Source organism: Haliotis rubra, unplaced genomic scaffold (assembly GCF_003918875.1).
Source record: "Haliotis rubra isolate DU_JTF1 unplaced genomic scaffold, ASM391887v1 Scf506, whole genome shotgun sequence".
Classification (NCBI taxonomy): domain Eukaryota; kingdom Metazoa; phylum Mollusca; class Gastropoda; order Lepetellida; family Haliotidae; genus Haliotis; species Haliotis rubra.
In genome coordinates this window covers 11,305-153,534 of record NW_025767198.1, presented here as the reverse complement: position 1 = coordinate 153,534, position 142,230 = coordinate 11,305, and the positions used below count along the sequence as shown (strand labels likewise).

Here is a 142,230-nt window from a genome sequence, read left to right as displayed (position 1 = left end):
AAGAATGTTGATGACTGTGCATAAAGAATGTTGATGACTGTGCTTAAAGAATGTTGATGACTGTGCATAAAGAATGTTGATGATTGTGCTTAAAGAATGTTGATGACTGTGCATAAAAGAATGTTGATGATTGTGCTTAAAGAATGTTGATGATTGTGCTTAAGAGATGTTGGTGATAATGTTGAACTTGATGAGCAGTCAAAAGCAGTTCTCCAAGCATATACAGTTTCCTTCAGTCAGCGTGCCCACTCACTATGCTGGTGGTGACATTTATTTACTCTAGGGGAATTGTGTGAGTTGGAATGTCAGTTTGTGTTTGTAAAGCATGAAGCTGATTCGACTCATCATACATGAGCCTGTCTGACAGATGACATTGTGCTGTGATGTGAGTCCTGTCATGCTTGTAGCTCAACCCAGCCTTCCTGACATTCATTATACATGAGCCTGTCTGACAGAAGTGAGTCCTGTCATGCTTGTGGCTCAGCCCAGCCTTCCTGACATTCATTATACATGAGCCTGTCTGACAGAAGTGAGTCCTGTCATGCTTGTGGCTCAGCCCAGCCTTCCTGACATTCATTATACATGAGCCTGTCTGACAGATGTTGTCCATCTGTCCCACAGTCTCCTAGTTACTGATTGCTGTACATCTGTCCCACAGTCTCCTGTTTGTTGGCTCAGTCCCAGCCTCCTGACATTCATTATACATTTACTGATTGTTTGTCCATCTGTCCACCTGTCCCACAGTCCCTGGTTACTGATTGTTGTCCATCTGTCCCACAGTCTCCTGGTTAGTCTCCTGGTTACTGATTGTTGTCCACCTGTCCCACAGTCTCCTGGTTACTGATTGTTGTCCATCTGTACTCCACTGTCCACAGTCTCCTGGTTACTGATTGTTGTCCACCTGTCCCACAGTCTCCTGGTTACTGATTGTTGTCCACCTGTCCCACAGTCTTCTGGTTACTGATTGTTACTGATTGTTGTGTCCACCTGTCCCACAGTCTCCTGGTTGGTTACTGATTGTTGTCCACCTGTCCCACAGTCTCCTGGTTACTGGTTACTGATCCCACAGTCTCCTTGTTACTGATTGTTGTCCACCTGTCCCACAGTCTCCTGGTTACTGATTGTTGTCCACCTGTACTCCACTGTCCACAGTCTCCTGGTTACTGATTGTTGTCCACCTGTCCCACAGTCTCCTGGTTACTGATTGTTGTCCACCTGTCCCACAGTCTCCTGGTTACTGATTGTTGTCCACCTGTCCCACAGTCTCCTGGTTACTGATTGTTGTCCACCTGTCCCACAGTCTCCTGGTTACTGATTGTTGTCCACCTGTCCCACAGTCTCCTGGTTACTGATTGTTGTCCACCTGTCCCACAGTCTCCTGGTTACTGATTGTTGTCCGCCTGTTGTCCATCTGTCCACAGTCTCCTGGTTACTGATTGTTGTCCACCTGTCCCACAGTCTCCTGGTTACTGATTGTTGTCCACCTGTCCCACAGTCTCCTGGTTACTGATTGTTGTCCACCTGTAGTCCACTGCCCACAGTCTCCTGGCTGCTGATGGTTGTCCACCTGTAGCCCAGTTTATTTGCTTCTGATGAAGTGACTGTCATCAGTGTGGTGTCATGATTTCCAGCCTGACCCACCTGTACTGCTGCATCAGTAATGCTCAGTAACGGCAACACAGGAACAAATACCTTTCAGACATCTGTCTAAACATTCTGATTTAGTCGATGGTACAACCATTCCATTGTATGGTCCTAATGCATTTGCAATTCAATCTTATTTGTATACATGTGGTTGAGACATTTTCATTTTCAATACATTTAAGAGGACTATTGCTCAGATAATGGTGTGAATGTAACACATGGTTCTCCGAGGTGTCCGCCTTTAGTGTGTGTGTGTAAACCATTGATGTGTCACAATACTTCTGGATACTTGCTATGGATGCCTGAACAACAAGAGTTTAGCCTTATGACTACTAAATGCACACAAACCTTACTCCTTATCTACTGTGTAGGTTAGTCCACGTAAGCTGGGAAAGATTATGTCAAGATGGTCCTTGTGAGGCTGAACACTGGTGTGAAATTCCAGGAGATCCACATGACATTTTAGATATAGATTGAGATGGGAAGTCTACCAACCTTAAATAGGTTTTCAAGAAGTGTGAGTGGCAGCTGCTTTTAACCTTTACATGGAGGCTTTCCTGTGTCACATATAGTGAATCCAATATTGGTTCTAATGTCTCCTCATTAGCCATTAGGTACAAGGACTGGTGAGCTGGAAGGTGCTGCTCTCACTGAGAGTCAACGTTCTGCTTTCTGTCAGCTGATTAAAACAGACCATGATATTATAGGTTTAGATTTATGAATTGAAGGCTCAAATAATGTTTACCACATGTTTATGGAGGACAATATTTTCAAAGTTACAAAAATAATCAGAACTTTCCAGTATGTTACAGTTAGGTTTGCTTTGTACCTTGTCTCATTAGTATATATGTGTTTTGTGTCATGTTATTATCACGTTTGTGAGGGGTGAACCTGAACCTTTCATTTGTTCTCAATATGATTATAAATATTAGTGTTGTTAAAAAATTCTTATGTTGAAAAGCATGAAGCATACATAATCTTCTCAGAAAGAAATGTCTTGGTGCCAAAGTAACAAAAAATGGTCAAAAATGCCAACCCTTGTCCCAAAACCATCCATTCATGTGGATCAAAGTTAAGGACTTCAACTTTATTTCTGTTTGAAAAGCATCAGGGCTTCATATTTCTGATCTGGTTCTCCATTTTCATCCTGCTCATGTCAAAGTTCAGGGAGCTTCATCCATATTTCTGATCTGGCTGAGGTCAAAGTTCAGGGGAGCTTCATCCATATTTCTGATCTGGCTGAGGTCAAAGTTCAGGGGAGCTTCATCCATATTTCTGATCTGGCTGACAACCATCATTCAGTATTCAGGGGCTTCTGAGGTCCATTTCAGGAGATCTGGCTGAGGTCAAAGTTCAGGGGAGCTTCATCCATATTTCTGATCTGGCTGAGGTCAAAGTAAATCTTCTTTCTTTACTCAGTACAAGTATCTGTATACTGATAGGGAAGACTTGACTTCACAGTGTGAATACTATCTGTATACTGATAGGGAAGACTTGACTTCACAGTGTGAATACTATCTGTATACTGATAGGGAAGACTTGACTTCACAGTGTGAATACTATCTGTATACTGATAGGGAGGACTTGACTTCACAGTGTGAATACTATCTGTATACTGATAGGGAAGACTTGACTTCACAGTGTGAATACTATCTGTATACTGATAGGACTTCACAGTGTGACTTGACTTCACAACTGTGAATACTATCTGTATACTGATAGGGAGGACTTGACTTCACAGTGTGAATACTATCTGTATACTGATAGGAAGACTTGACTTCACAGTGTGAATACTATCTGTATACTGATAGGGAGGACTTGACTTCACAATGTGAATACTATCTGTATACTGATAGGGAGGACTTGACTTCACAGTGTGAATACTATCTGTATACTGATAGGAAGACTTGACTTCACAGTGTGAATACTATCTGTATACTGATAGGGAGGACTTGACTTCACAGTGTGAATACTATCTGTATACTGATAGGGAAGACTTGACTTCACAGTGTGAATACTATCTGTATACTGATAGGGAGGACTTGACTTCACAGTGTGAATACTATCTGTATACTGATAGGAGGACTTGACTTCACAGTGTGAATACTATCTGTATACTGATAGGGAAGACTTGACTTCACAGTGTGAATACTATCTGTATACTGATAGGGAGGACTTGACTTCACAGTGTGAATACTATCTGTATACTGATAGGGAGGACTTGACTTCACAGTGTGAATACTATCTGTATACTGATAGGGAAGACTTGACTTCACAGTGTGAATACTATCTGTATACTGATAGGGAAGACTTGACTTCTCAGTGTGAATACTATCTGTATACTGATAGGGAGGACTTGACTTCACAGTGTGAATACTATCTGTATACTGATAGGGAAGACTTGACTTCACAGTGTGAATACTATCTGTATACTGATAGGGAAGACTTGACTTCACAGTGTGAATACTATCTGTATACTGATAGGGAGGACTTGACTTCACAGTGTGAATACTATCTGTATACTGATAGGGAAGACTTGACTTCACAGTGTGAATACTATCTGTATACTGATAGGGAAGACTTGACTTCACAGTGTGAATACTATCTGTATACTGATAGGGAGGACTTGACTTCACAGTGTGAATACTATCTGTATACTGATAGGGAGGACTTGACTTCACAATGTGAATACTATCTGTATACTGATAGGGAAGACTTGACTTCACAATGTGAATACTATCTGTATACTGATAGGGAGGACTTGACTTCACAGTGTGAATACTATCTGTATACTGATAGGGAGGACTTGACTTCACAGTGTGAATACTATCTGTATACTGATAGGAGGACTTGACTTCACAGTGTGAATACTATCTGTATACTGATAGGGAAGACTTGACTTCACAGTGTGAATACTATCTGTATACTGATAGGGAAGACTTGACTTCACAGTGTGAATACTATCTGTATACTGATAGGGAGGACTTGACTTCACAGTGTGAATACTATCTGTATACTGATAGGGAGGACTTGACTTCACAGTGTGAATACTATCTGTATACTGATAGGGAAGACTTGACTTCACAGTGTGAATACTATCTGTATACTGATAGGGAGGACTTGACTTCACAGTGTGAATACTATCTGTATACTGATAGGGAGGACTTGACTTCACAGTGTGAATACTATCTGTATACTGATAGGAGGACTTGACTTCACAGTGTGAATACTATCTGTATACTGATAGGGAGGACTTGACTTCACAGTGTGAATACTATCTGTATACTGATAGGGAGGACTTGACTTCACAGTGTGAATACTATCTGTATACTGATAGGGAGGACTTGACTTCACAGTGTGAATACTATCTGTATACTGATAGGGAGGACTTGACTTCACAGTGTGAATACTATCTGTATACTGATAGGGAAGACTTCACTTCACAGTGTGAATACTATCTGTATACTGATAGGGAGGACTTCACTTCTCAGTGCGAATACTATCTGTATACTGATAGGGAGGACTTGACTTCATAGTGTGTTACTATCTGTATACTGATAGGGAAGACTTGACTTCACAGTGTGAATACTATCTGTATACTGATAGGGAAGACTTCACTTCACATTGTGAATACTATCTGTATACTGATAGGGAGGACTTGACTTCACAGTTTGAATACTATATACTGTATACTGATAGGGAAGACTTGACTTCACAGTGTGAATACTATCTGTATACTGATAGGGAAGACTTGACTTCACAGTGTGAATACTATCTGTATACTGATAGGGAAGACTTGACTTCACAGTGTGAATACTATCTGTATACTGATAGGGAGGACTTGGTTCACAGTTTGAATACTATCTGTATACTGATAGGGAAGACTTGACTTCTCAGTGTGAATACTATCTGTATACTGATAGGGAAGACTACAATTCACAGTGTGAATACTATCTGTATATTGATAGGGAAGACTTGACATTTCACAGTGTGTTACTATCTGTATACTGATAGGGAAGACTTGACCTCACATTGTGAATACTATCTGTATACTGATAGGGAGGACTTGACTTCACAGTGTGAATACTATATACTGTATACTGATAGGGAAGACTTCACTTCACAGTGTGAATACTATCTGTATACTGATAGGGAAGACTTGACTTCACAGTGTGAATACTATCTGTATACTGATAGGGAGGACTTGGTTCACAGTGTGAATACTATCTGTATACTGATAGGGAGGACTTGACTTCACATTGTGAATACTATCTGTATACTGATAGGGAAGACTTGACTTCACAGTGTGAATACTATCTGTATACTAATATCGAAAATCTTGTTATGTTTTGTGTGTGTTTTTCCTGATATCCTAGAGCCTGGACACATGCTGTGTACACATATAGCAGTCTGCATATTGTAGTGGTGTGCGGTGGAATGTTGTCGCAGGAAGAGCTGACCAAAACATGAGTTACATTACTACCAGAAGGAAGAGCTGACCAAAACATGAGTTACATTACTACCAGAATGAAGAGCTGACCAAAACATGAGTTACATTAAGCACTACCAGAAGGAAGAGCTGACCAAAACATGAGTTACATTACTACCAGAAGGAAGAGCTGACCAAAACATGAGTTACATTACTACCAGAAGGAAGAGCTGACCAAAACATGAGTTACATTACTACCAGAAGGAAGAGCTGACCAAAACATGAGTTACATTACTACCAGAAGGAAGAGCAGACCAGAACATGAGTTACATTACTACCAGAAGGAAGAGCTGACCAAAACATGAGTTACATTACTACCAGAAGGAAGAGCTGACCAAAACATGAGTTACATTACTACCAGAAGAAAGAGCTGACCAGAACATGAGTTACATTACTACCAGAAGGAAGAGCTGACCAAAACATGAGTTAAATTACTACCAGAAGGAAGAGCTGACCAAAACATGAGTTACATTACTACCAGAAGGAAGAGCTGACCAAAACATGAGTTACATTACTACCAGAAGGAAGAGCTGACCAAAACATGAGTTACATTACTACCAGAAGGAAGAGCTGACCAAAACATGAGTTACATTACTACCAGAAGGAAGAGCTGACCAAAACATGAGTTATAGAGGGTTTGGTTAATTAGACAGTGGCAGCAGGTGCGGCAGCAATAATCCAACATCACATACAATGTTCTTGCCTGGTCAGCTGATGACCAGTAGACATGCATGTAGTAATGAACACAGTGGGCATGCCCTCCTGTATGTGAGTACTGGGGTGACCAGTCATCAAACCCCACCACAATAGTCCATGGCTATTAGTACACACATTTAAAACATCAATGATGCCAAGCCGTGCTGTACAAGTAGTATGGATAGGTGTAATAGAGGAAGAAAATGATGTTACTGTTTAAACTGTCACTCCATTTTGATTAACAATACATTTTGTTTGATGCAGACATGTTGGTATTCATTTATAGGTATCTCCATACTTCTATGACAGACTTGATGCAGACGTGTTGGTATTCATTTATAGGTATCTCCATACTTCTATGACAGACTTGATGCAGACGTGTTGGTATTCATTTATAGGTATCTCCATACTTCTATGACAGACTTGATGTTGGTTTGGTATTCATTTATAGGTATCTCCATACTTCTATGACAGACTTGATGCAGACGTGTTGGTATTCATTTATAGGTATTTCCATACTTCTATGACAGACTTGATGCAGACGTGTGTTCCCTGCTTAGTACTTAATATAGAAGTGTGTTGCCTGTTAATGACTTGATATGGAAGTGTGTTTTTCTGTTCATTACTTCATGTGGGAGTATGTTCCCTACTTATTACTTCATATAGAATATCTATGTGTGAGCATGTTTAGCAGAGGCACATTGGCTTTATCGATTGTCTCCAGCTCCTTTTGAGACAGGGCAGATGAAATCTCTATCCCACACATGAGTTCATCCTTGTCAGAATTTCTGCTTTTATTAATCTGTCCTGAACCCTTGACTGACTTGCTGTTGCTCTGGGGGTTGTAATCAATCAGTTAATCAAGATCATTTCATGGCTATGAATGTGAAATGGATTGAGTGAGCTTCCATGTGTATTAGGTGAACTCAGGGGAGGAAGGGCACGGGGGAATTTGTATTGTTAATGGGGGATGTACGAGTCTGGTGGAGTGGTGGTGAGGGACAGGTTTTGGATGTGGTCTGTTACAGGAGAGGCTGCTTTACTATGTGATGCTGGGATGTGATGTTGGGATGGTGTCAAAGTCAAAATCAAAGATGTTTATTGTACAAAAGGCCTCCGGCCCATATACATTGGAGTTATACATATACATATACATATGGTGCAATAAGTAGTAATTAGTGATCCAAACAGCAAATCATGATACAGGCAGTAAATTATGTACAAGTAGTGAAATACGATGGACCTACAACACTTTTTATGGGGATATGATGTTGGGATAGTGATGTTGGGATAGTGTCTCTGGGATAGTGTCTGGGATGTGATTGTTGGATGGTGTCTGGGATGTGTTGGGATGGTGTCCTTGATATGATGGTGTCTGGATGGTGGGATGTGATGTTGGGATGGTGTCTGATGTGATGGGGATGGTGTCTGGGATGTGATGTTGGGATGGTGTCTGGGATGTGATGTTGGATGGGATGGTGTCTGATGTGATGTCTGGGATGTTGTGTCTGGGATGTGATGGTGGGATGGTGTCTGGGATGTGATGTTGGGATGGTGTCTGGGATGTGATGGGATGGTGGAATGGTGATGGGATGGTGTCTGGGATGTGATGTTGGGATGGTGTCTGGGATGTTGGGATGTGTCTGGGATGATGGTCTGGGATGTGATGGTGGAATGGTCTGGGATATGATGTGTGGTGTCTGGGATGATGTTGGGATAGTGTCTGGGATGTGTTGGGATAGTGTCTGGGATGTTGGGATAGTGTCTGGGATGATGTTGTCTGGGATGTGATGTTGGGATGGTGTCTGGGATGTGGGATGGTGTCTGGGATGTGATGGGATGTGTCTGGGATGGATGGTGTCTGGGATGTGATGGTGGGATGGTGTCCTTTGATGTGATGCTGGAATGGTGTGGGGATGGTGTGGGATGTTGGGATGGTGTCTGGGATGTGATGGCCTTGTCTGGGATGTGATGCTGGAATGGTGTCTGGGATGTGATGGTGGGATGGGGATATGTGATGTTGGGATGGTGTCTGGATGTGATGCTGGAATGGTGTCTGGGATGTGATGGGATGGATGATGGTGTCTGGATGATGTGTCTGGGATGTGATGTTGGGATGGTGTCTGGGATGTGATGTTGGGATGGTGTCTGGGATGTGATGTTGGGATGGTGTCTGGGATGTGATGTTGGGATGGTGTCTGGGATGTGATGGTGGGATGGTGTCTGGGATGTGATGGTGGGATGGTGTCTGGGATGTGATGTTGGGATGGTGTCCTTGATGTGATGGTGTAGAATGGGGATGTCTCTAGGATGTGATGGTGATGTGATGTTGGGATGGTGTCTGGGATGGGATGATGGGATTGTCTGGGATGTGATGTTGTGGTGTTTGATGTGATGCTGGAATGGTGTCTGGGATGTGATGGTGGGATGGTGTCTGGGATGTGATGGTGGGATGGTGTCTGGGATGGATGTGTGGGATGGTGTCCTTGATGTGATGCTGGAATGGTGTCTGGGATGTGATGGTGGGATGGTGTCTGGGATGTGATGTTGGGATGGTGTCTGGGATGTGATGGTGGGATGGTGTCTGGGATGTGATGTTGGGATGGTGTCTGGGATGTGATGTTGGGATGATGTCTGGGATGTGATGCTGGAATGGTGTCTGGGATGTGATGCTGGGATGGTGTCTGGGATGTGATGTTGGGATGGTGTCTTTATAACACTAAAACATCGACAACCAGTCTACATGACACTGTGACACCCAGAAGCCAATCCTCTCAACATTACCAAAAACCCTCACTACTCCCGAAACCAAATTGTTTGTGTGACAGAGGTGCACTGTACATGATGTGAAGGATTGTCTGGCAGTAACAGATGATACTGATGGCATATCACTGTAGCAGATAAACTTGAGTTGATTTGGTTATTGTCAGACACTGCCGCTGGTCCCTCTGGATAGATAACAGGATAACAGGATCCATTACTCTGTGGAGACTGAGACCTAAATACAGTCACCTGAAGAGATTACATCCATTCAGCAACAGTAAGTGCAGATCACTTCACATAACTTGCTTCCCATATTGTTGCACTAATGAGCGATCACAGAGTATTCCAGTATGTCACTGAGACCATGGATGTGACAAAAAAGTCAAGATCTGTTCTAGAATGATTTGGCAAGGCTAGATTGCCTCAACTATAGCAAATTAATAACTTTTCTGGGTTTTTTTTTGTATTCTATGTATTTGCATTTTTTACCTGCATATTTTCAAATAAGATACTCTAGGTTAGGGACTGAATGTCAGTCTCAGAACATCCCTCTGCCGAACAGGAGTAGTTTGAATATTCTCATGTACAAATATCACTAGGCCTTTTAGTGTTTGTCTTTTACAAAATGTTACTTTATTTCTGGACAAATTCTGTGATAATGGAATATAAACTCATATATTATGTGATGCAGTGATCAAAGTCATTACCCATACCCATCATGTAGGTGATTTCTGGTGTGTTCCAGGATGCTGTGCACAGGCCTTGTGCACAATGGCATGTGTGTGTCGGCACATGTGCATGCATGTGTGCATGTGTGTGTTGTTGAGGAGCTGTGTGAGACCAACCACTTTCATAAATTATTTCTTAGTTAGCTTAATGATACAATAGCCAACTCACCCCCATTGTGGCATCAGCATCAGCTATACCTTCCTTGGAACTCACTGTGATCTATCCTCCTGATGTTCCCTCACCCTTATTGGCATCAGCTGCTGTACGCTGCTTTGCTATCCTCACAATGTTCCCTCCCACACTTTCTGTGTGCCTAAAACCAAACTGTGAAATATTTATTATCCTGTCATGCATGGGCTCCCATTAGTTCAGTGTCTGAGACTTTGGGTTGTTCATGCCATAGCTGCTCATTGCTCACCATTCGGTATCTTGTAGAGTACTAAACAGGACTGGATTGCCTCATGGCATCAGGACCCCTCTGTGGTGTCTGTAGAGTAACTTCACCCATACCTACATAAGTGCCAGTTACTCTGTCAACCCTTTCCATTCATTTCCATTCATTTCCATGATGTCTCCAGGAAGTGATCTCAGTTTAACAGTGTGGACGTATCTCACACATATTTCAAGCTTGCATCTGACAGATTCTCACAAAACTGTATATTTTTCTTAGCAACACATGACCTACAGCCAAGATCCTCCTCACAAGAAGTTACGGTATTCTATAGGTACTCCTGGCAGTGATATCACTTGGAGTCTGCTAACCAAACCACCTCATCTGTCAACTTGTCAATCAGGGTTGTACAGTAGGCAGCTTGGGTTATACCTTGGTCAGGGTTCAGTAGGCAGCTCTGTCAACCATAGTCAATCAGTTAACATGTACAAACAGTGGCCATCCATAGTTCACTTGGGTTATATCTTGGTCAGGGTTCAGTAGGCAGCTCTGTCAACCATAGTCAATCAGTTAACATGTACAAACAGTGGCCATCCATAGTTAACTTGGGTTATATCTTGGTCAGGGTTTGTCCACCATTCTGGATTTCGAAGTCCAATACAAGCACTGGTTCTACAACGGCCAGTCTGATGCTGAGGTTGGAAACTTGTAACCTTATCAACATTGCCTTCCAACAGTGTTGCTGAGTAACTTTGAACTGACATTTTCTGTGCTGATGGTATATATGTTACACACATCCATATTACTGTGTATGACATAAAGTACAATGCCTACACATGTATTACATAGAGTTGACATAAAATTACAATGCCTATGCATATTACATGAGTTGACATAAAATACAATGCCTACACATGCATATTACATGTGTATAAAGTACAATGACATATAACATGTACATAAAGTACAATGCCTACACATCCATATTACATGAGTGTATGACATAAAGTACAATGCCTACACATCCATATTACATGAGTGTATGACATAAAGTACAAACACATGCATATTACATGAGTGTATGACATAAAGTACAATGCCTACACATCCATATTACATGAGTGTATGACATAAAGTACAATGCCTACACATGCATATTACATGAGTGTATGACATAAAGTACAATGCCTACACATGCACTTGGAAGTATAACAACAACTGTTATTGATTCAAGCTGCACATGTCTGAACTTGCAAGTCTTCTGTTGTATATTCTTGTGTTTCCGGTCTTTAGAATGGATTCCTTTGTTATGAATTTGCTTTTGTGTCACTGACATTGTTAATGTCAGAACCCAGGCGGGTTTACTTGCCTCCTTGAGTCTCATGCATGCAGGAGTTAGACCTTGAGGAACTAGAGATCCTGGAATTCCTGGATCCAGTGATGTCTACATATAGTGGTTAATTATCTCAGGCCTTGTTAGCAGTAAAAACAGTTTTATGTGTGGCAAGCAAGGCTTTTAGCAATATCATTGTAATATCACAGAGGGGGACACCATAACTGGACCTCAGACATTGTACTCATGTGGGGAATCAAACCTGGGTGTTTGACCACTTTAAGCACTAGGCTACTGCCTAGGACTTGCTTCATTTAGGGCTTTAGCATTGCAGAGAGGGCGAGGCAGAAAGGCAAATAGTGTGGTTCAGGGGCTGTGAGACAAACTAATCTATGTCGTCAACCCGGTAGTCTAACACTGCCACCTTGTCCCATGAGCTGCTGTGAGACAGATGCAAATGAGTGTTGCTCAAGGTTGGGCTACACTCTGTAAGGACAGTAGACATAGACTTTGAGACCTTGTTGTTTGCATGTACATATACCAAACAAGCAGACATTAAGAATGGTGGATGCCCATGTACATATACCAAACAAGCAGACATTAAGAATGGTGGATGCCCATGTACATATACCAAACAAGCAGACATTAAGAACGGTGGATGCCCATGTACATATACCAAACAAGCAGACATTAAGAATGGTGGATGCCCATGTACATATACCAAACCAGCAGACATTAAGAATGGTGGATGCCCATGTACATATACCAAACCAGCAGACATTAAGAATGGTGGATGCCCATGTACATATACCAAACCAGCAGACATTAAGAATGGTGGATGCCCATGTACATATACCCATGTACATATACAAACCAGCAGACATTAAGAATGGTGGATGCCCATGTACATATACCAAACCAGCAGACATTAAGAATGGTGGATGCCCATGTAATATACCAAACCAGCAGACATTAAGAATGGTGGATGCCCATGTACATATACCAAACAAGCAGACATTAAGAATGGTGGATGCCCATGTACATATACCAAACAAGCAGACATTAAGAATGGTGGATGCCCATGTACATATACCAATACCAAACAAGCAGACATTAAGAATGGTGGATGCCCATGTACATATACCAAACCAGCAGACAAACCAGCCCATGTACATATACCAAACCAGCAGACATTAAGAATGGTGGATGCCCATGTACATATACCAAACCAGCAGACATTAAGAATGGTGGATGCCCATGTACATATACCAAACCAGCAGACATTAAGAATGGTGGATGCCCATGTACATATACCAAACAAGCAGACATTAAGAATGGTGGATGCCCATGTACATATACCAAACTAGCAGACATTAAGAACGGTGGATGCCCATGTACATATACCAAACCAGCAGACATTAAGAATGGTGGATGCCCATGTACATATACCAAACCAGCAGACATTAAGAATGGTGGATGCCCATGTACATATACCAAACCAGCAGACATTAAGAGATGCCCATGTACATATACCAAACCAGCAGGAATGGATGCCCATGTACATATACCAAACCAGCAGACATTAAGAATGGTGGATGCCCATGTACATATACCAAACCAGCAGACATTAAGAATGGTGGATGCCCATGTACATATACCAAACCAGCAGACATTAAGAATGGTGGATGCCCATGTACATACCAAACAAGCAGACATTAAGAACATACCATATACCAAACCAGCAGACATTAAGAACGGTGGATGCCCATGTACATATACCAAACAGCAGACATTAAGAATGGTGGATGCCCATGTACATATACCAAACAAGCAGACATTAAGAATGGTGGATGCCCATGTACATATACCAAACAAGCAGACATTAAGAATGGTGGATGCCCATGTACATATACCAAACAAGCAGACATTAAGAACGGTGGATGCCCATGTACATATACCAAACCAGCAGACATTAAGAATGGTGGATGCCCATGTACATATACCAAACAAGCAGACATTAAGAATGGTGGATGCCCATGTACATATACCAAACAAGCAGACATTAAGAATGGTGGATGCCCATGTACATATACCAAACCAGCAGACATTAAGAATGGTGGATGCCCATGTACATATACCAAACAAGCAGACATTAAGAATGGTGGATGCCCATGTACATATACCAAACAAGCAGACATTAAGAATGGTGGATGCCCATGTACATATACCAAACAAGCAGACATTAAGAATGGTGGATGCCCATGTACATATACCAAACAAGCAGACATTAAGAATGGTGGATGCCCATGTACATATATTAAGAATGGTGGATGCCCATGTACATATACCAAACAAGCAGACATTAAGAATGGTGGATGCCCATGTACATATACCAAACAAGCAGACATTAAGAACGGTGGATGCCCATGTACATATACCAAACAAGCAGACATTAAGAATGGTGGATGCCCAAACAAGTACATATACCAAACCAGCAGACATTAAGAATGGTGGATGCCCATGTACATATACCAAACAAGCAGACATTAAGAATGGTGGATGCCCATGTACATATACCAAACAAGCAGACATTAAGAACGGTGGATGCCCATGTACATATACCAAACCAGCAGACATTAAGTACATATACCAAACCAGCAGACATTAAGAACGGTGGATGCCCATGTACATATACCAAAACCATACCAACATATACCAAACCAGCAGACATTAAGAATGGTGGATGCCCATGTACATACACAAACAAGCAGACATTAAGAATGGTGGATGCCCATGTACATATACCAAACAAGCAGACATTAAGAATGGTGGATGCCCATGTACATATACCAAACAAGCAGACATTAAGAATGGTGGATGCCCATGTACATATACCAAACAAGCAGACATTAAGAATGGTGGATGCCCATGTACATATACCAAACAAGCAGACATTAAGAATGGTGGATGCCCATGTACATATACCAAACCAGCAGTCACTAAGAACTGTGGATTTTAGTACACAACAAATACTTATATGTATTACTTATGCAACAATTATGCCTTGAGCATGCACCCGATGCGTGGATATGTGCGGTATATAAATATCCTATGATAATTTTCTGTTCATATCCTCAAAACACTGTCGACCCAGTAGTATTTTGTTAGGAAGATAAAATTGCATGCAATACAGCTATTACTACTCCCTTCCTGTAATCCATGTTTGGTGGTATAAACCTACACCTGTATATTTGTTATCATTCACTTGATGGTTGGTTTATGAATTGATTACAGGTATAATTAGTTGTAACACCACCCTGATTATGCAACAAAGGTTCCCATTTAGCATTTCTCGTGTCTGGAGTAAATACTCAACATTATAAACTAAGGTCTGATGTGGCAAATGTATTACATGTTAAGTAATATGCACATGGAAGCACAGTAAGAGGAATTTTCACCTGAGTTTAAACAATCAAATATCGTTCAAAGGATTAACTGATAACACATTGATGGATTAATTACTTTTATCTTGCAAGGGGGATTTGTCAAAAGGTAGTGTTTAGTTATGTTGATTTTGTAACGTTTACTGAATACACCCATATTCATAAATGTGAAAAACCTGAAACAAACTCAAGTGACCAGTTGAGAAACTACCACCACTAATAACATTATATACAATTTTTCAACATTAGATTGTTTAAAGACACATAAGAAAGTAAGATAGAAACAAATAATAAATCAGACTGAATATCAGCAATATCAGACCACATCACTGTTCTAATCACAACATAATATGGGACAATGTAGAGATATTATCGAAAACCGCCAGCACTTCACCAACAGAAAACTGGCAGAAGCAGTTCAAACTTGCAGACACAAGCCCTCAATCAACAGAGATCAAAGATATCTCATCCCAACTGCATACAATGATCTGATAAAAACAACAGATTAGAGCACTCCAGCTATCATTGCTAATTTAAATCTTATCAGCCATGTATATTTTGTTCTGCCTCATGGACATTTGGCTTCCGCCTATTGTCACTGCATTATTACCACTATACATTGTTGTTGTTAATCCCTTTGATTCATACCTACATGTTTTTAATCCCTGTTGCTGTATATAAGTCCGTCCTGTGCTGTAGTACTTCACTCTTGCTTGACACCGGTATAAGAATCCATACCGAAACGTCGCATCATATATAATAAAGAAGTTGTTATCCATAAAGTATCTTACTTTCTAATTACTCACCAACGTTTAAAATGCCAGTCAAACAGATGAAAGACTCATGACACGGAATACGTTTCTTTGTCAGCTACTGATCGATGGGATATCATTCCTTTATGTGGATATTGATGGATACATTCCTTGAACAAGGTAACAGCCCGATATTATTGTTAAAACTTTAGTTGGTTTTAATTTTGACATGTGCATTTTGTTCTCATTCATTTGTTGTAGCATTGAACAGAATCATTTGACTTCATTTAGTTTTCGCCAGCCAGGAAGTTCCTCAATGCAAGACAGACAACATGCACTAGGTCGCACTTAGGGCATATGTGTGTGAAATATGATTCCAAAGTGCATAAAGACATAATAATAAATTAATCATGCTTGTACATTGACTACGTTTTCCTTCAATCCTAACATTTTTTACCACTGGCAGTTGAAGTTAAACTTCAAAATGTTTTGATTTGTGATAATAATAATCACAAATATTAATGGATACAAAAGATGACTACATTTTCAAATGAATTCAGAGATGAAACTGTATTTCATCTTTGTTGATCAATGTATGGATACGCCCTTATACTATCAGTTGCACTTGCAGATGGCACAGCAGAGATCGCAGCCCAGTCAACAATTCTGGGATATCATCTGGGTACCTGTGAGAAAAGACAATAACAAAAGCAACAACCAGTCCTGGGGAATTGCTTTAGATCACAGTGCCCCTTTAACATAGAAAAACATGTAACAGATTCATCTTCCCTGATGGCCTGTCCATTGCCATACTCTTCAACAGCTTTAATAACTAATTTACATTGGCCATCTGAACATTGAATTTATAATATTGTTCTTGCAGTTACTGCAAGATTTACTCTCTCTAACTTTTGCCATTGTTGTGATAGAAACGAGCGTTCATATCACTTCCCAATATAGATGCATTATGTAGCCCACTCAACTATGGAATTGCGAGGTTAAATGAATGAGTTAGAATCGAGATATGTTTGTGACATGGATAGTTGGTCATTTAACATTTAGAAACAGATGTTACATTGGACAATCAGAGTGTCATGAATCAGTCTACAGAAATTGTTATAACTATCCCTATCTGATGTGTGACTGGTGCGTGAAACAGTAGAGATTGACCTGTAGTCACCACTGAGACGGACCTGTAGTCACCACTGAGACATGGGCCTGTAGTCACCACTGAGACATGGACCTGTAGTCACCACTGAGACATGGACCTGTAGTCACCACTGAGACATGGACCTGTAGTCACCACTGAGACAGACCTGTAGTCACCACTGAGACATGGGCCTGTAGTCACCACTGAGACATGGACCTGTAGTCACCACTGAGACATGGGCCTGTAGTCACCACTGAGACATGGACCTGTAGTCACCACTGAGACCTGTAGTCACCACTGAGACATGGACCTGTAGTCACCACTGAGACATTGGACCTGTAGTCACCACTGAGACATGGACCTGTAGTCACCACTGAGACATGGACCTGTAGTCACCACTGAGACATGACCTGTAGTCACCACTGAGACGGACCTGTAGTCACCACTGAGACATGGGCCTGTAGTCACCACTGAGACATGGGCCTGTAGTCACCACTGAGACATGGGCCTGTAGTCACCATTGAGACATGGACCTGTAGTCACCATTGAGACATGGGCCTGTAGTCACCACTGAGACATGGACCTGTAGTCACCACTGAGACATTGGCCTGTAGTCACCACTGAGACATGGACCTGTAGTCACCACTGAGACACCTGGCCTGTAGTCACCACTGAGACATGGACCTGTAGTCACCACTGAGACATGGGCCCTGTAGTCACCACTGAGACATTGACCTGTAGTCACCTGTAGTCACCACTGAGACATGGACCTGTAGTCACCACTGAGACATGGGCCTGTAGTCACCACTGAGACATGGACCTGTAGTCACCACTGAGACATGGACCTGTAGTCACCACTGAGATGGACCTGTAGTCACCACTGAGATGGTAGTCACATGTAGTCACCACTGAGACATGGGCCTGTAGTCCTGTAGTCACCACTGAGACATTGACCTGTAGTCACCACTGAGACATGGGCCTGTAGTCACCACTGAGACATTGACCTGTAGTCACCACTGAGACATTGACCTGTAGTCACCACTGAGACATGGACCTGTAGTCACCACTGAGACATTGACCTGTAGTCACCACTGAGACATGGGCCTGTAGTCACCACTGAGACATGGACCTGTAGTCACCACTGAGACATTGACCTGTAGTCACCACTGAGACATGGGCCTGTAGTCACCACTGAGACGGACCTGTAGTCACCACTGAGACATGGGCCTGTAGTCACCACTGAGACATGGACCTGTAGTCACCACTGAGACGGACCTGTAGTCACCACTGAGACATGGGCCTGTAGTCACCACTGAGACATGACCTGTAGTCACCACTGAGACATGGGCCTGTAGTCACCACTGAGACATGGACCTGTAGTCACCACTGAGACATTGACCTGTAGTCACCACTGAGACATGGGCCTGTAGTCACCACTGAGACATTGACCTGTAGTCACCACTGAGACATGGGCCTGTAGTCACCATTGAGACATGGACCTGTAGTCACCACTGAGATGGAATTGTAGTCACCACTGAGACGGACCTGTAGTCACCACTGAGACATGGGCCTGTAGTCACCACTGAGACAGACCTGTAGTCACCACTGAGACATGGACCTGTAGTCACCACTGAGACATGGGCCTGTAGTCACCACTGAGACGGACCTGTAGTCACTATTGAGACATGGGCCTGTAGTCACCACTGAGACATGGGCCTGTAGTCACCACTGAGACATTGACCTGTAGTCACCACTGAGATTGACCTGTAGTCACCACTGAGACTGGGAGACTGGGATTGAGAAATGAGAAGACTTTGTTGTGAGATCTACACATAGTCATGAAGGTCAGTGTTTTGACAGAGGTTAGATCTGTGCTGAGATGGGGAGAGTAAGATCTAGACACTCATGGGGGCCTGGCAGACACTAGTGTTTGAGAACTGATGGAATTTTCTGGATGTCAGTCATTTAGTTGGCCACGTACTCTCAATGGGCCCCTATTCCCATCAATTTGCAAAACCAATCGGCCTATGGGAAGTGGTGAGGTCGTTATGAGACATTACAAACAACAGCACCAGTAGATGTGGAGATCCTGAACTAGTGAAGTTAATTACCGCCTCTGTCAACTGTGTAGCGGACTGCAGCACTAACAGACGTCATTGATTTACTTGGACAGAAATTGAGAACTGTATGCTTCAGGAATTACCTGTTGTCTAGGCATTGTGGTTAATTATCTTCGGGTGGAGTCAGTTCAGGGACAGTATGTCAGGCTCTGATGCAGTGTGTTTACATACAGTCTGTGTAATGAGCTTCATATTTGGAGTGGTAAACATGCTCCAGATTATTTTCTTGTGCTGTATTGAAAATTCATAGTGATACGTTCCACTCTTAATACATCAGTGGCCTAATAAAATAGGTAAGGTCTGATTGGTTCTAGTGTTTGATATTGTATGACATGGGATTTAGTAGAAGAATGGATTTCACCAATTAAAGGTCACATCTGCTCTGCGTCAGGTGTGAGCATGAAGTGTGTGGCAGCACATGTTTCCTGTTTGCTCCAAAGGTGGAATCGGTTACACTGTCTGCCTTTAGATACACTTTATATCTTGTGGGTGTAAATATGTTACACAGCATAAAGTCATTATAATATTTGTCTTAATATTTCTATTTTTCTATCAACATTCATTTTGAAGCATAATCTTAACACCCTTGGACCTTCATTTCATTCTAAACGTACAAGCAGAACACACTATAAACATAAGTGCAGTACCTCTGTGATACAAGCATGATCTCCACAAACATCACAGAGGTGGGGAACTGATCTCTGACTGTACCCCAGGACTGGCTGGGCTGGTATCCCTAAGTTTGCAATCTATACTGTGCCAACTGAAAGTGTATTTCTATTGTGTTATAAGGGCGCATCTTCCCTTTCATTAGCAAATATATGATACAATTTCATCTTGGAATCAACCGAGAAATGCAGGCATCTTTATAGGTCACATCGGTAATAGTGACGAAGTTCTTATAATGGTAGTAATCATTGTAATGTTTGCAATGTAGTGGCCTGAAGGGCCGTTCCTGTTTTGAGGATATGTATGGAACTTCGTTGTTGCTGAAATAATATGTACACGCATTTGCTGTGTAAGTTAAAAATGTATATATATATTTACCTAATTGGAATTTTAAGTCATAACAAAGGCAAAATGGGAATGATTTATTTTTCAATAAATCAAATATGTTTTTTCTCAGGAATGTTGACATGACATTATTAATGACATGATGAAGTGTCAAGATACAAAAGGTAGAAATGGGATACAACTCAATCTCAGTCATCGTCCCATTCATTCATCAGAAATCAGAAAATACTTGCACTACATGGATATGTTATTAACGTCATATTACAGTCATCTGGGATATTTCCAAATAACGGCATTAGATGGGCATCCATCATTCATTTTGCTGGTTTAGTTAAATGAAATTAATAAATTCATGCACTTCTTTGTTTAAGTTGAAAAATAATAATAATTAATACATGCATTTTTGTATACCTATATGAGTATAAACATTGTCTCAAATTGTCTCAAATCGTTGCTTAGTTTTCTGCTGGCGTTTTCTCTGCGTTTTCTGCCAGCAAATCATCTCACGGCAGCTAATGAGATCTAGGTGGCAGTGATATACTACCGGGTTGAAGCCATAGATCACTGCCTCTTTAATGGCATTTTTACTTTCTGTCATCAAAAGATATACTCAACCAAAAAAGTTTAGCACGTTGGTATAAAAAATGACAAAAATCATGTGGTACCGAAAATATATTATAATATCCAAATCAGGTTGGTTTCACATTTCATTTTTCCATTTTAAAATCACTCAGACTTGTGTTCATTGTTCTCCATAAAGCCACTATGACCCCAAAATTAAGAGTGGGGTATTGCTAAAAAAAAACGTCAATATTGTATGTGGCCTCCATTGGCCTGAATTACAGCTGTACATCGCTGTCTCATGCTGTTAACAACTGCTCTCAATTCACCAACGTTAATGTTACCCCATTCACGAATGAGGGCATTTTCAAGGTCATGACGGTTATCAATAAGGGGGTGATGTTCTCTGACCCTCCTTCCAAGAATGTCCCACACATGCTCTATGGGAGAGAGGTCTGGGGATCTTGCTGGCCAATGGAGAGGTTGAATGTTGTGTTGCCAAAGAAGATCTCTTGTTCGAATGGCTGTGTGCGGTCTTCGTTGTCATGTTGAACGTAAAGCCGGGATTTCGTTGCGTGAATGGGATGACAGTTTGTCTGATGATCTCATCGCAGTAACATTGTGCATTCAGGTTTCCTGGGACAAGAATCAAGTCGGATCCCAGCCCAAACCATGATGCTGTCTCCTCCATAGCGGTCACGTTCGATGACAATATTGGCGTCATAACGTTCACCCACTCGACACCATACTCTGCGTCGTCCATCTGCAAATTCCACACAGAAACGTGATTCATCAGTGAATAATGTCTGGTTCCATTGTTGACAACGCCAGCGCCGATGAGCACTTGCCCATTGCAAACGTTCCTGTCTGTGACGTTGACTCAATGGAACTCCAACCACTGGACGTTGGGCAAACAGTCGGGCTGTGTGCAAACGGTTCCTTACCGTTTGGGGATGAACAGTTGTGCCGGTGTCCTGTTGCAACTGTCTAGCCAACTTTGGAGCACTTGTAAACCTGTGGCGCCGTGATGGCGTCACCAAAATCAGTCTTCCGTGGGTGTGGTCTTACGGGGTCTGCCGGATGCGTGGCGATCTCTGACATGACCGGTCTGCTGTACACGTATCTGGAGACGTGAAATTTTGCTCCTGTGCACGTTGAAATGACGCGCTACATCTGTAATTGTTTGACCAGCATTCAGTCTCCCAATCGCTTCATGTCTCTGATTTTCAGGCATGCCTCCTCTGCGTCCCATGGTTGATTTTCAAACTTTAAAAATGTTTTATCCTTTCAGGAGAATGTCTCAGTGGGTATGCAATAATGCATCGGCCACGGGATGATTTTCATTGTTTTTGAGACATGAAAAATGTGTTTCACGTGAATTCCACGAAAATCACAGACAAATGCACGTGACTTTCAATTCTCTCGTCACACAGCAATTCCACAGGTGTCACAAGTTTACAGGTATCAGGTTCAGACTAATGAGAACATTGATTATATCTGTAAGGACAATTTAGTGCAGCGTGCTAAACTTTTTTGGTTGAGTATATATGTTCTCTCTGACAGACATTGTTATCTTGGAATGTGCTCATTGATATGTCAGAAGGTCAGTGATTTGTCAGGTGGTCACTGACAACAGTCAGTATAGTTACTTAGATAGCAGTGTAGCTACCGTATATACAAGTGTAGCGGGATGGAAATATTGTGTACATATATGCGAGTATTTTTAACATAGGTAGGTAATCTAGTTAAGGTCAGTAACAATTCTCTAAACCAAAGATGTATATATATGTCTACGTCTTTGTTTAAACTAACCTAAGCACTCACCTTTGATCCCAAGGTAAAGTAGTTATGTAAATAAGTATTGGTTCTCTTTGTTGTCTACTTGCTCTGGCAATGGCTTATCCAATGATTGTCAATTTTTATGCTTCTGTGACCAGATGTGAAGTCTTATATACACCTCAACATTTGTATATCAACTCTGTATGCACAGGACTTACTTGGGCAAGTTAATTTACACTTCTTTTGTATATATGTCTGTCATAAATAGGTAAGGAAGTGGTTTTTAGTCTAGCTAATTGGCATGTATCATTTTAATTGCTTCTTTGTAATATAGAAGAATTTGTAATATCATCCACATGGTATTCACCTGAATCTGTACTTTACTGAGAAAGTGTTATTCTGAAAGTAATATGTATAATATTTGACCACTTTCTGAATGGTATTGTGTATTCATAGCTTTCGTTTGAGGGAGCCTTGCCAATTTACACTTGACAGAGAGGTAGACAAAGTAAGTGATCTCAGTCTATCAGTTGTATGACTTCCATTTCTGTGACTGACTTCATGTGTTGGCGATTAGATGCCTGACTCTGACAGTGTGGGTTTGAATCAGACTCAACCACATAGGAATACTAGAATCTCACTCAATACTCAGTGACTGCAACAACACAGAACAGTTACTAACATGTCAACCACCGTCTATGAAACTTGTCAAGCACCATCTATAAAAAACAAAACCATCAAACTGCATCTGTAAAACATAACCATCAAAACTGCATCTGTGAAACCATCTACACCACCATCTATGAAAACCATCTACCACCATCTATGAAAACCATCTACCACCATCTATGAAAACCATCTACCACCATCTATGAAAACCATCTACCACCATCTGTGAAAACCGCCATCTATGAAAACCATCAACCACCATCTATAAAAACCATCAACCACCATCTATGAAAACCAATCTACCACCATCTATGAAAACCATGTGCCACCATCTATGAAAACCATGTACCACCATCTATGAAAACCATCAACTGCCATCTATGAAAAACATCTACCACCATCTTTGAAAACCATCCACCACCATCTATGAAAACCATCAACTGCCATCTGTGAAAACCATTTACCACCATCTTTGAAAACCATCCACCACCATCTATGAACACCATCTACCGCCATCTATGAACACCATCTACCACCATCTATGAAAACCATCTACCACCATCTATGAAAACCATCAACTGCCATCTGTGAAAACCATCAACTGCCATCTGTGAAAACCATCAACTGCCATCTGTGAAAACCATGTACCACCATCTATGAAAACCATCTACCACCATCTATGAAAACCATCAACTGCCATCTGTGAAAACCATCAACTGCCATCTGTGAAAACCATCAACTGCCATCTGTGAAAACCATCAACTGCCATCTGTGAAAACCATCTACCACCATCTATGAAAACCATCTACCACCATCTATGAAAACCATCTACCACCATCTATGAAAACCATCAACTGCCATCTGTGAAAACCATCTACCACCATTTATGAAAACCATCACCACCAAAAACCATCAGCCAATCTATCAACTGCCATCTGTGAAAACCATCTACCACCATCTATGAAAACCATCTACCACCATCTATGAAAACCATCTCCACCATCTATGAAAACCATCTATGAAAACCATCAACTGCCATCTGTGAAAACCATCTACCACCATCTATGAAAACCATCTACCACCATCAATGAAAACCATCAACTGCCATCTGTGAAAAACATCTACCACCATCTGTGAAAAACATCTACCACCATCAATGAAAACCATCAACTGCTATCTGTGAAAACCATCAACTGCCATCTGTGAAAACCATCTACCACCATCTATGAAAACCATCTACCACCATCAATGAAAACCATCTACCACCATCAATGAAAACCATCTACCACCATCAATGAAAACCATCAACTGCCATCTGTGAAAACCATCAACTGCCATCTGTGAAAACCATCAACTGCCATCTGTGAAAACAATCCACCACCATCTATGAAAACCATCTACCACCATCTATGAAAACCATCACCATGCCATCTGTGAAAACCCATCTGTGAAAACCATCTACCAACTTCAATGAAAAACAGCAACTGCCATCTGTGAAACCATCAACTGCCATCTGTGAAAACCACCAACTGCCATCTGTGAAAACCACCAACTGCCATCTGTGAAAACCATCAACTGCCATCTGTGAAAACCATCAACTGCCATCTGTGAAAACCATCTACCACCATTTATGAACACCATCTACCACCATCTGTGAAAACATCCCATCAACCACCATCTATGAAAACCATCTACCACCATCTATGAAAACCATCAACTGCCATCTGTGAAAACCATCAACTGCCATCTGTGAAAACCATCTACCAAAATTTATGAACACCATCTACCACCATCTGTGAAAAACATCCACCACCATCTATGAAAACCATCTACCACCATCAATGAAAACCATCAACTGCCATCTGTGAAAACCATCAACTGCCATCTGTGAAAACCATATACCACCATTTATGAAAACCATCAACTGCCATCTGTGAACACCATCAACTGCCATCTGTGAAAACCATCTACCACCATCTATGAACACCATCCACCACCATCTGTGAAAACCATCTACCACCATCTATGAACACCATCCACCACCATCTGTGAAAACCATCCACCACCATCTATGAAAACCATCTACCACCATTTATGAACACCATCTACCACCATCTGTGAAAACAATCTACCACCATCTATGAACACCATCTACCACCATCAGCTATCAGAAGAGCGTCAGGACTGGACATCAATGGTGGACCCTTGAGTATATACACTGATCAATAATTGGTGTGGAAAGTGTGCACATATTGAATGATGTTTTTCACCTGATATCCAATAGTGTTCTGTTAAAGTACAGGCAGGTAGGTAGGGATAACAATGTACATGGACCTACTGAAAACATTTGAATGCTTTGCAATGTTTTGTCAAATTGCAGTCAAAGGTATTACCATATCATATTGCATATAATGCCTGTAAAATAGCGAAGATAGAATATCAATAAAAACTATTTGAGAAGCATTTTCATGTAATGTTCTCTTGTATCTACAATATCATTGAAGATTCAGTAATGTGTTTGCTCTGCCTGTTGGTTGTTCAAAATCCAGAGCATAGTAACAGCCCAATTTTTGTGTGTCATCAATGAAATTAGTCTACTAAGTGGGAAGTCTGTTGGCTGATATAGCAGAACTGCCCTGTAGGTAGAGGACGACGAGGATTGGCACAGCCATTCTCCAAAATAGAACTCCCTAAGCATTAAATGCACTTACCATAAGAGTGATTACCTGGGACATAGCTGGTTTATTAAATCAATGATTGGAAGACGACAAGGTTGTACTATTCGGGAGATCAGAGGGGATGTGCCATCAGGAGAAGTTGTCATCTGGATATCAGCAGCAGCCAGTGTTGGAGGTAGAATCTCATCAGGGCCAGTATGGGAGGTGGAATCTCATCAGGGTCAGTATGGGAGGTGGAATCTCATCAGGGCCAGTATGGGAGGTGGAATCTCATCAGGGCCAGTATGGAAGGTGGAATCTCATCAGGGCCAGTATGGAAGGTGGAATCTCATCAGGGCCAGTATGGGAGGTGGAATCTCATCAGGGTCAGTATGGAAGGTGGAATCTCATCAGGGCCAGTATGGAAGGTGGAATCTCATCAGGGCCAGTATGGGAGGTGGAATCTCATCAGGGCCAGTATGGGAGGTGGAATCTCATCAGGGCCAGTATGGAAGGTGGAATCTCATCAGGGCCAGTATGGGAGGTGGAATCTCATCAGGGCCAGTATGGGAGGTGGAATGTCATTAGGGCCAGTATGGGAGGTGGAGTATGGAGGTATGGAATCTCATCAGGGCCACATGGAAGGTGGAATCTCATCAGGGCCAGTATGGGAGGTAGAATCTCATCAGGTCCAGTATGGGAGGTGGAATCTCATTAGGGCCAGTATGGAAGGTGGAGGTCTCATCAGGGCCAGTATGGGAGGTGGAATCTCATCAGGGCCAGTATGGGAGGTGGAATCTCATCAGGGCCAATATGGAAAGGTGGAATCTCATCAGGGCCAGTATGGGAGGTGGAATCTCATCAGGCCAGTATGGGAGGTGGAATCTCATTAGGGCCAGTATGGGAGGTGGAATCTCATCAGGGCCAGTATGGGAGGTGGAATCTCATCAGGGCCAGTATGGGAGGTGGAATCTCATCAGGGCCAGTATGGGAGGTGGAATATCATCAGGGGAGGTGGAATCAGGGCCATGGGGAGGTGGAATCTCATCAGGGCCAGTATGGGAGGTGGAATCTCATCAGGGCCAGTATGGGAGGTGGAATCTCATCAGGGCCAGTATGGAAGGTGGAATCTCATCAGGGCCAGTATGGGAGGTGGAATCTCATCAGGGCCAGTATGGGAGGTGGAATCTCATCAGGGCCAGTATGGGAGGTGGAATCTCATCAGGGCCAGTATGGGAGGTGGAATCTCATCAGGGCCAGTATGGGAGGTGGAATCTCATTAGGGCCAGTATGGGAGGTGGAATGTCATCAGGGCCAGTATGGGAGGTGGAATCTCATCAGGGCCAGTGTGTATGGGAGGTATGGGGGAGGTGGAATCTCATCAGGGCCAGTATGGGAGGTGGAATCTCATCAGGGCCAGTATGGGAGGTGGAATCTCATCAGGGCCAGTATGGAAGGTGGAATCTCATCAGGGCCAGTATGGGAGGTGGAATCTCATCAGGGCCAGTATTGATGGGAGGTGGAATCTCATCAGGGCCAGTATGGGAGGTGGAATCTCATCAGGCCAGTATGGGAGGTATGGGAGGTGGAATCTCATCAGGGCCAGTATGGAAGGTGGAATCTCATCAGGGCCAGTATGGGAGGGGAATCTCATCAGGTCCAGTATGGGAGGTGGAATCTCATCAGGGCCAGTATGGGAGGTGGAATCTCATCAGGGCCAGTATGGGAGGTGGAATCTCATCAGGGCCAGTATGGGAGGTGGAATCTCATCAGGGCCAGTATGGGAGGTGGAATCTCATCAGGGCCAGTATGGGAGGTGGAATCTCATCAGGGCCAGTATGGGAGGTGGAATCTCATCAGGGCCAGTATCTCATCAGGGCCAGGATGGGAGGTGGAATCTCATCAGGGCCAGTATTGACCAGGGAGGTGGAATCTCATCAGGGCCAGTATTGGCCAGGGAGGTGGAATCTCATCAGGGCCAGTATTGACCAGGGAGGTGGAATCTCATCAGGGCCAGTATTGACCAGGGAGGTGGAATCTCATCAGGGCCAGTATTGACCAGGGAGGTGGAATCTCATCAGGGCCAGTATGGGAGGGGAATCTCATCAGGGCCAGTATGACCAGGGAGGTGGAATCTCATCAGGGCCAGTATTGACCAGGGAGGTGGAATCTCATCAGGGCCAGTATTGACCAGGGAGGTGGAATCTCATCAGGGCCAGTATTGACCAGGGAGGTGGAATCACATCAGGGCCAGTATTGACCAGGGAAGGTGAATCACATCATGGAAAGAGTTTTGGAAGCTGCAGTGTAAACAACAGTGATAATATCATCAACATCACGGACTATTATGACTGAGGGAATGTGTCACCTTCTCTCGACATATTTTAACAATTTCATGTTGCTGGTACAAGTATTAACCTGTATGTTCTAGTCACAACAGTCACATACTGCTTTGGAATGGGTGTTTTTCCCTGGAAAAGTAATTACATGTACACATATCCTAATGGCATTACTGTTTTGAGTCAGTTCTGGTGAATTTAGACACATGCCACATGATACTGATTAATGTAAAAATTAAAAGTTCCTAAATCTGTTTTTTGTGACATTGGAGAGTCCATGCCTTTTTGAAGAAGCTATCTGCATAGTTTGTGATTGAAGTGGAAGACACTGTTAACAGGTTCTGTAGAAAACGTCTCCCTGTTTTCCTATGAGGTTCGGGAAAAATTGATTCCCATTTCATGGTAAATCCAATGGCTGTTCTTCAGCGGCAGCAGTAGAAGATTTCTTAGATGATGTTATTTCCTGTTATTTTTACCAATGTTGAGGATAAGCTGTGGGCTTAATAAGATGACATTTAGCGTTGGATGTTCCTCTGTGTGCTGTCACTATTCCTACACAATAAAAAGTACAGTTGACAGGTGGCTAATTTGGTCTCTCCCCAAACTCATTCCCATACAGACTGCAAATGACAGACTGACCCCTTGACCACATCCTGCAACAGACTGCTTCCTGTGAAGCCAGGTCTGGGACTAGCACAAGAAAGAGTGCAGTAGCCTTCTTTCATTCATCAGGGATATTGTTAAGCAGTTCCAGACAGGTTTTATAGCCTGCAATTGTAATGTGTCATTACTGACTGTTACGTCAGGTCGAGCAGGACAAAATGTTAACACAACTGGAAGAAAGTTTTCATAAAACCTATTTGTCTAAAGTGTGTGTGATGAATGTCATTTACAAATGCAAGCCAAAAACATCAGAATCAATGATGATCTCATGTTCATTTGCATATGTGAGCAAATATAACAAATACAGTACATCAGTATGAGTGGCAACATCCATCATACGATAATCACAGGTTCTGTAGTTCACCTTCCGATCACAGCCACTTAGCATAGAGATATTTTAAATTATTGACAACCAGTTGGTTGCATGATCTGTTTGATTGGCATTTTAGAAGTCGATGAATAATATGCAAGGTATTATACTTTATGTATAACAACTTCTTTATTATATTATGATGCATCGTTTCGGTATAGATTCATATACCGTTGTCAAGCAACAGTGTGACAACTGACAGACATAATGGAATATAAACCCAGGGTTCCTAACCTGAACTCACTTGTTTCTGATGTGATGTCAGACAGACACACACACACACACAAATAGACAGACAGACACAAACAGACAGACAGACAGACACGAACAGACAGACAGACAGACACAAACAGACAGACAGACACAAATAGACAGACAGAGAGACAAACAGACAGACACTAGCAGACAGACAGACACAGAGAGACAGACACAAACAGACAGACAGAGACAGACAGACAGACAGAAACAAACAGACAAACAGACACAAACAGGCAGACAGACACAAACAGACAGACAGACACAAACAAACAACTGACTGGTCTACCACTGGGACACTCAGATGGTCTCTCCAGCAGCAACTATGCAGCAAACAGACCCAGACTTGTGTGACAGATCTGTATGACAGACCTGTAAATGTGTGTTTGAACCAAATTTGAGGTCTCTTCAGCTAGGCCTGTACACACTCACCTGCATCATATCACAGTCTCACAGCCAGCATATCCACTTGTCCCCACTAATTACCAGACAGCCACAAACTGGGATGGACTGTCCTCATGGCCCTGATATTGCAGAGTTGCTGTGAAACTGATTTCACACTTCAGCTAACACTAACAAAAAAGAGCATAATATAACCATCAACATAATTGATTGGCACTTTATCAGAAAGCCATATTGTCAATACAAATGATTTCTGGTGTTTATCAAATCTGTATTGAGCTCCAAGTCAAACACAGCTACCGGTGTTGTTCTAGCACTCAACAAGTTAACAAGAATGTTTGTACACAATTGATTTTCCTCAACTGCAGTTGTATAATACTGAGAGTTGTTCATGGTCACAGATAATTGCTTGGAATTTCTTTGATGCATATGTATTTGATGCAAATTTTCTCACTTGAACAGGACTGTCTGCTAATTTAAACCATGCTGTGATTTTTTCTGTCTTTGATGTGACAAATGTGCTCATGTTCTGTCACAGGCAGGACAGCTTGTTTCTTTGAAGTGTGTTTTCAATATTTTGAAAAGCAATATATGGAACAGAATATTTGCCACTTCTGTCAAACACTGTTATGATAATTTTCGCTTTTTCTGCTTCAAGACCCTCATCATACAACATGGAAAGTTGACATGTACATAGGGAACCGGTATAGTGTAGTGTAGATCCTGTGTAGTGTAGATCCTGTGTAGTGTAGATCCTGTGTAATGTAGATCCTGTGTAGTGTAGATCCTGTGTAGTGTAGATCCTGTGTAGTGTAGATCCTGTGTAGTGTAGATCCTCCTGTGTAGTGTAGATCCTGTGTAGTGTTGATTCTGTGTAGTGAAGATCCTGTGTAGTGTAGATCATGTGTAGTGAAGATCCTGTGTAGTGTAGATCATGTGTAGTGAAGATCCTGTGTAGTGAAGATCCTGTGTAGTGTAGATCATGTGTAATGTAGATCATGTGTAGTGTAGATCCTCCTGTGTAGTGTAGATCCTGTGTAGTGTAGATCCTGTGTAGTGTAGATCCTGTGTGGTGTAGATCCTGTCTAGTGTAGATCCTGTGTAGTGAAGATCCTGTGTGGTGTAGATCATGTGTAGTGAAGATCCTGTGTAGTGTAGATCATGTGTGAGTGAAGATCCTGTGTAGTGAAGATCCTGTGTAGTGAAGATCCTGTGTAATGCAGATCCTGTGTAGTGTAGATCATGTGTAGTGAAGATCCTGTGTAGTGTTGATTCTGTGTAGTGAAGATCCTGTGTAAGTGTAGATCATGTGTAGTGAAGATCCTGTGTGTAGTGAAAGATCCTGTGTAGTGTAGATCATGTGTAATGTAGATCATGTGTAGTGTAGATCCTCCTGTGTAGTGTAGATCCTGTGTAGTGTAGATCCTGTGTAGTGTAGATCCTGTGTAGTGTAGATCCTGTGTAGTGTAGATCCTGTGTAGTGTAGATCCTGTGTAGTGAAGATCCTGTGTAGTGTAGATCCTCCTGTGTAGTGTAGATCATCCTGTGTAGTGAAGATCATCCTGTGTAGTGAAGATCATGTGTAGTGTAGATCCTGTGTAGTGAAGATCCTGTGTAGTGTAGATCCTGTGTAGTGAAGATCCTGTGTAGTGTAGATTCTGTGTAGTGAAGATCCTGTGTAGTGTAGATCCTGTGTAGTGAAGATTATCCTGTAGTGTGTAGATCATGTGTAGTGTAGATCCTCCTGTGTAGTGTAGATCATCCTGTGTAGTGTAGATCCTGTGTAGTGAAGATCCTGTGTAGTTAAGATCCTGTGTAGTGTAGATCCTGTGTAGTGTAGATTCTGTGTAATGTAGATCCTGTGTAGTGAAGATCCTGTGTAGTGTAGATCCTACACTACACAGAATTTACACTCCACAGGATCTACACTACACAGGATCTGCATTACACAGGATCTATACAGGGTCTTCACTAAACAGGATCTTTACTACACAAGGTCTACTTTACACAGGATCTACGCTATACGTGATCTTCAGTACAAAGGATCTATGCTGTCAGGGGATATGTTAATGGATGTCTAGTGAGCAACCTGAGTATATATATTTAGAGATTTCTGAATATGGAATACAGAGATACCTACAATGACTATTCATTTCATCTGTCAACTAAACAGTGTTTGTTTAAATGTATAGAAACTGCAAATAAACATGGAAGGTGATGATGTGTACACCCTGGCTGCTTGCTAGCTCAGTTGTGTTGCTCCGTCAGACTGGGATAGAGTCCTGCCACAGTTGGTTGTGGAGGTTGCAGATGATTAATGCTGAAAACATCAAACAGCTCTTAACATTCAGATCTGACTTTGTAAATGTGGACATTAAATCCGGGAAATGTCGGTCATGTAGGCCAGACATCCAAATCAATGATGACAACAATTAAAGTCTGCTATCGGAAAGTGAATTAATCAGTTTAAGTGGAAAGAAACATTCCACTACTTGCATCTGTCAGATCAATTCATATAATGAAGCGTGTGATTTAGTTAACTAGTTGGAAAGATGACTGCCTCTTGAGTAAAATTGTAGTCTTCCTGTTCAGACAGGACTGACGGGAAGACAACTGCCCAGGCAATGAGGCGGAATGTAACCAATAACTCACCGTATCTCCAAGTGTGTCAGTGATCTATGTCAGCCAGGTGTCTCCATCCCCTTGTCAGATACAGGTGTCTCCATCCTCTGTGTCAGATACAGGTGTCTCCATCCCCTTAGTCAGATACAGGTGTCTCCATCCCCTGTGTCAGATACAGGTGTCTCCATCCCCTTTGTCAGATACAGGTGTCTCCATCCCTTTGTCAGATACAGGTGTCTCCATCCCCTTTGTCAGATACAGGTGTCTCCATCCAGGTGTCTTCATCCCCTGTGTCAGATACAGGTGTCTCCATCCCCTCTACAGGTGTGTCAGAAGAAGTGTCTCTATTAAAATTTTAAGTATGAATATCAATATTGATATTTTCACTGAATATCAATATTGTTGTTTCGTGCTGTTTAGAATATTCAAGGAATGTTAAGATGCCATGGGCACGGCATATTGGAGAGAGGGTAATGCATACTACGTTAATTCGATTTACATTGTCTCAAGAACATTACATGCTATATATATATTGCAAGATATTTATTGTACATGGATCAAAAGAGGACATCAGCTGATTATATTAATAGTAAGATGGGTAAACATAAAATGCCAAATTAGCTAGATGTAATTTTAACAAAGTTGTCGCTTGTTTCTCTATGTGTCCTGGGATAAAACATCTGTTACTTATTTCTTTTTGTGGTCCTGAGTTAGAACAAGCCCCTGGCCATCTGCTGCTTGATCATTTATCTGATCTTGAGTTAGAACACATCCCTAGCTCTTTATTAATTGTGTCCATGTGTAGCTGTGTGTTAGAATAGGTCCTCAGCTCTGTAGTTTATGTTGTTAGAGGCAAGTAAATAGGTTTACGTGGTCAGGTGTCTCATATAAATGGTTTCTTGAGAACATGTTACTCATCGGAGTCATGGAGGTGTATAAACCATTCTGTTTCTCATAACATCTCATAAAGGTAAGATAGAGTGTATCTCATCTATATGTTTCAGTGCCATGCTGAACGGTCTGGGAGACTACATGGATCTTTTCAGTGGAAGCCCAGGTGAAAAATTACATGTAGAACACAGTACTACCATGTGAGGAACATCAGTAATGTGCGCCTTGACATTGGATGCACTAATGGTAAGATCAATGGTGCTGTTCTGACCTGACTAATGTAATTGTCTTCTTGGAAATATGTGACAGGACTTGCTGATTAAACTACAGGGAAGAAGCATGGATAAATCAGCAGAAGTGACAAACACACACTCTTCAGCCTCGGTATGCTGCCACTGCTAACAAGTCTCAACAAGGATTGAAAGGATGCTCCTACCAACGTATTCAAGGGTCAGCTCCATCAGGCTGTTCACTGTGAGAGATGACAATTTGGGGCAACCATCTAGATAACTCAGTCAGCAGCCCATTGTTCTTCATACTAGCAACCTGATTAAAAATATTTGCCCTCAGATGTTTTTCCTTTACATCAGCTTCTGTTTGGAACAATATGCCCCTCAACATCAAAGAATCTTCTATACTCAGCAGCTTTCAGTCTGTAATAAAACGGGGGCAGTATGGTAGCCTAGTGGTTAAAGCATTCGCTCGTCACACCCAAAGCCCAGTGTCGATTCCCAACATGGGTACAATGTATTAAGCCCATTTCTGGTGTCCCCCGCTGTGATATTACTGGAACATTGCTAAGAGTGCCATTAAACCATACTTATCATGGTCTTATAATGTACTCTATTCTGGAGTCTGGTTCTAAGTGTGTTCAATGTGTACTTCATCTCCAGCAGTGCACATGTATCTGTCAGTTCTAAGATATGATATGGAAACACAAAGATATTAATATATGCAAACATTATCATTCATAAATGTAATTGATGGCCCATTTTCCTCTTCCTTTTCAGTGCCAAATAAAGAATGGATGCCTTAATCTTCAGTACTTTGGTCTATAGACCTAGGTCTTGTTACCTATGACTGACAAGACAGTGATGAGCTTATGTTTACAGACATCCAGGCGTTGTTACCTGTGACTGACAAGACAGTGATGAGCTTATGTTTACAGACATCCAGGACTGTTGTTTACAGACATCCAGTGACTGACAAGACAGTGATGAGCTTATGTTTACAGACATCCAGGTGTTGTTACCTGTGACTGACAAGACAGTGATGAGCTTATGTTTACAGACATCCAGGTGTTGTTACCTGTGACTGACAAGACAGTGATGAGCTTATGTTTACAGACATCCAGGTGTTGTTACCTGTGACTGACAAGACAGTACCCTTTCCTTGAGTTTACAGACATCCAGGTGTTGTTACCTGTGACTGACAAGACAGTGATGGGCTTATGTTTACAGACATCCAGGTGTGAGACTGACAAGACAGTGATGACCAGACCTCCAGGTGGGTTACTGACCAACAAGACTGTACCCTTTCCTGAGTTTACAGACATCCAGGTGTTGTTACCTGTGACCAACAAGACTGTACCCTTTCCTTGAGTTTACAGACCTCCAGGTGTGGTTACCTGTGACCAACAAGACTGTACCCTTTCCTTGAGTTTACAGACCTCCAGGTGTGGTTACCGGTGACCAACAAGACTGTACCCTTTCCTTGAGTTTACAGACCTCCAGGTGGGGTTACCTGCTGACTGACAAGACAAGACTGTACCTCCAGGTGTTTTACCTGTGACTGACAAGACTGTACCCTTTCCTTGAGTTTACAGACCTCCAGGTGTGGTTACCTGTGACCAACAAGACTGTACCCTTTCCTTGAGTTTACAGACCTCCAGGTGTGGTTACCTGTGACCAACAAGACTGTACCCTTTCCTTGAGTTTACAGACCTCCAGGTGTGGTTACCTGTGACCAACAAGACTGTACCCTTTCCTTGAGTTTACAGACCTCCAGGTGTGGTTACCTGTGACTGACAAGACTGTACCCTTTCCTTGAGTTTACAGACCTCCAGGTGGGGTTACCGCTGACTGACAAGACTGTACCCTTTCCTTGAGTTTACAGACCTCCAGGTGGGGTTACCGCTGACCAACAAGACTGTACCCTTTCCTTGAGTTTACAGACCTCCTGGTTACCGGGACTTACCCTTTCCTTGCTGACCAACAAGACTGACCCTTTACACCAACAAGACTGTACCCTCCTTGAGTTTACCTTTCCTTGAGTTTACAGACCTCCTTGTGGGGTTACCGCTGATGGTTACCTGTGACTGACTTGAATAAACTTCTGTCGAACGTCATTCATACCTAGCATCAATACCAGCCTTACAGCTCAAACAAGTATTTTACTGCAGCTTCACAATCTTGGTGAGTTTGCACCAGTGTTGACATATGTTTAATGATGGTACGAGATAATAAGTTTGTATGTGTATAATAAAAGTTTCTACTGAGCTCGTGTAGGTGATACATTGTGATGAGCTGGTGTAGATGATGCATTGTGATGAGCTGGTGTAGACGATGCATTGTGATGAGCTGGTGTAGATGCTGTAGATGATGCATTGGATGCATTGTGATGAGCTGGTGTAGATGATGCATTCTGATGAGCTGGTGTAGATGATGCATTGTAATGTGCTGGTGTAGACGATACATTGTGATGAGCTGGTGTAGATGATGCATTGTGATGAGCTGGTGTAGACAATGCATTGTGATGAGCTGGTGTAGACGATGCATTGTGATGAGCTGGTGTAGATGACGCATTGTGATGAGCTGGTGTGATGAGCTGGTGTAGATGATGCATTGTGATGAGCTGAGGTGAGGTGATGCATTGTCATGAGCTGCTGTAGATGATGCATTGTCATGAGCTGGTGTCGATGCAGCAAGGCTTAAGTGTAGTGGAAGAGGCGGTTCTATATTCTCAGATGAGCTCATTATTTTCAAAGGGGTGTTTATGCTATCCCTATTCACCTACAGTACTTAATGAAGGCGAGTTGGGATGTAGGCAAAATGAGAACCAACCAGTACAATACACAGTTGCCAAGCATGGATATTAGATGTAACTTGAACTCCTGTGGCGTGCCACAAGTGAACAGAATTTTGTCGATCCAGGTTATGATTAATTGATAAATCAAAAATGACATCCCTACCCACATGCATGGAGGAACAGCACAATCTATTTCCAGTGTTTCAGGTGTCTTTGGGCGTTTGGTTTTGGCTCCGAATCCATGTTATTCTAGGTTTCTTTCTTTGATTACATTGTTCCTAATTCCTGACTTGGTTTGGAGAGCAGTGAGTGGAACCATAGCACACTGAGATATGTCTAGTAGTACACACAGTGAATGGATACAACTGATGTATATTGTGATTTGCTATCATTTCTCTTCTGATGGGTGTCTGTGGTTGATTCTCTTCTGTCTAGCACAGAAATCACAATCTATAATAGGGTAAAGGCTTCATCTGACATCAGTAACATTCACGGAAGTGCAGTGAAGGGAGTCAGTTGTTGTTGGAGGTAGATATTTCCCTGATGTATGAAATGTTGTTAGCTGGGGTCCACCTATGACTGGACTCGCAGTGATTGAGTGAGTTGGGTTTTACACTGCTTTTAGCAATATACCAGCAATATCACGGCAGGGGACACCAGAAATGGGCTTCACTCAATGTACCCATGTGAGAAATCAAACCAGGCCTTCAGCGTGACAAGCAAATGCTATAACCACTGGGCTACCCCAACACCCACTGACAATTGTTTATATTTGTATGTTTATACACAACAAGACTGAGATTGAGATATTTATTAAATGACTGTTGACTTGATGGTTCAAACAATGAATGTGATGAGGACATAAAACACATGGAAACCAACACAAGAACAAACACAAATAGAAACACAGAAGCAATTTGTTCGCAACAGAAACATTCTACCCTTGCTTCCTAACAACTTAAAATCCATCTCAGTATGACATCTTGGCAGAAGTTAAAACTGATTGCTAATCATGGCAAAGTCATGATGTCTATCCATTTTTTGATACAGTAAAAAATGAAAACAAAACCAAAGCAACCACATCTCTACCACACTGCTTTCCACCAAATATTTACTTTAGATCTTTCCTAGGGTCTCAAGTTGTGGCTAACATCAAACAGAAGCATATTTCTGTATGTCTGTGGTCATGATTTAAAGTATTATATATCATACAAAATCAGGATTCAATCACAATTATCTACAATTGATTTTATCATAATTATACTCAATACATAAAATCTAAAACTATGTCAACTCCAAACTCAGTATGCCTTTCAATCTGAGATTATTATTTTGACTTGTGAAGCCATAGATATAGTGGAACAATCTTCTGCTTCACAAAGTCTGTAATATAATTATGTGACAAACGACCACAGTTTTATCATGCATATACACAGAGCTGAACAGAAAGTATGATTACAAATATATGAATGCTATTTACATGATCATCTCCGCTCAATGAAAAACAACCAGTCCCTTCGTAAAATTCAGGTAGAACAATTAAGTAAAGTCTCCACACATATCAGTTTCTGCCAAACATTTCTGAGACTACTGCCTGAACTTGACCCTCAACATAATTTTCAGTAGAATTTAGGGTCATTACCTGGACTATTCTTTTGTTAGCTTCCAGGTCTGAATAGAAGTTTAAATCACTCTAGTCTTAGACAAATGGATGAAGTCAAAGTTGGACTTCCACATACTGCCAGTTTGAAGACAACCAAACTTAGCCCTACCTGATACCTCACAAAACCACTGTCTCTTCATGCTACAGAGAATTCATATTTGGTATGAGTAAAAAATATATTTGATATCTGCTAGCTAACACCATTACAGTTGAATGTAGTATGTATGTATATTGGGTGATGTGAAATGATAGGAAGATGTCTCAGTGCCAACTTACAATGAGGCTGAACAGACTGATTCTCAGTAATTACCAGGTTTATAAACCAAATTGTGACATTTAGTCTGAAAACTGCAACAACAGACATCAATTTCTACTTTGGGACATTCAAACAGTACCTGCTAGTACTTACTTGATGTATCTCCTGCTTTAGACTCCAAGTATATTTGACAAATAGATACACATTTTGGCTTGGTACACTATCCCTCTACCGGCATGTCCGCTAACCAGTCAATACACTTCCTACTGGCCACTTCAATCACTCTTTATTTCATGCTTTTATCCTACTAGAAATTGTAATAAAAAAGAGAGAAATTTTGTGTTCCTGTCATTTGCCCATATCTCTGCTGACCCCCTTCCTTATGGGGAGCCTATGAGCCAGTGGCTGTCAGGTCTAATTCCACTGCTGATATCTTTGTCTCACAATCATGGTGGTCTGGCCGTGCATGAAAACAAAACTATTAAAATGAAATCACCACAGCTTGGTTCCGAGAGTAAACACACAAGTTAATTAAGTTCATGTAAAATCTAAAATCTATATTAAAAGACCCATCTAAAACTGTTGGAAACATAAGCATAACTTTTAAGAAATGTCAGTATAGACGGAATGCCAAAAAGAACACTTTGCAGCATCTTCACACATGTGAATTTAAGCAATAACAATTTTTCATAGCTGTTCTGTTTGACAGTTAGGACAAAAATACCTTTCATAACTAGTCTTGTAATTCTCCAAATAAATACGTTTTCAACAATATATTTATATTAAGATCTACAAGATTCACACACTTTCATCTCATTTCAGTTTTGCCCCAATGCTGTTATGCACTCTGGGTTTCTTAAGCTACAGATACAAACCTGTACACACCATCTACAATTTGTTTCTATACAATCAAATGAAATTTCATTTTCAACCTGAATGCTACCTACTCCGACAATATAGGCATAAGACTGAACAGTAATATTGGCTTGCAAGCACTCGAACCGCTTGCTGGTTTCTGAGACCTTAAGTAATTGAAAAAAAAGGCCTTCCCTTTTATGCTTGCATCAATGCTGAGACTTCTAAAATACATAAATAAAATCTTGTTACATCAAATACTTTCCATGCAATACCATATCTGACAGGAGAACTACAGCATGATGTTAAACATGAACATCCACAATGACTCTTCTTGAAGTCTTTTGTCTTGGTCGTCCTATCAACTTTCTTCTACATAAACTCCAACACTTTTCTGAGGAAACTGTTTCATAAAATTGTTCTGAAACACATGTAGTGATTGGCTGATCTCAACATTCTCATCATGCATTTGCTGCTCGAACTACTGCTGAAATGTCACTCTCGCTGAATCCAAGACTGCGAGCTTTCTTGAACATCTGAAAATAGAAATGAATGTGGAGAAACTTTAAGTGTTCAAGATCCAATGGCGAGAATTCTTCACACAATAACCAAATCTGACAGGGTGGCTTTCAACATGCAATTGAGATAACATGAGGTTAGATAAGCAGGAACCATCCATTTATGGATTCAAGTGATACCTGCATGCTGCCCTTTAAACTGTTGTCAAACTTTCCTAATACCAATAACTGAGGGTTTTCCCTGGGTGTGAGAAGCTCTGCAATAACAATCACTTGGCACCCTAAATATTTCACTTCACTTGCCAACAAAGCAACATACAGTAGTTAAGAGAAACATACAGTAGCTAAAGAGACGACATACAGTCTACCAAGTCAGTAACATCAGTAGCTAAGGAGAGGACATAGCAGTCTACCAAGTCTGTAACATCAGTAGCTAAGGAGAGGACATGACATACAGTCTACCAAGTCTGTAACATCAGTAGCTAAGGAGATGACATACAGTCTACCAAGTCTGTAACATCAGTAGCTAAGGAGAGGACATACAGTCTACCAAGTCTGTAACATCAGTAGCTAAGGAGAGGACATACAGTCTACCAAGTCTGTAACATCAGTAGCTAAGGAGAGGACATACAGTCTACCAAGTCTGTAACATCAGTAGCTAAGGAGAGGACATACAGTCTACCAAGTCTGTAACATCAGTAACATCAGTAGCTAAGGAGAGGACATACTAGTCTACCAAGTCTGTAACATCAGTAGCTAAGGAGAACATGACATACAGTCTACCAAGTCTGTAACATCAGTAACATCAGTAGGAGATACATACAGTCTACCAAGTCTGTACAGTCCACCAAGTAACATCAGTAGCTATAGAGAGGACATACAGTCTACCAAGTCTGTAACATCAGTAGCTAAGGAGAGGACATACTGAGTCTACCAAGTCTGTAACATCAGTAGCTAAGGAGAGGACATACAGTCTACCAAGTCTGTAACATCAGTAGCTAAGGAGAGGACATACAGTCTACCAAGTCTGTAACATCAGTAGCTAGTAGCTCTACCAGTCTGTAGATCAGTAGCTAAGGAGACACATACAGTCTACCAAGTCTGTAACATCAGTAGCTAAGGAGAGGACATACAGTCTACCAAGTCTGTAACATCAGTAGCTAAGGAGAGGACATGCAGTCTACCAAGTCTGTAACATCAGTACCTATAGAGATGACATACAGTACAGAGTTAGTTACCTCATTAGCTGCAGAGGCAACATACAATGGCTGTTCCACACGATCCCCGAGGCCGAGGACTAGTCGTAGATCTTTCTGCTGGTGCTGCAGGGGAAAGTGGGGGTCAAACTTGCCATTCACCATTGCTGCAACACAGAACAAAGATCAGTACACAATACGTGACATGCCTCAGTACACACCGCATACACAGTTCTGAAGCCACCACTAGTTAATAATGCACTATATCACATATCTCAGTATACAGGACTTGGTGTGAGTGTGTGAGTTTAGTTTTACACCGCAATATTCCAGCGGGGGACAGCAGATATGGGCTTAACACATTGTACTGATGAGGGGTAATTGAACCCGGGTCTTCGGCATGACGAGTGAACGCTTTAACCACTAGGCTATCCCACCACCCTATAAAGGACTTGGAAAGACATATAGAAACATGCAATTTGGTAATATCACTGCAGTGAAGAGGCTGTGGGAAGCTCCTAGTGGGAGGTAACTCCTACAGCACACGTGCATGATATAACAAGGAAGGTTACACATGATATCTCAGGGGAGCTGTCTGGGAAAACATTCACAACATACTGGCAAACCTCAGAACAAAACATCTTCTGGCACACGGTGCTCTATACAATCAAAACAAACTACCTTCATTGTACAGAGTGACATGACTAGTGGACATTCAGGAGGTCCTGAACACAGCTGGGATGCCTTCAAGCAGTCACACCGAAATCTATTTATTTTTCACCAAATATCTACTATCTTGAAATTAAAGGAAATGGAAGCATTACTGTTACTGCATATAGAGAAACTAGTTACTGTATATAGCTATCAAAACCAGGTGATGTTGGGGGAGACAGTAAGTGGGACCATGAAATGGTGAGTGAGTGAGTGAGTGGGTGAGTGAGTGAGAGAGTGGATTCAGTGCACCTCTTGATAAGCAATCAAGTCTGCATCAGACATGGATACAGGGGATCATAGAAGAAACTATTCTTTACTATTCAAACATTAGACAGACTTTGTGCACTCAAATATGTACTGAGCAAATGGAAACAAGCACCATCAAGCCAAATTGCGAAGTGATTACAGAATGCAGATAGTGTTCATGCAATAGAAGATACTTGCCATTAACAATTGCTGAAAAGAGAAAAATAATGCATGAGCACAATTAATATTCACTTCAAAACAATTATCCTCATAAAGATAGTTGGATTTTTTAAAAAGGCTCAGAAAAGTTTGTTTGAAATACATTTCCAAGATAAATGATGATTTTTTTCCCTCTTTCAGTTTGACTTTTTCACTTAGGTTCAGGTTACATGCAAGTTTTGACAGACAGAAACATTTTTTTAAACTAAGTAGAAAAAAGACAAGCTAAAATAATTAATGCGGTATGTTGGCATTTTGCTAGTTTGTACAGATCTGAGAAAATTTGCTTGCTTCCAAATTTCAGAAATCCTACAAGCTCCTGTCTCCTGTGAACATTGCTATGCACTAATCTATGCACCATCAACTAGCCACTACAGTGCTGTTGGGCATACCTTGACTCTTATGATTAATGGTAGGACAGGAGAGTGAGCCAAGGGAGAGAACTTCTGACAGATCCTCCATGTCTATGCCCACTTTCTCTGCAAGTGCCATAGCTTCTGCCAGCCCTGCCATTACGGTGCCCAGCAGCATATTGTGGATAAGCTTCATCCGTGTGGCAGTGCCCACTTCATCTTCAAGGAAGACAAGGTTAATGGTAGATGTTAGTTAATAAAATTGACAAAACAGATGAACATAAATCCAGATAGACAATGAAAACTTTATCTGACTAGATAGGGTCATAACAGCTGACTGTAGTAGTGCTTCAGTACAGATTTTCTGACATGCTATTTCTAGTGTTGCGTGCTCAAAGTAATGTCTTAGCATTGGGGAAATGATGAACACTCAGTATCTGTGTGTATTATGGCCAACCATTACAGTATCGGTCGTACATTTTATGAAATGATTTGACTGTTTACAGAGCAGTCACTGATACAATAACTGTGGAGCTTAGAGTCCCAACATCCGCTTCAAGAAGAACTGGACAAGCTGAAACTCTAATTTAATAATGCAAGCAAAATGTCTTACTTCCCAAGTAAAATGACTTCTTGCCCATGGCTTCAAAGCATGAGAAACAGTCATCATAGAGCTTCCTGTCTCCTGATGTCAGGATAACCAATCGTCCCTCCAGGGCGGCACCCGACTCCCAACAACAGGTGCTTCCAGGAACACGCCACCCCTGGCCATGATGGCCTGCAATACAACACACATATATTAGTGGGTCCTTATACAACATAATAATATAATAATAATGCCATTTATATTGCACCGTCTACGCAACAGCAGCAGCCCTAACACATCATACAACAGTATCCCAATACATACTTCTCTTGCCAGATGTCCCAACACAATACACTACAATAGTGCTGAATAGTGAGTAAGTTGGCTTTGACTGTATTTCCTGAAGTGATGCGTTTCTCAGATGACTACCACTTATTTTCCCACAAGCATGGGTATGATATAGACAAAACACAATCTTTTGTCCACAAAACAGGAACATGAAGTCAGAGCACCTCTGTTGTCAGTGACAACCCAACCACCTACCTCCGCAACATCTTCAACTGTCTCCTCGTCAACTGTGGACATCTCCACATAACACTTCCCTCGTGAAATGCCCTGTAGCACTCCAGAGTTGCCAAACACAATCTGAAACAGAATTTTTAGTCATTCATAGTGTATGCAAAGTCATTTATTTGTCGAAAGTATGCATTATAAACTGTGTTGCTACATCTGCAGTAAGATCACCATATTGGATAGTGTTACTACACCTGCAGTAAGATCACCACCGTGGATAGTGTTACTACCACTGCAGTAAGATCACCATCATGGATAGTGTTACTACACCTGCAGTAATATCACCATAATGGATAGTGTTACTACACCTGCAGTAAGATCACCATCATGGATAGTGTTACTACACCTGCAGTAAGATCACCATAATGGATAGTGTTACTACACCTGCAGTAAGATCACCATCATGGATAGTGTTACTACACCTGCAGTAAGATCACCATAATGGATAGTGTTATATCCATATCCTGATTGCATAGCGAGTGAGTGTGTGAGTGTGGTTTTACGATATGCTGCTTTTAGCAATATTCCAGCAATATCACAGCGGGGGACACCAGAAATGGGTTTCACACATTGTACCCATGTGGTGAATCGAACCAGCGTGACAAGCAAACGCTTCGACCACTAGGCCACCCCACCACCCCCTGACTGCATAGATCCTTGCTTTGTCTGGTCCAGACTGCAGTCCACATATATCTGACATATTGCTCAGTGAGGCACTGAACACCGAACCAACAGTAACGGATTGTTTTGCTACTCACATCTCGGACAGCTCCAGAGTCGGCCACACACGTGAAGGTGATGTCACAGTTCTGAACAACATCATTGGGGGATGTACCACGTAATGCGCCTGCCTTCACAAACTCTCTACACTGAAAACAAAAGGGTTCTATGAGCCAAACAAATCCTTTCTAAAATTCTCATCAACAAAAGTATCAACAAATATGAAGCACATGACTTACTACCCATAATGTTTCCAATTTTGTATATCAGTGTTTCATACACAACAGTCAGATTTACATAACACAATTTTTCAAATCTCGAGGCCCTAAACATTCTAGACAGTTAATTGTTTAATGCCATAACATCTTCCCAAACAAACAGCAACACTAACGATTCAAACAAAACATGACGTCATCATAAGAAGAAATACATGTGCCAATGTTCAGCTAAGTCAATCTGGCAATATCAGAGCCAGCTTCCACAGTCCGTCAATATCAGAGCCAGCTTCCACAGTCCGTCAATATCAGAGCCAGCTTCCAGAGCCAGCTTCCACAGTCCGTCAATATCAGAGCCAGCTTCCACAGTCCGTCAATATCAGAGCCAGCTTCCACAGTCCGTCAATATCAGAGCCAGCTTCCACAGTCCGTCAATATCAGAGTCAGCTTCCACAGTCCGTCAATATCAGAGCCAGCTTCCACAGTCCGTCAATATCAGAGTCAGCTTCCACAGTCCGTCAATATCAGAGCCAGCTTCCACAGTCCGTCAATATCAGAGCCAGCTTCCACAGTCCGTCAATATCAGAGTCAGCTTCCAGCTTCCACAGTCCGTCAATATCAGAGCCAGCTTCCACAGTCCGTCAATATCGTCCAGCTTCCAGTCAGCTTCCACAGTCCGTCAATATCAGAGCCAGCTTCCACAGTCCTTCAATATCAGAGCCAGCTTCCACAGTCTGACAATATCAGAGCCAGCTTCCACAGTCCGTCAATGTCAGAGCCAGCTTCCACAGTCAGACAATATCAGAGCCAGCTTCCACAGTCCGTCAATATCAGAGCCAGCTTCCACAGTCCGTCAATAGCCAGCTTCCACAGTCCTTCAATATCAGAGTCAGCTTCCACAGTCTGACAATATCAGACAAAATGGTGATGCTCTGTTTGGCTAAAGTGCCTAAAGGAGGGTCTACTAAAAACATGAAACACTTCAAGAAATGGAACTTGCTGAGCACTACTACTAAATACATATGCACCAAATTTCATTACATGTCGAAAAGAAATGCCAAAAAATGTTTTATCAATATGTCTGCTGTGGTGGCCATATTAAAAATCAGATTCAGATTCCTTTGCACACACTGGTTGAAACAAATTGTACAAGTTTCAGCATCATTGGGAGTGATCCCTGAGGGATAGTTGCACTGTACAAGGTGACCATCCCACTAACCAAGTTTCAGGCTTCAGGCCCTTGAAGGTTACAAAATAAAATTAATTTTTTTGTTTGTTTGGCTTACTGGGGGAATTTTGGAACAGACCCACTACTACCTTTATGCTAAATATTTTAAGCCATAAGAATCTACTGATCAATACAACAAATACTATAAATATTAATGACTGGATAACCGAAAAGGGGTCCCAAAACATTCACTTGTACTCGTATGACAGTCATCATGTCTGTAGAGGCTTTTTGGTCACAGAGTGACTTATATGTCTGTTCAATATTGAAAACCCAAAAATATATCCTTGTGTTGTTCTGTTGTTGTTTTAGCAGCAGTCAGCACTATTACAGTATTATCACAGGGGCCTCTAGTAATGTAGTGTGGAGAAGACATACCAGTGGTTGATATGATTGCCAACATCCCCCTGGATCAGAACGCGATACCACATCCACCCACCTGATCACCCGCTCCATGACGTCACCTCGCACAACAAACATAGTTTACTGGGGTCGCATTGTAACCCGGACTCCTCGGTGTAGTACTGCAGAGTGTTTGATTGTAATTTAAACAGTGAGAGGAGTGACCTATTTACCCCCACCATGAGAGCTGCACATCCATCAACTTTTTCCAGGAAACCACCATTCCTGCATGTCTACAAACACTTCCAATGTACAACACAAACACAGAGATGTCAAACTAATTTTTTCTCCATTGCATTGAATACTTAAACCACTGCTTCCAGCTGTGATCTTCCCTCACCTATGGCCCCTCACAATATGTAACTCTTATAATTTTATGTCCCTGTTTTATAACTGATGTATACACAATCTCCTGTAGTACTTACAACTTCCTCCATGTATTCAACCATTTGAATTAAGAAATAGTTCCTCATTCTGGGAGATGACTCGAGCAAGCAATGCACCAAATTCACTACATAAAAATCTTTGTTATTCAGTTACAACAAACAGATTTATATAATGTCATTATTTGATGAGAAATGTTCATTCAGAACTACCCCAGTAAGTCTGGGCTGCACTCATAGCACATGCGCAGTGAAATAGGTTCGCGCAGCTTGGAAGCGGGTTGTACGGTGAATACTCGGTGAATGCTTTGGTGTGAGCTATTTTTCTAATGTTTTGTTGAAATTTCACAGGCGCAAGCTTTTTATATGTTATGACAGTAGATTACCGATTTAACTGTTTACGTAATTTCATTTGTCTATTTCCACCACACGTTCTTCTTATATACCAAGTCACTTTCTCAGTTCGATACTTAAAAGCAATGTAATTATTTAGCGATGACAGAATTTCTAACTGTGATATAGATACAGTCAAATCCCGATGAGTCGAATAGCTGGGGACCAAGTAATACATTCGACTTATCGATGTATTCGAGACATAGGTATGTCTATGAGGGTAGAATAAAACATGATCCAGTCCTAATTCCTCCGCCTAAGCATTTGTTTACCTAATGATTTCCCTATCACTCATAGGGGCACCTTATCAGTTCCAGTCTGATTAGCACAGACAGTGATTTCCGTAAAATCACTAATCTGCCTTTTGAACTCACCCGTCAAAAGGTGGCGGAAAGGTGTGAGCCGGGCTGGTTTGTTAATTGGATCAGTTTGCTGCACCAATCAACTTCTCATTGACTGACTTCGGCTTATGTATACAAGATTGCTGTTGCTTGAATCTCATGGGACCAAATTTCCTTCTCGAGTCATCGTGTGTATTTATGAGACGAATTCGTGTAACCGGTATTCAAATGATGACAACTATAACAGGAAATGGTCAGGACCGACAGGTACTTCGAGTTATGCATAATATTCAAGACACCGGCATTCGGCTCATCGGGATTTGACTGTATGTCATTGTCACAGACAAAACTCAATGCCTGTTTTATTGACACCTATGTGTCTGCCTGCCTGTCTGCTAATGACAATATTCAATACACAACTTCGATCACTAACCACATGCAATTTGAACTTAACACCTATCAGGCTATACACCATAAACAAAACGCATTGATTTATGGCCCGAGTTCGGTCTCTGTCACATTATGTTATTACACAGACAGGCAGGTGTGGTACTTGTACACATGACATGTTATGATGTCTGTTGATTGCAAAATGTTATACACAAAAAATGAGCATGTATTTACAAAACGCAACATCTCTATATATACACACACAATGAGCCGTTAGTGCATCTGCAAATGAACCAGCCGTTACACTTGAGTGCACACCCACCCGCTCTGACTGGGTTCGGTATCCCAGCTGCTTCGTTTCTTGGGAAGTAGACCCAAGTACAAAATATTGCACCTTTGATTTGCGATTGCATGCTTATAATTTTGTTTATATGTTTTTTCATAATCAGCAATGTATATTATATGTCATTAATAAGTGATAATTGTGTTTTAATTATGTTTGATTTTTTGGTTGCATGTGACCTTTAACAAATGACTATATCTATCAATAACTAATTATGAGCAATGTAACAAGTAATGAGAAAAGTTCTGTATCATATGACTGATAAACCATGAACCAGCTGGTAGAGCGTCAGTCAGTACTACAGCTGGTAGAGCGTCAGTCAGGACTACAGCTGGTAGATTGTAAGGCAGTACTACAGCTGGTAGAGTGTCAGTCAGTACTACAGCTGGTAGAGTGTCAGTCAGTACTACAGCTGGTAGAGGGTCATTCAGTACTAGTGAGTGAGTGAGTTTAGTTTTACGCCGCACTCAGCAGTATTCCAGCTATATGGCGGCGGTCTGTAAATAATCGAGTCTGGACCAGACAATCCAGTGATCAACATCATGAACATCGTCATTCAGTACTACAGCTGGTAGAGCGTCATTCAGTACTACAGTTTGAAGAGTGTCAGTTAGTACTACAGCTGGTAGAGCATCAGTCAGTACTACAGCTGGTACAGTGTCAGTACTACAGCTGGTAGAGCATCAATCAGTAATGCAGCTGGTAGATTGTAAGTCAATACTACCGCTGGTGCAACATTAGCTTGCAGGACTCAATATTGATTAACGTCAGTTTACCAGGCTGAGATATTGTAGTAATTATCCTGCAATCAATAACATATCAAATCTGCCAGTTAACTTTGTAAACATACGCCCATTGACATGACCTCTTCTGAAAGTACAAGTAGTTTGTGCATGCAGTATACATGTGGACAAGGATTGCAAGGGTTGTGATCTTGCACATCCCTCACCAAGAAACAGGTGCCCATGAAGAGTACACCTGGCTTGAAGTAATTCTACGCTCCTTTTGAATGTGGAATTTACGTTCATGTCTTTATTGACAACTACTAATCACAAAGAAACACATATTTTTACAATGACCTACCCAAGCATTAAACTAGGAATTCCAATCAATTGCCATCGGCAAGCAAAAGGAAAATATCCTGATACTGTGTGAAATTGATCTTAAATTGGAACTGAACATAAAACATTCTTATTTTTGTAAATTCTAAGAAATTAGGACATTGTCATTTGCTTGCAGTCCTGGGGACATTTCAATTGCTCTGGGGTGTAACCACGATGAGAAATACTCCAATCTGGAAGGATTTTGTGTAGGAAGAACTCCTGCACTGAAAGTGACACACATGTGGAATTGTCTATGTCTTAGTGAAGACAGTTGGACAAGCTAAATCTGACAATCTGACAATCTCATGGTGTCATAGTAATTCCACACCCAGTAAAAAGCAATGGGAAAAGCTGATTTTACACTGTTCAGTTACCTACTGCACAAATGCTGCCACCCACACCCCCAGTATACACACTGCTGTGTTCTCTAGAGCCCTACACCCCTGTGTGTATGTGAACCCACACCCCCAGCATACACACTGCTGTGTTCTCTATAGTCATACACCCTGTGTGTATGTGAACCCACACCCCCAGTATACACACTCCTGTGTTCTCTATAGCCCTACACCCTGTGTGTATGTGAACCCACACCCCCAGCATACACACTGCTGTGTTCTCTATAGCCCTACACCATGTGTGTATGTGAACCCACACTCCCAGTATACACACTGCTGTGTTCTCTAGAGCCCTACATCCCGTGTGTATGTGAACCCACACCCCCAGCATACACACTGCTGTGTTCTCTATAGCCCTACACCATGTGTGTATGTGAACCCACACTCCCAGTATACACACTGCTGTGTTCTCTAGAGCCCCTACATCCCGTGTGTATGTGAACCCACACCCCCAGTATACACACTCCTGTGTTCTCTATAGCCCTACACCCTGTGTGTATGTGAACCCACACCCCCAGCATACACACTGCTGTGTTCTCTATAGCCCTACACCCTGTGTGTATGTGAACCCACACTCCCAGTATACACACTGCTGTGTTCTCTAGAGCCCTACACCCCGTGTGTATGTGAACCCACACCCCAGTATACACACTGCTGTGTTCTCTATAGCCCTACACCCTGTGTGTATGTGAACCCACACTCCCAGTATACACACTGCTGTGTTCTCTATAGCCCTACACCATGTGTGTATGTGAACCCACACCCCCAGAATACACACTGCTGTGTTCTCTATAGCCCTACACCCTGTGTGTATGTGAACCCACACCCCCAGAATACACACTGCTATGCACCAACACTGCCAACATTTCCTCTGTTGGCCAGTAATAACCTGCCAAGGTGCGTGTTACTGTGCTGTCATGTCTGTACTGCTTATCCTGTGATCGAAGGCATAATGTAGACAAAGTAGCGACAGCAATTCCATGACAGGATCAATTGGTAATAATGCTGCATGCAGTCGTTTTATTGATTCACCATTACTGGACTGTTTGTGCCCCAGGGGCCATGTACAAACACATAGTTGTAGTCAGCATATACCCGCTCCATCTTATCAAAACTGGATAACATGAACAGGGAGGTAGAACTCAGTTAACACTAACAACATAATAACAAATTATTCAATCAAAACTTCCCGCTGTAGTTGCAACAGTGAATCACAGAATTTCAATAAACAGTTACAATTACCACTGAAGGGCGTTGGATGCAGCATAATAATTTTATGAATGAGAATAAATAAGTTTGCAACAATTCACAAGTCTTTTTGGTGCTGATAGTTGTTGCCAGGTAACCATATGAGATCATGAAAAAAGTAAGTTGTATCTTTTGTTAGGAATTTACATCAGTTTCATTGATTGATTACATTGTATCACAATGAGAAATCATACAAAGGATAAACATTTATTCCAAATGATTAATTTTTTGTTACAGTTATTTTAGAAATGTAATTGGGTTTCTAGGATTCATGACACAAAATTAAGTTGAAAAAAAGAATGTATTTACACTAGCACTGATTTATAACAAATGTTCTTACTTTGCCCGAGAACAATAAACCTAGAAACCAAGTTAACAGGATGCATTCATTTCCCCTCACGGTATAACAGGGAGAGTACTGATAATGGACTAACCTCTCCCTCTTAAACTGCATCCAGACTGAGCTTGCTAGCTGCCACCCCCACACAGGCAGTGGAGATGCCCAAGCAAGCACACTACCAGAATCAATAGGTTTGAGCAGCCAGGAGCATCACTGCCTGTACTTGCTCATTCCTTCTCTCATTACAAATGCACAGCCACAATTAAAATTTGGACGGAATTTCTTGTGTTGGGTGAAGAGAAGACAATGTGGGCCTCCAAGGTCCTCCAGAGTCTGTGGGTAAGTGATGGGGAATGTTGGTTGGGCTTTTACTTTGTGATCTAACTGTACAGCCAGCCGTCTGCTCATGCTGTTTTGTGTTCTAGGCACTACACCGAACATTTCTGAATACTGTGTTAGTGCTGATCTCTACACCACCATGCTTTTGTTGTTATGAGTCATATTCTTGTAATATGCAGGCACCACCTGACTTACTGTGTCAGGTGGGCTGGATAACCGCTACATTGGAACAACAAGCAACACTGAGGCAATAATTTCCTTCATGTGTCCGAATGTTTGCAAGAAAAATTGGAATACCTACTCAAGTTTCCTGTTACAACTCGGTAACAAGAAGTCAGTTTCTTAGTATAAAAACATACATAAAGTTGATTCAGGATGTCTTCCTAAAGTTGTGCTTCCATAGACAAACTAATCTCTTGACCTGGTACATATCTTGGAGACTTGCATTAATTTGTTAATTACTCACTAAATTTAACACTGACTTTAATGTTACCAATACCATTTCACATAAAACTTCATCTGTACCACATATTCAAGTGGGAACATTGCCTAAAACAGAGCAAAACCCCTGCACCATGCACCCTAGACCCCAGTCAGGAAAACATGGGTCCGGTTACACAACCTTGTTTATATCAGCTAAACCTAGAGACTTCCTCAAAGGCCAAGTTCAATACTCACATCTGGAATGAAATACATGGGATTTATCAAGCCATGCTGGGCGGCTAACATCTGCCTGAGTCTGCAGCCTATGTCAGTCCAGTTACAAACTGGGTGTGGAAGTTGGAACCAGTCATATAACTACTATTGCTAAGTCTTTGTAGATGTGATAACAGGACCAGATACAAGGACCAAAGGGGTTCTAATTTTTCCCTTTACAAGAATATGACTTAAGCCTTGAATAAAATGACCCTATTTTCCAAACTTTGCTAGATAAATACCTGAAGCAGTAAAGATTTTGAATGTCATGATTTGTAACTATGGTAATTCTACAAACAATTTGAATTCTTAGTTATGCAATCAATGTAGACTGTGTCAGTCTTGGTTTATCTGAATAAGAGACAATAAATGTAAGTCATACTTTGTTGGTTACTGGACAATAGAGACAATAACAAGTATATGTAATCTTTGTTGGTTACTGTGACAATAGCAACAATAACATCTGCAAGTAATACTTTGTTGGTTACTGTGACAATAGCAACAATAACATGTGCAAGTAATACTTTGTTGGTTACTGTGACAATAGCGACAATAACATGTGCAAGTAATACTTTGTTGGTTAAGTAATACTTTGTTGGTTACTGTGACAATAGCGACAATAACAATAACATAATACTGCAAATAACATGTAATACTTTGTTGGTTACTGTGACAATAGCGACAATAACATGTGCAAGTAATACTTTGTTGGTTACTGTGACAATAGCGACAATAACATGTGCAAGTAATACTTTGTTGGTTACTGTGACAATAGCGACAATAACATGTATAAGTAATACTTTGTTGGTTACTGTGACAATAGCGACAATAACATGTATAAGTAATACTTTGTTGGTTACTGTGACAATAGCGACAATAACATGTATAAGTAATACTTTGTTGGTTACTGTGACAACAGCAACTACTAACAATATAAGCAATATTTTGTTGCTTTCTTTGATACACATGCTGTTCTCTCTTTATCATTGCTGTGTAGCTCAAGTCACCTTGGAAAGAATTACATCAATGGCCTCAGCTTTAGCTTCAAACTTGAATATCAGGAATTAACTGTTTATCACTTACTATTTCTTGTAATAGTGTGACAAGCATGTTACTTGTACAGCCACATATGAAGTTGGAGCATGTTCCCCTTGTCAGTGATGAATGGTCATAGCTCAACAAACTCTAAATATTATATTTTTAGAAAATTATAAAACAGTAATGAGACATCTGGTCATTTCGTGATCTAAAAAAGATTTTCAGGGTATTCTTCTTTGTATCAAGTTACAAAAAAAACAACCCCCAAACATGGTATCAGCAGGCATGTCTAATTTTGTCTCACAATTCTGTTTCATAAATCTGTTGACATCCTGGAGCTACTGACAAGAGAGTTGACACAACAGGGACTGACAATACATATTTTATCTGGCACGTGACTACACTTTAGGTGACCTCAAATATAGCTGTCAACTTCAAATGAGCAGCTCACCAGTACACAGAGCTATGCAGCTGAGTGACTTTCTCTGTGACTTTGACCCACAATACTTTGCTTGCTGAGGTACAAAAACACTGCTATCATCACCACCACTCAGTGTTTGTGACTCTCAGTACCCCATGTTTAAGTCTGATGGGCTAATCACTGCCTGTGTAAGTCACTTGCACATGCTGATGGCATATCCCCAGGGAGAAATCTGGCATGAAACAGTGGCCCCAGGTCTGACGGTGTGGTGTAGCTCCCCACATAGTGACACTCAAATATCGCTCAGAGTTACCCTCCTTTACCATCACAATATATGATTAACACATGATGATGGACCAACTTGTTACTAGGTTTGTGTTCATGTCATACTGATGAATGTTCATCACTCCAATGGCACCATAACACAGATCCAGAGTTTGAGCTCCATAGTCTGACAAGATACTCACTATACGTAGTTCTTGATACATGGTTTCGTACCTTGGGTACCATTTGTGGTACAGTGGTCAAAATGGCTCTATCAGCTTGCAGGGTTGCTGCTGGCTCTTGTCTTTGGGTCAACAAGTTGATGTACGTCAATGATGCCCCTTTACCAAGTTGATTTGCAGATATGTCGTCAATGTACTGAACTAGATTCAGTTAATGTAATAATATTGTAGCCCTCATGTCGGGGGTGTGGCTTTGTGACAGTGTCTGAACACAGGACTAAATGTCACTGGGTCCTATGATCTCATTAATACCTTTGCATTAGGACAAAACACAACCAATTGACAGCCTGCCTCTTCCACACAGCACATGTTCTTACAAAGCATATTAGCTGTTTCTAACACCCACCATACAACACCCAGTTTCTTACACCCATCATACAACACCCAGTTTCTTACACCCACCATACAACACCCAGTTTCTTACACCCACCATACAACACCCAGTTTCTTACCCACCCACACCCAGTTTCTTACACCCACCATACAACACCCAGTTTCTTACACCCACCCTACAACACCCAGTTTATTACACCCATCATACAACACTCAGTTTCTTACACCCACCATACAACACCCAGTTTCTTACACCCACCCTACAACACCCAGTTTATTACACCCACCATACAACACCCAGTTTCTTACACCCACCCTACAACACCCAGTTTCTTACACCCATCATACAACACTCAGTTTCTTACACCCACCCTACAACACCCAGTTTATTACACCCACCATACAACACCCAGTTTCTTACACCCACCCTACAACACCCAGTTTATTACACCCACCATACAACACCCAGTTTCTTACACCCACCATACAACACCCAGTTTATTACACCCATCATACAACACTCAGTTTCTTATACAGATCATACAACACCCAGTTTCTTACACCCACCCTACAACACCCAGTTTCCAGATCATACAACACCCATCATACAAGACCCAGTTTTTACCCACAACATACAACAGGACAAGATGATACTGGTATTAGTTTGACCTGGAGACTGTGTAAACTGATAAGCCTATTGTGGTGACTGACAGTATCTAGTGTCGTATCTGATGTGTGCCAGTGAGTGCCTTGCAGGCTGCTGATCATACACACATACCCACTGACATGAGCGAGAAGAACACTAGTAAAGCTATACCTGACAGAAATTAACTTAGGTCATCCTTCATCCCTTCAGTCATGTAGATCCTCCAACAGTGTCAGGTCCATTGACTTTCACAGAAACAGTGGGTACAGTGCAATGATGGAAGAATGGATCAAATCGTTTCACATCATTGACACAAACCATTTTGACATTTTATGCGTCGGTCGTAGCCAAATTTACTTTGAAAAACACACACAGGCAGTTGAGTGACCTGACCTCAGATCCTGTTGGTAATTTAAGGTAATTACCATATGTTCGGAACATTTGCCTCTCAGCACATAATGTCAAATGTTGGTAACTATGGGAGATTCAGAACCTGAGGAAAATTTGAAAATAACATGGTTCAGGGATTGTGTGACAGACTATTTCGGTACACTTTTCAGATCCTACTGATAAACACCTATTTCACTACTTTATACATCTTACATCAACAGTATGAATAATCAACAGGAATAATAATATCAGTATTTGTAACACTTGACAAACTGACAAGAACACTTTATGTCAAGCTCCCTATCAACTGGTGTCATCAACACAACAGTTATGTGAATGTCTCCTTTACCAGGAGTGCCCTAATAACAGGTGTCTACAGCTATCCGCACAATTTCTGTCTGCCACATACAAAGTCAGGTCCTGACAAGTTACCAGGCAGTGTACAACATCCTCGGTAGGCCTGTATTTCCTGCAGATGACTGTAGATACAGATGTTGTGTGGACTGTAGGCTTCATTCTGTATATCAGTTCCCTGTCTTGCCCTTCTCACTGAGAAATAGTCAGGAGGATTTAATTGGCAGGCATTGTCACAACTTCAGCACCTGGCAAATATCACTCATAGCATGAAAACCTCAGTCATAAGATATATATATAATATCCACACTCCCACCTACCCACATCCAAGTGTTCCATCCCCACACACCAGTATTGCATCCACACCTCCCCACATCTGAGAATTGCATCCACACATCAGTACTGCATCCCCACACACCAGTATTGCATCCACACCTCCCCACACCTGAGAATTGCATCCACACATCAGTACTGCATCCCCACACACCAATATTGCATCCCCACCTCCCCATACACCAGTATTGCATCCCCACACCCCAGTATTGCATCCCCACAACCCAGTACTGCGTCCCCACCTCCCCACAACCCAGTACTGCATCCCCACCTCCCCACACCAAAGTATTGTATCCCCACACCCAGTACTGCATCCCCACCTACCCACACCCAGTACTGCATCCCAAATTCCCAGTACTGTATCCCCACCTTCCTACTCACCAGTATTGCATCCCAACATCCCAACACACCAGTACTACATCCCCACCTTCCTACACACCAGTACTACATCCCAACATCCCCACACACCAGTACTACATCCCCACCTTCCTACACACCAGTATTGCATCCCAACATCCCCGCACACCAGTACTACATCCCCACCTACCTACACACCAGTAATACATCCCAACTTCCCAGTACTGTATCCCCACACACCAGTACTACATCCCAACCTCCCCTCACCTCAGTACTACATCCCCATACATTAGACACCCTACATATGACCTTGACATATTGAACCAACAGGTCATATTCGCCATGTCCACAGATGTGAGTGTAATGCCACATGCAGCAGATGGTTGTAATTAGGTTTTGCTCTGTATCCAGCATAATCTCCATGTAATGCTAAATAAAATCAATACTTCTTCAGTACACACTTTATTAAAGCAATTGCTAGTTTCTGTTTTGAATGGATAATATTTCATAACTTATCTGTCTAATGGGCATCATGTCTATGTCTAGGTATAAGAATCAAGACATTGTAGAACCAGACCAGCATGATGCCACATCTTTCATGTATCCATGGTGTTCAATGCAAACTGAAGTGGGTCAGATCTGGAAGTCCCCTTGCTAGCCCTCCCCTCCCTTGGCCATTGTCCAGTATTCAATATCCAGCCTCCAACACTGATTCGTATGAGTGTGTAAAATACCTTCACTAATCAGACACAAGCGGAAATTACTGGTTGTACTAACTGCACTCTCTGTATTCCTACATGCCGCTACAACTCCTGTACCTTCCGCAAAGATGGGGGGACTGCACTGGTGGGGGCACTATCTCAGCACACAAATAGCATTACCACTCACAGTAATTAACTTACCTTTCTAATGACCTTGCTTAGTGTGTAACTGGCATGGAATCAATAATTAGCTATCCCTCCCAAACATCACTGACCATCATAAATGTTATAACCCTAATGGGCTAGACTTCCATACATTGTTAGGGTGGATGGGGGAACCGTAGAAAGCAAAGCTGTTAATTATGTAAAGGTGAAACACACCAGTGGTAGGTAGTATGGTCACTCAGCCATAACAAAGACATAAGATGAAACAATGAGCCAGCCTGTCTGGGTATCCATGGCGTACAGCTGCTGAAAACATCATCAGCAAACTTGGAACATTTCCGTGTCCACAACTCACACATGAATCCTAATAGTCAATATTTTCCAGTATTTGGAATTTGTTTATTCTCATAATAACCTAATCTTACTAGCTGAAAGAAAACCCCTCTTGACTGTGTTTTATCAGATATTAGAATTTTTTGTGTGTGTGTCACAACATTGTCAAAGATAAGTTCAAGGGTACTGTCAGTCAAAAGTACTTTAACACGTAATCAGGTCGTGCTCAAGATAGGAGTCTGTTGTTCGTAAACAACACTTTCACATGATTTCATACACAGATTATATTTGTTTCTTTCTCAGTGAACAAATGGTCATGAAACTCCACAAGGAAACTGACATATCTCCATGATATTGATACATCACTCTGACACAATAAACACCGTGCATTTTGATTTTGCAGTTACATAGCAAACAATTGTTTAACCCCAGATAAAGGCATCTCCTTGATAGCACGTGGTTAATGAGGCCAGATAGGCAAGCATCACTGCCAACATATCTCGGCCTCTGTCCTGCAGTAACATGTGAGGACCCTGTGTGGAGACAGCTCTCACCTGCCAGGTAATGTCTTTGAATGCTAATGCGAAACAAACGGTAAATAGAAGCTGTGGACACATCTACAGCAGGTGAAGAGAACCTAAGCATAACCCATTACTACATCTAGCTGCCTGAGCTGGCAATAACTTGTATTAGAATTAAGGATTATTCAAATGTAGTGGAAGTAATGTGTAACTCATTTAAGTTTGACCATAATGCTTACTTCAAGTTGATTTTTAGTGACTCCTGCTGCTGTGAACAGGTGTTGTTCTACTAAATTGTTCTGTACAATGCTTGCATCAATAGCTGGGTGAATAGTAGCCCTGTACAGTAAGTGGAATTAGCAACCTGTGTGTGATCAATGGCAGGTGTGTTAGCCGCTACTGAGACATGGCTATATCATTCTCTGGGAGTGATAGCTTCTGTGTAGCCAGCAGCGTCACGGACTGGCTGATCAATCTAGGGCTGCAGCAATTTACTATGAGGCAAATATGATACCTATCATGAATATTTGATAATGAGTAACGAATACAGTACCGAGTGGGCAGTGATGTATAATTAATATAACAGATATATACCTAGTTTATTCATCATCACAATGACCCCATCATATAAGGATCTTGACTATCATTCTGCCTGGCTTGGATATGTTACATTTTGCATACCTCACTTTGATAATAAACCCCAAATTTAAGGAAAATTACTCCATTTCAAATGAAATTGATTAATATTCAGTACACTAATAATGAGTTCCGTTCACTGAATACACGAGTGAACTGTAACTGCCTGTACTGTACTCATGATACTGTACTCTCCATCAACAAACTATCCCTCACTTCTCAAACGTCTAAACATGTACAGGTTTCATTCCAATTAGATTGTTATCCACTTTACATGATGGAAGTAAACCTGAGGCTAGCTCTCAATCTGATGCCCTCTCTGATGGAACACAATAACCACGGATTCACCTCTTAATATAGCCATACATTACAGATCCTATTTTTGACGTTTGATTTGACAATTTGCTATCTCCAGTGATGAAATCTATTGCCTAATGGGTAGCTGATTGGAGTGCCCGTGGCAATGTGTGTGTGTGACCAGAAGACTGGGGGGCCTGCTACTGGTGGAAGAGAACATCACAAGCTAAGCAGCAGGAAACAGTCAACGTTTTTGGAGGAAAACATATTGTTTGTTTTGAAAGAAAAGGATTTGATATTTTGGTCTAATTGAAAACACAAACTTCAAAGTTCAAGAAAATTTAAATTATACTGGCCCTTTTTCTATATTACACTTGCAAGATGTAAGCATCGAACCACTGAAATTCATACACACATGATAACTTTAATGGCAGTTTTAAAAACTGGGCTAATTTAAAAAAAATATGCTATCATGTGTGCCAAAATGGGCCTCTATCTTACTGTGTCCTATGAGCTGATGGGTTATCTTGCCAGTCACCATACAATAATAGTGACTGTGATATTCACATAATCTTGTAACAAAACAAACTAGCTCCTCAGAGTGTGTCAGCCACTGACTGGTAAAGGGAGAGCTAATGTCTAATGTGTGTGCCCCCCTACCTTAGTACTGAGAGCCCTGCTGCAAGCGTCCTACTGATGGAGATGTCATCTCTGTCCACTACTGGGAAGGCAAAGCTTCACCACTGAGCCAATGTCTAATGTGTGTGCCCCTCTACCTTAGTACTGAGAGCCCTGCTGCAAGCCCCTACTGACGTTTTTGGAGGAAAACATATTGTTTGTTTTGAAAGAAAAGGATTTGATATTTTGGTCTAATTGAAAACACAAACTTCAAAGTTCAAGAAAAATTGAAATTATACTGGCCCTCTTTCTATATTACACTTGCAAGATGTAAGCATCGAACCACTGAAATTCATACACACCCAGTCACCATACAATAATAGTGACTGTGATATTCACATAATCTTGTAACAAAACAAACTTAGCTCCCTCAGAGTGTGTCAGCCACTGACTGGTAATGGAGAGCCAATGTCTAATGTGTGCCCCCTCACCTTAGTACTGAGATCCCTGCCGCAAGCTCCCTACTGATGGAGATGCCATCTCTGCTCACTCACTACTGGGGAGGCAAAGCTTCACCACCTGAGCCAATGTCTAATGTGTGTGCCCCTCTACCTTAGTACTGAGAGCCCTGCTGCAAGCTCCCTACTGACGTTTTGGAGGAAAACATATTGTTTGTTTTGAAAGAAAAGGATTTGATATTTTGGTCTAATTGAAAACACAAACTTCAAAGTTCAAGAAAATTGAAATTATACTGGCCCTTTTCTATATTACACTTGCAAGATGTAAGCATCGAACCACTGAAATTCATACACACATGATAACTTTAATGGCAGTTTTAAAAACCTGGGCTAATTTAAAAAAAATATGCTATCATGTGTGCCAAAATGGGCCTCTATCTTACTGTGTCCTATGAGCTGATGGGTTATCTTGCCAGTCACCATACAATAATAGTGACTGTGATATTCACATAATCTTGTAACAAAACAAACTAGCTCCTCAGAGTGTGTCAGCCACTGACTGGTAATGGGAGAGCCAATGTCTAATGTGTGCCCCCGACCCTTAGTACTGAGCATCCCTGCTGCAAGCTCCCTACTGATGGAGACCCCATCTCTGCTCACTACTGGGGAGGCAAAGCTTCACCACTGAGCCAATGTCTAATGTGTGTGCCCCTCTACCTTAGTACTGAGAGCCCTGCTGCAAGCTCCCTACTGATGGAGATGCCATCTCTGCTCACTACTGGGGATGCAAAGCTTCACCTGCTGTCTCACTAAACACCAGCACATCATTCTGTCACACTCAAACTGGAAATCTCATATCTCTGGCCTCATGTTACTGACCTGCATCATCACTGTAAACAATGTAGCTGCCTAAATGCAATATTGTTATGGATTTGATGAACTAATGTCAAACCAGCTGTCAATCATGGCATGAAGGAGAGTGTTACAAATCCTGATCAAGGTTTGCTGCAGACTCTAGTCAAACATCTCCCACGGAACCCATGTCTGTAATCCAGTTTTTGCTGGCTATATTTACAGAGTGAGCAAGTCCCAACATTCTCCATAAGGCTTAACTACGTGTGCAGACACTCCAACCAACAACACGACTATGCTAATGTTATACTTCCATTGCTGTATTTGTGGTGTGGTGCTACAACAAGCATGTCTGTTATACAGATTATCAGGGATAAACACAACAACTGGTCTGTTAGTCTGTGACTTGTGAAAACCAACAGGGACTACTTGTTTCACCCAAAATCTCGCACAAACCTGCACACCTGGATTCCACCACCACCAGCGTGTATTCCTGATTGTGGTCCTGTCCAAGACAAGCTGTGGTCTCTAATATTAACTTGGGCTAATTAGCGCTCATATCTTGAAGCTGATAAGGCTTATTTTGACATTTCTACAAATGTTGATAACAGTAACCTCTGTGTATGGGGAAATATGCTTGTAATGTTCCAGCTGGTGTAAAAGAACTGTAAAGCATAGAGCTTTTACATCGTAACTCCCACGCTAATCACGATACATGTTGGGGAGATTCTTTCCAGCCCTGTGATGTTTCATGAATGAAAAAGGACATACAACTCCTAATACACAGGAAACACACAGAGCTAGTTCTGCTGTAAATAATTTATCTGATAATCTGGCTCAGAATACTACTTCACAGAGAACATCATATTTCCAAATATATTTCGGGTTTTGTGATTGGTGTGAGGAAAAACATCTTATGAAATTGTTTTTGTGCAATGAGTTTACATCCACGTGTGCTATATCCTGTCCGGTTCCACAGCCTGCCTTGGTGTGTCCTGGCTCTTCTCATGCCCACTACCTTGTAACAGGCAATATCCCCTCAACATGGCCTGTCCTCCTTCACCAACACCACCATATAATTACTTCCCAGCATATTCAACACTTTCACTATCAGAAGGAACAACTAGATGTGAGGACGTGTTTCAGTTTCACAGTACCACATAGTAACGTCACTGTGGAGATCAATACCCTGACCAACATGTGCACACACAGTGAAATCTGTAATTAATTCATGCATGTTTATACCAAGTATGAACCTGGGCACACCATTTCATCCACAATCAGCCACACTGTCTTATCTGTGAGCTTGTTCAGGTCAGAGGTCAGCTGAGATTACAACATGCCGCCCAGAGTAGGATCAATCACTTCAGCTGTCACAGTATTTGTATCTGACCTACTTTAACACAGAAAACTGGGACAATTTCTTTCAAAGTATTTCCAAATTTAAAGTGAAAAAACTCAAAGAGTTTGCATAAATGACTCGATTTTATAACTTAAGCCAATTGCAGGCTAGTTATTAGTTGTATTTGTTCTATCCACTGTCACATTTGTATTACACGTTTAAGGACATGGAAAGAAAGTGTGGCAGAAATATTGATCCACCAGGAGAAAATGTCACTTGATAACCAACGTCACTCCAAGGTCACAGTTGAGTTTGTTTCCAGATTTGACACACACAACAATTTAAACGTTTGCTGGAATAAGGCGCCTTACAAAAGTCTTGTTTATCCCCTCACTGACCTATGTAAGAATGACCTGCTCTCTGTGTAATGGTGGATCCTGAGTGAACCTACTGAGAGCTGGCGTATCACCGGTACATATGGGAAGTCCTTCTCAGTCCTACATGCTGGACTGTGTGGGAGGCTTGCTGCATGCACCCACCATCTCAACTGTAACTTACACCTAATCCTGATATATCCTGAAAGATGTTTACGGAAAAGTATGCAACAGGATCAATCTCTCTTATAAGCTTCATACTCTTACAAATAACCTATGTTCAAACAGCAGGAAACATTCACATACATATGACTAACTACTATCCAACCTGACATGTGTCCAACCCCTGAATTCTGTAATGCCTCTATACTTGCCCTACAGAGTTTGTTCATCAATTATTATTGAGTGTTAACCTTCTAATGTTAAAACAGCATTCATAAATAGATAAGGATGTTAAATGACTTGAGGAAGGCTACAATCACCACCATGTTGTTTGACTGACATAAACAACTGTGGTGAATGTTTTATTCATCATTATATAACCGTGTCTTCCCATTGAGAATCAATACACTACAAAACACTGCCACTCATGCAAGACCAGCACCCCTGGTAGCCAGTGTTCAACATCTGACCTATTTAGTAATTGCATAGTCAATTAATGTCGATTTATAAGTATTTAGCAGCGAGGCAATAATGTCCACAGCAGAACCCAACTCATGAAACTACCATGCAGAATTAACAATTACATTGCTGAATGTGAAATATCGTCAGCTCACCCATCTTCATGCCGACATGTGGTTGCCCCATCCTCCTTGAAGGAGAGTTAGTTGATACTCAGATCTTGATGAACAGAATAGTTCAACCAATCATTGATGAAGGAGTGCATAAACTTGCCTTTCAATTTAAATTTTATGTTCAGTAAATCAATAATGCCAAATGTCACATAAGGTATACTACCGTAGATAAGCCATTTTGAGGACAGAAAAAAGCAGTCTGTAGAAGGGGTTGGCTTGACTTTTGTCAAACTTTTTTCCAGGGGGTAAGAAAACGACATTGTATAGCATCACATGAACAAACAAACAAGAGAAGACGACTTTGTCAGCAAAGACGTCAAATTTGCAATTAAACATCACTAGAAAAGATAATTTACCTATTCAGTGGTAATTTGTTTTTGCTTGGCATTGTCTTAAATGCAGGGATTAAGATTACCGTGTGTAATTGTCTCATATACAACACAGAAATTAATTAATTAAGACCAAACTGCTATAAGGCTCCCACAGCTTAGCCGGCCATCAGTTCACTAGTTTCTACTTGTAAGCAGAAACTAACAGGTGTAGGTTGTCAGACCTGCTGACTTGGTTGGTCATCATATCCCAATTTTGTCAAGTGATGCTGGATTGTCTGGTCCAGACTCTATTATTTACAGATAGCTTGAATACTGTTGTGTAGCATTGTGTAAAAATGCCAATGCACAATCATCTTTATGGAATGTTAAACACACTGTAACCTATCATGTCACAAGCTAAAAAACAAAATATATTCTCTACTTCTGGGAGATGTTTCTCTTACACTTGTGTTTTCTCAATTCAAATACTAGTAACATTATACTTTGGTTAATTGTAAGATACTGAAACAGTGTACACGTGACCCACTTCTACATGAAATACACATAGCAGCATCTGGTGCAGAGAACAATACCTTACAGCAAAACAGTGTCAGCATATGGCAGTAGAGCGAACACTGAGTGTGGTGAGCCTCATGCCATGTATGGCAACAAGTGGGGAACCACCACTGCCGACAGGCTGAAGCAGACTTCTCTTGAGATCATGCTACATGTGCAAGCCTGGTTACAAATATCAGACTGACTGACTGACTGACTGAGTTTGGTTTTACGCTGTTTTTAGCAATATTCAAGCAATATCACGGCAGGGGACGCCAGAAATGGGCTTCACAAATTGTACCCATGTGGGGAATCGAACCCGGGCCTTCAGCGTGATGAGCGAACACTTTAACCACTAGGCTTCCCCACCGCCCCTACAAATATCAGAACTGACACACAAAAATCACAGGAAATACTGTAGGTGGGAATTCTGATGAAGGTGACGACATAGCAGATAATTAATGTGAGGGCTTAGCAACTTAAATGATAACACTCAAATCCACAATTTGGGTGTTTCAGGTAAATCTATTTTACAATTGAGCACAGAAAATCCTGTATTTTCATACAATATACCAGACATTTCTGAAGAAATCACTGATAGACGACATGATTAACTGATTGTCTATGTTTACTTTCAGCCGCTACAAGGCCCACAGCCCAGCCAGTGATGTGTGGAGAGACAAGCATGCAGCAGCAGTAGCAGCCTGTGGTGGACCAGGAATGGGGGAGGTAGAAGCATGGGTGTTCAGGAGAGTCCTCATAGCTCTCACCCTCCTGTGGACTGTGGTGCAGCTCTCTGCCTCATGCCCACTACACTGTGTGTGCCAAAACTCTACAGACGCAAATATTACAAACATCACCTCGGTCATATGTGCTCAAGGAAACCTTACCGCAGTGCCAAAAGATCTGCCCCAAGAACTTTCATCTCTCAACCTCAGTGGCAACAGAATTGTGTTGCTAGGAGAAAGCTCTTTGGCAGACGTAAACTTACAGCAGTCTTTGAATACCAGTGTCTTTGATAACCTCTACAACTTAAAAATACTTGACCTAAGTCAAAATGCAATTTCTACCATCCAGCCACATGTCTTTGAAGCTTTAGGACTTGTGAAAGAATTGAATCTGTCCAGTAACAACTTAACAGACTTGTACAGTGACATGCTGTCAGGCTTGACGGCAGTGGACAAGCTGAACTTAGGCAGCAATAACATTGCCAGCATTGAGAACAACACATTTCTATACCTGGAGCAGCTTCGCTCCTGGATCTCAGCCACAATGACCTGCCAGAGCTACTCACTTTCTCCTTCTTTGGCCTGCAAACTCTTGAGAAGCTTTACCTTCAGCACAACAAGATTACATACATCGAGGCTAGCACCTTCTTGTCTCTCAGCAGTCTTCAGGTACTTGACCTAAGCCACAACAGACTCACTGTTATTGATACGCTCACATACTTCAGCCTGCCAAGTCTCACATCTCTTTCTTTCAAAGGCAACAAACTACAAGAAGTGATTCTAACTTTCAATGGTACCAACGAAAAGCTCCTGAATCTGAGCCTAGATGATAACCAATTCCCCAACATAAGCATTCCAGTGTTTCGGGGACTTGACAAGATGGAGGAGCTCAGTCTCAGTTGCATGCCTTCTCTGACCAATGTAGCCTTTGATGCTTTCCACGGTCTTCCATCACTCAAACACCTCAATATTAGTCACAATCCAGGCCTAACACTGGTGCATTCACACCTATTTGATCACCTTCCTAAGTTGGCATCAATTGATCTCAGTTACAACAACCTATCCAGCCTGTCATTATTGACATTCCATAACAATCACAACCTGCAAACAGTGAAGCTAGATGGCAATCACTTTACGTGTAACTGTGGCTTGGCCTGGTTAGCAAAATACGTCACCACGAACTCTACTGTTTACAGTGGGGACCTACACTGTCTTTTAGACGGTAAACAAATACATCTTACCAAAGCTACAAATCTCCATGAAATGTGTAATGAAATTCCCCAGGTCAATACAACAGAAATCTTATTCTTTGCAATTGGATCTTCTGCTCACATCACATGTGAGTTTGAGCCTGACCCTGACAGTGTGGTGATATGGACCACTCCTCGCAACAAGATCCTGACCTACCATGCCTTCCACCCTGATGTGATATCCCACATGCTGAGCAAGGAGGACATGCAGCTCAACAGCTCCTACCATGCCTCCCACTACTGGCACAACAGCTCAAGCTACTACGCCAGCCTCAGCAGCTTCAAGGACAGGATCGTCCTGCTCAACGACGGCTCACTATACATCGACTATGTCCTCCGCCTTGACAACGGTCCTTATAAGTGCTTAGTGATGAATGCAAACTACAACTCTTCAGATGTAATCATGGTGAGACTTGACTACAGTGTCTTATTCAATGTCAAAGTCATAAGTATTATTGTGGGTTCCGGATGTGCTATTTCCTTTCTTCTACTAAATATCATATACTCAATCATCAGAGCAATAGCTCGACGACTAGTCAACAAACGTCGCAGGGTAGCAATCAGAAAACTCCTTGAAAACTTGGATCTTTACAAGACAACACAATTTGCCAGATTACGTGAAAACTACAGTGGCCAGCTGAACCGCATCAGGGACCAGTATCACAATCAGTTCCACCGTCTGAGTGAAAACTACAACTCCCAGTTGAAGCGGGTGAGGCAGGGCTGCTCTCACCAGGTCGTCCGAATCAGGGACAACTACACGACAAAGGTGGGGCGGCTGCGCAACTACAGCTCACATCAGATTGAGCAGATCCGGAGATGTACAACAACCAGCTATTGAAGATGCGTGACTATGGGTCTCTGCAGATGGTGCGTCTGCATGAGAAGTACAAGCTCCAGCAGCAGCATGTCATCAAGCTGCTGGAGACCATGAACCTGGACAACTGCAAGACTGTGATAGAGACTGAGTGCTTGAGGACTGAGAGCATGATCTTTGATGTAGACATACTGAAAGATACAGAGGATAATTCCCTACCACCTCTCTCTGGAAGTGACTCAGAATATATCACTGCATCTAGCTCAGAAAATTCGAGTCAGGACAGTTTACAAATGTCACCATGTCCTGATGATGATGACTTTGAAAGACATATAAATACTCAGGAATTGAACAGTCATCTACACGATGTAGAAGAACCTCAGGTAGTTTTAGCACAGGTGAGCAGCGAACAGGACCATGACAATGTCTCATTTGTGATAGACATGAATGTGGAAGACGAGGACAATGTCAGGGAATCTATAGTGTGAGTGTGGCTAAATCAGGTGTAAATGTTGCAGTGTTCACGACCCACCGGGTCTGGCCAACAAGTGTCTACCTGTAAACATTTCTCCAAACTGTCTGTGCTGGTATACATCACATCATATACAGCAACCAGTGTTACTCTGTTGTTCAAATCGCTAGTTCTCTGCCTCTGTGGTGAGGACCACGTGTCGAGAGCCATCAGACAGTGTGGGTATGTGTTTACAGGAAATAGCAGGACTGACTGGAGGAGTGAATGTATATAATCCAGAGATATACATATTCTAATCCAGAGACCAAAACTGTGTCATGCATGAACAGACCTCAAGGCAAACACTCAGTTCACAATATTTTCAACAATGAAATATATGCAATATTCAGAACATTTGACACTTTCATATTTGTTTCACCACTACTGTTTATGAGATGTATCTATGTTTAGTAGCTGTTCTTGCTTGTCCAGCTAACCTACTATAAGTTTCAGTCCAACATGCCAAACTATATCACCCAGATGAAGGCCAGGATCAATGTTAATTATAGTTTATTGTACGTATTTATTTGTCTTTTGTCAAGTTCATTGAATATTTTTTTTCAAAACAGCATCTATCTAGATTATCCATATTTGCTGTGATGTAAGTGTTACATGGCACAGACAACAAGTGCACTCAGACACAGCTCACATGGACTCCTGTGTTACAATACGAGTTGCCAACACACAGAGAAGTCCTTGGAGATCAAACACACAGATTGCTACCACTTCTCATCCCACTATTTTGTTTAGACTCTCATCAACACACAAACTGACACACAGATCAATTAGTGGATGCAAGTTGTTCACATGAAACTGCAACCCAGAATTATGTCTAGAAGGTTCCTCCCGATTCGACTGATTTAGACTTGACTTCTTCTACGATAGCAAGAAATGGCCCACTCTTGTGAACCATGTATTGATTGGTGAGATCAATGGGCTCAGATTGATTTGGGTAGGCTGGTGTTGCCTTCCCTGCTGAGGACTAGGCAGAACTCCACACTAGAACATCACTGAGTGACACATACAATTATTGAAGAGGTAGCTGTATCAATTTCAATATTTACACTATTAATATATCATTTCTGAAATTTCAACACAAACTGAACATTATTAATATGATGTTACTCAAGGTGTAAAACTATGAACATTATTTATTTTGACAGGTGCATAATCTGTAGATCCTTATGGTGTAACAGATGAAGAATATGATTTGAATTTGGGGAACAATAACAATTACTTGAGCTGATTTGATTTGAAATTTTGCCAAATTTATCTTTCGCCACAATATGTTCTTCATACAAACAGACTTAACAGTGCCATACACACTATTCTTGTCAGTTTACAAAGAAATGTATACCCACAGATAATTGTACATGCTCATTAACAGATGCACTCGAGTGTTATCAGAGTTCAGCATATAGAACTGACTTAGGTTTCCATTATATTTTCAAGTTTGCTCTGAATGCCTCTAATTGGCCTTTTAATTAAACTTTGATTCCGGTTCAACAAACTGAAGTTGTATTTCTATTGGGTTACTCACGACTTTTTAGTACAATTTGATTGAATGTTATTTGTACTGTGAATACATTTATTGTTCTTTGCACTTAATAGACTTTGTTCACGTAATGCACAATTTAAACACACAACGTCTACTGATGTTATTGTTGTGGGTCTTCTTTTCCTTGCTTAGCTCTCCAACTCTCCATTTTGTGACAGTTCTAGAAGTGCTGATCTCATGAACATGTACGGCAGATGGCAGCTTCACTCCTACCAGGGTATATGGTTCACAGTGCAACATCCACCAGTAACTGACTAAAGCTACTCCGTTTTACCAAAACATTCTTCTTGAATTTAGGCAAATACATGTGTAGAAAAGTATGAATCTGTCACTTTACTTTTTCTTGAGTGTGTAATGGTGTGTTGATTTCATATTGTCCTTCAACAGATTGTACCTGATGTTTTAGGAACTTTTTAACCCAGACATAAGATCACAAGCAGGATTTGACTGATGGCCATTATCCACATCAGGCCCTGATTTCTTGTAACAAACTGAAGACTGAGATTTTATTCACATTTGAGAAAACGCAGCAGAATGTTTTTCATGAAATGAACTGAAATCAACATTACACTTAGTAGATAACATAAGTTTGGTAATTGGTTTCTTAAGCTGCTTTTTGTTATTAGAAACACAACTGAGATAGAACTCATCTGTTTCAAATTTTCAAACTTTGAAATTTGAGTAAAAACTGTTTGTTTCAAGAAATCAGAGCTTGTATCCACTGACAGACAATGCATGCCTGGAAACACAGTTTCATGTTAGATATCTACAACCACTCAAAGTTGAGTTCGTTTTATCTTGTGTAAACTTCCTGACACGAAAGGCTCACTGTAAAATACACTGAATGAACAGTTTATTATTCCTGTTAATTTCTCCACATGACACTACACTGTCACTGGATAAGGTTAGTTATGTCTCGTCCAACAGGGACTTATTTACTGATTAGAATAGAGATGTTTGAATGTGTCATTTTATTCCAATGTTACAGAGATGTTATGTTACAGATATTAGTAAATATCACAAAATAGAATTTAGAGTTTTGTTTTCTATGAAATTGAACACTCAGCTGAGCTGGGTGTGGAATGTGCATATACAACACCCTGGTCTGAACGTGTGCATGTAGAACACACACGTCTCAGCTGGGTGTGAAATGTCTGTACACAACACCCTGGTCTGAATTGTGCATGTAGAACACACACGTCTCAGCTGGGTGTGAAATGTCTGTATACAACACCCTGGTCTGAACGTGTGCATGTAGAACACACACGTCTCAGCTGGGTGTGAAATGTCTGTAATACAAACACCCTGGTCTGAACGTGTGCATGTAGAACACACACGTCTCAGCTGGGTGTGAAATGTCTGTATACAACACCCTGGTCTGAACTTGTGCATGTAGAACACACACGTCTCAGCTGGGTGTGAAATGTCTGTACACAACACCCTGGTCTGAACGTGTGCATGTAGAACACACACGTCTCAGCTGGGTGTGAAATGTCTGTACACAACACCCTGGTCTGAACGTGTGCATGTAGAACACACACGTCTCAGCTGGGTGTGAAATGTCTGTATACAACACCCTGGTCTGAACTTGTGCATGTAGAACACACACGTCTCAGCTGGGTGTGAAATGTCTGTACACAACACCCTGGTCTGAACATGCATGTAGAACACACACGCCTCAGCTGGGTGTGAAATGTCTGAAACACCCTAAAACACACACCTGGTGGGTGTGAAATGTCCAGTGTGACAAAGAACACACACGCCTCAGCTGGGTGTGAAATGTCGTACACAACACCCTGGTCTGAACGCAGTGCATGTAGAACACACACGCCTCAGCTGGGTGAGAATGTCTGTATACAACACTCCTGGTCTGAACGCGGTGCATGTAGAACACACACGCCTCAGCTGGGTGAAAATGACTGTACACAACACCAGAACACAGTGGGCAGAACACACACGTGAGAATGTCCAATCTGACATAAACACACCCTGGAGCTGGGTGAGAATGTCCAGTGCTTGGAAAGAACACACTGGTCTGATCTGGGTGAGAATGTCCAGTTGACAGAACACTCTGGGAGCTGGGTGAGAAATGTCCAGTGTAACCCAGAACACAGTGGGCAGAACTGGGTGAGAATGTCCAATGTGACAGAGAACACACCGGGTTGGGTTGGGTGAGAATGGTCAGTGCAACCCAAAACAAGCTAGGCCAGCTTGGCCAAGCTTGGTGAGAATGTCCAGCTTGACAGAAGGCACTCGGAAGAGCTGGGTGAGAATGTCCAGGGCAACCCAGAACATACTGGGCAGAGCTGAGTGAGAATGTCCAGTACAACCCGGAACACACTGGGCAGAGTTGAGTGAGAATGTCCAGTACAACCCGGAACACACTGGGCAGAGTTGAGCAAGAATGTCCTGTGCAACACAATATGTGCAATGGGAATGACATCCATGACATTGCATGACAATATAAACCGCAGTCACAGCCTTCAGGGCTGCCTTTTCAAAATTACCCTGATCAAAACTGGGAACAGGTTGAACCCATGTCATTCTGTACCAGTCATCAGTGGTCAGAAGAACAATTTGGCAGGGGTGAAATGGTATACCGCAGTATTAGTAGTACCGCAGTAATGCACTAAAAAAATACGGTAAGTTTGGTTTTCGTAATGTCGTTTTGTTAACATTTTCATATCTTTTCTAAAATGTCTAGAAATCGAATCATTTTGTCAAAATCTATGCATTTCTTTGCCAGATGTCAATTTTCTGCATTATGATCACATCTCTTACCGTACCGTGGTAAGAGTGTACCATTTCACCCCTACAATTTGGACATTGTAATGTTGTATGACGGAAGACAGTACAGTACACATTGAGGGTGATCAGCGTGGTTCGGTATGTCTGTCTGTTGTTCTATGATGGCATCTGCACATCCCCTGCCTTTCAACACACTTTCCTCTCAGATTGTCACCAGGGGACACAACTCCATCACCGGTGCAGTCACCTGAGAGGCTAGACAACACCTTCTGAGGAACGTACAGGAAAAATATCCATGAAAGAGTTGGAGCCGGTAATGGATTTCAAAATCGAACACTAATATCAGATTATGCACCTTATTTTCCTGACAAGAAAAGCTGAAACCATGCAACTCAATCACATGAAGTCCAAACAGAAACCATACATTACAACCTATGGGCTAATTCCACCCTGTACACCCAGCTGTCAATGGGTACCTCATTAGGATGAGAAAGCCACAATAACTCGGTGCGGTGCGCCTAGTGGCTGGAAGAGTTACATACTGCCCAGGGATATGAGATTGGTAATACGATGTGCCGTTGAGATTGACATCCAATGATCGAGGGAAAAAATACCAGCGCCTTGAGCATGCACTAGTTGCGTGGACATGTGCGCACATGTGATACATGTGGTCTCACCATAGGCAAGTGAGTTTGTTCAATTGCCTCTGTTCACCCAGCAGAAAATGGGTACCCGGTTGGATAAAGTCATGTGACTATATCCTTCTAGCGCCTAACAGGCAGCTTGGGTTATCCAGGGTAATAAGAATCAGATTCTGATTAAGCGTGGCGAGCAATCACTTATAGAAGATGATTTCTTCTTATCATTATGTTTTACAGATTAAAGATAGTATGCAGCAGAGAGGGTTCGGGTGATCCTGGCACAGTCAGGCTGGTAAGGCTCATCATCAGCTCAGGGCCCTTGCCCCCTCGACATGCAGCCCAGACAGCGAATGGGACTTCTCCCAGGAAACGCTGCCTAGTCGAACCCACCAAGAACTTTCCGGAGAATATGAAGGCTCCCCAACACTGCAGCCTTCTGCATTACCCAGAGTGTCAGAAGGGCTGTACTCCCGGTGGAGAACCCGGGCACTCTCCTGATCTGCGCCAAGAGATCAGGAGGTACCAAACCAAGGGCACCGAGAACAATGGGAAGCCTGGCAACAGTGTGTACTTGGGATGCAAGCGAGACATTTCAAAGGCGAGGTCCGCATATTTATCATGCTTTTCCTGAATCTTGCCAATCACATTGGTGTCAAAAGGGACAGAAAATTCAATGATATAAATTATTATTATATAAATATCCTATAAATAATAATTCAAGATGGGCATATGTTCACACAGCTATTTGGGGATTAAATATACTTGACATGTCCTCTTTAGTAAAATCGTCAATAATAATTCACTTAACTCCATTAATGGACATCACTAATGTCCCTATAGTTTGAGTAGGTTAGAACCTTTGTCTTGTATGGAGCGTGTAGAACTACACAAACAAGTATCCCCACTCTAACCTTGGGTGGAAACCCAGTCCTGGAGTGGTCACATGTCTGTTTCACACCCCAGTCCAAGCCCCACCAGGGACTGATTTCGGGCAGGCAAAATATTGCTAGCTCAAGTAATTTCATTTGTCAGGTTGCATACAGTGCAGGTAACATTTTCCACCACGAGTGTAAAGTAGCAGTTATATTAGTATACGATAACTTGGGAAAAGACAAATTATGAAGGAAAACATCAGTCGAAAGGCATTATCTGTCAAAACATTCCTCCTGACATGCAGTATGGTGAGCAGTACTGAAGATAGTTGGCCATGAATGTTCCTCTCAGTCTACTGGTAAGGCATCGTCTGCTGTCAGACTGTATTGTCAGCAGATGATAGTTGGCCATGAATGTTCCTCTCAGTCTACTGGTAAGGCACCGTCTGCTGTCAGACTGTATTGTCAGCAGATGATAGTTGGCCATGAATGTTCCTCTCAGTCTACTGGTAAGGCATCGTCTGCTGTCAGACTGTATTGTCAGCAGATGATAGTTGGCCATGAATGTTCCTCTCAGTCTACTGGTAAGGCATCATCTGCTGTCAGACTGTATTGTCAGCAGATGATAGTTGGCCATGAATGTTCCTCTCAGTCTACTGGTAAGGCATCGTCTGCTGTCAGACTGTATTGTCAGCAGATGATAGTTGGCCATGAATGTTCCTCTCAGTCTACTGGTAAGGCATCGTCTGCTGTCAGACTGTATTGTCAGCAGATGATAGTTGGCCATGAATGTTCCTCTCAGTCTACTGGTAAGGCATCGTCTGCTGTCAGACTGTATTGTCAGCAGATGATAGTTGGCCATGAATGTTCCTCTCAGTCTACTGGTAAGGCATCGTCTGCTGTCAGACTGTATTGTCAGCAGATGATAGTTGGCCATGAATGTTCCTCTCAGTCTACTGGTAAGGCATCGCCGTCTGCTGTCAGACTGTATTGTCAGCAGATGATAGTTGGCCATGAATGTTCCTCTCAGTCTACTGGTAAGGCATCGTCTGCTGTCAGACTGTATTGTCAGCAGATGATAGTTGGCCATGAATGTTCCTCTCAGTCTACTGGTAAGGCATCATCTGCTGTCAGACTGTATTGTCAGCAGATGATAGTTGGCCATGAATGTTCCTCTCAGTCTACTGGTAAGGCATCATCTGCTGTCAGACTGTATTGTCAGCAGATGATAGTTGGCCATGAATGTTCCTCTCAGTCTACTGGTAAGGCATCGCCTGCTGTCAGACTGTATTGTCAGCAGATGATAGTTGGCCATGAATGTTCCTCTCAGTCTACTGGTAAGGCATCATCTGCTGTCAGACTGTATTGTCAGCAGATGATAGTTGGCCATGAATGTTCCTCTCAGTCTACTGGTAAGGCATCATCTGCTGTCAGACTGTATTGTCAGCAGATGATAGTTGGCCATGAATGTTCCTCTCAGTCTACTGGTAAGGCATCGTCTGCTGTCAGACTGTATTGTCAGCAGATGATAGTTGGCCATGAATGTTCCTCTCAGTCTACTGGTAAGGCATCATCTGCTGTCAGACTGTATTGTCAGCAGATGATAGTTGGCCATGAATGTTCCTCTCAGTCTACTGGTAAGGCATCGCCTCTGCTGTCAGACTGTATTGTCAGCAGATGATAGTTGGCCATGAATGTTCCTCTCAGTCTACTGGTAAGGCATCATCTGCTGTCAGACTGTATTGTCAGCAGATGATAGTTGGCCATGAATGTTCCTCTCAGTCTACTGGTAAGGCATCGTCTGCTGTCAGACTGTATTGTCAGCAGATGATAGTTGGCCATGAATGTTCCTCTCAGTCTACTGGTAAGGCATCATCTGCTGTCAGACTGTATTGTCAGCAGATGATAGTTGGCCATGAATGTTCCTCTCAGTCTACTGGTAAGGCATCATCTGCTGTCAGACTGTATTGTCAGCAGATGATAGTTGGCCATGAATGTTCCTCTCAGTCTACTGGTAAGGCATCGCCTGCTGTCAGACTGTATTGTCAGCAGATGATAGTTGGCCATGAATGTTCCTCTCTCAGTCTACTGGTAAGGCATCATCTGCTGTCAGACTGTATTGTCAGCAGATGATAGTTGGCCATGAATGTTCCTCTCAGTCTACTGGTAAGGCATCATCTGCTGTCAGACTGTATTGTCAGCAGATGATAGTTGGCCATGAATGTTCCTCTCAGTCTACTGGTAAGGCATCATCTGCTGTCAGACTGTATTGTCAGCAGATGATAGTTGGCCATGAATGTTCCTCTCAGTCTACTGGTAAAGGCATCATCTGCTGTCAGACTGTATTGTCAGCAGATGATAGTTGGCCATGAATGTTCCTCTCAGTCTACTGGTAAGGCATCATCTGCTGTCAGACTGTATTGTCAGCAGATGATAGTTGGCCATGAATGTTCCTCTCAGTCTACTGGTAAGGCATCATCTGCTGTCAGACTGTATTGTCAGCAGATGATAGTTGGCCATGAATGTTCCTCTCAGTCTACTGGTAAGGCATCATCTGCTGTCAGACTGTATTGTCAGCAGATGATAGTTGGCCATGAATGTTCCTCTCAGTCTACTGGTAAGGCATCATCTGCTGTCAGACTGTATTGTCAGCAGATGATAGTTGGCCATGAATGTTCCTCTCAGTCTACTGGTAAGGCATCATCTGCTGTCAGACTGTATTGTCAGCAGATGATAGTTGGCCATGAATGTTCCTCTCAGTCTACTGGTAAGGCATCATCTGCTGTCAGACTGTATTGTCAGCAGATGATAGTTGGCCATGAATGTTCCTCTCAGTCTACTGGTAAGGCATCGTCTGCTGTCAGACTGTATTGTCAGCAGATGATAGTTGGCCATGAATGTTCCTCTCAGTCTACTGGTAAGGCATCATCTGCTGTCAGACTGTATTGTCAGCAGATGATAGTTGGCCATGAATGTTCCTCTCAGTCTACTGGTAAGGCATCATCTGCTGTCAGACTGTATTGTCAGCAGATGATAGTTGGCCATGAATGTTCCTCTCAGTCTACTGGTAAGGCATCATCTGCTGTCAGACTGTATTGTCAGCAGATGATAGTTGGCCATGAATGTTCCTCTCAGTCTACTGGTAAGGCATCATCTGCTGTCAGACTGTATTGTCAGCAGATGATAGTTGGCCATGAATGTTCCTCTCAGTCTACTGGTAAGGCATCATCTGCTGTCAGACTGTATTGTCAGCAGATGATAGTTGGCCATGAATGTTCCTCTCAGTCTACTGGTAAGGCATCATCTGCTGTCAGACTGTATTGTCAGCAGATGATAGTTGGCCATGAATGTTCCTCTCAGTCTACTGGTAAGGCATCATCTGCTGTCAGACTGTATTGTCAGCAGATGATAGTTGGCCATGAATGTTCCTCTCAGTCTACTGGTAAGGCATCATCTGCTGTCAGACTGTATTGTCAGCAGATGATAGTTGGCCATGAATGTTCCTCTCAGTCTACTGGTAAGGCATCATCTGCTGTCAGACTGTATTGTCAGCAGATGATAGTTGGCCATGAATGTTCCTCTCAGTCTACTGGTAAGGCATCATCTGCTGTCAGACTGTATTGTCAGCAGATGATAGTTGGCCATGAATGTTCCTCTCAGTCTACTGGTAAGGCATCATCTGCTGTCAGACTGTATTGTCAGCAGATGATAGTTGGCCATGAATGTTCCTCTCAGTCTACTGGTAAGGCATCATCTGCTGTCAGACTGTATTGTCAGCAGATGATAGTTGGCCATGAATGTTCCTCTCAGTCTACTGGTAAGGCATCATCTGCTGTCAGACTGTATTGTCAGCAGATGATAGTTGGCCATGAATGTTCCTCTCAGTCTACTGGTAAGGCATCATCTGCTGTCAGACTGTATTGTCAGCAGATGATAGTTGGCCATGAATGTTCCTCTCAGTCTACTGGTAAGGCATCATCTGCTGTCAGACTGTATTGTCAGCAGATGATAGTTGGCCATGAATGTTCCTCTCAGTCTACTGGTAAGGCATCATCTGCTGTCAGACTGTATTGTCAGCAGATCATAGTTGGCCATGAATGTTCCTCTCAGTCTACTGGTAAGGCATCATCTGCTGTCAGACTGTATTGTCAGCAGATGATAGTTGGCCATGAATGTTCCTCTCAGTCTACTGGTAAGGCATCATCTGAATGCTGTCAGACTGTAGACTTGTCAGCAGATGATAGTTGGCCATGAATGTTCCTCTCAGTCTACTGGTAAGGCATCATCTGCTGTCAGACTGTATTGTCAGCAGATGATAGTTGGCCATGAATGTTCCTCTCAGTCTACTGGTAAGGCATCATCTGCTGTCAGACTGTATTGTCAGCAGATGATAGTTGGCCATGAATGTTCCTCTCAGTCTACTGGTAAGGCATCATCTGCTGTCAGACTGTATTGTCAGCAGATGATAGTTGGCCATGAATGTTCCTCTCAGTCTACTGGTAAGGCATCGCCTGCTGTCAGACTGTATTGTCAGCAGATGATAGTTGGCCATGAATGTTCCTCTCAGTCTACTGGTAAGGCATCGCCTGCTGTCAGACTGTATTGTCAGCAGATGATAGTTGGCCATGAATGTTCCTCTCAGTCTACTGGTAAGGCATCATCTGCTGTCAGACTGTATTGTCAGCAGATGATAGTTGGCCATGAATGTTCCTCTCAGTCTACTGGTAAGGCATCATCTGCTGTCAGACTGTATTGTCAGCAGATGATAGTTGGCCATGAATGTTCCTCTCAGTCTACTGGTAAGGCATCGCCTGCTGTCAGACTGTATTGTCAGCAGATGATAGTTGGCCATGAATGTTCCTCTCAGTCTACTGGTAAGGCATCGCCTGCTGTCAGACTGTATTGTCAGCAGATGATAGTTGGCCATGTTCCTCTCAGTCTATGGTTCTGCTGTCTCTGTATTGTCAGCAGATGATAGTTGGTGAATGTTCCTCTCAGTCTGCTGTCAGACTGTATTGTCAGCAGATGATAGTTGGCCATGAATGTTCCTCTCAGTCTACTGGTAAGGCATCATCTGCTGTCAGACTGTATTGTCAGCAGATGATAGTTGGCCATGAATGTTCCTCTCAGTCTACTGGTAAGGCATCATCTGCTGTCAGACTGTATTGTCAGCAGATGATAGTTGGCCATGAATGTTCCTCTCAGTCTACTGGTAAGGCATCGCTGCTGTCAGACTGTATTGTCAGCAGATGATAGTTGGCCATGAATGTTCCTCTCAGTCTACTGGTAAGGCATCGCCTGCTGTCAGACTGTATTGTCAGCAGATGATAGTTGGCCATGAATGTTCCTCTCAGTCTACTGGTAAGGCATCATCTGCTGTCAGACTGTATTGTCAGCAGATGATAGTTGGCCATGAATGTTCCTCTCAGTCTACTGGTAAGGCATCATCTGCTGTCAGACTGTATTGTCAGCAGATGATAGTTGGCCATGAATGTTCCTCTCAGTCTACTGGTAAGGCATCATCTGCTGTCAGACTGTATTGTCAGCAGATGATAGTTGGCCATGAATGTTCCTCTCAGTCTACTGGTAAGGCATCATCTGCTGTCAGACTGTATTGTCAGCAGATCATAGTTGGCCATGTATGTTCCTCTCAGTCTACTGGTAAGGCATCATCTGCTGTCAGACTGTATTGTCAGCAGATCATTGTCCTCTCCAGTTATGAAGGCATCATCTGCTGTCATGGAATGTTCCTCTCAGTCTACTCGGTAAGGCATCATCTGCTGTGAGTGACAGCAGTAAGATTGTGGAAAATGGAATCGTTCACTGTCCATATGGTGGAGGTATGGGCCAGCAATGGTCAGGGCTCTGTAGTAATACACCATAGTGTTGGGAATTGGTTAAAATCTCATATTTGATGATTGGTTCATTACAACCAATCAATCATCGATAATAATTGGCTAGCATCAATTATCAAATTTTCCTTGTTGTGCTTGTTAATGCCCAAAAAATAAAAACAACAAATGTAGTTCTTTCAGTTTTTTGCTCAAAATGCATTTGCAAATTTCACATCTTAAAAGGATGACAAGTATATTAGGAACATAAATTTCCTGGAGTCTTTAAGATAAATTCAGTCATGACTTGGAACGAGCTTGTAGTGCTTATGAAATGTAACAGACAAAACAAACCTTGTGAAAAATATTGTTAATACAAACAAGTGTTCCAAAATGTTTTTTTGTTCGATTATGAGAAAACATGATCGATTGCTTGGTCGTCTAGTCATTGCGGCCAATCTTCGATTATTTCAGTTAATCGCACCACCACTTATTAGTTTGAAAATTTGAACTATAAATTGTATATTTACATACCTATCTCTTATCCCTACAGGTGTCAATGCATGTACACCAACTTAGGGTGTATGTTATGGTACTGACTGCACAACTCCACCTGACAGGTATTGGAGTGTCCTGACATCATGTATATCCATCCTTTAATAACTCCTCCTCAGTTACTAAATTTACACATCTATTAAACACAACTGGCATAGTCCATCTCCTCTGTGATACTGTTATAAACATGTATAAATGACGTCAATCTTTATCTTAAATATTATACACTACTTGTATCTTAAATTTTAAATGTATTAATATCCTACTCTTTCATTCATTAACACTAGATGAATGCAACACATGGTGTATGAATGTTAGGCATTGTAACAGCAGTACGAATGTACGTAACTATATTGTACTTCATTGTATTGTTTGTATTGTGTTAATGATATTGTGTGTAGGGTATCTGTATTCTGCATACTAGTATATGTTAGTATTGAATGTATGATTATAATACATGTATATTTATGTGTGTGTATGTATGTATGTATATATATGTGTGTATGTATGTATGTGTGTGTGTCGCGTCGCGTGATATTGTGTGTGTGTGTGCATGCATGTGTGTGTGTGGATGTGTGTGTGTGTGGTCTGTATGTATGTGTGTATATGTATGTATGCGCATGCGTGATATTATGTGCGGTTGTATGCTGTTTTGTATATGTGATTATATGTTTGTTTGTATGTATGTTTGTTGTATATATGTTATGTATGTATGCATACCTGTACGTGTTAACTTCAAATGTATACGATTATACGGGTGCTGATATTTGTTGGTTCACAATGTTTTTATTGATTTAATATAGTCTCCCATAACCCAACGGGTGGTTTCTGTACTATTAACTTCTGTACAAAACGCATGCATTCTATGACAATGTACAGAAAGTGAGACTCAAATAAACATTATCTCTCTCTCTGTATTAAATCAATCTATTATTGACATAAATGATATGTACCTTACATATAACATAAACGACATATAACATCAAATAAAGATTTAATTATATGTATGTCACTGTCTCGGTGGATAAAACCTAACACAGGACACATAACACCCCCTATACCCCTCATCACAATGCTACAACTTCTATTGCCTACTGGTTACAACAGATGTGGATCAGGATAGCAGGGCCACATTCCTTCAACTATGACTTCACTGCATCATAAACCCATTGCATAATATCCAAGCACTGGGTGATGTTTCAGAAACCATGAGAAATCAATCAATGTAAACAGTGTTACCCATCTGCTCAAGAATCATCACCCTAACCTGTTTACAGCATTTTATTACAGATGAACATTTATCTGTGTGTGATATGTGGACAAAAAATGTTTTAAGTTATAACTGTCAGTGATACTTTTAAAAAACTGGCAGCAATATGTTTTCGACTGAACAGTCCGCTATAAAACCCTGCCATCAGCAGTGGTGTGGTAAAAGGCTGAAACAAATTATATGTGGCAATCTGTGTCAATTTAACATTGAAGAGTATGTTTGCTGAAATGCATTAATAGAAGGAAACTTAAAACATTATAGAACAAACTTTATGGATAACAACTTCTTTTTATTAAGTGACTTTTGAACAGTCTTGTACCGTTGTCAAGCATAATGGAACATGAAGAAGGGGAAGTATATATATACTGAAACAAAGAAAACAACATAATTAACATGCCATCAGCAGGACAGGCGTGGTGATGTACAAATAATAATGAGATGTTTATACAAGAGTTTATACAGTAGAAAATGAGTGCATCATAGCCGGATGGAAAGAAGTATCCTGGTCTGGGTTGATGGTGGGCTTTTACGTTGATGTGGACGGCTTCCGGTTTAACATGGTGATGTCAGACCACTCTCATTTGATGATTGGGTTTGCTTTGAAAAATGCATTAATTGGTAGAAGTTCTTTTCACTGATGGGTCGGGACATTTTCTTAAAACAATCACAGTATTTTGTAGAACACATTTTGGGTTGTTGTTCTTTCACTGGTTTGTTCTATGGAGAATTTGTACTTCCTAACTTCTAAAATGCCACTCAAAGAAGTTAACTTAAAACATGTAAGACTAAGCATCTTTATTGAGAAATAGACACATACCTTTGATGCAGTTCGGTTCCAGACAGTGACCTCGTGGCCTGACCTCAGCAGATTCATCACCATACCCTGTCCCATAATGCCTAGTCCCAGGAAGCCGATGCGCAGGGGTGTGGGGATGACAGACTTGGCGGAATTGCGTGTGAGGAGGGCGTCGTCTATCTGTGTGGAGGAGGAGACAGCTGTGCCGCTGGTGGTAGATGGGACCCCCAGGTCCTGAAATACACAACTCTTGCTTACAACTGAAACACCTTACATGCTTGGGCGAGACTGTCACAGCATCAGCCCTACATCGTTACACCTAAACGAACAATTCGGTTAGACTATTAGAACGGGAGAAAATGCATGCTCAGGTAAATGTAAAATGGGGTTCTTTAAAACCAGTACCAGTTGAAATAAGCACACAGTGAGCAAGTTGAAGACAACTCTAAATGGCCATGCTGCTGCTCGGGTGATTACTTCATTACTATATATAATAGGTTAAACCTTCCAGTAGCCCCACGATGCAGTGTAAGTATTGTATTCTTCTTAACCAATTGATTGGGTCCATAGGAATATTTGTTTGTGGTACTTCAAGCTACTGAACAGTGTAGTTTCTACGACTTCCTTCCCGACAGAGATCAGCCCATCTGAACACTGTTGCAACTGACAGTTGTTCCTTTGTTAAAACCTCCTATAAAAAATCCATGACTTTTCAAAAGCCCCTGACCTTATGTTGATTTCCTTGAGATTTGCCTGAGGTGCCCTGCATTCCCTTCACTTGTAGAGACAATGTCATAGACAGCCAGCTAACCTGAGCAAAGTTGCAACAGGAAATTTGCTAAAATATCTGACAATCAACCACATCCTGTGAAGGTAAGAAAGATGTGCTGTGCTAGATAGGCAAGCTGGACAGGAGGTGGGTAATCATTAGCCATTAATCATGGTATCGGTATGAATCTGGTAGTTATCTCCTTAAGATCCCTCACTTAAACAAACCCAAACCCATATAATACAATGGAAGGACTAGATGTTGGCTGGGTTGCTGGGCCCACACCTGCACAGTTCCACACGGACAGCACTGCTGGGTCTAGTGTCTTCATGTTGTGTCTCACATCAGAATCTGCCCTCATCACCATTAGCAATGCAGTCAGTGACTAACTAGGCACTTCTCTGGTGTAATACTTAGAAAAACATTAGCAACTGCACTGGACAATACTGATATAACTGCTATCTGATAATTCTGATACTTGACGTGACTCTCACCTGATTATACTGGTAACAGACAACACAGGCACCTGATTATACTGGTAACAGACAATACAGGTACGTGACTGTACTGGTAACAGACAATACAGGCACCTCATTATACTGGTAACAGACAATACAGGTACCTGATTTGCTGGTAACAGACAATACAGGCACCTGATTATACTGGTAACAGACAATACAGGTACCAGATTATACTGGTAACACACCTGACTATACTGGTAACAGACACCTGATTATACTGGTAACAGACAATACAGGTACCAGATTATACTGGTAACAGACACCTGATTATACTGGTACCAGACAATACAGGTACCAGATTATACTGGTAACAGACACCTGATTATACTGGTTACAGACAATACAGGTACGTAACTGTACTGGTAACAGACAATAGAGGCACCTGATTATACTGGTAACAGACACCTGATTATACTGGTAACAGACAATACAGGTACCAGATTATACTGGTAACAGACAACACTGAGTTTAGCACCTGAATATTCCAGCAATATCTGGTAACCAGAAATGGGCTTTAACACATTGTGCCCACAACCCGGTCTTCGCGCGATCGACTGGTAACAGACAAACACAGGCACCTGATTATACTGGTAACAGACAATACAGGTACGTGACTGTACTTGTAACAGACAATACAGGCACCTCATTATACTGGTAACAGACAATACAGGTACCTGATTATACTGGTAACAGACAATACAGGTACCTGATTATACTGGTAACAATGCAATACAGGTACCTGAGTATACTGGTAACAGGCAAAACAGGCACCAGATTATACTGGTAACAGACAATACAGGCACCAGATTATACTTGTAACAATGCAATACAGGTACCTGATTATACTGGTAACAATGCAATACAGGCACCTGATTATACTGGTAACAGACAATACAGGCACCAGATTATACTGGTTACAGACAACACAGGTACCTGAGTATACTGGTAACAGGCAATACAGGCACCTGATTATACTGGTAACAGACAATACAGGTACTTGACAAAACCACTAAGCATGTGCAAGAAGATGTATAGTTTGGCATGAAATGCATGTGGACCCGTTTTTTTGTAAATATCTCTTCATCCAATGACCCAATCGATCTCAAACTGTGCAAGTGGATGTTTTGTCAGACAACCTATCACATTGTAAATCACCGATTTTATGCATTTGTATTAAAGAATCTGTCTATGTAACTGTCAACAAAATAAACAGCAGAACGCAGAAGGCTTGCAGAGGGAGGGAGCCAATGACCTGTAACAGCGGTAGTGTTGGGTCATAAAGGTAAATACACGTGCAGTTCATGATAGGTACCTGTGCACTGCACAGTGATAGACCGTTTGGATCATTCACATTGACTACTTCTAGCTGTCATCATGAAAGCTTATTCAGATGATGCTAAACGTTTAATATGCAATGTGTTTAATTTTTTTATAAAAGAGAGCAAACGTAGCAAACCGATTTATAAGGTGTCGGATTACATGAAACGTACAACTTTTGCTCTTGGCATGAAAAAGAACATCGTGCCAACAATTGTGAAAAATAAACCAACAACCAATAAACAAAACCTTGTACAAAAAGGTAGGCATCCAAAGTTAGATTCTTTTGACATCAGGGTCATCGGCATAGCTGACCTACATTGACGAACGTTGACCTTTATGACCCAACACTGCCGCTGTTACAGGTCATTGGCTCCCTCCCTCTGCAAGCCTTCTGCGTTCTGCTGTTTATTTTGTTGACAGTTACATAGACAGATTCTTTAATACAAATGCATAAAATCGGTGATTTACAATGTGATTAGGTTGTCTGACAAAACATCCACTTGCACAGTTTGAGATCGATTGGGTCATTGGATGAAGAGATATTTACAAAAAACCGGGTCCACATGCATTTCATGCCAAACTATAGCTTGCATTGACCTCAGTCCCCAAATATGCAACAACAGAGAATATGGAGAAGGGCAATGTGTATATGGAAGGGCAGTGTGTATATGTATGGCCAATTTATTAATAGAGGAGACCCCGGGACTGTGTGTATATGTAAGGCCAATGGGCTAATAGAGGAGACCCTGGGACTGTGTGTATATGTAAGGCCAATGGGCTAATAGAGGAGACCCCGGGACTGTGTGTATATGTAAGGCCAATGGGATAAAAAGGAGACCCTGGGACTGTGTGTATATGTATGGCCAATATATAAATAGAGGAGACCCTGGGACTGTGTGTATATGTAAGGCCAATATATTAATAGAGGTGACCCTGGGATTGTGTGTACATGTAAGGCCAATGGCCTAAAAGAGGAGACCCTGGGACTGTGTGTATATGTAAGGCCAATGGGCTAATAGAGGAGACCCTGGGACTGTGTGTATATGTAAGGCCAATGGGCTAATAGAGGAGACCCTGGGACTGTGTGTATATGTAAGGCCAATGGGCTAATAGAGGAGACCCTGGGACTGTGTGTATATGTAAGGCCAATGGGCTAATAGAGGAGACCCTGGGACTGTGTGTATATGTAAGGCCAATGGGCTAATAGAGGAGACCCTGGGACTGTGTGTACATGTAAGGGCAATGGCCTAAAAGAGGAGACCCTGGGATTGTGTGTATGTTTAGGGAAAGTGTGTATATAGAAGAGAAGTGTCTATATTGAGGGACAGCGTGGATATAGAAGAGAAGTTTGTACATTGAGGGATTGCATGTATGTGGAGAGACAGAATGTACATAGAAGAGAAGTGCCTATATTGAGGGATTGTGTATATATTGACGAGAGAAGGGCCTATTTTGAGGGGCAGTGTGTTAATACTGGACACCCTCTACTGAGAGACAGTGTGTTAATAGAAGAGACCCTATACTGCAGGGCAATGTCTTGATAGTGGAGACCTTATAAAGAGGGAGTGTTAATAGAGGAGACCCTATACTGGGGGACAGTGTGTTAATAGTGGAGACCCTGTACTGAGGGACAGTGTGTTAATAGTGGAGACCCTATACTGAGCGACAGTGTGTTAATAGAGACCCTATACTGAGCGACAGTGTGTTAATAGAGACACTATACTGAGGGAGAGGGTGTTAATAGTGGAGACCCTATACTGAAGGGCAGTGTGTTAATAGTGGAGACCCTATACTGAGGGACAGTGTGTTAATAGAGGAGACCCTATACTGAGGGGCAGTGTTTATATGGAGGAGACCCTATACTGAGGGACAGTGTGTTAATAGAGGAGACCCTATACTGAGGGGCAGTGTCTTGATAGTGGAGACCCTATACCGAGGGAGTGTTAATAGAGGAGACCCTATACTGAGGGGACAGTGTGTTAACAGAGGAGACCCTATACTGAGGGACAGTATGTATATAGAGGAGACCCTTTACTGAAGGACAGTGTATTAATAGTGGAGACCCTATACTGAGGGGCAGTGTGTTAATAGAGGAGACTGCCTGACTGAATTTTGGTTTTACGCCGCTTTTAGCAATATTCCAGCAACATCACGGCAGGGGACACCAGAAATGGGCTTCACAAATTGTACCCATGTGGGGATTCTAACCCGGGTCTTAGGCGTGTCGAGCCAACGCTTTAACCACTGGGCTACCCCACAGCCCTTATAGAGGAGACCCTATACTGAGGGACAGTATGTATATAGAGGAGACCCTATACTGAAGGACAGTGTGTTAATAGTGGATACGCTATACTGAGGGAGTAATAATAGAAGAGACCCTATACTGGGGGACAGTGTGCATATGGAGGAGACCCTATACTGAGGGACAGTATGTATATAGAGGAGACCCTATACCGAGGGGCATTGTGTTAATAGAGGAGACCCTATACTGAGGGGCATTGTGTTAATAGCGGAAGCCCTATACCGAGGGAGCGTTAATAGAGGAGACCCTATACTGGGGGACTGTATGTATATGGAGGAGACCCTATACTGGGGACAGTATGTATATGGAGGAGACCCTATACTGAGGGACAGTGTGTTAACAGAGGAGACCCTATACCGAGGGAGCGGTTAATAGAGGAGACCTTGTACTGAGGGGCAGTGTGTTAATAGTGGAGACCCTATAACGAGGGACAGTATGTATATGGAGGAGACCCTATACTGAGGGACAGTGTGTTAATAGTGGAGACCCTATACCGAGGGACAGTATGTATATGGAGGAGACCCTATACTGAGGGACAGTGTGTTAATAGAGGAGACCCTATACTGAGGGGCAGTGTGTTAATAGAGGAGACCCTATACTGAGGCAGTGTGTTAATAGAGGAGACCCTATACTGAGGGACAGTGTGTTAATAGTGGAGACCCTATACTGAGGGGCAGTGTGTTAATAGAGGAGACCCTATACTGAGGGGCAGTGTGTTAATAGAGGAGACTCTATACCGAGGGAGTGTTAATAGAGGAGACCCTATACTGAGGGACAGTGTGTTAATAGAGGAGACCCTATACTGAGGGGCAGTGTGTTAATAGTGGAGACCCTATACTGAGGGAGTTGTTAATAGAGGAGACCCTATACTGAGGGGCAGTGTGTTAATAGTGGAGACCCTATACTGAGGGGCAGTGTGTTAATAGAGGAGACCCTATACTGAGGGACAGTGTGTTAATAGAGGAGACCCTATACTGAGGGGGCAGTGTGTTAATAGTGGAGACCCTATACTGAGGGGCAGTGTGTTAATAGAAGAGACTCTATACCTACGCCCAGCTTTTAGGAGTGTTAATAGAGGAGACCCTATACTGAGGGACAGTGTGTTAATAGTGGAGACCCTATACTGAGGGGCAGTGTGTTAATAGTGGAGACCCTATACTGAGGGGCAGTGTGTTAATAGAGGAGACCCTATACTGAGGGGCAGTGTGTTAATAGAGGAGACCCTATACTGAGGGACAGTGTGTTAATAGAAGAGACTCTATAACTGAGGGACAGTGTGTTAATAGAGGAGACCCTATACTGAGGGGCAGTGTGTTAATAGAAGAGACTCTATACCGAGGGAGTGTTAATAGAGGAGACCCTATACTGAGGGACAGTGTGTTAATAGTGGAGACGCTATACTGAGGGAGCGTTAATAGAGGAGACCCTATACTGAGGGACAGTGTGTTAATAGTGGAGACCCTATACTGAGGGGCAGTGTGTTAATAGAGGAGACCCTATACTGAGGGACAGTGTGTTAATAGTGGAGACCCTATACTGAGGGACAGTGTGTTAATAGTGGAGACCCTATACTGAAGGGCAGTGTGTTAATAGAGGAGACCCTATACTGAGGGGCAGTGTGTTAATAGTGGAGACCCTATACTGAGGGGCAGTGTGTTAATAGAGGAGACCCTATACTGAGGGGCAGTGTGTTAATAGAAGAGACTCTATACCGAGGGAGTGTTAATAGAGGAGACCCTATACTGAGGGACAGTGTGTTAATAGTGCAGACGCTATACTGACGGAGCGTTAATAGAGGAGACCCTATACTGAGGGACAGTGTGTTAATAGTGGAGACCCTATAGTGAGGGACAGTGTGCATCTTGAGGAGACCCTATACTGAGGGACAGTGTGTATATGGAGGAGACCCTATACCAAGGGACAGTGTGTTAATAGTGGAGACCCTATACTGAGGGACAGTTTTTTAATAGTGGAGACCCTATACCGAGGGACAGTATGTATATGGAGGAGACTCTTTACTGAGGGACAGTGTGTTAATAGAGGAGACCCTATACCGAGGGAGTGTTAATAGAGGAGACCCTATACCGAGGGACAGTGTGTATATGGAGGAGACCCTATACTGAGGGACAGTGTGTGTATGAAGAATTACTCACACATTAGGACTAAAATGAAAAAGCTGAACTGTCTGTGATCCCTGTGAGAATGGAATAATTCTTACTGCAGCAACTTGCTCATGTTTCAAACCACTAATATTTTGAATATTTTACTCCATCAAGATAGCCAGCTTTCCCAAAGTCACTGGGATCTGTTACTAGAGTGTATAGCCCGTCCCACCATTGAAAAAATATACTTAACTTGGTTTGAATGAAGAATTTTAGTTTTTGGGACAGGCTGTGTTTGTTCAGGACAGGTCGCTGTTTTGGACAGCCAGTCCTTGGACAGGCCACACTTAAAACTATTTTATACACTGGTTACTATGGATACATATCCAGAATACACTACACGAGGAAGGAGGAAGAAGAGAATATCCCATAAAGCAGGAGATAATTCACAGAAATATAGGGCTGTAAGTCCATGGCTATTTTCTCCGCCATATCTGGTTTGAAAAAAGCCTTGGGAAAGAACTTACAAACATTCACATGACAGTGAAATATCTGTACCGCGCATCCTTACCTCAGTCATTCATCACGAGTATCAGAGATATCACTTCATCTAACAGTCATCTAGCCTTTCTTCTAAAACAACATATTATGGCCAAAACATACACTTAGGAAACAATATTAATAATTAAGTTCCAGAATAGGACATTCAAAAAAGTTATACAACTCAAAAACATGGGGATATTAGTGTGGAAGCACAAGAATATCCTGTAAGTTGCTTGTACACATGCCTTCTGGACAGAACTTCCTGTCTATTCAACTTTGTTCAGTGTCTTCATTTACATTTTCCTCTTTTCTTGATCTGACCTTTTCTCTAATAACGGATATAAGAAAGGAACTCAGTGCACACCTTATCCATTTCTTCATCATCGGGCATGTCATAAATGTCTTTGGATTTGATTTTGGTGGGCTCTGGTGAAAGGCCTATTTCTTGATAAAATTCATCTTTTGAAATGTTTGGTGTCTTAGAATAATCCGGAATCACAATGGACTCTGAGGATGATTTTGGAGTATCTGGTGATTTCACAGGTGACTTGACTGTTTGTGTATTCATGAGAATCTTTTGTCTCTTTGATGGCGGTGTTTTAGACGTGGAAGGCCTGGGTTCATCTCGGGGAGCTGACAGGGGCCGCTTGAGTGTTGGTTTGCGAACCGGTGTGGGCTGAAAATACACAAGATAAACGATCAGATAGTACAACAGTAAATAAACACTAAAAAAATCAACAGCATGTATTATCACATACGTCATCCCAGTGCACATTACTGACTTCCAAACAACATCTTAAACTGAGAATAATCTCCTTTATATACCTAGTATCAGCTCCCACAGGAAATGTCCCTTGTGTTATCATCGCCAGGAGAAAATCAGTTCCCCAACAGCAATTATTCTAGAAACAAAATGTTTAATTTTGGGGGTTTAATTCTAGCAAGCAATTAAACTGAGGACTAAATTTTACTGAGAAACTCATTTTCGCTCATTTCATTCCAATGCCAGGCCATAACAGAGAACATATACAACTTTTTTGCCATGTGCATTTGATTACGAGGCCAAACATTTCAAATGATGTATGGTGATAATCTACAATGTTGTATGTTATACCACAGTAATGATTATGATTATATTGTACAATGTTCCTTGTTACACCATAGTAATAAGTTATGATTACATTCTGCAGTAATGTTACCTGTTATACAATAGTAAATTTAAATGATGCCACATGAGTTGCTAATATCTCTGAACCGATTTAAACCTAAGAGCAGAATAGTGTTTCCCAAATTTGGAACATATTTTAACACACAATTTTGGTGAACATATCAAGATACTGTACAGCTGAATCTAAAAACTCCTTATCAATATGCGTGTGTATACACTACAGTCCTCCATCTTCATGGGCTAAAAATGGCTGGCATGAAGTGTCTAGTCAACTAGTGTCTGAAGAGGGTCGTAAGGCAAGGGTGCTGATTACAGTCTTGCTAGAACCGAGTCTTTGTTTGATTTGTTATTAAATAATAGCAAGTACATCCCATTGTGGTGGTAGGTAGTCACAAGTAGGGCTGGCTATCAATATACATCATAGGGATCGATTATCGTTCATCAAATATCGATCAGTTATCTACAAATATCGGGAAAATAACTTTGAGCAAAGATTCTGAAAGAAATCAACATATTTCACATCACTGGTGAGTGGTGACATATTCAGGCATGGATGACGTACAACACAGCGTTCTGAACATAATTTAGAAGCAACCAATGAATAAGGACCAATCTTTGAGTATTGAGACAGCGCAATTAAAACTATATTTCATCACAAGAATTTATGCATGATATTATCCATGCCACAATTTTCATATTTTTTTTTTTTATTCATTCAAAATCAGTAGATACAAGTATACAAAGTACATGATGCAACAACACTTGTACACCGTAGAACAGAAATTCATATGGGTTGGCATTACACATATTGGGATCTTCATTAGGCTGGGAATGTGTGCAGTAGAGATGACCATTTTCTGTCAAATTGTAATATGTTTTGATTCTTACTGGCAATAAACTTTTCTGTCTTGAAAATATCACTCAATATTTTTACAAATGTATCCAGTGATAACTAATTTTTTTAATACTTGATATATGGATATATTTTTTACTGGCAAGAAGTATGTGATTCATAAGGTCGTTATTATTTCCGCCAATTAAGACTGTATATTTTGTCAGGGTAAAATTTTCTGATGATTTATCTTCAATATATTCTTTCAGTTTCAGCCAGAACGTTTTCACACACTCACATTCCCAATAAACATGTATCAAATTTTCTGACATTAAATTACAAAAGGAGCAAAGTTCATCATCTACTAATTTCATTCTCAATAATTCTTTCTTTGTGTAGACAATATTGTGGATAAATTTAAACTGGAAGTCAATCAATTTAGTATCTTTTGTACATCTTCTATATTTTCTAAAATATCTTGCCATGGAATTGCAATATCAAAGATATTTTGCCATTTTTCACATGTTGAAGGTAGGTTTTCAGTAGTTATAAGTTTATCATAGAAATATCTGGATCTCTTTGGTGCTGAAAGTAAATCTATCAGTGATGTGTTAAGATAATGATTATGAACAATCAATAAATTCTTTCTTATAGTTTCTTTCCATTTTTGGGTATATTTGAAAGAACCTGATAATAGTCAAGAATTGTGCCTTTAATTTTGTAAGTTTTCTTAGTTCACTAAATGGCAAAATACCTTGATCATTACACAAGTCTCTTATAGAGTGAATACGTTTGAGATGCCAATGTCTTATAATGAAATTACTATTTGGGAATTGGTGATTGAACCAAAGGGGTTGGGATAAGATTTGATCAATATCTGTAAAATCAGTTTTATGTGTTTTATAGAATATTCCCCATGCAGCCAATACATCTTTCCAATAGGGATTCATAATACTGACATAATTTTCAATATTGGCTCCAAGCAGAAATATATCTTTAATTGGAAAGATACTAGGGCTAGAACTGCTATTATTTTGAAGATATTTATGTAAAACTGACAGTTTTAAAGAGTTTATGAATACCTGTACATTAACCATTCTGAGTCCCCCCTCTTCATATTTTCTAATAAGTGTCGTTCACTTTATCTTATCCAGCTTATCATTCCAGATGAATTTATAAAATATATTGTTTAATTTGTCAATGAATTCCTTTGGAGGATTTGGGAGTGAAGTGAATATATGCACCAATGATGAAAGTGCTAAAGTTTTAATAACAGTTATTTTAGGTCTTATTCCTAGAATATCAAAATCCCCATTATGCCAATCAAGCTTAAGATCCTGGCATAAAATCATGCTATTACCTGCCATTGAGCCTATCCACACTGCTTTCGTTTTATCTATATTTATTCTTAAACCAGACATTTTGTAGAAATTATTGAGAGTGTCAGTTGCTGCCCTTAAACTTTCTTCACGCCCATTGAGAAATAATTCAGTATCATCTGCATACTGTCCAATTTTATGTTCAGTGTTATTCAATGTAATTCCTTTTATTGCAGTGTTGTTACGGATCATTATTCCTAAAATTTCAGCCACTAAGATGAATATATAGGGAGAGACTGGGTCCCCTTGTCTACAGCCCCTTTCATTGTCAAAAAAATTGTGATAAATGACCATTCTGTATAACACATGATGTAGCATTATTGATTAATATTTTGATCCATTTTTCCATATTCGGTCCAAAGTCAAGCTTTCCAATTGTTAAAATTATAAATTCTTTAGAGACAGTGTCAAAAGCTTTTTCAAAGTCAATAAGTAACAAGAGTCCCTTTTTATCTTGTACTTTTGCTTCAAACATAATGTCGTATAATAATCTAATGTTCTCGCTAATACACCTTCCAGGTATAAAACCTGTCTGAGTTTCATGAATAAGAGTATTCAATGTTTTTTTAATTCTATTGGCTATACATGTGCTGAGTAGTTTATACATAGAATTCAGTAGGGAAATTGGGCGCCAGTTTTTTAACAACTGTCTATTTTTGTTAGCTTTTGGAATACATGTGATGACGCCTCTGTTTATTGTTGGACTTAAAATTGTCTTTGTTCATTTAATATAGCCTTACCATCTGATATTACTTCCCCTTTGTCACTGATAACACTATTCATAAGCTTACTGGTATAATTTCTATTTTCGAGATGACAGAAATAGTTGGTTGGTTTTTCTCCTTCCTCATACCACTGAATTCGATTTCTTATCTGTATACCTCCTATTTCATCTTCTTTTAATTTTTCAAACTCTAATTTACATTTGGATAGTTCAGAAAGTTTAGTTTCACATATGGTTTAGAAATTTTCTCTCATTTCTTCTTCCATTGCCAAAACTTTTCCTTCTAAATTTTTGCTTTTTTCAGTTTTGATTTTTTTTAAGTAGGAAGAGAATGATATTGTTTTCCCCCTTACTTTCATTAAAAATATTTCTAAGAACAAAGTGTCGCTTATATTAAGTTGTAGTTTAGAATCTTCAATATCACCTAGTTCATCCTCAGTGCAGTTACAGTATTCTAATTTAGTTTCAAAAAGCATATCCTTGACTGTGTTTACATATTCTTGGTTATAAAGTAATGATGTGTTTAGTTTCCAGTATTCTCCACCCCGTTCCTTATTAAGTTGATTAGAAAAAGACATGGTAATTGCTGAATGATCAGATTTATATCCTGGAAGTATTGAACAGTCTGTTGTCATGTTTACTAAATCTTGAGAAACTAAAAAGAAATCAAGTCTGGACTGTTGTTTAGGGTTTCTTTTCCACCATGTGTATTTCTTTACATCATAATTTCTCTCCCTCCAAATGTCTGTCAAATCATACTTTTCTATATTATCTAACACTACTTTTCTTGCTTTTGGATTATTGATATTTTTATAATTTTCTAAGTCTATGGAAGGATTAAGAACTAAGTTGCAGTCTCCGCATATTATGAGAGATTCATTTTCAAATTCATCAATTTTATGAAATGATGCATTATAAAAATCAGGTTGATCTTGATTAGGACCATATATCTTAGTCAATGTGATTCTTATTCCTTCTATAGTTACATCTGCTATTATATAGTTTCCACTGTTGTCAGTCATGAATTTGTGGATACTTACTTCCCAAATTATTGTTAAATAAAATAGCAACCCCTCTTGCATTTGATTTATATGGTGCTATAATGCTTTGAAGTCCCTATTCATTTCTCATAGTAGTTTCATCTTCCTTGGAAATATGAATGTCTTGCAGACATATAATTGAAAACTTTCTTTTACGCCAAAGGTTCAATATTTCTTTACGTTTTGTCTTTTCTGCCAGGCCTCTACAATTGGCTGAAGCTATTCTTATCTTATCACCCATATTGCTTCATAATGTGTGTACTGGTATTATAACTCAAATGCCTACTGATATGAATGTTTATCATTTTTTGGAGAAAACAAGATAATAAAAGAAATCTGAAAACATAAAAGCTGAAAAAAGGCGTTACCACAAGTCAAATCCATCCTCTAGTAAATAAGTATTGGTATAAATTCTATAGAGAAATGTATGTATACAAGAGAGCTGTGTACAAGAGGTGTCTTAAAACTAGGTCAAATAAGGGAGGTAACTCTGGTTCTGGTCAGTTCGATAACAGTATCAAAGGTATTTGACATTAATAAATCTTTCAATGTACAAGAATTATTGTCAGCAGGAATGTTTTGTTCTTCTATGCATATATTTATATGCTACAAACTCACGTTTTGGGGTCTGGAGACCATACTGCAGACAGGCAGTCGTGAACTGGTAACAGACTTGCTTGTCCCTCGACAATTCAGTGCAAATCACGTGATCAGTGACCATATTACACATGCGGTTAAAAAGCATATATCATTCACATCCTCAAGTGGCAATCATATATAAATACCACAATCAGAAAAAATCTTAATATTGATAGCGGTATTTATATGTAATACATGCTGTTCATTAAACGGAGACATCAAATGCATTGTCACTATCAGTGTAGCGAATGTCAACAATAGTCACATGATTTGGTACAAAGCACGTGATCAGTGACCGTATTACTCATGCGGCTATAAGCATATCATTGACATGCTCAAATGGTAGTCATATATAAATACAGCATTCAGAAAAAGTCTTAAAACTGATAGAGATATTTGTGTGTAATAGATGTTGTTTCATTAGAAGGTGACACCAAATGCATTGTCACTATCAGTGAGGTAGCGAATGTCAACAATAGTCACATGATTGCGGACCCACATGGGTCTAAAAATAGACATGTAAACAAACTGCTCATGAGAGCTGTGAAGATAGTATATATTGATAAATATCCATAGCAATAGTCTTCCGATTGCTTATCTTCGATAGGGATTATTGTTATATAGTCGTTACCCAGTTGTGCTCCATGAAGTTCAGTCGTATGAATTCTTGTAAAGGTATAAAGAGATAACAAAGAACACAGTGCACGATTTTCACAAACAGTTGAGAGTTACACACAATGCAACAAGCTCTTACAATGATGCTTGATCAATGTCATCCTCAAGTTTCACTGTTTTCCAAGGTCGATCTAACAATTTTCATATTGCTAACCATTAGTAAATGTTCCCACTGACGATATTTTGGCCAGCCCTATTCATGAGGCAAGTAGGAATGTGTATGTTAACCCATGAAATGCTATCAATGATAAAAGCAAGGCAGCAAGCTTTAGGTGATTTCAAAATTTGACATTTCACTGTGATGCACATTTAAAATTCAAGGTGGTAGCAAAGCTCAATGTGGACATCAGATTAATTCTAGATTGTAATGGTTAATAAAAACAAACAAATCTCATAACCTCTTTGTGTGGCATTTTGCTTAACAACAGTACAAGAATCTGTGTCGAAATGTCGCACTCACGAAATAAAAGTTGTTATCCATAAAGTTTGTTCAATATTGAACAAATCTCATGTTTCTGTATTTTGATATCAAGTGTAAGAACACCTGTTGATTAAAATAGAAGATCTGCAGATTTGCTACAATCATGGATATTAAAAAACACAAGTGGTGATTTTGTCTTCTTAAAAATACTACCCTGAATTATTTCCAATACACTCTGAAAGGTTTCCAGAACATTCATGTTTTAGATGATTTAATAACAATATGTTTTCTGAATGCCCCATAAATGTCCCACCACAAACATGTATTATGAAGCACAGCCTCAAGGCTGTGTCCTGTCCCCTGTCCTCTTCACACTCTATACAAATGACTGTATATCTCACTTATCCACCTGTTTGAATTTCAAATTTGCTGATGATGCCGCTTTGGTTGGGTTTATTCGTCAATCGGAGTTAGAGTATAGGAGAAATATTGATGTTTACTTCATGGTGCAAAGATAATTTCCTCTCCCTGAACATAAACAAAACAAAGGAAATGATAATTGACTTCCGAAGCAAAAAAAACAAACTGAAACCTGTTTGTATTGATGGACAGGCTGTAGAAACAGTAGAAGAGTATAAATATCTGGGTACTATTATTGATAATAAACTTTCATGGAAATCAAATTCACATCGTGTACATGGGAAAGCACAACATAGGCTTTTCTTTCTGAGGAAATTGCGATCATTTAATGTAGACACTAATATCTTAAAATTATTCTACCAAACATTCATTAATAGTATTTTAACTTTCTGCTTTCATGCCTGGTATGGCAATCTTCTTACACAGAAAAACAAACTTGACAAAATAGTAAACATATCCAGGAAAATTTGCGGCTTCAATTTCGAACCTCTACCTTTTCAGTATGAGTCAAAAAGTTAAGAAGAAAGCTCTGGCCATTCAATCGGATCCATCACACTTTTTAAATGAATGTTATGAACTTCTGCCTTCTGGCCGCCATTTCAAAATCATGTATTACAAAACTAATAGAACTTCAAAATCATTTGTCCCATACAGTATAAAACTTCTAAAACTTCCTCCAAAGTTGTAATAGTGAAATCTACGAGGCACGAGTGATTATTATATCATGAACTTTGATTATGTTATATTTCAACATTATATTCTGATAAGCTTGGCATTGTGTATATATATTTTAAATTATTTGTTGTTATATGCTTGTATTGGCTCTTTGAATGCAAGACAAATTTCCCTTGCGGGACAATAAAGTTTATCTTATCTAATCTTATCTTATTTGAACTTCAACAAATCAGGTCACATCTGCCTTCGCCAATATCTGAATAGTTATAATGTTGAAAAAAGCAGTACATTGATTCAGTCCACCATAAAAATAAGCGCTTCCAGTTTAATGGAATCACTTACTATTTGGAAAAAATCATTCACTATGACTAATTCTATTAAACTTTGAAACACAATGTTCCATATATTAGCTACACCAAGTAGTTTATGCATAAACTGTCTGAAGCACTGGAGACCGCCTCCGTGGTGTAGTGGTTAGAGCGTCCGCCCGGAGAGCCGAAGGTCGTGGGTTCGATCCCCGACCGCATCATACCAAAAGACGTTAAAATATGGTACTTGTTGGTCCCTGCCTGGCGCTCGGCATTAATGGGTACAACAAGGACTGGTCGGCTCGGAGTCAGTATAATGTGTCTGAGTGGGGTATTCATGCTTCACTGCGGTATGGTATCTCAGTGGGCTAGCACCATAAAACCAGCTTCAGTCTGGGCTAGTACAAGCAGCCGCATATACACATACACACGCATGCATGTCGTCATATGAGCGAAATATTCTCAAGTACGATGTAAAACCCAATTTCAACTCAACTCAACTGAAGCACTGGACATATCCTGTACATAAGTAAATTTACATACAGCCATAGCTGCACTTTAGTGTACACCAAAACTTTGAGGACATGACTTCAAGTGACCTTGACCTTCAACTTGAAAGCCATGGGTCTATTGTGAATACAGTGAAGACATGATGACTGTTGGGTAGGTTCTATCTTGCAACAGTACCTCTGAGTGTCTAAACACAAGAATCTCACACTACCTGTATCTCTGAGTGTCTAAACAAGAATCTCACACTACCTGTATCTCTGAGTGTCTAAACACAAGAATCTCACACTACCTGTATCTCTGAGTGTCTAAACACAAGAATCTCACACTACCTGTATCTCTGAGTGTCTAAACAAGAATCTCACACTACCTGTATCTCTGAGTGTCTAAACACAAGAATCTCACACTACCTGTATCTCTGAGTGTCTAAACACATGAATCTCACACTACCTGTATCTCTGAGTGTCTAAACACAAGAATCTTACACTACCTGTATCTCTGAGTGTCTAAACACAAGAATCTCACACTACCTGTATCTCTGAGTGTCTAAACACAAGAATCTCACACTACCTGTATCTCTGAGTGTCATCACTGGAAAATCTCACACTACCTGTATCTGTGTGTGTCTATATGGTAGAATCTCACACTACCTGTATCTCTGAGTGTCTAAACAAGAATCTCACACTACCTGTATCTGAGTGTCTAAACACAAGAATCTCACACTACCTGTATCTCTGAGTGTCTAAACACATGAATCTCACACTACTTGTATCTCTGAGTGTCTAAACACAAGAATCTCACACTACCTGTATCTCTGAGTGTCTAAACACAAGAATCTCACACTACCTGTATCTCTGAGTGTCTAAACACATGAATCTCACACTACTTGTATCTCTGAGTGTCTAAACACAAGAATCTTACACTACCTGTATCTCTGAGTGTCTAAACACAAGAAACTCACTCAACCAGTATCTCTGTGTGTCATCACTGGAAAATCTCACACTACCTGTATCTGTGTGTGTCTATATGGTAGAATCTCACACTACCTGTATCTCTGAGTGTCTAAACAAGAATCTCACACTACCTGTATCTGAGTGTCTAAACACAAGAATCTCACACTACCTGTATCTCTGAGTGTCTAAACACATGAATCTCACACTACTTGTATCTCTGAGTGTCTAAACACAAGAATCTTACACTACCTGTATCTCTGAGTGTCTAAACACAAGAATCTCACACTACCTGCATCTCTGAGTGTCTATACACAAGAATCTCACACTACCTGTATCTCTGAGTGTCTAAACACAAGAATCTCACACTACCTGTATCTGAGTGTCTAAACACAAGAATCTCACACTACCTGTATCTCTGAGTGTCTAAACACAAGAATTCACACTACCTGTATCTCTGTGTGTCTAAACACAAGAATCTCACACTACTTGTATCTCTCACACTACCTGTAGTGTGTCTAAACACAAGAATCTCACACTACCTGTATCTCTGTGTGTCTATATGGAGAATCTCACACTACCTGTATCTCTGTGTGTGTCTATGTGGTAGAATCTCACACTACCTGTACCTGTGTGTGTCTATATGGGAGAATCTCACACTTCCTGTACCTGTGTGTCTATATGGGAGAATCTCACACTACCTGTATCTGTGTGTCTATATGGGAGAATCTCACACTACCTAAATCTGTGTGTCTATATGGGAGAATCTCACACTACCTGTACCTGTGTGTGTCTATATGGGAGAATCTCACACTACCTGTACCTGTGTGTCTATATGGGAGAATCTCACACTACCTGTATCTGTGTGTCTATATGGGAGAATCTGACACTACCTGTATCTGTGTGTCTATATGGGAGAATCTCACACTACCTGTACCTGTGTGTCTATATGGTAGAATCTCACACTACCTGTACCTGTGTGTCTATATGGGAGAATCTCACACTACCTGTACCTGTGTGTCTATATGGGAGAATCTCACACTACCTGTACCTGTGTGTCTATATGGTAGAATCTCACACTACCTGTACCTGTGTGTCTATATGGGAGAATCTCACACTACCTGTACCTGTGTGTGGGAGAATCTCTATGGGGAGAATCTCACACTACCTGTACCTGTGTGTCTATATGGGAGAATCTGACACTACCTGTACCTGTGTGTCTATATGGGAGAATCTCACACTACCTGTACCTGTGTGTCTATATGGGAGAATCTCACACTACCTGTATCTGTGTGTCTATATGGGAGAATCTCACACTACCTGTATCTGTGTGTCTATATGGTAGAATCTCACACTACCTGTATCTGTGTGTCTATATGGGAGAATCTCACACTACCTGTACCTGTGTGTGTCTATATGGGAGAATCTCACACTACCTGTATCTGTGTGTCTATATGGTGAGAATCTCACACTACCTGTATCTGTGTGTCTATATGGTAGAATCTGACACTACCTGTATCTGTGTGTTTATATGGTAGAATCTCACACTACCTGTACCTTGTGTGTCTATACCTGTATGGTAGAATCTCACACTACCTACCTGTGTGTCTATCTGAATGTCTATATGGTAGGGAATCTGACACCTACCTGTATCTGTGTGTCTATATGGTAGAATCTCACACTACCTGTATCTGTGTGTCTATATGGTAGAATCTCACACTACCTGTATCTGTGTGTCTATATGGTAGAATCTGACACTACCTGTATCTGTGTGTTTATATGGTAGAATCTCACACTACCTGTACCTGTGTGTCTATATGGTAGAATCTGACACTACCTGTATGAGTGTGTTTATAACTAAAATGTGGAATCTCACACTACATCTGTACCTGTCCAAATCTATATGGGAGAATCAAACACTACCTGTTCCTGTGTCTATATGGTAGAATCTCATCAAGGGTGTGTTTACCTGTGGGTCTATATGGGAGAGAATCTGACAGATGATGTATCTGTGTGAAATGTCCATATGGGAGAATCTCCTGGTATACAGATGCATCCAGAACTAACAAAAGTATTTCTCTTGCTGTTAGAATCTGGCTGTGTGTAGTACTCCTCTCCGATACTATCTGTGGCCTACAAAGCGTCTCTCAATGTTTTGGGAAATCACACAGTACTGTGTCGGAGAATGACTCACTTTCCATTAATCTAGATGTCTATCCAAAATTGTCTTTAGAAAATGGATGGTAAGCTCTCAAATATGAAAAGTGGTATTTGAGTGGCATGACTAGATCTGTGTCCTATATGGGAGTATTCTGGGTGTTCTTAAATCTGTATCTATAGTGGGTCTTTTTCTTCAGGATATTTCCATTCAAAAAGTGTTACAATCTCTACTCTATGGGGACTGAAGTCTGGTGAACTAATATCACAATCCAACCCCTAATCCAGAAAGTTCAAAATCTGGCTTTGTAAATCTCTGCTTTGTGTCAAATATATCAGAATCTCACACTCTCCCTGTCTAAGTTTATGCTTACAAAGTCTGTATTAAATACTGGTATAAATTGTTGAATATGCACTATCTAAATCTGTGTCTATATGGTAGAATCTCACACATTACCTAAATCTGTGTGTCTATATGGGAGAATCTCACACACTACCTAAATCTGTGTGTCTAGTCTATATGGGAGAATCTCACACTACCTAAATCTGTGTCTATATGGGAAAATCTCTTACACTACCTAAATCTGTGTCTATAAGGTAGAATCTCACACTACCTGTATGTCTATATGGCAGAATCTCACACTACCTAAATCTGTGTCTATATGGTAGAATCTCACACTACCTAAATATGTGTGTCTATATGGGAGAATCACACACTACCTGTGTCTGTGTGTCTATATGGGAGAATCTCTCACATTACCTGTATCTGTGTATGTCTATATGGGAGAATCTGTAAGCATCAATACTTTATTGAGTGAATGAGTGAGTGAGTTTTAGACCACCTTTAGCAAATATTCCAGCAATACCAGGGCGGGGAACACCAGCAATTGGCTTCACACATTGTACCCATGTAGGGAGTCACACCCAGGTCCTCGGTGTGACCAGTCAATGCTTTAACCACTAAGCTACCCCACCGCCCCTGTCAATACCAATACACGTGGTGTTTGGGGAAACACGTTTCTGATGCCTCAAATCATTTTGAACATCAACTTGTTTACATCATTCTCATTTGTGCGTGGATATGTGCGCTATATAAATATCCAATAATGATAAATAAATAATAATATTTTTTTTCTGTTAAAACAACTTGTGCAATAGAAAGAATGAAACCTAATTTTGCAATAACATCTAACATGGAAATTGAATGGTGATCAAAGTGTCATGAATTTACATGAAGCTGACCTTGTACATGTACTGTGATCTTTCCTGACAAACCTTTTCAAAATAAGGCTCATGTTAAAGACAGATTTACACCAAGTTTAACAAACATTCATCAACACTTTTTGAGAAACCAAAAGTTTTTGAGAAAGAAAATAATATCCCCAGAAACTGAAAAGGTTTTACCTAAACGTAATTCTGGCATTGGCCTTTCAAGGTGTGACCATATTTTAGAAATGGTAAACACAAAGTCTAATGCCATATGCATGATGCTTTTTGAAAGAGTGCAACAACAATCTTTTGAGTTTTTTGCGAAGGTGTGCGGTAACTTTTCATATAGCCAAACGATATGTTCCCCAATGGCTATTTAGAAGAAATCAGAGGATGAATTTATCTCTAAAGTCAATAATCTTTATGTTGTAGTAATCAGAAAAATCACCACCAACAAATTCCAACAAAACCTAAAGCAGGTCCTTTTCACGGGGGCTGCTAATAATCAATATCAGGAATCAAGTTAGCCTCAGAATTCAAGACATGCGGGGGGATTACTTGGGCCTGTTTTCACTTCTTGTGAACCCTGCTGATGAGACTTTGTTAATAGAGCTATAGTGGCAGGTGGGATACCTTTCTCAAGGAGAAAACTGCCTTGCCTTGCACTGTACTATGTAGAGATCAACCTTATCATGATATCCTACCAACAGAAAGCAGACTGACATGCTAGGAAGCAAATAACACATAAGAGAGTTATGGTTAATTTGAACCATCAATGTTAATTGATAAAATTTTACAGCCATTTGCAAAGCATGTAATATGTTTCTAGGATGCATGCATGATGCTTGTGATTTTGATTTCGCTGGTTGGCCAGATGGTAACAGCTGGACTCTCAACCAGTAATGGATTCAAGTACAATTCCTGCTCCCCTTACTTTCTGTTGGTAGTCAAACTTGGCAAATATTTGCATTCTCTGCTACACATTTACCTTCTTAGCTGAATCTTTATTTTTTCCCTTGGTTGTGGACTCAGCCGGCTGCAAATGGAAATCCATAGATTTAAAATACATGTCTAAAACTCACGCTGTGAACCCATCTTCCTGAGTACAGTGAGTGAGTTTAGTTTTACGCTGCACTCAGCAATATTCCAGCTATATGGCGGCGGTCTGTAAATAATCGAGTCTGGACCAGACAATCCAGTGATCAACAGCATGAGCATCAATTTGCGCAATTGGGAACCGATGACATGTGTCAACCAAGTCAGCGAGCCTGACCACCCAATCCCGTTAGTCGCCTGTTACGACAAGCATAGTCGCCTTTTGCGGCAAGCATGGGTTGCTGAAGACCTATTCTACCCCGGATCTTCACAGGTCTCCTGAGTACAGGATCCACCACCCACTGTTGTCATGGCTACAGCAGGATGCCAACACAACTTCATTGGCTGAGAGAGAGTGAAGCTTGCTAAACTTAGCCATTACTACTCTTATAGAATAAGTGTTTTCAGTGAACCGGCGTACACGACACAGCCTTCTGCCAGACAGAATGGCTGTACTACATTGCCTTATGCTATATGGAATGGCCATATGCTGTGCGACACCACCTTATGCCACACAGAAGGGCCATATGCTGTGCGACACCGCATTATGCTATATGGAATGGCCATATGCTGTGTGGCACCGCCTTATGCCACACAGAAGGGCCATATGCTGTGCGACACCGCCTTATGCTATATGGAATGGCCATATGCTGTGCAACACCGCCTTATGCTATATGGAATGGTCATATGCTGTGTGACTCAGCCTTATGCTGTATGGAATGGCCATATGCTGTGCGACACCGCCTTATGCTATATGGAATGGCCATATGCTGTGCGACACCGCCTTATGCCACACAGAAGGACCATATGCTGTGCAACACCGCATTATGCTATATGGAATGGCCAAGTGCTGCAGCGATATTGCCTTAAGAAGTGACAAATGTCCTATGCAATTCAGAATTGGCAACTGCCACCAACTTTGATGAATATTGCAGACACGAAACATCTCTCTTATGTTATATTCTGTCAGACTTCAAGGCATAATGTCCTAACAACCTGTGCAATTGTGTCAGTGAATGATTTGCATTGTTACTAGATGATTCCCAGCTTCCTCAGCCCACTGAAGCAGTTAGCACATGCTGATGTCATACATCTCTACACCTGTTTCCATGGTCACCAGACTGACTCTGGGAGATCACTCATGCATCTTGTTATTGTCAAGCTAGTATTTCATCAACAAGAATGTTTTAAAACATCAGCTTATTTATTATGTAATTTTCAGAACATGTTTAAAATACACATGCAAATGTATTAAACTCTCGATATACTATGCCTAGTTGAAACAGTATGCCTTGGATATATGTTTAGATATGCCAGTGTAGCATCAGATACATGAGCTACATCTGTCCGATACGGTAGTAGTATCTCAACACATGGCCTCTTATAACACTGAACGCTGATGAAACACCAGCCTGACTACTGATGAGGCCATCCTCCATCTTGACAAAGTCTATTGAATTGAAGTGAATAGTGAATTCTAGTCAAATATAGGTTGCTCTAAGACAACCATTGAGTGAGTCAGTCATGTGTTCCATGGTTCCAGGGTGTTGGTCATAACAGTGTGGAAGAAAAAAACATATAAAACAAAGATGAATAATGAGTTTCACTGAAGATTTCAAACAAGCAAGGATACAAACATGCCGATGTCAAGCTTCATGCTAACATCTTATGAATATCTCAATTCTGGTTCATCAATACTTGGACATATTGTGAAAACATAACATAGTACTAGATAACACTAGATACACTGATCTACAAAAGCCACAGCCCTTATCTCCCTTTGGTTTATTCCATACTTAAACCTCACAGGAAACACACTTAAACCTCATGGATCACACACTTAAACTTCACAGGTCACACAGCATGGTGAAAGCATCATAATGTGGTTTGCAGAAGAATGAAATCTCTAAAAAGATAGAATGAAACATTAGTAGATTCCAGTTTTTAACAATTATCTTTCTCATAGGTAATGTTCAGCAGTCATGAACTCCTGCAAGTCAGTGACTGGATAACATGTTCAGCATTAATAAAAGCAGCTCACAGAACAAATCATAGCCATAAGACTCTGCAGCTCACTTATTACAGATGGAATTCTAAAAAGAAAGGGTTAAGATCGATAGAGAAACGGAAAAGTAACAAATATGACAAAAAACCAGCCTGGTTTCCATGAGTAACAACACCATCATGGGTTCCCCCTGCCATGTTGAGGACAGTATGTTGTCACCTATACACTGCACTCTCCATACACTCAACTCACTCATACACACTGCGTAGCCAGCAGTAGCTCCTGTGATGGATAAAAACTAGGTTCACATTCACGACATAAACTAAGTAGCATTTCAAGTTAGAAGTTTGAAAAATTGATTCAAGATGTTAATATATCATAAAAAATCTAAAGCACTGTAATTATGTCCATAGTAACATTAGGTTGATTAATCATATTTGGAAACTGATCAGTTCACTGGACAGTAGGATTATCTCCACTCTACCATGATCAAAGTCCATATTGTACAGGTAATATGTGTCATATCAGAGGTCAACTTGAATTCCCTGTATGTTTCCTAACATATGGTCAACTCATATAGCTTTATATACAATGACTATTAAAAGTGGTGTGTGTACTGAGGATAATGGACCCGTGAACTTCCGGGTTAGAATATTCTTCAGTAACCCATGCTTGTCGTAAGAGGCAACCAACAGGATAAGGTGGTCAGGATGGCTGACTTGCGCAGATCATTGCCCATGCTGTTGATCACTGGATTGTCTGGTCCAGACTCTATTATTTACAGACTGCCGCCATATAGCTGGAATATTGCTGAGTGCGGCGTAAAACTAAACTCCCTCACTGAGGATATTGGTATGCTAATCCAGAAACAATACAATTTCCTGCTTTAGAATGATCATATCACAAAGATCCCAAACATCCCTTGTCTACGTCTGATATGCCTGCTGTTTACCGTCACTCGCTTTTCATCAGCACATATCTTGATATCCATGGATGGGTTGGCCAGAAACTTGTTGGGTCAGGATATTCATCAGTAAGAAAGCATTAATGGTTATCCTGACATACCATACTGCGTGTATCTCACAGTTGGAGGTGAGGTTTGCATCTGGTATTGGTACAAGCCACCAGATTGTGTGTGGATGAGACTGGATCAGACATTCTTATTCTAACGTGCTATTCTTGTGGTGAAGCACCTGCTTCACAGATTCTGACATGTGATGATGGGAGGAACAGGACTTCCACCTGTAGTGAAATAGCTTGATATTCCATTTGATGTTTATTGAGACATCCTCATTCATCCACATATCTGAGACAGAGTCTGTCTGTGATACATGACGCTAGTCCAATCCAGTAAGGAACCAGACCAAGTGGTCTTGTCATTTCCTACTTCTGACTAAGTGCACATTCAGGGCATAAAGCCAGGTTGTGTCATCATTCCCTACTACTGACGATTGCTGTAACATTATGAAATTTGATAAAACTCCTCTAGCTGCTAGTGTCTGAAGGTACAAATTACACATGAGGCTCAGGCGAACTTTCATATCGAGTGCCGTGCTAACTTCTATTTGAGCTGCATCCACTGGGTCAAAGACTGTACCACTCTGTCTGCTCTTTCAGTTAGCATATCTGGGGTACCAGAGCCTGTAGGTCAAGGTCAGAGGTCTGAACAGTGTCTTCTGACCTCCAACAGCACAGTGCTACACGTATGAGGTTCTCGGAAGGAGTAGACTTCTGAAGCTCCCTATGGTACCACCATGTAACTTCCTGAAACTTGCAAGAACACAAAGTAGTTCCTTATGGACATTAGTCTGATCCTCGTCGTGCAGAAGGCTGAGAAAAGTCTCCTATGGTGACACATTTCCATGACACTGTTTCCTGCAATCTGTTTAGGGAACACTTTCACCTATACCAATCTGATGCAAACAGTTCTCTGGGAATGAGCACTAAAATCTGATGGTTGTACCTCACAGCAGTCAAATATTGGGAGTGCCTTGGACTCTTCGCTGTTTCCGGTAGTCTATCACCACGATCACTGCCAGGAACTCTTGGTCAAGTTGACTGACCTCAAAACACACCCAAAACTGGTAGGTGCTGAAGCACATGGAGAGCCAAAAGATACAGCAATCCTGGATGCGGAAGGGAGCTGGGAGGACAGTCCAGTATGCATAAGTACCCATAGTCATGGAGGGTTAAGGTGCCTGTCGTGAAATACACATCCGAAAGGCCAAAAAGTTCACGTCTCATATCTTGGTGATCATTTGGCTTCCCATGATCAAAGTAAAGAAGGAAAGTTCTACACGACAAGAAATACTTAAATGTTTACCAAAGCTATTAAAAACATTATTTCACTGTCATTCCTAGAGCAAATGAAGTGGCCCGTGAAATATCATGCTCTCAAATAAATAACACTTTAATGACTTGTTAACAATCGACAGATGAAAGTCAAAGCCTTGTAGTACAAGCAGAATCAAATGGTCTCTGATTTTAGTTTATTTGTAGATTCAGGGATGAGAATGAAGTTTTGAGAAAAACTCTGAAAACTAGCCAAAACTGCTGATATTTAGGCATTTTAGACCTTTAAAACTGGCTCAGAAATGAAAATATCATAAACACAGCAACCATTTAAAAACTTTAAATCTGCTGAAGCACATTCATACAATTGTCAACGGATTTGGACAATTCACAAAAATGACCCTTGGCCTTATGAAATTCCCAGAATTCCGTGGATGCGCGGAAAATTCTCATCCCTGTAGATGGTACACTACTCAGAGCATAATATCAATGTTTGAAATCGCCTTTGGTTGAGTTTAAAAGACTTTTCATAAAATATATTTCATAGGCTAAAAGTGTCATTTATAATTATACTGATCATATCTTGTCTCTATTCCTCAAAGGTATTGCACACTTCGTGAGCTGTGTTCACCAAGAAAAGAACATCTTTTCATCCAAATGCATCCTTGTTCAGCGCCAGGCAGCATAACTTGGCCAGTAGAGCTGATTAGCCACCCTGTCCATTTTCTTACATAAAGGTAAAAACAAACACCACTAAAGGGTAGAGCCAGTGGGAGGGAACTGTAGAATATGAGTCAGGATAAGAAAAACAATATTTTTACTGTACAAACATCTTTAAAATATCCCAACTAATTGTAGAAATTTCAAGAGAAGGTAGTGGGTTCCAACTATATTTGTGACAACTGTTACGTGTTCTGTGAACCAAGATGAGGACATGATTACAATTTCTGTTCCTGTGTTCATGTGGGGTACCACCTCCTTTTGGTGGAAAGGAGCAAGTCTTATGATTTTGTGGAGAAAAAGAATTCATCCACTTCCACAAGCAGCATTCAGTAATGGTCCCAGGAGGGAGCAGTTACTGTAAACTGCTAGAGTAGCCCTGACTTCATGTGGGTTGGATCCCTGCTGCCCTGTAGGTTCTGAGTATACCTGCTGCCCTGTACATTCTGAGAGAACCCCTACCTGCTGCCCTGTAGGTTCTGAGTATACCTGCTGCCCTGTACATTCTGAATATACCTGCTGCCCTGTAGGTTCTGGTATTCTGAGTATACCTGCTTTCATCAAGGAGGAGATACTTGTTAGGAAATGTCTAAAGAACATCCTCAGGATCTTCCAAATCCTCATGTATTTAGGCCGCCTTCTACATCCATTTCATAGCAGTACTTGAACAAGATCCCACTTGTTCATTAGTTTCCTTTCACTGATAGTATAAAGATCCCCTGGATCCGTGACCATGACTGAACTGAAAACATGGTCTTCCAAAGGTCTACGAAAGGCTCTAGTGGATGGCTTGTCTTAGACATTCTCTGGGTCAGTCTGAAGATTCTTCAAAGCATCTAACATTGTTTTGTTGAGGCTAAATAAGTTTGTTCAATATTGTATGTCCTAACTTCTAAAATGCCACTCAAAGAAGTGAAAGAGGCATGCCAGTATTCAATTGTACCAGTTTCTTACTGTCTGCCTGATAAATCTTGCTCTTGGAATCAGACACCACAGAATAGACACTACTTCTGGGCTCCAGGAAAAGCTAGCATGCCATAAATGAGGAAACTTCTTGGATTGAACTAGGAGCGGAACTGACATTGCTCACATGGCTCTGGTTCACCTACGCAGAACATAAGTGCATTTCTGTGAGAAGTTTTTAGTTCTTGAAGAACACAGCACAGGAAGTTTTCACTACCTTTCATGACATGACAAAACATATTGACAAAAATGAAACCAAGGAAACAATCAGAATAAAAACTTCACGAATGTCACTGTAACTGTTTGGATCATCTATGCAGGTTTCACTGTATAAGACTTCTGAATACTTCAGATACTACACAACAGACAACAGGCCATACATAAGCTCACAACAACACCTTTGGTGCAGGTGAGGTATACACACACACCATCGTTACAGACAATTTAACTGGCTTTCAAACATGCTTTAGAGTTAACCCTGTTTGCCTCTAGTGTTGCTACCCGCCTCCATGGCAACAGTAGACAAAACACACTTTCCAAATGAGATTCATGTTTACTATAACAATGTTGTTGCCAAGGCTCTCACCTTCTTGACAACGCTATCTACTGACGAATCGCGTGATTTGCTTGTGCCATTGATAACGTTAGACGACCTGCGTCTCTCTGCAGACTCCCCTGACCTGCGCCTACTGTTCAGGTTCCTCCGGCCACTCCCGACCGGCGCCGATGACCGGCGTTCCTCTACGCCTTTCTTTGACTAGTTGGGACAAAGCAAAGCAACTAAAGAGGTTAGAGCCATGCACACAAAGATTACAAAATATCAGACAGACACACATGCAGGAATGCACTTACTGCTATCAGTGATGAGACAGTTATAAAGTTATTTTCAACATGAATGATAGATGGTTTTCTCCAAGAAACAGCGTTTGCAATGCACAAGTTTGGACTGTGCCTAGCTGGGAACCACATCAAGTGCATCCCTGCAGGGTACAAAGAGGAGGCTGATCATGCAAGCATATGGGTCAGGAGGAACATTAAACAATCACACATGAAGTTAAGGTATTTAAGCAGATGATAGAAGCTCATGAAAGATGATCAACAATGTTGTGTGCCAACACTTATGCAATATGATGGGTAAAGGATGATGATGATAATAGGACACACACTTCAAATAATACTCATCCCATGGAAGGAGATGTGTTTCCCAGCACTTCACTTCATTTTGTATCATATCTGAATAATTCATTAATTCCAAATAAACAACCTATTTTCTTCTTATGGAAGTGAGATGACACATACACACACACACACAATACACAACCAAGTATAGAAGAGAAAGGATGACTAACTGCTACAAAGAAATTGTGGTTCACTAACTGAATGATGTAATTTTCTGACTAAAATTGTTAATTTATACTTATACTCATACCTGACTCATGCTAATTATGCTTGTCTCCTTCCTCTTGCAAATGATAGTGGAACACTTGAAATCCCTTGAAGTTTCCTTCCAAAAGCGGACATAAAATCACTCACCCACGAGAGTAGCGTTTCCTCCTTTCCTCCCCAAATGGCTCACATGATCGGAGCCATATTTGTCTCTCTCTCCGTATGTAAGCCCGACACCCGGATTTACAGGGAAATTCAGAGTGCCATAAGAGGGGAGGTTGGGAGGGCTAACCTCATGAGTCAGGATAAGTATAAAATATCAATTTTAGTCAGAAAATTACATATTTTTCCTTATCCTGACTCATGTGAATTATGCTTGCAGAATCCGTCGGAAACGGTGGTGGGTCAGGCCACGTTCTGGATTCACTGGTTGTAGATTTACGTCCTGTATTACCCCCCTTGGGAACTTATGACGGCACTGTTGAAGATTCTGTTCTTTCAACTTCTCTCTGATGAGTCTGGGGGGGACCACAACTTGTCAGATTTCTTCCGAAACTTCTCCTGACATTTTCGTGTGGATTTTAGATATACCAATATTCCATTAGTTATCTATTGCAACTCCATCTCTTGATGCGCGCATCAAGTGGAGATGCGACCCTTCTTCATGTACAAGTATGTCCTATACGTCTATCCTCATGCTACGTCCTAGACGTGTGCATGGACTTACAGCTATTGCTCTCCAGAGCATTGTTTTTCACAACTCACGTGATAAAAGGGGTGAGATTTACTCAACACCTTCGTGGAACCGTTAGTTTTTGTGCTACAACAAGTGGCCCAAACTGGTGAACGCCTGAGACATCTTCGATGGCAATGTCTCTGAGGAAGTGGTTGGCAAACACCGTGTTCGATCTCCCAAAGCAGCCCTACATTATACCGGTAGTTGTAATCGAGCAGTGTCTGCGCAGAGCAAGTGTTGACGCTAGGGCTCTGACTTCATGTGGATTAGAAGCTCGTGGAGGCTCAAGTCCTGCTGCTTTATAGGCCCTTAGTATAACGGCTCTCATCCAGATTGTAATCGTTGTCCGAGAGACTTCCCTGGGCATCCCGGTGGATAAGGGGATGAATAGGCGCTTGAATTTTCGTCTCCTTGTTTTAGTTCTCTGTAAGTACACTTTAAGTGCTCCGACTGGGAATAAGGATAGATCTTACATATGCTGTGGCCCAAGTACTGTAGATAGTGCTGTGATGTGGAACTGTCTGTCAAGCTGACCAGGCAGTTGGTTCTTGGTGATAAAATCCCATCTCAGTCCAAGATGTACGATGTCAAGATATCTTGATTCAAATCGTGTTCGTTCAAACTCCAGAGCATGTATTTCTGACATCCTGGCAGCTGTTGCTAGGGCGATCAGGAACAGTATTTTCTGAGTTAGTAGTTCAAAGGAGGTCCGTTCTAGAGGCTCGTAGGCATCACTGGTGAGATTTTGTAGAACTATGTTGAGATCCCAGACAGGAGCCTTAAATTTCTTTTGTTGGTCTTCCAACTTGAACGAGCGTAGTAGTGCCAGATCAGCTTGATGCCCGTTTTCATGGTGATAACTGTACTGAGGGCAGCTAAGTAAGTTGAGAGTGTTGAACCCTATTAGTGTCTCGCCTGTCGTAGATGACATAAGTATTCTGCCACTTGAGGATGTGTTGCTTTCACCGCTGTAAAGGCCTTTCCTCTTTCCATATTGTTCAAATCTCTACCACTTGTTGTCATACAAGTTGCGAGTTGATCTGCATAGAGCTAGTTTAACTGCTTTCGCTGCTCTGGCTGAGTACCCTCTAATCTTCAGGAAAGCTTTAATACGCTCCACGCATGTAGCTGGAACAGTGTCAGGTTCCCGTGAGCTTGCTTGGTGTGTGGATGGACGAGTAGGTCCAACCACGCTGGTAGTTTCAGGGTTAGCAACGTAGTCGTCTGCTTGATTTTCTGTAGTACTTGTGGTAGCAGTGCAGGAGGCGAAAACGCGTAAGCGTTTAGTCCTTCCCATGAGATGCCTGAGGATCTGGAATCGGTGAGACGAACATTGGTAGCTGTTTGTTGAGCTTTGTTGCAAACAGGTCTATTAGTGGGGATCCTATAGTCTGTCTGATGAACTGGAATGCTTCTGGATGCAACATCCATTCTGTCGGGGATGGTTGTAGTGGACGAGACAGGGCATCTGCTATGACATTCTTTGCTCCGGAATGTGGCATGCCTTCATGTAGATGTTCAGGTCGTCGACTATGCTGAACAGGAGAAAGCTGAGATATAGCAGACTTGTTGATCTTGTTTACCCTTGTTTGTTGATGTAAAACGCCACTATGGAGTTGTCCGTGTGTACCATGAGTCGTGCGTTCTTTAGTATGCTGGACCAATGTTGTAAAGCGTTGATTACTGCTTTCATCTCCAACAGATTGATGTGTGACTTCTGATCCTGACTCAAACACTTTCCTGCTGCAACTTTCTTGTTGAAGTGCGCACCCCATCCTTTTAGGGAGGCATCCACGTAGAGATGAGTGTTGCAAACCGGCTCTGAAAAAAGGTTCCTCCGCAAACGTTCGACTTCCGAGTCCACCATAGGAGATATGGTTTCAGGCTGTCCGGTAGTATTAACGGATCTAGACTGTCTAGGTGGGTGTTGTAGTGGGTGCAACTGTAATCTCCCTCTGCGAGTCATGTCTTGAGCTGAGGTGAGCAGACTGAGCATGCTTTGTCAAGCACGTAGTGTCAACGGAGAGAATGCTTGAAATATCATCTGTTGTATCTTGACCCAACGATCCTCTGGAACGACTATGCGATTCACTGGTGTGATGAGTCCAATTCCTAGAAATTGCAGATTTTGTTTCAGCTCCAGTTGCGACTTAGTTGAGTGAACAGCCTGATGGTGAAGTCTAGTTGCAGTCTGAGTTGATTGGGATTGTGATGAGCTTGAATACCGTCGTCCAGGTAGAAAGCATTGCGTAGACCTCGACGATGTAGATATATGACGATGGGCTTGGTCACTCGAGTAAACAACCACGGGGCCGACGATATTCCAAACAGTAAAACCTTCCACTGGAAGTGATGTCCGTTGAAAAGGAATCGTAGGTATTTTCTTGAGTCTGGATGTATCAGGATGTGTAGGTACGCATCTTGTAGATCTATGCTGGCGAGGTAGTCTGCTGGACAAACAAGATATCGGAGCTGAGGAAGATGTATCATCTTGAATTATGCTGGTCTGCGTAGATACTCCCGGTTGAACTTCTTCATGTTGTAGATGAGCCGAAATTTCTCCTTGGAATTCTTCTTCGGTACCAGGAAAATTGGGGAGTAAAACCCGGGCGTGATGAGATCTTGATCTATTTCTTCTACTGCCTCTTTGTCGAGAAGGGTCTTGATAGCATTGTCCAGTTTCTCTATCTGGTCAGCTGCATAGATGAAGGCCATCGGGTTGCTTGTTAGCGACCGAGTGGCTTCCAACTGTATCTTGTATCCTCTGCGCAGTATCTAGGATACGTAGTCGTCCTGTAGTAGTCCCCAATTCTCCCAGTAACGTTGAAGATGTCCACCCACTGTCGAAGGTTATACAGGAACGTCTTGGGGTGGAAGACTCCAGTCGTTCTGAACCTGGTCTTCAGCACTAGATTCCTCTTGCACCCCTAGGTGCTCGGCCTCTTCCGGGGCTACCTCTAGGAGCTCATCTGGTCTGTAAACTGTTGCATGAACAGTCCCGGGGTTGAAGTTCTGCGTTGTCTGAAGAGACTGCTGCAGGGATGATACATCTGATACTGAAGAGACATCATCTAAGGCTCGCTGCACTTGTAAAGAGTTGACGCTGCTGCTATCTCTGGTACCTGATGTCTGCGTTGATAGGTCTTCTGTCAATTCTTGCGCTGATAACAATGCCGATGTAGCTGTAGAAGCAGGCTTCGTCTTCTTACTGACGATGGTGACTTCAGGTATTAAACTACCACATTCTTCCGGAGGAACAATCTCGGCTGAGAAAGACCTTGTCTTCTGTGTAGAGCTGATCTAAGACTTCACTGAAGTCTTCATGGTAGTAGCCTTCTTTTGCGAAGATGATGATTTAGCCTTCTTCATCTGCGATGAGGTCAGCTCAGTAGACGATGATCTCTTATGGCCTCCGGCGTTCACCCCTGGTACATCGACCTGCTCCCGAGAAACGTTCGGCAATTCACTGGAATTATGAATATCTGTAGCAGTGGTTAACACACGGTTATCAGCGCAATCACTCGATTTAGACATGACTTGTGAATACCTTCGGAGTTTTGACTCCAGTCCTTAGCACGCCTATGGATGGAAAAAGTCTGTAGGTAATTATTAAATTCAAACTTCTCCTGAAGATATATTTACACAAAACTTACAGCAAGAGCTGAAAGAACATGAAACAGTGCAATCAGGACATAATAAATGAGGGTCAGCCACAGACACTTGATAGAAGGTCGGTACCTACAATCTAATACAAGTTTTCATCAAATGTAATTATGAAGAAAACATATGTCAAACAACGGAAAATTTAGATCAAATTTCAAACCGTAATGTAGAATATAATCCTTAAAACCATATACAGCAATAATTTTGATGTAAGGTCCGAAAATATAAAAGGATATGTGCCATATAGGGACCCAGGTGCTCTCACAACCGTCCTCAAGGGCGAAGAAGGAGAGAGTGACAAATATGGCCGATCATGAGACCATTTGGACGCCAAAAGGGAGGAAAGGGACGCTACTCATGGGTGAGTGATTTTATGTCCGCTTTTTTAGAAGGGAACTTCAAGGGATTTCAAGTGTTCCACTATCATTTGCAAGGAGGAGGAGACAAGCATAACTGGCATGAGTCAGGATATGGAAAAATATGATGTATAGAGGAGCAGGTACTGCAGTGACATAGAGTATAACTGAGACCAGTTGAGAAGTGCAGATCTAGCAGTGAGAGGCAGTGAGCAGCTGGGGTGGATGTAGGTGGAGGTGACATGTCAAACACTCACCAACCCATTTATAACGTTTTACCACAGGACTGTGGTTAAGGGGGATATATAACAAAACATCACGTACACGAAGTAGTTCTACTTTAACCCACTGAGGTCTTTATACAGTAACATCTAACCCAGGGTGATGCTAGAGGACTTGCTGTGTACAGAGCTGCCAACTTTCACTAGTGATGTAAGCCCCCGTGGTACTCAGATCAACAAACCTAACCTGCATAGACAATAGACAAAACCAACCATGCTATAGCAGCTGAAGTATTTAACCAAAAGTCTGCAACCTTAATCCTAAAGATCAAATAACAGATTTCCCTCTTTCCATCACTTCTCATCTCTTTCATGTGGTGCTCTGAGAACACACGTACCTGAAAACAATGTAGCCAATTGGTATCTTCCTTGGTTTAGAATTTGGACTTAAAATCACATGAACTGCTTTTTAAATCCTGTCTTGTAACAGAACCTTGCAGTAATGCAGCCTGCAGTTGACTGAACAGAAATGTCTTTGTCCTCAAACATTAGGGACAACTATCTGACCCACAACCTGCCTCTAGCCAGATGATTCAGTTCTTTGAGACCCAACTTAGTAGCTGTCTGACCCACGACCGGCCTCTAGCCAGATGATTCAGTTCTTTGAGACCCAACTTAGTAGCTGTCTGACCCACGACCGGCCTCTAGCCAGATGATTCAGTTCTTTGAGACCCAACTTATCAACTATCTGACCCACGACCTGCCTCTAGCCAGATGATTCAGTTCTTTGAGACCCAACTTAGCAGCTATCTGACCCACGACCGGCCTCTAGCCAGATGATTCAGTTCTTTGAGACCCAACTTAGTAACTATCTGACCCACGACCTGCCTCTAGCCAGATGATTCAGTTCTTTGAGACCCACTTACTTATCTGACTGTCTGACCCTTACGACCGCCTCTAGCCAGATGATTCAGTTCTTTGAGACCCAACTTATCAACTATCTGACCCACGACCTGCCTCTAGCCAGATGATTCAGTTCTTTGAGACCCAACTTAGCAGCTGTCTGACCCACGACCGGCCTCTAGCCAGATGATTCAGTTCTTTGAGACCCAACTTAGTAGCTGTCTGACCCACGACCGGCCTCTAGCCAGATGATTCAGTTCTTTGAGACCCAACTTAGTAGCTGTCTGACCCAACTGACCTATATGCCTCTAGCCAGATGATTCAGTTCTTTGAGACCCTTAACTTACCTCAACAAGCCAGATGATTCAGTTCTTTATGACCCTTAGCAACTATCTGACCTGCCTCTAGCCAGATGATTCAGTTCTTTGAGACCCAACTTAGCAACTATCTGACCCAAGACCTGCCTCTAGCCAGATGATTCAGTTCTTTGAGACCCAACTTATCAACTATCTGACCCACGACCTGCCTCTAGTCAGATGATTCTTCTTTTTGAGACCAACTTAGCAACTATATGACCCACTACCTGCCTTCTAGCCAGGTGATTCAGTTCTTTGAGACCCAACTTATCAACTATCTGACCCACGACCTGCCTCTAGTCAGATGATTCAGTTCTTTGAGACCCAACTTATCAAATATCTGACCCACGACCTGCCTCTAGCCAGATGATTCAGTTCTTTGAGACCCAACTTAGCAACTATCTGACCAACGACCTGCCTCTAGTCAGGTGATTCAGTTCTTTGAGACCCAACTTATCAACTATCTGACCCACGACCTGCCTCTAGCGAGATGATTCAGTTCTTTGAGACCAACTTAGCAGCTATCTGATCCACGACCTGCCTCTAGCCAGATGCCTCTAGTCAGATGATTCAGTTCTTTGAGACCCAACTTAGCAACTATTCTTTGACCCCTTAGCACTATCTGACCACGACCTGCCTCTAGCCAGATGATTCAGTTCTTTGAGACCCTACTTAGCAACTATCTGACCAACGACCTGCCTCTAGCCAGATGATTCAGTTCTTTGAGACCAACTTATCAACTATCTGACCCACGACCTGCCTCTAGCCAGATGATTCAGTTCTTTGAGACCAACTTAGCAACTATCTGACCAACGACCTGCCTCTAGCCAGATGATTCAGTTCTTTGAGACCAACTTAGCAACTATCTGACCCACGAGCTGCCTCTAGTCAGGTGATTCAGTTCTTTGAGACCCAACTTATCAACTATCTGACCCACGACCTGCCTCTAGCGAGATGATTCAGTTCTTTGAGACCAACTTAGCAACTGTCTGACCAACAAGCTGCCTCTAGTCAGATGATTCAGTTCCATGAACCTACTTATCAACTATCTGACCAGCTGCCTCTAGCGAGATGATTCAGTTCTTTGAGACCAACTTAGCAACTGTCTGACCAACAAGCTGCCTCTAGCCAGATGATTCAGTTCCATGAACCTACTTATCAACTATCTGACAACGAGCTGCCTCTAGCGAGATGATTCAGTTCTTTGAGACCAACTTAGCAACTGTCTGACCAACAAGCTGCCTCTAGCGAGATGATTCAGTTCTTTGAGACCCAACTTAGCAGCTATCTGACCAACGAGCAGCCTCTAGTCAGGTGATTCAGTTCTTTGAGACCCAACTTAGCAACTATCTGACCCACGACCTGCCTCTAGCCAGATGATTCAGTTCTTTGAGACCAACTTAGCAACTATCTGACCCAACGACCTGCCTCTAGTCAGATGATTCAGTTCTTTGAGACCTACTTATCAACTATCTGACCCACGACCTGCCTCTAGCGAGATGATTCAGTTCTTTGAGACCAACTTAGCAACTGTCTGACCAACAAGCTGCCTCTAGCCAGATGATTCAGTTCCATGAACCTACTTATCAACTATCTGACAACGAGCTGCCTCTAGCGAGATGATTCAGTTCTTTGAGACCAACTTAGCAACTGTCTGACCAACAAGCTGCCTCTAGCGAGATGATTCAGTTCCATGAACCTACTTATCAACTATCTGACAACGAGCTGCCTCTAGCCAGATGATTCAATTCTAGCCAGATGATTCAGTTCCTTTGAGACAACTTACCAACTTATCAACTATCTGACCAACGAGCTGCCTCTAGCCAGATGATTCAGTTCTTTGAGACCTACTTATCAACCATCTGACCAACGAGCTGCCTCCTCTACTTATCAACTATCTGACCAATGGGCTGCCTCTAGCCAGATGATTCAGTTCTTTGAGACCAACTTAGCAACTATCTGACCAACGAGCTGCCTCTAGCCAGATGATTCAGTTCCAACTGAACCTACCAACGAGCTGCCTCAGCCAGATATTCCAGTTCTTTGAGACAACAAGCACCTATCTAGCCAGGTTGCTCTAGTAAGTCAGTTCAGTGAGATCCCATGCTCTGCCTGAGTATTCTTTGTCTATAGAGGGCAATGCTGATGCTGCAAATGGTCCCTGCAAGTGGACTTACCTTCTTGCCAGCTAAGGGTTCCCTGGAGTAGTCTCTGTGAGCTGCTCCGTCTTTTTTTGTGCCGGTTGTTGGGAAGATCTGAGCCAGCTCTTCATCTATAGAAGGCAGTTCACAGGTCTTGACAGCCACCTGAAAGAGGACATACCTTGGTCCCGACTATCAGTGCTTGCTGGGCTGCACAAGTAGTCTAACATGACATCACTTGTCTAACAGCAGAATACACCAAGCATTGTAAGTACAAACTTCACTCATGCCAGATAAAGCTGTCCGGGATTTTACTAGCAATCACCTTCATATGGTAAGTGAAATATGTACAAGATGTTTCAAGTAAAAACAACCCGAAACAATTTCTGATGGTATTAAAGCATCCCAAGTAATGAAATCTTCAGTGCTAACTCAGTCTAATCATCTTCATCAAACTTCTATTCTGACATTACAGAAAGCATTAATTAACTCCTTAGAAAACATAATCAGGGAAATCTATTTTCAAAACTTAATTGTAAAACTTCAAGCAAAATCGTATTGCCATATACCACTGACATTTTGAAGAACCCAACATCAAGCAAAGAAAATATACCAAGTGGTCAAGAGAAGAGAACCTGCGAACCACTCACATTTTCAAGACCAAATATTCTCTGACTGATGGGAGTCAAAACTTGACCATGCAATTATTATCATACCAGGTGAGACGCAGAAGGAGATTTCTCAAACTGTCTGTTAATGTCAAAATACAAGACATCTGAAACAAGGCCACAATGGTGTGCACAATTCTACATTAGCTTACACTGGCTGGCAGAGCTTTGAGCGCATCCTCTATAGCTTCAATGGCCTCCTTAAAGCCGCGAGGGATTCTGGACGTGAGGCTGTACTTGTTGCGATTGTCAGCATACAGGTGTATACTTTCTTCTGGGATCCATGCACTGCAAGCACATAGGGCATAGGTTGATTAGTCAGGTTGACCAAACAGCGCTTGACATTAGTAGTTGCTCTTGGTGCCTATTGTTTTGACAGGTTGTTCTCACTCTGGGTGCCTAGGTTGACTACAAACAACACTTTGACAGGTTCGGTTCTTGTCACAGGTGCCTAGGTTGACTACAAACAACACTTTGACAGGTTGTTCTTGTCTGACAGTGTCTGGTGCCTAAGTTGACTATTGACTACAAACAACACTTTGACAAGGGACTACAAACAACACTTTGACAGTTCTTGTCCTGGTGCCTAGGTTGACTACAAAACACTGTGACGACTTGGTGCCTTTGACAAACAACACTTTGGTGCCTAGGTTGACTACAAACAACTTGCTGACAAGATGTTCTTGTCAGGTTGACTACAAAACAACACTTTGACAGGTGGTTCTTCTGTCCTAGGTTGCTACAAACAACACTAGGTTGACTGGTGCCTAGGTTGAAACAACACTTTGACAAACAACACTTTGGGTTCTTGTCTGGTGCCCTAGGTTGACTACAAACAACACTTTGACCAACTACAAACAACACTTTGTCAGGTGGTTCTGGTCTGGCCTAGGTTGACTACAAACAACACTTTGACAGGTTGTTCTTGTCTGGTGCCTAGGTTGACTACAAACAACACTTTGACAAGGTTGTTCTTGTCTGGTGCCCTAGGTTGACTACAAACAACACTTTGACAAGGGGGTTCTTGTCTGGTGCCTAGGTTGACTACAAACAACACTTTGACAGGTTGGTTCTTGTCTGGTGCCTAGGTTGACTACAAAAACAACACTTTTGACAAGTGGTTCTTGTCTGGTGCCTAGGTTGACTACAAACAACATTTGACAGGTTGTTCTTGTCTGGTGCCTACAGGTTGTTCTTGTCTGAGGTGCCTAGGTTGACTACAAACAACACTTTGACAAGGGTTCTTGTCTGCCTAGGTTGACTACAAACAACACTTTGACAGGTTGCTAGTCTAGGTTGACTACAAACAACACTTTGACAAGGGTGACAAAGGGGTTCTTGTCTGGTGCCTAGGTTGACTACAAACAACACTTTGACAAGGGTTCTTGTCTGGTGCTTAGGTTGACTACAAACAACACACTTTGACCTTGTCTGGTGCCTGACTTGACAAACAACACTTTGACAAGTTGTTCTTGTCTGGTGCCTAGGTTGACTACAAACAACACTTTGACAAGGGGTTCTTGTCTGGTGCCTAGGTTGACTACAAACAACACTTTGACAAGTCAGGGGTGGAAACAACTTTAAAATTGCTAGTGTACATTGGGACAGTGGCCCATGTGACATCACTTGCCCTGATACAGAGGTACAGATAAGCTGCGTATCTGTGTAAATTACGCAAATGTTTATGTAAGAACTCAATTCCTATTAAGTCTTTTGTGTACCAGTATGTTTGAATATTTGTAAATACTGAATAAATGTGATCTTACATGCGTACACACAAAAATGTCGAATCATAGCTTACAAACCGGTGGAAGAATAAAATAACTGAGGTATAAAGAGAGGACATAAATTTGACAACATGCAGTCTTTCTTATCGTTTTTCATATTACAAATCAAATATAAATAACAAACACTAACATTTAAACTTTATTATATATATTTTTACAATTAATGGAAAATGGCAAAATACCCAATTGAGTTTGAGTGAGGTGAGTGCAATTTATTTGGTTACTCAAAGGAAAATTAGGATACCCAATTGAGATGAACAAGAGCGAGTACATAACTCAATGACCCAACAAGTTATCTGTAGCTCTGCCTGATATTTTTTCCACTGTACCAGTAAAATATATTGATACAACATTATGATGAAATTATTCAGTTTGACACAGATACAATATAGTGTGACAAATGCTGTTATGTTCATTCAAGTTTCAACATAACTATTTTATCTGACAGTTGCTCGTTGAGTGACTGACATTCGCATCCAAGACATAGAGACACACTAGGATAACCGTCACATATCCTTCCAGCTTCTTTAAACATGGCGATACATTCTTAGGTTATTCAACATATGATTTTACAAATTCTCTGGCACCAGCACGATTCCTGTATGAATTGCCAATGTCAACATTCAAGTAAACATTCAGGTAAATCAAGGGTAAGTTCAAAATCACTGAGAGGTTTCCCTTGTCTAGCTATGTGAAATGCTGTAATCAAAAGTTTTTCCATAGACAGTTTTATCCCAGATTTTGAAAGCTTTGAGTAAAGGACATGCCACAGACTGACCACTAGATGCATTGACCTCTCTGCTACTACCACTGCTAGTTGGGTCACCAGATGCCCCAATTTCGTTGTGATTTTATGATGTGTTTGTCAAAAATTTCACATTCTCGATGTACATCAGAGGCACAATATGATTTATATGATATAATCAATCCTAAAGTGAGAAGTGCCTTCCAGAAATGTATTCAGCTCTCCCAATAAAATGTCATGACATCTTTCTCTTCATTGTACCTTACCTATAGATACGGTCAGCCCACATTGCTCGAAATTTATGTTCCCTCTTTTCATTATCATACAGTTTGTTTTTCTTTATATTTACTTCATTTTATTTTTAGTGGGTGCGGCGCTATTAAAACCAGATCCATCAAGCGAGCATTGTTTTGACATCCCAATATTGAAGCAGACGTAATTGTTAAAGCAAATTGTTTGCCAAGAATTCAAACAAACTCACAACAGCCCATGTAAATTTACTGAGATCGCCAATATGCATAGCAAAGTCGATGCACGGAGCTTAAATTAAAAATATCTAACAAACTCACAACAGTGCATGTCAATGTTATAAAATCCCAAACATGGACAATGACATCGGTGTTAGGAGCTTGTATGAAAAAGATTTGAGCATGCACTAGGAACTAAGAAAGGTAACTCTGAATTATTTTCTGACCAAAACGAATGCGAACCGGACGATAAACAAAAGAAAACATATTTTCTTGTTGATTTTGTAAATAACATAATTAACATTGGAAAGTCAACTGGACACTGGTACAGCACAATACACAAATTTGCTTGCCCGACAGAAAAAAACTCTGGACTGGGATGTTGGACAATAGGTTATTTCCACCCCTGCAAGTTGTTCTCGTCAGGTGCCTAGGTTGACAACAAACACCACTTTGACAAGGGGTTCATGTCTGGTGCCAAGGTTGACTTCTAAAGTTGTACCCAGTACTGTCGAAATTACACATGCAAATACTATCTTCACAAAAATCCTGGTTTAACTCTAAAGACACTAGATATTTATGTTTGGATGACATTCCAACTATGAATGCAGCCTCATCTGAATGATAAATGTTGTCATATTTTGTTGTTAGCTGATGAAAGAGCAGCATAACCAGAAACAATCCAAATCAGAAACATTAGCAAGAAATACACAGCTGAATACATACTAGTTCTCAGACCCAAAGAAGAAGACAAAATGATGAGGCTTCTTGTTGGATGGACGCTTCACTTCATCCTTGGGCTGGATTACCTGAAAAACATATACCATGGAGGAAATATGTTTGAATGGGGTTTTCAGCTGCAATATAGGATTAGTTTTCATAAACAAACAGACATAGATCATTATTACAATACTTGCATAGTGGGTCTTCAGTTGGGTCTCAAATGATATCTAACAATTACAATAAGTGTTGATAGTTTTCCGATATGTTCACAACTAAGTTAAACACTACTGCAAGTCAGTTTCTTGTCTCACAACATGTCATACAAGGACAGCATTGACAATTCTCATGAAATGGGCTCCATCAGTTGATGGATAATTTTGTGCGAAGGATAACTTCTTACACAAACAACATATAGAACATGTCTCATTATGTAGGATCTGACCCATTTGAACATAAGAAACTTATCTCCGCAGTGATACCAACTGTAACATGGGCACAAGCGTTAATTTAACCAGTAAAAACATGCAACTATAGGGGTACTGAAAACAGTTGAAATCCATGAACATCTATAATTCTGGGGCAGGAAACAAGGACAAACTATAGTAAACAATACAAAGTGTTCATTAAACATGTCATTATCATTCCTTCTAATGAAAACAAATTTAAAAATCAACATATTATCCTGTCTCTAAATGTCAAAACAGCATACAGTTTCAAGATCAATGTGACAAACCTATTCTTTGAAAATTCACCCAACCCTTCAAAGAAATTACCCCAGTAAAACATTTGAAGATCAACTGTAGTTACAACAAAACCAATAAATACATGATACTCAATTACAATTTGTTCTTATTTTCACATTGCACAATTCTTCAGAATGATGTCCCAGCAGGTCTAGCATCTTATTACCTGAGTGTTACATTTCTGCAATGTTATGATTGATTGACTGAATTTAGCTTTACACGCAAGACTCAGCAATATTACAGCTATTTGGCGACAGTCTGTAAATAATCCAGCCTGGACCAGATAATCCAGTGATCAACAGCATGAGCATTGATCTATGCAATTGGAATACAATGACATGTGTCAACCAAGTCAGCAAGCCTGACCACCCGATCTCGTTAGTCGCCTCTAACAACAAGTCTGGGTTACCAAAGATCAATTCTAACCCGGGTCTCAACATTATGAATGTCAACCACTCACTTACATAAAACAAGAACTGATCAATTTTCTTCCAAGGAGCAGGTGATACATGTGACCGAGGTTCATGTGACAAGGTCTGTGGCTATTTTCTATATATTCTGTCATAATGGTGGTTGCTTGAGATATTTCCAGTTAATTGTTTGTTTTAATTATCACATATAAGGAGATGGGCACTTGTTCCTGAGTACTTTTGGTTTACACAATTACATTCTTTGAATCAGTCTGTCAATTGAACAAGTCACACCATAAACATCTCTTCTGCAAACTCCCCTTCCCTCAGAGCTTGTGTGTATGTTTTTATGTATGTGATTTCCGTAACTTGAGAGAAACAAGAATATACATTTGGACGTACATGAAATTACTTTTGTTGGCCTTGTTCAGTTTTAAATGCATGTTTTATCATTATTATTATTCCAGAAACATAAAAGCGAGGGACAACAAGAATGGCATTCACACATTACACTTAGATCTTCAGCATGGTAAACCAACATTTTCATCATAAGCTTACCCATAACCTCCAGTCTAAAATTGCAGACTGACCCAAAACTAAGTTTGAATTAAAGAATCACATACGTTAATAAATGAGAATTATATCTTCATCAGATCTGATAGATGTCTGTAATTTCTAAATGAAAAATAATAAAGTAACTACATCCTTTAAAACAATGGTAGCAAAAGTTATACAATTTAGGTTGATTGTATTTGTGTGACAAATAACCTACATCAGTTACAATTACACACAAGTGATACTGATGGTAATATAGAAGAATGTCTTTTGTAATGTAAACGTGAATGAAAACTATTCTCAAAATAATGGAAAATATAATTGAAGTTTTACATGAAGTAAATAAATTAAATTGCCCCAAAAACAAAAAGAAACGAAGATCTCAATGTGACAGTGAAACCCATTAGAGATCAGGTTGTTGGCAGGTGCTTGGTGTGTCGGTTAAGGGGAGATAACTGTGTAAGTCAAAATATTTTCGTATCGTTTTTGCTGGTTCTGGAGGTAAATATACATTATGTTGTTAATGCAGTAATGAAAAATGGCCCCTATTACCCTAGACAATAAAAGGTATGAGTCTACACGCTGATCAGAAGGTAAATATGCGTATTCCGGTGAAAGGTGTTTGACACACAATGCGCTTGCAAGCGAAGCCCAAACCGCTGCCGGTGTGACCGTAAACTCACCCTTCCTGGCCAGGCCGGGAACCCCTTCATCTTTGCCCTGAAACGAAATCACGGGAAACATAAATATTCCGATATGCAAATAAAATGACAAGCGATTCCCAGATCGTATTTCGAAAATTCGACAAAACTTACCACACAAGATCTCCAACTTTAAACTTGGCCGCCATCTTGTCCAGTTTCACATGGGCAGTGTTGCATGATGGGACAAAAGTTGGCGTCGGGACTTTCGGATCGGGTCAAATTGACACGAACCAGTAAACAATGAGACCCACAGGCTAGCTGTATTTAGTGGAAGTCCCACAGATACAATAACACAAGTTTGGGATTTTTTTAAAAATGGATCTATAAATTATTCTGTATGAGGGTCTAATTGTTTTTGCTATTTTGGAATTTGCGGAAAATATTATTTTACACCTAATTTTCGGATAACCCTCTCAAATAGACGAGGCGTCAATAACCATTGTAAGATTTACACACCATGAGGGTTAATGTTAGCAGCGTAATAAATGTCAGTCTTGACCAATAAATACATGTCGTACATCTTCACATCTGGATGAACGTTGCCACAATGTACCTCTACCATATAGGAGTTAGTGTGGGAGGAAAGATGAAAAAACGACAACCCGAAACTGAAACTTCGCCAAAGTAAAATACAATAAAAAGGAATTTTTTGTCAGAAACCTTATCTAATTAATTATTTCTAGTATTTCTAATTTATTCATCAATTATTATTTTATTTTATTTTTATTTATTTTTTTTTTTTTTGGGGAGGTATCACCTGTATAGGACAGCAGGAGAAGCTCCTGTTAGCGTGTAAGGGGACATAATTTGCGCGTCACGGCGCTCTTGCTTATTACCGAAGCAAGACTCGATAGCAAACGAAATACTGCCTCTACAGTAAAGTTTAAATGCATTAATGATTTTTCCTTTGATCCACTCAATATGTATGCTTTATGTCCTAAATATACATGCTGAATGACTTCTATGACGAAATGATTTCACTGGGTCTACTCTAAGGTTGTCATATAATTCTACACAAGTAATATGTACGTTTGATATATGTATATACCCGCGAGCGAGAGATCATGTGTTGCTTGACAATAACTGTTGTCTCGCATAGTCTGAGTTTTGGGAGTAATGTAGGGAACAGAGGAGGAATTGTTGTCGGGCAAATTTGCAGTTCATGCACATCTTATTCAAACTGTTCACAAACACTGGATAGTGACTGACACGTTTCCGCATTTACAACGTTGAAGACTGAATATATTAATCTTTTTTCTTGAAGCACATATCCACAAACATTTTCATGACTTTCATTTTCAAGACCTCTGCCATGATGTAAACGATACACATCTACATAAATAGCCCAAGATAATTAATGTTTGTTGACATAACAGAAACTTTCCTCCGGAAACAGTGCAGTCTGATCCCATTCAAACTACTGTCACAATCGGTATATGGCAATCACGGAAGTGTATACACACTTACCCTGGTAAGAGGCTAGATCTTGTGTTTCGTTCTCGCTCTAGTTATCGCAAATCAATCACAAACTTACACAATGATCGTCGTTATCTTTTAATTCCTGTGTAGCCGTTCTCACGGCCCAAAATATATTTCTGTAAAAGGTGAGCTACAGATACCTTTGGCACATGCTAATAGCATATGTAGTGCCACAAAAATGGTCGCTTTTAGAACGATAGAAAAATAAGAATGTTCATACCTAAGCGCCAGTAATTACAATACAGGATAAAATATAAAAGTTTAAAACATCTAAGTAAGTATTTTAACAACCAATATTATACTTTATTAGTTATATTAATGTTGTAATTATGAACAAAAAAAATATATACTTTAAACAAATTGATAATAAACCTTGTTGCAAACGGTTTGTGCTTGTCAACTTATTAGGATTATCTCCCTTCCTCGCGTGGGTCTCACTTCTGTCGCGTTGATGCAGGCTTCTGGTAGTTGCAAGCCAATCATCGACCCAAGGCATACTATATGAACACAACTGAAATGCCCAACGCTGCATTGCTCTTGCAGAATATCCTTTCTTTGTTCTCGTACCAGTCAATTCATCCTTCTCCGGGTAATACAGCTTCCTTTGCACCACGCTCAGTCGCGCGTTCGTAATCAACATATTGTCGTTCATTATAGCCGTTCTCACGGCTCAAAAATAAATCTGTAATTAGGTGAGCTACAGATACCTATGGCACTTATTAAAAAGCATATGTAGTACCAGAATGTGTGTCGGTTTTAAGACAAAATGGAGGCACGAATTCATACAAATAAGCGTTCTTAATTTCAATGCGAAGTTAATATTAAAAGTTTAAATCAGTCCAATTACATTTATTCAAATAATTCAAATAACTGAAATGAAGATATTAATGCAATCGTTATGAAAAAGCAATGTTATTAGTTCGACGTCTTTTTATCATTTCCTGCTTGTATCGAACTATGTGTGATACTACATACGGGAAATTACCTTTAGGGTTGTCTCCCTTTCTAACGAGTTACCTTCTTCACGTTTGATCCGTTAATCAACCATCCCGTCCTACTTTCTCGTGAAATGTATCTCAGTCTCTTTCATAATACACATTTCCCTTCTATGTCTCTTTTCAAGCGTCTGAACGTGAGACAATCACCGGGAGACATCTTGTCCCAATCAGCAATATTATCGAAATAAATTAGGGCACTTAATCTTCATATATTATATACTTCGTTTGTTATAACACAGTATGTTCTATCAACTCCTAACAATACGTTAAATCAATAAAAGTGTTTACACAACCTTTGTGCTTTTAAGATTATCATTTTCAACGCCAGAAATAATTATAATTAAGATATATACATCAATACTTTTCCTGAACGGATTACCCACCTTCGAGGTGTAGTCGTCCCGCCATACGGCTTGCTGCAAAAGGGCTATGGAATCAGGTACGATATCCACCACTGTTAACTGTAGGAAAACAAGTTCAAGGAAATATTCTTCAACATGATAGTACAACCAGAGATATTGTAATAAATGTAAAATGTGTCGCTTTTCGAAATCGTCTGACTGAAGGCAAGTCCTCGCAACATATACATGTACATGATTCCGACCACAAAGTAAAATTTAGGTGATACTTACCACGGGCGGTTCCAGTGTGGGGTGCACTCCGCCCATCTTTTTAAAAAACGGCCGCCTCCGTGGTGTAGTGGTTAGAGCGTCCGCCCGGAGAGCGGAAGGTCGCGGGTTCGATCCCCGACCGCGTCATACCAAAAGACGTTAAAATATGGTACTTGTTGGTCCCTGCCTGGCGCTCGGCATTAATGGGTACAACAAGGACTGGTCGGCTCGGAGTCAGTATAATGTGTCTGAGTAGGGTATTCATGCTTCACTGCGGCATGGTATCTCAGTGGGCTAGCACTATAAAACCAGCTTCAGTCTGGGCTCTTGCAAGCAGCCGCACATACACATACACACGCATGCACGTCGTCATATGAGCGAAATATTCTCAAGCACGACGTTAAACCCAATTTCACCTCACCTCTTTTTTAAAGACGATTTACGTTATCTGTACCCTCGACCAAGTGACATGGGTTATAAATGTACATCGCTGGTTGTTCCAAAACCTGCACCTTCTCTTTACCGTATAGACACTTTGGTGCATCTATGTCAAACATATAAAATAAGCATAAAAGCACTTACAGCAAGACCACAATACCGTGGTCTACTCCAACCAAAGGATGCGTGACTCTCGTCACAGACACTTCCCTGAATTTGCCAAGTGATAGGAATGCTGATTCAGATGAAGCACCCGGAAAATATATACTTTTCCCCGCCAGGCTCAACAAAGCCCAAGAAAGCAATTTCATAGACTTGCATAAGACTCTAAGGTAATAATTAATAGTTTAAATGGTAATTTTAAAAATATAAATATAATTAACACACTGTCCCTGAAACAGGCTGGCGTCCTTAGATCCTTAGTTCTTGTACAGAGCACTTGCCTCTTTAAAGGATCGAATTACTATACATCCATGGGCTTAGCATTCAGTATAGCTTTGGGGCAAGGTTGACAATATCAGTGCTTGTGCTCGGTTTCTAAATTTTGGACGACTAAGATGAACCCGTGCTGACCACTTTGACCGACCGGTGTTATATAAAAAGCATAAAATGCAACATCTTAGGTTACACAATTTACCTATTAGTTCGGGAACAATGTCAGCGAGCAACATGAAGATTCGACTATGTTTCTGCCTTAAAATGTCGAGAATAAAACATGCATTACTAGTAGTTCGTGGTAGAAATTCGTTAGGAAAATATCATTGATATGTACATTCAATAAACCACACTAACGTTTAGTATCTGAAAATATTTGATAAATACAAATAACTCTATTTACCTTGGAAAGGGCCCGAGGGAGCTTGGTCATGTAAATGTGCTTCATTTAGAGCTTTGATATTGTAGAAAGTGTTTGGGCGGATGTTAGTGAGAAGTAGACTATAAATATACATTAACAGCTATATATCTGACTAAATGTTTTCCTAAATACCTAGTTGCACCCATCGAGCATTTACAGTTATGAATTTCTTTTAAGTATCATTAATAGCACAGGCTCTATTAGACTAACGCTTAGTCTCTGAATATTTTGTATATCATTTTCATAGAAACAAACAAGTATTTTTAAATTAAAAATTAGACCAAGAGAGATGCGAGATTCAGAATCTGAGGCAATCTAGACTTGCTTCATTTATGGCTTCAGCATTGCAGACAGGGCTAGACAGAAGGGACCGTGAGACAAAGTAAGTGAACCACTCAGCCCCCAAGAGTCATCTCCCTTTAGTCGTTGCACCACAACGCAAACCGTGCGTTGATATTACCCAAACGGATAATATTTTTTTCTGAAATTCTCACTAATGAGCATTGAATTAATATTTATTTCGGTTCACTGAGGCATAAATCGAAAAACCGACGTGCAAACTGTGTCAAAAATAGTTGTCCCGCTGTTTTCATTGCTTGTAAAGTGGCCCGAAAACAACTGATGTCATTCATGGCTCATGACGTGAATTTTTGGGTAACGGTGACTGCTGAAGTCTACATTTTAGGTCAGGATTTACACGTTTATCAACATGTCATAGACGCAAAACACAACTGCGCATTGTCCGCCCCTCCTAAACTAATGTTTACGGTTCTCGGAATTGAGAAGAAGTTTTCACTGGTCACAGATACTCGGTGATTCCTTGTTCCATTTTTTATTAATACGTTTTCCAACTGATACAGCTGGTAGGTGCAAATCTTGAACATTTCAGAGTAGGGACAGGTGAAAGCATTGAACATATCTGCTGTATTCATATAGATTCCTGCTGTACTCGTTCCCTGCTGTACTCGCTCTGCTTACGCGCCTTAGTTCCTCTGCTGTACTCGCCTTAGTTCCCTGCTGTACTCTGCTGTACGCGCCTTAGTTCCCCTGCTGTACTCGCCTTAGTTCTCTTCAGTATTCGCCTTAGTCCTCTGCTGCATTTGCCGTAGTTCTCTTGAGTCCTCTGCTGTATTTGCTTTAGTTCTCTCCTGTATTTGCTTTAGTTCTCTGTTGTATTTGCGTTAGTTCCCCTGTACTGTACTCGCCTTAGTTCTCTGCTGTATTTGCCTTGGTTCTGTGCTGTACTCGCCTTAGTTCTCTGCTGTATTTGCTTTAGTTCCCTGCTGTATTTGCCTTGGTTCTCTGCTGTACTCGCCTTGGTTCTCTGCTGTACTCGCCTTAGTTATCTGCTCTGTTTGCTTTAGTTCCCTGCTGTACTCGACTTAGTTCTCTGCTGTACTCGCCTTAGTTCTCTGCTGTATTTGCTTTAGTTCCCTGCTGCATTTGCTTTAGTTCTCTGCTGTATTTGCTTTAGTTCCTGCTGTTGCTTTAGTTTGCTTATTTGCTTTAGTTCCTGCTGTATTTGCTTTAGTTCCCCTGCTGTATTTGCTTTAGTTCTCTGCTGTATTTGCTTTAGTTCCCTGCTGTATTTGCTTTAGTTCTCTGCTGTATTTGCCTTAGTTCTCTGCTGTGTTTACATTAGTTCTCTGATGTACTCGACATAGTTCTCTGCTGTACGCGCCTTGGTTCTCTGCTGTGTTTGCCTTAGTTCCCTGCTGTACTCGACATAGTTCTCTGCTGTGTTTGCTTTAGTTCTCTGCTGTACTCGCCTTGGTTCTCTGCTGTATTTGCCTTGGTTCTCTGCTGTGTTTGCTTTAGTTCTCTTCTGTATTTGCCTTAGTTCACGTTTAAAAGTACAAAGTACAAGGATGAAGTGTTGAGACTGAACAAGGATCAGCAGCCCTTCATCATAACGGGAGACGTAATTAATCTGTCTATAATTCCCGGCAGCGAGTTAAGGTCAGCAAAGCCACCCGACCTTTGTCCTAAGATGAAAGGTCAGTAGAGAAGCAACCGTTGCCAAGAATCAATATACACGCACTGAAAGTACCCTCACTAGACCATTATGCACGCACTACAAGTACCTTCACTAGACCATTATGCACGCACTGAAAGTACCTTCACTAGACCATTATGCACGCACTACAAGTACCTTCACTAGACCATTATGCACTCACTGAAAGTACCTTCACTAGACCATTATGCACTCACTGAAAGTACCTTCACTAGACCATTATACACGCACTGAAAGTACCCTCACTAGACCATTATGCACGCACTGGAAGTACCCTCACTAGACCATTATGCAAGCACTGAAAAGTAAATTACCTCACTAGACCATTATACACGCACTGAAAGTACCTTCACTAGACCATTATGCAAGCACTGAAAGTACCCTCACTAGACCATTATGCACGCACTACAAGTACCATCGCTGGACCATTAAAGAGACACTGAAAGCCCAGTCATTGGACCTTTTATACACGCACTGAAAGTACCATTGCTGGACCGTTAAAGACGTTCTGGCAGTTCTTTCACTGGTCCAGTATACAGGCAGTGAAAGTTCCATGACTAGAACCATGGTTTGTGTCCTTGATGTCCCTGAGCTGGACCGAGATACACGCACTGGAAGCTCCATTGGATCATGATACAGGATACATTACTGGACCATTATACACACACCGTAAGCTCAATCACAGGCCCATTAAACACTGGCAGCACAGTCACTAGATCATTATACAGACACTGGGAGACCAAATACTAAACTGGTACACACGCACCGAAAGCTTAATCACTAGACCAGTATACAAGCGCGTACTCAATCACTAGACCAGCATCAATCAATTACTTACTAGACCAGCATACACACTAGCACTGGCAGCTCAATTACTAGACCAGACCAATCACTAGACCAGCATACATACAAGCACTTGTAGACCAGCATACAATCACTAGACCAGCATACACGCACTGGCAGCTCAATCACTAGACCAGCATACAAACACTGGCAGCTCAATCACTAGACCAGCATACAAACACTGGCAGCTGAATCACTAGACCAGCATACAAGCACTTGTAGTTCAATCACTAGACCAGCATACACGCACTGGCAGCTCAATCACTAGACCAGCATACAAACACTGGCAGCTGAATCACTAGACCAGCATACAAACACTTGTAGCTCAATCACTAGACCAGCATACAAACACTGGCAGCTGAATCACTAGACCAGCATACAAACACTGGTAGCTGAATCACTAGACCAGCATACAAACACTGGCAGCTCAATCACTAGACCAGCATACAAACACTTGGCAGTTCAATCACTAGACCAGCATACAAGCACTGGCAGCTCAATCACTAGACCAGCATACAAACACTGGCAGCTCAATCACTAGACCAGCATACAAACACTTGTAGTTCAATCACTAGACCAGCACCAGCATACAAACACTGGCAGCTCAATCACTAGACCAGCATACAAACACTGGCAGCTCAATCACTAGACCAGCATACAAGCACTGGCAGCGGAATCACTAGACCAGCATACAAACGCACTTGTAGCATACAATCACTAGACCAGCATACAAACACTGGCAGCTCAATCACTAGACCAGCATACAAGCACTGGTAGGCTCAATCACTAGACCAGCATACAAATCACTGGCAGCTCAATCACTAGACCAGCATACAAACACTTGTAGCTTCAATCACTAGACCAGCATACAAACACTGGCAGCTGAATCACTAGACCAGCATACAAGCACTGGTAGTTCAATCACTAGACCAGCATACAAGCACTGGCAGCTGAATCACTAGACCAGCATACAAACGCGCTTGCAATCCACTAGACAGCATACAATCAATCACTAGACCAGCATACAAACACTTGTACTTCAATCACTAGACCAGCATACAAACACTGGCAGCTGAATCACTAGACCAGCATACAAACACTGGTAGCTGAATCACTAGACCAGCATACAAGCACTGGCAGCTGAATCACTAGACCAGCATACAAGCACTGGCAGCTGAATCACTAGACCAGCATACAAGCACTGGCAGCTGAATCACTGGCGGCTCCAGCATACAAACACTGGCAGCTCAATCACTAGACCAGCATACAAGCACTGGCAGCTGAATCACTAGACCAGCATACAAGCACTGGCAGCTGAATCACTAGACCAGCATACAAGCACTGGCAGCTGAATCACTAGACCAGTATACTAGACAGGGAGCTCAATCACTTATGTTGTATAAAAGCACAGGAAGATCAGTCACTGGGCCAGTATACTAGACCTGCCAACACACCCAAGAGTTACCATGTGATTCTAAATTCGTCTATTTATATCACTTTCCTTCTTTCAGTGCGGCGAACTATCGCAGACACAAAACAGCATCATCGTCCAGCAACAGTCAGTCAAGCATTGTTATTGATCTGAAGTGTGATTATCTGAGTACCCGGGAAGTTGCCCAAGTACTAGGTCACAGTCATGTCGGAGCGCATTAAATGTACAGATGTAGTGTGGGCATACCGTTTGGGTTGCGTCTGTGCTTTCTCAGATCGATTGACAAAAGGCCTCAGAAACATTGATTTTATGTTATGTTCTTTCGTGTTTTGTCTGAACGTTTGATTTGCAATATGTTGAATGTAATGGGTTTCAGAGCAATAAAAAGAAAGTTCCTTGATGGTGTCTTCAGGCATACTGCGAAGTCCTGTTAAATGTTTTCTGCCTTACACCAAGGTCCTGATAGTTGTCTTATGCCTTAAAACGAGATTCTGTTAGATGTCCTCTACCTTATAAGTCCCGGCAGACGTCTTCCTCCTTACAACCAACCTCTGGTAGATCTCTTCTGCCTTACATTGGGGGCCTTGGATATGCCCAATCCGCTAAAACAAGGTCCTGGTAGAGGTTTTATGTCGTTTAATGGCATCCCGGTAGATGTCTTCTGCCTTACCGTTACGTCCTGAAGGTCGGGTCATACCACAAGGTCCTGGTCCATGTCTTCAATCATAAAATGAGGTCCTGGTGGGTGTCTTCTGTCAAATTGAGAGATCCAGGGGGATGCCTTCTATCATACCGTAAGGTCCTGTTGAATGCCTTCTATCATACCAAGAGATCCTGGTGCATGCCATCTATCATACCGTGAGGTCCTGTTGAATGTCTTCTATCATACCGAGAGATCAAGTGGTTGTCTTGTATCATACCATGAGGTCCTGTTGGATGTCTTCTATCATACCACAAGGTCGTGGTTGACGTCTTCTATCATACCACAAGGTCCTGGTGGATGTCTTCTATCATACCGCTAGGTCCTGGTGGATGTCTTCTATCATACCGCTAGGTCCTGGTGGATGTCTTCTATCATACCACAAGGTCCTGGTGGATGGCCTTTATCATATCACAATGTCCTGTTGGATGTCTTCTATCATACCACACGGTCCTGGTGGTTGTCTTCTATCATACCACAAGGTCCTGGTGGATGTCTTCTATCATATCACAATATCCTGGTGGATGTCTTCTATCATACCGCTAGGTCCTGTTGGATGTCTTCTATCATATCATGAGGTCCTGGTGGTTGTCTTCTATCATACCACAAGGTCCTGGTGGATGTCTTCTATCATACCACACGGTCCTGGTGGTTGTCTTCTATCATACCACAAGGTCCTGGTGGATGTCTTCTATCATACCACAAGGTCCTGGTGGATGTCTTCTATCATACCACAAGGTCCTTGTGGTTGTCTTCTACCATACCGCTAGGTCCTGGTGGATGTCTTCTATCATATCATGAGGTCCTGGTGGTTGTCTTCTATCATACCACAAGGTCCTGGTGGATGTCTTCTATCATACCACACGGTCCTGGTGGTTGTCTTCTATCATACCACAAGGTCCTGGTGGATGTCTTCTATCATACCACAAGGTCCTGGTGGATGTCTTCTATCATACCACAAGGTCCTTGTGGTTGTCTTCTACCATACCGCTAGGTCCTGGTGGATGTCTTCTATCATATCATGAGGTTCTGGTGGATGTCTTCTATCATACCACAAGGTCGTGGTGGATGTCTTCTATCATACCACACGGTCCTGGTGGTTGTCTTCTATCATAACACGAGGTCCTTGTGGATGTCTTCTATCATACCACGAGGTCCTGGTGGATGTCTTCTATCATACCACAAGGTACTGGTGGATGTCTTCTATCATACCACGATGTCCTAGTGGATGTCTTCTATCATACCGCTAGGTCCTGGTGGATGTCTTCTATCATATCATGAGGTCCTGGTGGATGTCTTCTATCATACCACAAGGTCGTGGTGGATGTCTTCTATCATACCACACGGTCCTGGTGGTTGTCTTCTATCATACCACAAGGTCCTGGTGGATGTCTTCTATCATACCACAAGGTCCTGGTGGATGTCTTCTATCATACCACAAGGTCCTTGTGGTTGTCTTCTATCATACCACAAGTTCCTGGTGGATGTCTTCTATCATACCACAAGGTCCTGTTGGATGTCTTCTATCATACCACACGGTCCTGGTGGTTGTCTTCTATCATACCACAAGGTCCTGGTGGATGTCTTCTATCATACCACACGGTCCTGGTGGATGTCTTCTCTCATACCACAAGGTCCTGGTGGATGTCTTCTATCATACCACAAGGTCCTGGTGGATGTCTTCTATAATACCACAAGGTCCTGGTGGATGTCTCCTGTTATACCACAAGGTCCTGGTGGATGTCTCCTGTTATACCATGAGGTTCTGGTGGATGTCTTTTATCATAACACGAGGTACTGGTGAATGTCTCTCGTCATACCACAAGGTCCTGGTGGATGTCTTCTATCATACCACAAGGTCCTGGTGAATGTCTCCTGTTATACCATGAGGTCCTGTTGGATGTTTTCTATCATACCACAAGGTCCTGGTGGATGTCTTTTATCTTAACACGAGGTCCTGGTGGATGTCTTTTATCATACCACGAGGTCCTGGTGAATGTCTCCTGTCATACCATGAGGTACTGGTGGATGTCTTCTATCATAACACGAGGTACTGGTGAATGTCTCCTGTCATACCACAAGGTCCTGGTGGATGTCTTCTATCATACCACGAGGTCCTGGTGAATGTCTCCTGTCATACCATGAGGTACTGGTGGATGTCTTTTATCATAACACGAGGTCCTGGTGGTTGTCTTCTATCATAACACAAGGTCCTGGTGGTTGTCTTCGATTATGCCGTGAGGTCCTGGTGCATGTCTTCTATCATACCGTGAAGTCCCTGTGCATGTCTTCTATCATACCGTAAGGGTCGCAAATCCGTACAAGTAATTCCTAAGGTGTGTTTACACAGAGATACTCCGTTTTAAAAATCATTCTGTTTTTCCAAAAGGCATTGTTACAGTTCAAATAACATTCTTACAATGTAACTTGGCACTGTAGTATACAGCATTGAAACAATGGACATGTTGCAAAAGATACAACTGTGTGACAAATAGCAATACTTTGGTAAATGAACACCATGTTGGTAAATGAACACCATGTTGGAACACCATGTTGGTAAATGAACACCATGTTGGTAAATGAACACTACAATTGTATAATGAACACCATATTTGAACAATGAACACCATGTTGGTACAATGAACACCATGTTGGTAAATGAACACCATGTTGGTACAATGAACACCATGTTTGCACAATGAACACTAAGTTGTTAAATGAACCCCGTGTTGGTACAATGAACACCATGTTGGTTAATGAACACCGTGTTGGTACAATGAACACCATGTTGGTTAATGAACACCATGTTGGTACAATGAACACCATGTTGGTAAAGGAACACCATGTTCATAAATGAACACCAAGTTGGTATAATGAACACCCTATTTAAACAATGAACACCGTGTTCGTACAATGAACACCATGTTGGTACAATGAAGCCCATGTTGGTAAATGAACACCGTGTTGGTACAATGAACACCGTGCTGGTACAATAAACACCATGTTGGTACAATGAACCCCATGTTGGTACAATGAACCCCATGTTGGTACAATGAACCCCATGTTGGTACAATGAACACCATGTTGGTACAATGAACCCCATGTTGGTACAATGAACACCGTGTTTGTACAATGAACCCCATGTTGGTACAATGAACACCGTGCTGGTACACTGAACAGCATGTTGGTACAATGAACACCATGTTGGTACAATGAACCCCATTTGGTCAATGAACCCCATGTTGGTACAATGAACACCGTGCTGGTACACCGAACAGCATGTTTGTACAATGAACACCATGTTGGTACAATGAACCCCATTTGATCAATGAACACCGTGTTGGTACAATGAACACCGTGCTGGTACATGAACACTATGTTGTTACAATGAACACCGCGCTGGTACAATGAACACCATGTTGGTACAATGAACACCGTGCTGGTACAATGAACACCATGTTGGTACAATGAACACCGTGCTGGTACAATGAATAGCATGTTGGTACAATGAAGAGCATGTTGGTACAATGAACCCCATTTGGTCAATGAACATCGTGTTGGTACAATGAACACCGTGCTGGAACAATGAACACCATGTTTGTACAATGAACACCGTGCTGGTACATGAACACCATGTTGTTACAATGAACACCGTGCTGGTACAATGAACACCATGTTGATACAGTGAACACCGTGCTGGTACAATGAACACCATGTTGGTACAATGAACACTGTGCTGGTACAATGAACACTGTGCTGGTTCAATGAACACCGTGCTGGTACAATGAACACCATGTTGATACAATGAACACAGTGCTGGTACAGTGAACACCATGTTGGTACAATGAACACCGTGCTGGTACAATGAACACCGTGCTGGTACAATGAACACTGTGCTGGTACAATGAACATTGTCTTGGTACAATGAACATCGTGCTGGTACAATGAACACCATGTTGGTACAATGAACACCGTGCTGGTACAATGAACACCATGTTGGTACAATGAACACCGTGCTGGTACAATGAAGAGCATGTTGGTACAATGAACAGCATGTTGGTACAATGAACCCCATTTTGTCAATGAACATCATGTTGGTACAATGAACACCATGTTGGTACAATGAACACCGTGCTGGTACAATGAACACCATGTTGGTACAATGAACACTGCTGGTACAATGAAGAGCATGTTGGTACAATGAACCCCATTTTGTCAATGAACACCATGTTGGTACAATGAACACCGTGCTGGTACAATGAACACCGTGTTGGTACAATGAACATTGTGCTGGTACAATGAACACCGTGCTGGTACAATGAACACCATGTTGGTACAATGAACACCGTGCTGGTACAATGAACACCGTGCTGGTACAATGAACACCATGTTGGTACAATGAACACCGTGCTGGTACAATGAACACCATGTTGGTACAATGAACACCGTGCTGGTACAATGAAGAGCATGTTGGTACAATGAACCCCATTTTGTCAATGAACACCATGTTGGTACAATGAACACCGTGCTGGTACAATGAACACCATGTTGGTACAATGAACACCGTGCTGGTACATGAACACCATGTTGGTACAATGAACACCGTGCTGGTACAATGAACTCCATGTTGGTACAATGAACACCGTGCTGGTACAATGAACACCATGTTGATACAATGAACACCGTGCTGGTACAATGAACACCATGTTAGTACAATGAACACCGTGCTGGTACAATGAACACTGTGCTGGTACAATGAACACCGTGCTGGTACAATGAACACCATGTTGATACAATGAACACCGTGCTGGTACAATGAACACCATTTTGGTACAATGAACACCGTGCTGGTACAATGAACACCATGTTGGTACAATGAACACCATGTTGGTACAATGAACACCGTGCTGGTACAATGAAGAGCATGTTGGTACAATGAACCCCATTTTGTCAATGAACACCATTTTGGTACAATGAAGACCGTGCTGGTACAATGAACACCATGTTGGTACAATGAACACCGTGCTGGTACATGAACACCATTTTGGTACAATGAACACCGTGCTGGTACAATGAACACCACGTTGGTACATGAACACCGTGCTGGTACAATGAACACCATGCTGGTACAATGAACACCGTGCTGGTACAATGAACACCGTGCTGGTACAATGAACACTGTGCTGGTACAATGAACAGCATGTTAGTACAATGAACACCATGCTGGTACAATGAACACCGTGCTGGTACAATGAACACCGTGCTGGTACAATGAACACCGTGCTGGTACATGAACACCGTGCTGGTACAATGAACACCATGCTGGTACAATGAACACCATGCTGGTACAATGAACACCATGCTGGTACAATGAACACCGTGCTGGTACAATGAACACCATGCTGGTACAATGAACACCGTGCTGGTACAATGAACACCATGCTGGTACAATGAACACCATGCTGGTAAATGAACTTAGGTATACCATGTTTGGTTACAACGAACACTACATTGTTATAACTGGCATTGCGCTGTTCCACTGGTCACTATGTTACTGTCGATCTATGACTATCCCTGTGTGCAAGGGTGTGTAAAAGTCCCGCCGTTTTACATAAACGCACCGTACAGCAAAACACGGTGCTCAAGGACATCAACAGTGCCCAGCCGGAACAATCTTTTCCTGAGATTTCAACACGTAACATTTGTGAGTCAAAGATAGAAGTTCACTTTAAATCAGCTATATTACGCAGCCACCGCCCGCCCGAGAGCGATGGCTATTACCGTCGGAGTCTATATTGAGCCAAGATCGATATTAATGGATATCTTTAGATTCAGTGGCCTTCTAGAACCAGTAAGAAGCAGGATGAAGGAGACAGGAGCACAGCCAAGAGTTCTTTCTTCTTGTGTTTCACATTTGGAATACTACTTTGGCAGCGTCGCAGTCATAACGCCCAAATTAGACTGGTAGTTGATAAATAACATGTTGATAATTATCATTCTATGACATTCGTCTATGTCGTTGATTCTTGATTAAATTTCGTCGTTTCATAATCATTTGATTAAATGTATGACCAAGATCACATTCAATTTCAATAACAATTGCAATATATGAGAATACATAAATGTTTCCTGTGGGCAACTGGAGGATGTGTTTTTCTCGTTGTTTCAAAACA

At 41.3% G+C, this 142,230-nt stretch overlaps 3 protein-coding genes and 2 long non-coding RNA genes across 6 annotated transcripts; 4 read left to right on the top strand and 1 right to left on the bottom strand.

Annotated features, from left to right (window-relative positions):
• Positions 1-22,744: 22,744 nt before the first annotated feature.
• LOC124292053 lies at positions 22,745-34,301 on the top strand. The gene is made up of 2 exons (XR_006902348.1): positions 22,745-22,817; positions 33,846-34,301. It is a non-coding gene; the product is annotated as an uncharacterized LOC124292053 (long non-coding RNA).
• A 3,254-nt stretch (positions 34,302-37,555) lies between these two features.
• On the bottom strand, positions 37,556-127,115 carry LOC124292037 (putative oxidoreductase GLYR1 homolog). The gene is given in 18 exon segments (XM_046729110.1): positions 37,556-40,069; positions 41,290-41,414; positions 42,406-42,417; positions 42,819-42,998; positions 43,393-43,503; positions 43,506-43,557; positions 43,909-44,010; positions 44,697-44,807; positions 82,408-82,620; positions 83,114-83,197; positions 90,308-90,619; positions 104,036-104,083; positions 110,709-110,879; positions 119,921-120,049; positions 120,705-120,840; positions 124,278-124,360; positions 126,666-126,702; positions 126,798-127,115. Coding segments are annotated over 18 exon segments (2,016 nt in total). The 5' UTR covers positions 126,833-127,115; the 3' UTR covers positions 37,556-39,994.
• Positions 51,599-66,347, top strand: LOC124292040 (leucine-rich repeat and transmembrane domain-containing protein 1-like). 2 transcript variants are annotated; one of them, XM_046729112.1, is made up of 2 exons: positions 51,599-51,778; positions 65,448-66,347. In XM_046729112.1, exon 2 carries the CDS (start codon positions 65,530-65,532, stop codon positions 66,217-66,219), a length of 690 nt encoding a protein of 229 aa, XP_046585068.1. In that variant the 5' UTR covers positions 51,599-51,778; positions 65,448-65,529; the 3' UTR covers positions 66,220-66,347. The 2 variants fall into 2 exon arrangements, with proteins under 2 accessions (XP_046585068.1, XP_046585069.1); XM_046729113.1 differs by lacking the exon at positions 51,599-51,778 and adding an exon at positions 58,532-58,612.
• LOC124292038 (leucine-rich repeat-containing protein 4B-like) lies at positions 66,279-67,776 on the top strand. The gene has a single exon (XM_046729111.1). The coding sequence runs from the start codon at positions 66,417-66,419 to the stop codon at positions 67,626-67,628; it is 1,212 nt and encodes a 403-aa protein (XP_046585067.1). The 5' UTR covers positions 66,279-66,416; the 3' UTR covers positions 67,629-67,776.
• LOC124292041 lies at positions 80,671-95,490 on the top strand. Its single transcript, XR_006902346.1, has 4 exons — positions 80,671-80,685; positions 90,850-90,858; positions 91,644-91,645; positions 95,401-95,490. It is a non-coding gene; the product is annotated as an uncharacterized LOC124292041 (long non-coding RNA).
• Positions 127,116-142,230: the final 15,115 nt, after the last annotated feature.

Coding starts and splice junctions, on each gene's coding strand:
- LOC124292038 (XM_046729111.1), top strand. CDS start 66,417: ATGGAGGAGCTCAGTCTCAGTTGCATGCCTTCTCTGACCAATGTAGCC.
- LOC124292040 (XM_046729112.1), top strand. CDS start 65,530: ATGGGGGAGGTAGAAGCATGGGTGTTCAGGAGAGTCCTCATAGCTCTC.